Source organism: Petromyzon marinus, unplaced genomic scaffold (genome assembly GCF_048934315.1).
Source record: "Petromyzon marinus isolate PM22_M1 ecotype Great Lakes invasive population unplaced genomic scaffold, UKy_Petmar_22M1.pri1.0 PM_G_Scaffold_60, whole genome shotgun sequence".
Lineage (NCBI taxonomy): Eukaryota > Metazoa > Chordata > Hyperoartia > Petromyzontiformes > Petromyzontidae > Petromyzon > Petromyzon marinus.
In genome coordinates, this window is record NW_027423014.1 from 341,927 (window position 1) to 486,105 (window position 144,179).

At 37.5% G+C, this 144,179-nt stretch overlaps 3 protein-coding genes across 3 annotated transcripts; 2 read left to right on the forward strand and 1 right to left on the reverse strand.

Moving 5' to 3' along the window:
- Positions 1-5,706: 5,706 nt before the first annotated feature.
- LOC142919516 (uncharacterized) lies at positions 5,707-18,781 on the forward strand. Its single transcript, XM_076062457.1, has 2 exons — positions 5,707-5,798; positions 16,740-18,781. The coding sequence occupies exon 2, from the start codon at positions 17,225-17,227 to the stop codon at positions 17,930-17,932; it is 708 nt and encodes a 235-aa protein (XP_075918572.1). The 5' UTR covers positions 5,707-5,798; positions 16,740-17,224; the 3' UTR covers positions 17,933-18,781.
- A 23,187-nt stretch (positions 18,782-41,968) lies between these two features.
- LOC142919517 (uncharacterized) lies at positions 41,969-50,307 on the forward strand. Its single transcript, XM_076062458.1, has 2 exons — positions 41,969-43,334; positions 49,156-50,307. The coding sequence occupies exon 1, from the start codon at positions 42,279-42,281 to the stop codon at positions 42,906-42,908; it is 630 nt and encodes a 209-aa protein (XP_075918573.1). The 5' UTR covers positions 41,969-42,278; the 3' UTR covers positions 42,909-43,334; positions 49,156-50,307.
- Positions 50,308-61,328: 11,021 nt separating this feature from the next.
- LOC116937632 (baculoviral IAP repeat-containing protein 7-B-like) lies at positions 61,329-69,081 on the reverse strand. The gene is made up of 3 exons (XM_076062471.1): positions 68,755-69,081; positions 67,137-67,290; positions 61,329-61,525 (listed from the first exon to the last, which is right to left on the reverse strand). The coding sequence occupies exons 1-3, from the start codon at positions 69,079-69,081 to the stop codon at positions 61,329-61,331; spliced, it is 678 nt and encodes a 225-aa protein (XP_075918586.1).
- Between the last annotated feature and the right edge of the window lie 75,098 nt (positions 69,082-144,179).

Consider the following 144,179-nt stretch of genomic DNA (forward strand, 5'->3'; position numbering starts at 1 on the left):
GGCTCGCAACGGCGGCGACCGCCGACGGCGGCGGCCATGTGACGTCCGAGGCGACCGAACGCAAAGAGGCGGAAACCTCCTCAGGGTTCCACGCGGAGACCTGGGGACACTTGGAGGCATTCAATCAAGATTCTAGGTTTTCGTGACTGCAGGGGAGCCACACCCTTTGGTTCTTTCGGTAAAAGTCATCACGTAGGTATAAAGTCAGGTAGGTATAAAATAAAGTAAATTAAATCACGTGACGTTTCGGGTGCAACACGACAAGCGTCCGTCATCAGGTGGGACAACCACAGCAAGAGACAGTTGCTGAAGTGGGCAAAAGGGTTGCCGTGACAAGAGGCTACGTAGGTAAGAGAGGGAGGAGGAGCCAGGGAGGAGAGATAGAGAGGGGGGTGTGGGGGGTAGGGGAGTGGAGTGCTGCTAGAGGGATTAGGAAACTAGCAAGGAAATGCCGGGGGGGGGGGGTGGGGGGGAGTGAGCGGGTCAGGGAGTGGGAGGCTGAAGAAACTGGAGATGCGGATATGAAGGCAACACCATAAAGCAGTTAAGGTTTTACCTGGTTAATAACATCCTTCCAATGATTGCTCAATTTGTATCCATCTTCTCAGTTGAAGTTATGTCTATGTTTAGATATCTGGATGGCTTCATGAACAAACCTTTGATAGTGGTTTGCAGAGTACCTTGGTCTTGGAAAAAAACTAAATCATGAGAGCCCACAGCGTTATAGCAATGGTCAGCCACGGCGGAGGTATTGGTTCTGCCGTCTTTCAGATCTGACTTGTGCTCGCGAACACGGTCCGAGATATGTCGTTTCGTTTCCCCAATGTAACAGCCACCACAGGTGCAACTTAGTTTGAAGACTCGAGGATATTGCATGTCAGGAATGACATCCTTCACCGATGGGATTAGATCACGGATTTTGTGTACTGTACTGAATCGGACCTGGATCTTGTGTTTAAGATTTTGGAAATATTTTTGGTAACGCCTGCTATGTATGGTAACGTCATGGTGTTGATCGGCGTCTCAGGGGGTTGTTTCTCCATGGTTGGAGAAACAGCTTTGCGAATAATACGGTCCGAGTACCCATTCCCTCATCAAAACACTACACCATAGGGCCCACTGTATTTCTGACCAACACCACCTAGCCAGTGAACTGGAACACGTACACCAGGCCCTCAAGATGAATGGGTACTCGCAAAGCTGTTTCTCCAACCGTGTTTCTCCAATCATGTTTCTCCAACCATGGAGCAACAACCCCCTGAGACGCCGATCAAAACCATCACGTTATCATACATAGCAGGCGTTACCAAAAAGTTTTCCAAAATCTTAAACAAACACAAGATCCAGGTCCAATTCAGTACAGCACACAAAATCCGTGATCTAATCCCATCGGTAAAGGATGTCATTCCTGACATGCAATATCCTGGAGTCTACAAACGAAGTTGCACCTGTGGTGGCTGTTATATTGGGGAAACGAAACGACATATCTCGGACCGTGTTCGCGAGCACAAGTCAGATCTGAAACACGGCCGTGGCTGACCATTGCTATAACGCTGTGGGCTCTCATGATTTCGTTTTTTCCGAGACCACGGTACTCTGCAAACCTTCAGGCTACTATCAAAGGTTTGTTCATGAAGCCGTCCAGATATATAAACTTAGACGTAACTTCAACCGAGAAGATGGATACAAATTGAGCAATCATTGGAAGGATGTTGCCTTCATATCCGCATCTCCAGTTTCTTCAGCCTCCCACTCCCAGCCCCGCCCACTCCCCCCCCCCCCCCCGGCATTTCATTGCTAGTTTCTTAATCCCTCTAGCAGCACTCCACTCCCCCTACCCCATGCCCCCCTCTCTCTATCTCTCCTCCCTGGCTCCTCCCCCCCTCTCTTACCTACATAGCCTCTTGTCACGGCAACCCTTTTGCCCACTTCAGCAATTGTCTCTTGCTATGGTTGTCCCACCTGATGACGGACGCTTGTTGTGTTGCGCCCAAAACGTCACGTGATTTAATTTATTTTATTTTATACCTACCTACGTGATGACTTTACCGAAAGAACTTGGAGACATCACGACACCAAACAGCACGGTGCGAAGCCGAGACGCTTGGAGCGAGCCGCACACCTACACCCCCTCCCTCCCCCCCATGGTGAACTGGCCTCACCCATGTCAGAGTGAACCCCCTCCCTCCCCCCCATGGTGAACTGGCCTCTCCCATGTCAGAGGGAACCCCCACCCTTACCCAGTGCCCGCCCCTCCTGACCCCCCCCTCCCGGAATGACGATTCCATCTCGGCGTCACGACCTGTCTCAGTCGGTCCATCCACTCACCCACCCTCCCACCCCTCTCCCTGCCCCCTCCTCCCTCGGCTCTCCCTCCTCCCCCCGCTCCACCCCCCGCCTCCCTCCCCGATCTTCTCTGCGCCTCCCCCCTCGCCCGTTCCCCCACCCCTCCCTCCGCTCCCCCCGCCCCTCCTCTCGCCGCCTCCTCTCTCACCCCCCCTCCCCCCGCTCTGCTCCTCCCCCCCCCTCTCCCCCCCCGCCCCGCCATGCCCCCCCCGGCGGCCGTCCACGCCTCCTCCGCTGGATTGAAGTAAACGTTGACCCCCCGGCTCACGAGCTCCCGTCGCCTCTCGGCGAACCTCTGGTTCATCGCATGCTGCTCCCTCAGGAAGGCGTCGTGCTCCCTCGCCTCCCTCGCCCGCTCCGCCGCGTCCCTCTGCCTCGCTCGTTCGCTCCTCTCCCGCCTCGATTCCCCGCGGCCCGTGGCTCCGCCGGCGCCCTCCGGGTGCCGGCCCTCCCTGGCCAGTGGCCGCCCCCTGTCGGGGACAATCAGCTGCCTCAGCCTGGCCGAGATGTCGGTGATCCTTCTCGGGTCTCCTCCTCCTCCGCCTCCTCCGCCTCCTCCGCCTCCTCCGCCGCCGCCTCGGCCCCTGTCCATGGCCGGCGGTTGTCACCGCTCGGATTCTCGCTCGGCCCTCCTGTGTCACAAGCAGTGGGTCTCTGTGAGTGTGGGTCTCTGTGGGTCTCTGTGAGTGTGGGTCTCGGTGGGTCTCTGTGAGTATGGTTCTCTATGAGGGTTGGTCTCTGTGAGGGTGGGTCTCTGTGGGTCTCTGTGAGTATGGGTCTCTGTGGGTCTCTGTGAGTATGGGTCTCTGTGGGTCTCTGTGAGTGTGGGTCTCTGTGGGTCTCTGTGAGTGTGGGTCTCTGTGGGTCTCTGTGGGTATCTGTGAGTGTGGGTCTCTGTGGGTCTCTGTGAGTGTGGGTCTCTGTGGGTCTTTGTGCGTGTGGGTCTCTGTGGGTCTCTGTGGGTCTCTGTGAGTGTGGGTCTCTGTGGGTCTCTGTGGGTCTCTGTGAATGTGGGTCTCTGTGAGTCTCTGTGAGTAGGGGTCTTTGTGAGTGTGGTTCTCTGTGAGTATGGGTCTCTGTGGGTCTCTGTGAGTGTGGGTCTCTGTGGGTCTCTGTGAGTATGGGTCTCTGTGCGTGTGGGTCTCTGTGGGTCTCTGTGAGTATGGGTCTCTGTGAGTGTGGGTCTCTGTGAGTATGGGTCTCTGTGGGTCTCTGTGAGTGTGGGTCTCTGTGAGTATGGGTCTCTGTGAGTATGGGTCTCTGTGAGTATGGGTCTCTGTGGGTCTCTATGAGTATGGGTCTCTGTGAGTATGGGTCTCTGTGAGTGTGGTTCTCTGTGAGTATGGGTCTCTGTGGGTCTCTATGAGTATGGGTCTCTATGAGTGTGGTTCTCTGTGAGTATGGGTCTCTGTGAGTATGGGTCTCTATGAGTATGGGTCTCTGTGAGTATGGGTCTCTATGAGTATGGGTCTCTATAAGTGTGGGTCTCTGTGAGTATGGGTCTCTGTGAGTGTGGGTCTCTGTGGGTCTCTGTGAGTGTGGGTCTCGGTGGGTCTCTGTGAGTATGGTTCTCTATGAGGGTTGGTCTCTGTGAGGGTGGGTCTCTGTGGGTCTCTGTGAGTATGGGTCTCTGTGGGTCTCTGTGAGTATGGGTCTCTGTGGGTCTCTGTGAGTGTGGGTCTCTGTGGGTCTCTGTGAGTGTGGGTCTCTGTGGGTCTCTGTGGGTATCTGTGAGTGTGGGTCTCTGTGGGTCTCTGTGAGTGTGGGTCTCTGTGGGTCTTTGTGCGTGTGGGTCTCTGTGGGTCTCTGTGAGTGTGGGTCTCTGTGGGTCTCTGTGAATGTGGGTCTCTGTGAGTCTCTGTGAGTAGGGGTCTTTGTGAGTGTGGTTCTCTGTGAGTATGGGTCTCTGTGGGTCTCTGTGAGTGTGGGTCTCTGTGGGTCTCTGTGAGTATGGGTCTCTGTGCGTGTGGGTCTCTGTGGGTCTCTGTGAGTATGGGTCTCTGTGAGTGTGGGTCTCTGTGAGTATGGGTCTCTGTGGGTCTCTGTGAGTGTGGGTCTCTGTGAGTATGGGTCTCTGTGAGTATGGGTCTCTGTGAGTATGGGTCTCTGTGGGTCTCTATGAGTATGGGTCTCTGTGAGTATGGGTCTCTGTGAGTGTGGTTCTCTGTGAGTATGGGTCTCTGTGGGTCTCTATGAGTATGGGTCTCTATGAGTGTGGTTCTCTGTGAGTATGGGTCTCTGTGAGTATGGGTCTCTATGAGTATGGGTCTCTGTGAGTATGGGTCTCTATGAGTATGGGTCTCTATAAGTGTGGGTCTCTGTGAGTATGGGTCTCTGTGAGTGTGGTTTTCTCTGAGTCTCTATGAGCATGGGTCTCTATGAGTATGGGTCTCTGTGAGTATGGGTCTCTGTGAGTATGGGTCTCTGTGGGTCTCTATGAGTATGAGTCTCTGTGAGTATGGGTCTCTGTGAGTATGGGTCTCTGTGGGTCTCTGTGAGTATGGGTCTCTGTGGGTGTGGTTCTCTGTGAGTATGGGTCTCTGTGAGTATGGGTCTCTGTGGGTCTCTATGAGTATGAGTCTCTGTGAGTATAGGTCTCTGTGGGTCTCTATGAGTATGGGTCTCTGTGAGTATGGGTCTCTGTGAGTGTGGTTCTCTGTGAGTATGGGTCTCTGTGGGTCTCTATGAGTATGGGTCTCTATGAGTGTGGTTCTCTGTGAGTAGGGGTCTCTGTGAGAATGGGTCTCTATGAGTATGGGTCTCTATAAGTGTGGGTCTCTGTGAGTATGGGTCTCTGTGAGTGTGGTTCTCTGTGAGTCTCTATGAGTATGGGTCTCTATGAGTATGGGTCTCTGTGAGTATGGGTCTCTGTGAGTATGGGTCTCTGTGGGTCTCTATGAGTATGGGTCTCTGTGAGTGTGGTTCTCTGTGAGTATGGGTCTCTGTGAGTGTGGTTCTCAGTGAGTCTCTATGAGTATGGGTCTCTATGAGTATGGGTCTCTGTGAGTATGGGTCCCTGTGAGTATGGGTCTCTGTGGATATCTATGAGTATGGGTCTCTGTGAGTGTGGTTCTCTGTGAGTATGGGTCTCTGTGAGTATGGGTCTCTGTGAGTATGGGTCTCTGTGGGTCTCTGTGAGTATGGGTCTCTGTGGGTGTGGTTCTCTGTGAGTATGGGTCTCTATGGGTCTCACTCAGTGTGGGACCTTACCTGGTCAAATTCAAATGCTTGTGATGTGATGTGTGATGATGATGGTTGGCTTGGATCACACGGCCTACGCGGAGGGTGGGGGGATGCGTGACGTCATCAGGTGACATCACATATGTGACGTCACCACTCACTTGCCGTGACTAATATTAATATATACAAAAGTCTATTTTTATACTTGTTGCATTGTGTACAGTCTGGAAGCTACCCAGGTGCCAAATTTCAAGTTTGTTGCATGTTGGAAAGTAAGCTAAACATTTCGAACAGACACACATTCACAAATTTCCCTTTTATACATCATAAACTGTATATTATGTGTGTATATATAAACTGTACATTACGTGTGTATAAACTGTGTATTATGTGTGTGTATATAAACTGTATATTATGTGTATAAACTGTATATTATGTGTATGTATAAACTGTATATAAAGTGTGTATATAAACTGTATATTAAGTGTAAATAAACTGTATATTATGTGTTGTATATAAACTGTATATTATGTGTGTGTATAACCTGTATATTAAGTGTATATAAACTGTATATTATGTGTGTATATAAACTGTATATTATGTGTATATAAACTTTATATTACGTGTGTATATAAACTGTATATTACGTGTGTATATAAACTGTATATTATGTGCGTATATAAACTGTATATTATGTGTATGTATAAACTGTATATTATGTGTATATATAAACTGTATATTATGTGTGTATATAAACTGTATATTATGTGTGTGTATGAACTCTATATTATGTGTATATGAACTGTATATTACGTGTGTATATAAACTGTATATTATGTGTATATATAAACGGTATATTATGTGTATGTATAAACTGTATATTATGTGTATATATGAACTGTATATTATGTGTATATAAACTGTATATTATGTGTATATAAACTGTATATTATGTGTATATAAACTGTATATTATGTGTATGTATAAACTGTATGTTATGTGTATATATAAACTATATATTATGTGTGTATATAAACTGTATATTACGTGTGTATAAACTGTATATTATGTGTATATATAAACTGTATATTACGTGTGTATATAAACTGTATATTACGTGTGTATATAAACTGTATATTATGTGTATGTATAAACTGTATATTATGTGTATATAAACTGTATATTATGTGTGTATATAAACTTATTATTACGTGTGTATATAAACTGTATATTATGTGTGTATATAAACTGTATATTATGTGTATATAAACTGTATATTATGTGTGTATATAAACTGTATATTATGTGTGTATATAAACTGTATATTACGTGTGTATATAAACTGTATATTATGTGTGTATATAAACTGTATATTATGTGTATGTATAAACTGTATATTATGTGTATATATAAACTGTATATTATGTGTGTATATAAACTGTATATTACGTGTATATATAAACTGTATATTATGTGTATATATAAACTATATTATGTGTGTATATAAACTGTATATTATGTGTGTATATAAACTGTATATTATGTGTGTATATAAACTGTATATTACGTGTGTATATAAACTGTATATTATGTGTATATATAAACTGTATATTATGTGTGTATATAAACTGTATATTATGTGTGTATATAAACTGTATATTACGTGTGTATATAAACTGTATATTATGTGTGTATATAAACTGTATATTATGTGTGTATATAAACTGTATATTACGTGTGTATATAAACTGTATATTATGTGTATATATAAACTGTATATTATGTGTGTATATAAACTGTATATTATGTGTGTATATAAACTGTATATTACGTGTGTATATAAACTGTATATTATGTGTGTATATAAACTGTATATTAGGTGTGTGTATATAAACTGTATATTATGTGTATGTATAAACTGTATATTATGTGTATATAAACTGTATATTACGTGTGTATATAAACTGTATATTACGTGTGTATATAAACTGTATATTATGTGTATATATAAACTGTATATAAACTGTATATTACGTGTGTATATAAACTGTATATTATGTTTGTATATAAACTGTATATTACGTGTGTATATAAACTGTATATTATGTGTATATATAAACTGTATATTATGTGTGTATATAAACTGTATATTATGTGTGTATATAAACTGTATATTACGTGTGTATATAAACTGTATATTATGTGTATATAAACTGTATATTATGTGTGTTTATATAAACTGTATATTATGTGTATGTATAAACTGTATATTATGTGTATATAAACTGTATATTACGTGTGTATATAAACTGTATATTACGTGTGTATAAACTGTATATTATGTGTATATATAAACTGTATATAAACTGTATATTACGTGTGTATATAAACTGTATATTATGTTTGTATATAAACTGTATATTACGTGTGTATATAAACTGTATATTATGTGTATATATAAACTGTATATTACGTGTTATATAAACTGTATATTACGTGTGTATATAAACTGTATATTACGTGTGTATATAATCTGTATATTATGTGTATATAAACTGTATATTATGTGTGTATATAAACTGTATATTACGTGTGTATATAAACTGTATATTATGTGTGTATATAAACTGTATATTATGTGTGTATATAAACTGTATATTATGTGTGTATATAAACTGCATATTACGTGTATATAAACTCTATATTATGTGTATGTATAAACTGTATATTATGTGTATATATAAACTGTATATTATGTGTGTATATAAACTGCATATTACGTGTGTATATAAACTGTATATTATGTGTATATATAAACTGTATATTATGTGTGTATATAAACTGTATATTATGTGTGTATATAAACTGTATATTATGTGTATATATAAACTGTATATTACGTGTGTATATAAACTGTATATTATGTGTGTATATAAACTGTATATTACGTGTATATAAACTGTATATTATGTGTATATATAAACTGTATATTATGTGTATATATAAACTGTATATTATGTGTGTATATAAACTGTATATTATGTGTATATATAAACTGTATATTATGTGTGTATATAAACTGTATATTATGTGTGTGTATGAACTGTATATTATGTGTGTATATAAACTGTATTTCACGTGTGTATATAAACTGTATATTGACGATGACGATGATGACGATGCCACGTGTCTATTGATGACGATGACGACGATGCCACGTGTCTACTGATGACGATGACGATGATGACGATGCCACGTGTCTACTGGTGACGACGATGATGACGATGCCACGTGTCTACTGATAATGACGATGCCACGTGTCTACTGATGACGACAATGATGACGATGATGACGATGCCACGTGTCTACTGATGACGACGATGCCACGTGTCTACTGATGACGACGATGATGACGATGCCACGTGTCTACTGATGATGACGATGACGACGATGCCACGTGTCTACTGATGACGACGATGATGACGATGCCACGTGTCTACTGATGATGACGATGCCACGTGTCTACTGACGATGATGATGACGATGCCACGTGTCTACTGATGATGATGATGACGATGCCACGTGTCTACTGATGACGACGATGATGACGATGCCACGTGTCTACTGATGACGACGATGATGACGATGCCACGTGTCTACTGATGATGACGACGATGCCACGTGTCTACTGATGACGATGATGACGATGCCACGTGTCTACTGATGATGACGATGATGACGATGCCATGTGTCAACTGATGACGATGATGACAATGCCACGTGTCTACTGACGATGACGATGATGACGATGCCACGTGTCTACTGATGACGATGATGACGATGCCACGTGTCTACTGATGATGACGATGATGACGATGCCATGTGTCAACTGATGACGATGATGACAATGCCACGTGTCTACTGACGATGACGATGATGACGATGCCATGTGTCAACTGATGACGATGATGACGATGCCACATGTCTACTGATGACGACGATGACGACGATGCCACGTGTCTACTGATGACGACGATGACGATGCCACGTGTCTACCTGATGACGACGATGAGGACGATGCCACGTGTCTACTGATGACGACGATGATGACGAACGCCGACGAACGGCGGCAGTCGCCCGACTCGGCACAGGGACTCACCAAACGTGGCGGCAGTCTTAGCGACGCTTTGCACGCGGCAACTTCTTCACGCAAACAGCCACCCCGTCTACAACACGCGGCAGGGGCAACGATCAAGCGGGCAGCAGCAGTCAGTCAGTCTCTCTCTGTGTGTGTGTCTCTCTCTGTCTATCCCTGTGTGTCTCTCTCTGTCTATCCCTCTCTCTGTCTCTGTTTCTATCCCTGTCTCTTTCTCTGTCTATCCCCGTCTCTCTCTCTGTGTGTGTCTCTCTCTCTGTCTATCCCTGTGTGTCTCTCTGTGTGTCTCTCTCTGTCTATCCCTCTCTCTGTCTGTGTCTCTCTCTGTGTCTATCCCTGTCTCTCTCTCTCTGTCTATCCCCGTCTCTCTCTCTCTGTTTCTCTCTCTGTCTATCCCTGTGTGTCTCTCTGTGTCTCTCTCTCTCTGTCTATCCCTCTCTCTGTGTCTCTCTCTGTCTCTGTGTCTATCCCTGTCTGTCTGTCTCTCTGTCTATCCCTGTGTGCCTCGGTGTCTCTGTCTCTCTCTCTGTGTCTCTGTCTGTGTCTTTTGTGTTTTTCTCTGTGTCTCTCTCTCTGTGTCTCTCTCTCTGTCTATCTCTCTCTCCGTCTCTGTCTCTCTCTCTGTCTCTCTGTGTGTCTCTCTGTCTATCTCTGTGTTTCTCTCTCTGTCTGTCTCCCTGTGTCTCTGTCTCTCTCTGTTTCTCTCTATCTGTATCTCTGTGTCTCTCTATCTATCTCTGTCTCTGTCTCTCGCTGTTTCTCTGTCTCTCTCTTTGTGTCTATCTCTGTGTCTCTGTCTCTCTGTGTCTCTCTCTCTGTGTCTCTCTCTGTCTCTTTCTGTGTGTCTCTCTCTGTGTCTGTGTGTCTCTGTCTCTCTCTCTGTGTGTCTCTCTGTGTGTCTCTCTCTGTGTCTCTCTCTGTGTCTCTCTCTGTCTCTCTGTGTCTCTCTCTCTCTGTGTCTCTCTCTCTGTGTGTCTCTCTCTGTGTCTCTCTGTGTGTCTCTGTGTCTCTCTCTCCGTGTGTCTCTCTCTGTGTGTCTCTCTGTGTGTGTCTCTCTGTGTCTCTCTTTGTGTCTCTCTCTGTGTGTCTCTCTCTGTGTGTCTCTGTCTCTCTCTGTGTGTCTCTCTCTGTGTCTCTCTGTGTCTGTCTGTGTGTCTCTCTGTGTCTCTCTGTGTCTCTCTGTCTCTCTCTGTGTCTCTCTCTGTGTTGAACTTCGCACTCAGATCGTCAGCGAGGCGACTGCGACCCGAGCGGTTAGCTCGGGTCGCATTGGGGCGGGGGGAGGGGCCAACCAGCGAGGCAACGCCGCGATTGGACAGAGGGAGGAGGAGGGGGAGGGGCCTCTATCACTTCCCCAACGAGGCAAAGATTGTGAATATTAATTCACGTTTTGGGGAAATGGCAATTCTTCGTACAGCAGAGAGATCTCTCCGGAATTATTTAAGACAATATTTGGGCATTGAGGCTTTATTCATGGCAGAGAGCAATATCCCTTCTTTATTAGAGATGTATTTGCGGTTAAAGTAAACAATTAAACGAAACTATATATACTTTTTTATTTTACCAGGAAAAGCTGTAGTAGTGTACAGGCCCTTTTCACAAGCGACCTGGCCAGAAATGATAGCTCAGCTAAATGTCTTCTTACGCGGAAATTGACAGAAGCCGAATATCTTCTTTGGTTCTTTCGGTAAAGTCACCACGTAGAATGAGAATAAAATTATAAATTGATAAAATAAAATAACACAATACAATTCTCACGACGTTTCGGCCACAACACAAGCGGCCTTCAGGTGAAGGGACGAGACTGTCTGGCCGAAACGTTGTGATAATTTTATTGCGTTATTTTATTTGATCAATTTATTATTTTATTCTCATTCTACGTGGTGACTTTACCGAAAGAACCAAAGAAGATGAATCCTTGCATTCACGAAAGCTTTAAATCGACAATTTAACCTTAAAAAACCTTCGGTGCAAGCCCTTGAAACTTACCTACAAGCAAGGGGTCCACTGAGCTGTTAGCTTCTCTTCTTTTAGGAGTGACCTGTCCACAAATGATCGCCCCTCCAAGCAAGCGGCGTGTTGTCGCGTGGACAACGTCGGCAGCCGTGAATGCGCCGTGGTGATGTTGACTTTAAATGTGGGGCGAAAAAACCGGAGGGCCCGGAGAGAAATCCACGCGACCATGGGGAGAGACGCAAATTCTAAATATACAGCAGCAGCAGCAGGCGTCAGGGTCGGGATCGAACCCACTACCTCCTGTAGACCAGGCGACATAGTTAACATCTCGTGTGTGACACGTGTCTCAACACACACGCGAGTGAGGACACACACACGGAATACACACACACACACACACTGGGGAACAAACACACACACATAAAACACACACACACGGAACACACACACGGGACACACACGGAACACACACACGGAACACACACACGGGACACACACACGGGACACACACGTAACACACACACACGGAACACACACACGGAACACACACACGGAACACACACACGACACACACACACAGAACACACACACGGAACACACACACGGGACACACACGTAACACACACACACGGAACACACACACGGAACACACACACGGAACACACACACGGAACACACACACCGAACACACACACACGTAACACACACACGGAACACACACACGGAACACACACAGGGGACACACACACGTAACACACACACACCGAACACACACGTAACACACACACACGGAACACACACACCGAACACACACACGTAACACACACACGGAACACACACACGGAACACACACACACACGGAACACACACACACGGAACACACACACGGAACACACACACGGAACACACACACACGGAACACACACACACGTAACACACACACACGGAACACACACACGGAACACACACACACGTAACACACACACACGGAACACACACACTGAACACACACACACGGAACACACACACGGAACACACACACCGAACACACACACACATAACACACACACACGGAACACACACACACGTAACACACACACACGGAACACACACACGGAACACACACACGGAACACACACACACACGGAACACACACACGGAACACACACACGGAACACGACTGGGTGAGTGGGTGAGTGTGTGGGTGAGTGTGTAGGTGAGTATGTGAGCGACTGGGCGAGTGATTGGGTGAGTGAGTGTATGAGTGGTTGGGTGAGTGGGTGAGTGTGTTTCTGGGTGAGTGTGTGGGTGGGTGAGTGGGTGGGTGAGCATGTGAGTGAGTGAGCGACTGGGTGAGTGGGTAGTGAGTGTGTGGGTGAGTGTGTGAGCAACTGGGTGAGTATGTGGGCGACTGGGTGAGTGAGTGTGTGTGTGAGTGAGCTACTGGGTGAGTGGGTGGATGTGTGAGTGTGTGAGGTGAGTGTGTGAGCGACTGGGTGAGTGTGTGAGTGAGTGAGCGACTGGGTGAGTATATGGGTGGGTGAGTGTGTGGGTGGGTGAGTGTGTAGGTGAGTATGTGAGAGACTGGGCGAGGGATTGGGTGAGTGAGTGTATGAGTGGTTGGGTGAGTGGGTGGGTGGGTTAGTGTGTGAGTTTCTGGGTGAGTGTGTGGGTGGGTGAGTGGCTGAGTGAGTGGGCGAGTAAGTGAGCGAGTGGGTGGGTGAGTGGGTGAGAGTGTGGGTGGGTGAGTGTGTGAGCAACTGGGTAAGTGAATGTGTGTGTGTGAGTGGGTGGGTGAGCGTGTGAGTGAGTGAGCGACTGGGTGAGTGGGTAGTGAGTGTGTGGGTGAGTGTGTGAGCGAGTGTGTGAGCAACTGGGTGAGTATGTGAGCGATTGGGTGAGTGAGTGTGTGTGAGTGAGCGACTGGGTGAGTGGGTGGGTGTGTGAGTAAGTGTGTGAGGTGAGTGTGTGAGCGACTGGGTAAGTGAGTGTGTGTCTGTGAGTGGGTAGGTGAGCGTGTGAGTGAGTGAGCGACTGGGTGAGTGGGTAGTGAGTGTGAGTGCCGGACGGGTAACTCTGTCGTGGACAGTGCTGTGGGGGGAGGTCCAATTTCGATTGGCTCCTCCCCTCATGGCATCTGTGTCCACCACAGGGGCTAAACGGGGGCTCTGGACGGGTGCGAGGGGCTGGTAACCCCTCCACCTTCAATTAATTACCACTAAACCACGAGTTAAACTGAAATATGTAACTAATAAGCTTGTGCTGGAGGCCCCGGGGGCCAGGCGTCTATGACGTCTCCTGGCCAAACCCCAATTGGCGGAGCCAGGAGATTGAATATCTACCCTCGGGGCTCCTCCATAAACAACGAAAAACCACTACGGGTGGCCACGTGGAATGTTCGAACGCTCACTGCGGAGGAGAGGCTGCCACTCCTCTGTCGGGAGCTGGACCGGTACCGCCTGGATCTATGTGACATTCAGGAGGTCCGGTGGACCGGTTCTGGCTCCTGCCACCATGAGGGGTGGACAGTCCTCTACTCGGGGCAGCAGACTGCCAAACAACAGGGTGTGGCTCTTTTGAACAAAAGAATGAAGGGGGCGTGGGAGCATGGCGTTGAGGTGTGGGAAGCTGTAAGCCCCAGGCTACTTTGGGCTCGCCTTCCCATCAACCGGAGGCGAGGAATGGTGGTCGTGGTTACTTATGCCCCCACCGAAGATGAACATCCGTGGAGGGATGCAGGCAAAGCCGATGAGTCAGATGCCTTCTATGACCTCCTGTCACAGGTGCTGGCTAAAGTGGCCCCTCGGGATAGAGTCATCATGTTGGGTGACTTCAATGCCCGAGTTGGTCATGATGCTGGCACCTGGTCTGGAGTGATTGGAGGGCATGGACCAGATCAGCTCAATAACAACGGTAGGAGGCTGCTAGATTTTTGTGCAGCCCATGGGCTTGTAATTACCAACACGCTGTTCCGGCATCGGCGCATTCACACAACATCATGGATGCATGCCGGGTCCAAGCAAGAACATCTGCTGGACTACATAGTGACGGACCAGCGGATGCGAGCCCATGTCCTTGACACCAGGACCTACCGTGGAGCTGATCTGCCCTCTGACCATCGACTAGTCATCTGTAAGATGCGCCTGCCATTCTTCTACTCTGGTGGTGGGTGTACACCCAGGACCCCATTCCAACCTAAAGTGGCCTGATCTCAGTTATCTGATGAAAGTTGCAAGCGAGAATTTAATCATTGCTTGTGGCTGGGATTGGCATCGTCCCCGACTCCTCCTGATGTCGAGGGTAAATGGGCGAGGTTTAGGACTGTGACTCATGCAGCTGCAATGGCTGCTTTGGGCACGCGGTCCAGACCTCCCCAGAGACCCTGGCTGACAGAGGAGGTGTTCAGGATGGTTGAGAAAAAGCGACAGGCCCACTGTCATCGGCTACAGAATCCCACGTCAGAGAATGAGGAGGCTTACCGCAGCCTTCGCTCGGAGGTTCGGAGAGCCGTGAGGCGCTGCAAGGATGGGTAGTGGTCGCGGGTTGCTGAGGAGATGGAGTCTGCCTCAGTGGCCCGTGATCACAAATTTCTATTTAACTCCATCAAAAAAGTAACCTGCAGCACCACACCTATTACCATCAGGAGAAAAAACGGTGATCCAATCTCCGACCCCCATGAACAGGTTTGCAGATTTGCTGAGCATTTCTGTGAGGTCCTGGGGGAGGGAAAATCCCTCAGCCAGGAAAACATCGTGGCACAAAGTGAGGATGACCCTGCTGAGGCTGCGGTGCCTCAAATATTGGAAGAAGTCACCCCCTGTGAGTGGCTGGCTGAGGTGTCATCTGTTGAGGAAGTACTGAGGGCGATCCGGAGTCTGAGACCAGGAAAGGCAGCGGGCAGAGATGATCTCCAAAGCGAAATGCTGAGGGAGGGTGGCGTTTGTGCACTGACTGCCCTATATGACATCATAACAACAGTCTGGACCACTGGACGGGTTCCGCAGGATTGGAAGGATGCCCTGGTGGTCCCCCTTTTTAAGAAGGGGGACCACCGGCGGGCAAGGCTGCAATGGCTGGGTCATGTAGCCCGCATGCCCAGCCACTGCATGCCGAAACAGCTTTTGTTCGGCCGGATCGAGGGGGCTAAACGGGCGCGGCCCGGGCTAGAGAAGAGATGGAGTGATGTGGTACGGGAGGACGTGGAGCTGATTGGACTTGCCGATGACTGGTACCAGCGGTGTCAAGATCGGCCTCTGTGGAGGAGGCTCGTGAAGGACGCTAGTGGGCAGTTGGAGGTAGTCGCCCTCCAACAACAACGGAGGGTGGAGGAATGACGCTCACCACAACGAGCGGAGCGCCGGGTGGCTAAAGCACAGCAGGTTGGCACAGTAGGGGGCACAGGTGGTGCATCAGCCAGTCATCTCAGTCAGTCGACCCATGGCACCTGGGTCTGCCCCGTGACCTGTCAGCGGGCGTTCGACACTTCACGTGGCCTCAGGGTGCACATAGCCTGGCACAAGCGTCGTGGTGACGTCACCGCCACTTAGTGGTGAATGGCGGTTGTTGTTGTTGAGGTGAGTGTGTGAGCGACTGGGTGAGTGTGTAAGTGAGTGAGCGACTGGGTGAGTGTGTGGGTGGGTGAGTGTGTGGGTGAGTGGTTGGGTGAGTGGGTGGGTGAGTGTGTGAGTTTCTGGGTGAGTGTGTGGGTGGGTGAGTGTGTGAGCGACTGGGTGAGTGATTGGGTGAGTGAGTGGGTGGGTGAGAGAGAGTGAGTGGCTGAGTGAGTGGGCATGTGGGTGAGTGAATGGGTGAGTGGGTAAGTGAGTGGGTGGGTGAGTGTGTGAGCGACTCGGTGAGTGAGTGCGTGGGTGGATCAGTGAGTGGATGAGTGAGGAGGGGCACTGCGGGGTGGGGGAGTGTACAGAGGGTGAGGGGTAATGATTATTATACAGGGCGGTACTAAAGTCAGGACACAGTTTCTTGGGTTTATCTTTAAGTTTATTGTGATTTTGCGAGTTTATATAGGTAGCTCTGCTTAAACGTGTCTCTCTCTCCATCCGTCTCCACTCTCTCTCTTCCTCTCTTCACTGCTGGCCTGTAGGTTTGGGCCGAGCGAGTTCCTGCCGGGGTTTTGGCTCTTCAGGAGTTGATTCCCCCCGTGGCTTTGTCGGCACGAGGCGACCGCGCGGAGTGTCAAGGGCTCCACCGGGCCCCAAGCCGCTGCCCCAGCACCACCGTAGCAGCCAAACCACCGGTGCTCGGCATGGCCTCTATGAAGGTCTTGCTGGACCTCATGTTGAGCACGGGGTACAACATTGTCCAGGAGAACGGACAGAGGAAGTTCGGACCGCCACCCGACTGGCAGGGGCCCCCTCCCGCCCGTGGCTGCGAGGTGTTTCTGGTGAGGATCCCGCGCGACCTCTACGAGGATGAGCTGGTGCCCGTGCTGGAGACGGTGGGGAAGCTCTACCAGCTCCGCCTCATGATGGAGCATAGCGGAGAGACCCGCGGCTATGCGTTCGCTACCTACGCGACGCTCGCCCAAGCCACGGATGCCGTCAAGAAACTCGACAAATTCGAGATCCGATGATGGCGATGAGCGGTGCCACAGAGGGCGTGGCGGATGTCAAGATGAGCGTCTGTCGCTGGGACAAAACCCTCAACCGAGGCTATGCGTTCATCGAGTACGGGAGCCATCGCGCGGCCGCCATGGCCAGGAAGAAGCTCCTTCGAATCAACTTCCGGCCATGGGGCCGGACCATCAAGGTGGACTGGGCCATCCCGGAGTGGGAAACGGTGGCTGCGGCCGCGGCAACGGAAGACGCGGAGGAGGAGGCGGCGGTGCCAGACCTGCCGGAGCCGGAGTGCACGGCCACCGGCAAAGCCGCACACAGCCTGTTTGAGGGCTGGGGGGCACGTACGTGGCTGTGGTGGGTACCTCTCCACCTGCGGCCTATGCCCATTGCTCTCGAGGCGCTGCCGGAGGCGGCCAGGCTGTCGTGGGAGGTGCGGCTGTGGATGCTGTGCCGGACCGCCGGCGTCAGCTACCCAATCTTCGAGCTGCACGCTCACTCGGAGCCCGGGATACCCGTGGGCCTCCTCTATAAGGTGTCGATTCCCGGGATGGGAAAAGGCACCGGCATCTTCCCCGCATTTCTGAGCTCCAGCGAGGAGGGAGCACGGGAGGTGGCGTGTCAGCACGCCTACAACATCCTCACCAAGGCGAATCCTCTGAGAATGTGCCCAGCCCCTGCCGCGACACCGCCTCCCAGCCGCCTCTTCCAGGATCCTTGAAGAAAAAACTAATTCATGCGTTTGACATGTCAACGCCATTTAGTTTTGAAAATGTAGCGGAGAAAAATATATTTTGTTCACATCGCATTCTGTTTTGTCAATAATCTCTGTAACGTGCGCCTGCTCTGCAAGGCATGCATTAACCCCTTTCTGTCTCAATTTCATTCCCAGCATGCAATTCTCCAAGCCTCAGATTTTATAACATATTTCGCACAACTTTAATCCTGGTAAATATATTATTTTCTTTAAAAACACGAGCATTATATTTAGTCTATTGCATGGCTAAAGTATTCTAAGTAAAAATATAAATTGTATTAACCAATATTTGATCATCGCTATGATAAATATATTTCTACCCTACAATATACAAATCTACATTGTGCTAATGTTTCAATTTTACTTTTATTAACTGACAAATATAGTGTCTAGGACACATTTTCAAAGAAATATTTTCATGTACCCAGACAATATTTGCAAGTGCCCACATAAAAAAAAACTTGCAGACTGCATACGTAGCTACGACAACAGAATCCTTGAAGAAAAAACGAATTCAGGTGTTTGACATTTCGTTTTATACAGGAGAAAAATATATATATATATTGTGCACATCGCATTCTGATGTCAAAACATTTGATTCTTTATAAAATTGAAAAACCCTTGAACAACTTTGCTGCACACGGAGATGTCCGTGCACCGCCTCGTTTCCACAGCTTCTATCCCAGTGCCATTTGTATTTCATGCACATACCGCTGTTAAGAGTTTGATGTTTTATTGATTTTCAATTTAGGTGTTTTTTTCCTGTAATGTTTTTTTGTTATTTTTTTAGTGGAAATAAAGTCCTGAAAAGTCTCTTCCTCTCTCTCTCTCCACTCTCTCGGCCGAGTCTCTGCCACTTCTGGTTCTGAGTGTCGCATGCTTGGGATCCTTCTTTCCCTCCTCTGTGGATTTAATTTGATATGCTGATTTACACGCCAACATATTTCAGACTTCCCTGTTTTGTTAGGGTATTATCCTGATCATTACCAACGTTCCCACGGCCAGGCACTTTCGAGTAACTTATTACCTTTTACCACAGCATCATAATATCATTTTCCTGGATCATCGCCTTCATAGCTTTGATCAATCACCAATGGTTTACTGGTTCGTTTTTGTATTTACTTATGCCACCCTAAACTTGGTTCGAAGCTTTCGTGACTGCAGGAATTAATCTTTGTTTTTTAGGTAAAGTCACGTATAAATAAGAAATAACAAAACAACATAATTATGTTTTGTTATTTCTTATTTATATGTGACTTTATCGAAAAAACCAAAGATTAATTTATGTCACCCTCTTTCCCCGTGGGACCATGTGGCGTGAAGTTGTGTCGCACATAAAGAGAATCTGTTCACATCACGATTTTCCGTATTCGACTGTCAGTTGCCATCCCAGGGGGCAATATGCACATTTGTCGACTCGGCGAATCGACATGATTTCGGGCTCCGTTGGGTCGCCCCTTTTGTGCTTTTGCGCGAGCCGGATTTCAACGCAATTCCCGATCCGTTGTGGTGCCACGGTCTCGGAGCAACTCTGCCGGCGCCTCGACTCCCCCGTGGCCCCCCACACCGAGCACGCACCTGCAGCGCCCGCACATAGCGTCCTGGCGGGGGATTGCCCGTCACGACGGGTTTTCATCTGAAGGGTCTCTGGGATGAAAGTCCCGCGGTTTCCCGGTGCCAGGAGAATGGCCGACCCTCGCAGAGCGAGTCACATTGCGGCGCCTCTGAGTTGGCTTCAAATTGTTTGGGCGCGCGAAGGTTTGCCGGGTCGGCAGCGACGAGTCGCGCGCGACGCTCCCCGCCTTCTCGAGCCGCTCGCGGCATCTGTGTGACGCCGGCGAGCGCCGCTACGAGGCGGCGATAGGCAAAGTTCCCTTTCGTCTTCGTCCCTCCGACTCTCACGGCGTCCGCGCGACGCCGTGAGCACGGCCGCGAGGTACGTGATGGGGCCTGCGAGCATTTGCGGACTTGGGTAGCGGTAGGCCTAGGGTCGGCTCGTAGAATATTCCCTCCGGGCGGTGCGGGGTTTGCGCCACGAATAAAAGTCAGCAGAGAGCATCGGTGTGGTGCGCGTGTGATTCCCGCGCGGAGCGGCTCCGTGGGCGGATGCGCGGCGAGAGCGAGGGCGGAGCCGCAGCCGGAGCTCGCGCGTTGAGATCATCGCCCGCAGGTGCGAGACCGTTCGGGCCCCGTGTTAACGACGGCTGCGGTGCGCGTGGATGCTCGTGGAGGTAATCGCTCCCCGGTGTAGGCGCTAGCATGTCGCTGTCCGCTGCATTAGCGATAGCCGCGGTGCGCGCGGGGGTGCGTGGGTTTACTCCGTGCGGCCGTGAGCCAGCAGCACGAGTCTGTCCCTCGGAGAGGGCGCTAGCGCGGGGGGCCCGATCGCTCGGTCGGCGGGGGCCCGGCGGGAGCCGACCGACGCGGTGGAGGAGGCGGCGGAAGGGGCGGACGTCGCGCCCCACCTGCCTAGCGAGGGCGGTGGGGTGGACGTCGGCCCCCACACCGCCATGGCCCTGTACACGTTAAAGTATTGAGCACAAACTCAAGGAGCAGGGAAAATGGTAATGTTGCTTGGATTTAATTTTAATATCATTGCAACTGTATAGTTTTGATATGTTTTATTGAAAAAACATTCACGTGCATTGGCATGTCCCTCTGTCTCAAACATTAATAATGTATCATCTGCAAATGTCCTTTAGCAATGTAAATGTTTGTTCAACATTGGTATGCAGCTTGAAGAATGACGTAGTCTTATAACTGAAGACACTTCGGATTTTCAATCAAAATTTACAAATAATCCACTCTACCATAAACATGCTACATTCCAGCTAAAGTATAGTAGTACATTACTGTAAAGTAGTATGGTGTATAGCACAGATATTTTGAACAAACCCAGTGAGATGGGAGTGCTGCTTTGATGCATTACGCTTGGATCCGATCTCATGGGTTCAATTCAGGCTAACCCCTAAGGGTACAATTTTATTTTTACAGTTTCAATCGGACCAAGTACCTGGGGAAGTTAATTCCAAGTCAACATGGCTTAAAATCTGCCATGCTGAAATAAAATATCTGGACGTTATTGCTTCTGACGTGAGTGCAGGACTCGCTATCCATGCCAAGGTGCGGAGGCTCATTTGGGCGACCAAAGGAATTCCGAATGCATGTTACAATAACGTTAATTTCAGATGACTGGATTCATTGGTAGAGTGCTCCAACTTGGGCAGAGATATCTGGCTGGAAAGTGATGTGGTTAAAATGTTTGTCTCGCAGTTTTAAAGGTTGCAATTTCAAAATACAGTTTGGGCATCAGAGCTCAATAAATTGAGTACTACTCTGTGTGAGGTTAACAGGAGTCATCCAATGGAGAGACTGGGCTAGGCCATATAAATGTGGAATTTATATCAGTTGACAGGTCAAACGTACTCTTTGTCCTTTTTGGTCACTTTATTATTATAGGCTAGTGGTGTTTGTGTGTTTTAATCACAGAGATGGGGGGGGGGGGGGCATTGCACCTCGCTACACCCATCCACTGCTGACGGTAGAGGTTGTGTCTGTGTGTGTACACACACAGACACAACTGTGTCTGTGTGTGTACACACACACAGACACAGTGTAAACACACACAGTGTACACACACACACATTGTACACACACAGTGTAAACACACACAGATTGTACACACACAGAGTGTACACACACAGTGTACACACATACACACAGTGTACACACACACACAGTGTACACACACACACATAGTGTACACACACACAGTGTAAACACACACAGTGTACACAGACACAGTGTACACACACAGTGTACACACACACAGTGTACACACACACATTGTGTACACACACAATGTACACACACACAGTGTACACACTGTGCACACACAGTGTATACACACAGTGTACACACACACAGAGTATACACACACAGTGTACACACACACACAGTGTACACACACACAGACACAGTGTACACACACACAGTGTACACACACAGTGTACATACACACAGTGTACACACAGTGTACACACACATACAGTGTACACACAGTGTACACACAGTGTACACACACATACAGTGTACACACAGTGTACACACACACAGTGTACACACACACACAGTGTACACACACTGTGTACACACACACACACAGTGTACACACACACACAGTGTACACACACATACAGTGTACACACAGTGTACACACACACTGTACACACAATAATGTCCACGTTGTTGTTGTAGCTGAGCCCACGCACCCAAGGGAGGGAGCAATGAAAATGAATCTAAATAAACTTACACTCCAATCCCGCTCTGTGACGTCACCACTCAGCATTACTTCATCGGTGTGAAACGCCAGGGGGAGGTGTACTTCGCTAGTGACGTCATGTCACCAAGGTATTACACCGCGTTCTTGAGCGTGACGTCCCTCCGCTTGTGTCACTGCCGATTGCGTTCCAGTGCCAATCCTTATTTGGGCAAAGCTACGCCCGGTGACGGCGACTCATTAACATAATCTATTCGTCAAAGCCGACGAGTTCATTGCCCACGACACATGGGACGAGTGACATTAACATTATTTATTCTCTATTTAGTTACGGAGCCGCTCATTGTGGGAGGAGCGTGCATCGTTCCACGGATGTGACGTCATGTCACCTGCTGCCTCGTGACGTCACGAGGAAACACTGCACTGAAATCCGAGGTGAGAACTTCTCATTGCGATTGTGGTTGTTGTGGTGGTTGTTGTTGTTTACCAAGGTAGAGCCTCGCTCTCTCTCGTAGGGATGTCAGTTGAGTAGCAGCGAGCATGGGAATCGATGTCCAGGTTGGAACTTTACAACGCGGGGCCTAGCCACGCGGGGCCTTGCCTCCTGCCCTCGCCTGATTGCATTCACTTTAATTATCTCGCTTAAGTTTAATTTGTCTTCACCCGGCTCGCCACTTTGTAACTTTGTTTTATTGTAAATATTCACGCAGTTTTTATTTTTTTGTTACCAGGCCAAGCCCGCTTGAGCTGCTATACCGCTCTTGTTATCAGAAGCGACCTGCCCACAACAACACAAGGTGAGGCTTTGTCAACGTGTGTGAATGTTTTGACTTAAAACTTTGGTGACTGCAGGAATTAATATTCTTGGTTCTTTCGGTAAAGTCACGTAGATAGAAAATAAAATAAAAATAACATAACAAACGTAAAAAATAGTAAATAAAGCAAAAAAACCCCACGTTTTGATCGCAACACAAGTGGTCTTTATTTAATGTAATTGTATTATCTGTTATTGTTATTTTCTATCTACGTAACTTTACCGAAAGAAACAACAATACGTGTATCAATGTCTATCGGTCAAAGACGCTAAACGGAGTGACGCGCAAACTCCAAATATACAGCAGGCGTCAGGGTCGGGATCAAACCCACGACTTCCTGTACACCAGGTGAGGTAGTTAACATCTCACCACGGAGAGAGACACGCAAACTCCAGTTAGCCTCGGCTGTGTTCGTTGATCCTCAATGAATTACTTGGTGGAGTGAGGAAGCATTCATGCCAAGCAGATGAAAGGTGGCCAGGCATGATTCTAGACACGCCACCGCCTGTTTACCCAGTGGCAGTGTACAGTTTGTGTTTGCAGTAACGTCTATTAACTCTGTTGAACACGGACGTCATAGCACAACAATAGTTTACTTTTGTTTTCCTCTGGAACTCTTTATAAGAATGGAAACTGGAGGTGAACACAGCACACACATTCAGCTGAAGTCGGAACTGTTCATCCCAGCATTTAAGGACATCTGAGCCTGGATTCACACCTCTAAGTTGCGATTGAACATTAATTTATGCATAACACAAATGGTATTGTTTTCAACACCCTTTGCTATGTCAGCTGAATTTAGCTCCCATAAATATTCCTTTTGTAGCCAGACAGCCGAAATTGTGTGCTCGGAGTTTTGGGTGAACATTAATTTTGAAGATACGAGGGCTTCCAGTCACGTTTATGACCATTTGCCCTCTCATTGTGTGCCATAACAGCCCTGTGATGAATTTGGGAAACTTTTTCACTGCATCATGAATATATGAATAAGTATAGACGTGTAAGTCACATGTGACTATATATGCATTCATCTGTGCCTCGATACTGACGTGTAGATGGTGTGGATATTATTTTTTTCTGTCTGCAGCTGACGCTTCCTCTGACGCTTCCTCCGCAGAATTGGTCTGATGGAGCAAATGCACTCAGCGCAGCTCGGTATGACAAGTCAACAATGCGACCAGCGTGCATACAGCACGGATCGGACTGTAAATTTGACACGGCACCAGAGAACTCGCACAGGAGAGAAACCCTTCAAGTGCACTGTGTGTGGGAAGGCGTTTTCACAGTCATCTGTTGTTAAAAAACACCAGAGAACACACACGGGAGAGAAACCGTTCAGGTGCACTCTGTGCGGGATGGCGTTTGCACAGTCTCCACATCTTCAAGTACACCAGAGAACACACACGGGAGAGAAACCCTTCAAGTGCACTGTGTGTGGGAAGGCATTTGCAAGTTCATCTAATCTTGTAATACACCAGAGAACACACACAGGAGAGAAACCCTTCAAGTGCACTCTGTGCAGGAAGGCGTTTGCACATTCATCAAATCTTCAAGTACACAAGAGAACACACACGCATCAGAAGATCCACAAGGAGTGCAGTCTGATATCGGCTTGTGAAAGTCAAAGTGGCACCATGAGCCCATCCCTCATGAAACACGAACCGGAAAAAAATCCCAGCTTGGACACTTTTAAAGTTATTGAGGTGAAATATGAAGAGGTGATGGTGAAATGTGAAGAAGTGATGGTGAAGAGTGAAGAAGTGATGGTGAAGAGGGAAGAAGTGAAGGTGAAATGTGAAGATGAAGATTCAACTCCAAAATGGGACCTTCACATCGATGGAGGCAACGTGAAGCAGGAGGAGAATTCTGACTGTGAGGCAGAGCGAGGCAACTCCCAGCAATTCGTGGAAGTGGAGGTGTGGCTGGACTTGCTCCTAGACAATACAAAGTCAAGTGGAGACCCGGTAGATGTGTAAGCCAGAGACGATGTCGCTACAATAGATGCACCTTTGTCACAGGCCTTTAATGAAAAGAACGCGAAGTTGAACACTCAGTTCTTAGGTTCAACCTGCAGAGTAAGAGCGGCCAGTCTTTGTGGACCTGTGGGTTGGGTTAATCTCTAACCAGGAGCGAGAGCCAATAAGCTCCCAAGCATTCACTATTTTATCAATTGCATTTATATGGTGCTTGCTTAATCGCCTCTACGTGGCTTTACCGAAAGAACCAAGGAGAATGGATCCCTGCAGTCACAAACTTCAAATCAAGATTGCCTCAGCAACTCAGAGTTTTGTATCTCGTTTCAGACACTCGAAGAGCATCCCCAAGTAGCAGCTGCCCCTGTGTGGCACAAGGTGGTGGCCCTGCACCGGCCTGCATGTGGACAAGAGCCTGTCAGTAGGGGCGTTGGTTGATGTGGCGTCTTAGTTGTGGAGTTTGTTTGTAATGTTTCGATTTAAAGCTTTCGTGACTGCAGGGATTCATCTTCTTGGTTCTTTCGGTAAAGTCACGTAGAAGGGAAACGATAAGATAATAAAAATGAAACAATAAAATAAAATTCTCACGACGTTTCGGCTGCTTGCGATCGTCGTGAGAATTTTATTTGATTATTTTATTTTTATTATCTTATTATTTCCCTTCTACGTGAATTTGTAGGTAATGTTTAGAATGTTATCAAGTTTTGACCGAGATGCCAGCATGCAAATGCAATAGTACGTTGTACATACACTGTAAAGCAGATGGTGCATATTTTTTTAAAAACAGCTTCTTGTTAATACGATGTAACCTGATGCAGTCTATTTCACTGCAGTAATTCAATTTTGTTAAAATGCCTGTCAATAATTTAGAATGAATACTTGTGTGATTGTGCGTGTGCATGTAACATTTTGTCTGAGGGTCAAACATTGAATAAGTGATGTTAGGACAAAGTGTGTGTGTTTGGAAGTAACCTGTACAGAGAACTCAGGTGAGACACGTTGTTCTTGTGATACAGGTCAAAGGGTACTTTTGTGTTTCATGAAGCGTCGGCCTCTGAAGCAACTCATTGTCTTTGAAATAGGGAGCACGCTCGGATCATTCATCAGTTACAAGGCATACCACTTAAAAGTTACACGTATAGGAGGAGGTACATTCTCTACAACACGAATTGTCTTACATGTTGACGTAGATTTTGTCTAACTGGGACTAGAAATGCTCCTTGCTGATTGACGTCTGGATGTTCGTACCTATCGGTTGAATCAAACCCCACTGCTGTTGTTGAGACGCTGTGCACCAATAAGGGTCCAAGCATTTTAGGGCCTTCGGCCAGGAAAGTCACAACGTTTACGGCACACGAAGGACGCATTCACGCAAGTACCCCATGCTCCGTTTTGAAGTTTTAAAATGAAACATCTTTGAATCGTGTTGTGTTTTGAATTAGATTATTGTTATTTCTTCATTAAAAGTTTATTTCATTTTACATCCGGAAGGCTTCATTGAGAAGGACATTTCGAGTGAATGTTCTCTCGTCGTTAAGTAGACGGCCTTGCCGGGGGTTCGGTTCGATGCGGACTTTCACCTGGTTGGGATTGCGGGATCGAGATAAAGCGACACGGAGCTGCTGGCCGTCTGCATTTTCGATTCCAACGTAATCGAACGTCTGTCCCTGCGCCTCCATCGTTGGTACAGGGGGTGCTGGATAATGTTTGGAATTACCCCAATTTTGACCGTGACACCAACATGCGTTGTGAATGACGCAACGTTATGTTTTACATCTGCCGTTTAGCAGACTGCGCATATTGTGGTGAATGTTACTGGGGTAGCCAGGTGTGCCTGTCTGTCGTTCGCATGCAGGGGGCGCGTGTAGGTTTACAGCGCCCCCTGCGTGAAAACGACAAAGTGCAGCGTTCCGTCACGGATAAAGTTGTGCGCTTATATTTAAAATGTTATTCTTTTATAAGGTGATGTTGATATCGAAAACTGACACATAGCTGGCATGCCATGAATAGGAAATTAACTCTGCTTATTCGAATCAATGTATTCATATATGTTGATAAACTGTTTTCAAGCAGATTGTCTCTAACGGCGACTACAGGGACCACATGATTGTTTAAAAATGTATTTGATTGTAACTATAATTGCCTACAATTCGTCATGTCTAGCTTATTTAGCCTATAATTTATTCACTACCCAAAATGTATTTACTTGAAAACATAGAGCTGATATTTATTCTTGGTTCTTTCGGTAAAGTCACGTAGAAGGGAAACAAAATAACAAAAATATAAAACAATTCTTACGACGTTTCGACTGCAACACAAGCAATCATCATCAGGTGTCACACACAGGCACACACACAGAGACACAGGCACACACAGATACAGGCACACACAGTGTGTACACACTGTGTATACACAGTGTACACACACAGTGTATACACACTGTGTGTATACACACAGTGTGTATACACACAGTGTACACACAGAAATAGTGTGTACATACAGAAAAAGTGTGTACACACAGAAACAGTGTGTACACACAGTAATGTCCACGTTGTAGTTGCTGAGCTCACGCACGCAAGGGGTCTCTGTTCAAGAGATGGAGCAATGGAAAATGAATCTAAACTTAAACTCCATCCCCGCTCTGTGACGTCACCACTCAGCATGACCTCATCGGTGTGAAACGCCAGGGGGAGGTGTGCCTCGCTAGTGACGTCATGTCACCAAGGTTTCACCCCACCCCCGTCCACCGCACCCTTGCGCGTGACGTCACCTTTGCTTGGGTCACTGCCGATATCTGTTCCGGTACAATTCTTATTTGGGCAAAGCAACGCCCAGTGACTGGCGGGTCATTAACATGATGTGTTCGTGAAAGCCGTCGCGAGTTGATTGCGACGGGTTCAGCACCCACGCCCCCATCCCTCGACATATGGCTCGGACTCATTAACATAATTTATTCAGTTACAGAGCTGCTCGTGGGAGGGAAGTGTCTTGTACCCCGGAGGTGACGTCATGTCACCTTCTGCATGGCCATCAGTTTTTCAGAACCACCAGAGAACACACACGGGAGAGAAACCCATCAGGTGCACGATGTGCGGGATGGCGTTTACACAGTCATGTAATCTTGTAACACACCAGAGAACACACACGGGAGAGAAACCCTTCAAATGCAGTGTGTGTGACAAGGCATTTGCATGGCCATCAGTTCTTGAGACCCACCAGAGAACACACACAGGAGAGAAACCCTTCACGTGCACTGTGTGTGGGAAGGCATTTTCATGGTCATCTGTTCCTAAAAAACACCAGAGAACACACACGGGAGAGAAACCCTTCAAGTGTACTCTGTGCGGCAAGGCGTTTTCAGATTCATGGCATCTTGTAACACACCAGAGAACACACACGGGAGAGAAACCCTTCAAGTGCACTCTGTGCGGGAAGGCGTTTGCACAGTCACCACATCTTGAAGTACACCAGAGAACACACACGGGAGAGAAACCCTTCAAGTGCAGTGTGTGCGTGAAGGCATTTGCACAGTCATCTGCCCTTGTAAAACACCAGAGAACACACACGGGAGAGAAACCCTTCAAGTGCAGTGTGTGCGTGAAGGCATTTGCACAGTCATCTGATCTTGTAAAACACCAGAGAACACACGGGAGAGAAACCCTTCAGGTGCAGTGTGTGCGGGATGGCGTTTGCAGATTAATCAAATCTTCGAAGACACCAGAGAACACAAAAGCATCACAAGGAGCGGAGTCGGAGTCTGAAATCAGCTTGTGAAAGTCAAAGTGCCACAATGAGCCCATCCCTCATGAAACACGAATCGGAAGAAAATCCCAGCTTGGACACTTTTAAAGGTATTGAGGTGAAATATGAAGAGGTGATGGTGAAATGTGACGAAGTGATGAGCGAAGAAGTGAAGGTAAAATGTGCAGATGAAGATTCAACTCCAAAATGGGACCTTCACATCGTGAAGCAGGGGGAGAATTCTGACTGAGGCAGAGTGAGGCAACTCCCAGCAGTTTGTGGAAGTGGAGGTGTGGGTGGACTTGCTCCTAGACAATACAAAGTCAAGTGGAGACCCGGTAGATGTGTAAGCCAGAGACGATGTCGCTACAATAGATGCACCTTTGTCACAGGCCTTTAATGTCAAGAATGTGAAGTTGAACACTTTGTGGGCCTGTGGGTTGGGTAGATCTCTAACCAGGAGCAAGAGCCAATAAGCTCCCAAGCATTCACTGTTATAATAATTTATTTTACATCGTGCTTGCTTAATCGCCTCAGCAACTCGGAGTTTTGTGTCGTACCTCGTCTGAAACACTCGAAGAGCATCCCCAAGTAGCAGCTGCCCCTGTGTGGCACAAGGTGGTGGCCCTGCACCGGCCTGCATGTGGACAAGAGCCTGTCAGTGGGGGGCGATGATTGACGTGTCATCTCAGTTGTGTAGTTTGTAGGTAATGTTTAGAATTTGCTACATTTTCACTCAGACGCCAGCATGCAATGGCCTACTCGTTTTGAATGACACAATAGTATGTTTTACATACACTGTGAAGCAGACTGTGCAACTTTTTTGTAAAAGCTTCTTGTTAATACAATGTAACGTGATGCAGTATATTTCACTGCAGTAATCCAATTTTGTTAATATGCCTGTCAATAATTTAGAATGTATTCTTGTCTGGTTTTGTGCATACTTGTAACATTTGATCTGTAAGGGTCAAACATTGAATAAGTGATGTTAGGACAAAGTGTGTGTGTGTTTTGGAAGTAACCTGTACAGAGAACTCGGGTGAGACCCGTTGTTCTTGTGATACGGGTCAAAGTGTACTTTTGTGTTTCACGAAGCGTCGGCCTCTGAAGTAACTCATCGTCTTTGCAATAGGGAGCACGCTCGGATCATTCATCAGTTACAAGGCATACCACTTAAAAGTTACACGTATAGGAGGAGGTACATTCTCTACAACACGAATTGTAGTTTTGTTACGTGTTGACGTAGATTTTGTCTAACTAGGACTAGAAATGCCCTTTGCTGATTCACGTCTGGATGTTCGTACCTATCGGTTGAAGCAAGCCCCACTGCTGCTGCTGCTGAGACGCTGTGCACCAATGAGGGTCCAAGCATTTTAGGGCCTTCGGCCAGGAAAGTCACAACATTTACGGCACACGAAGGACGCATTCACGCAAGCGGCCCATGCTCCGTTTTGAAGTTTTAAAATGAAACATCTTTGAATCGTGTTGTGTTTTGAATTAGATGATTGTTATTTCTTCATTAAAAGCTTCTTTCAAGCATATTTCGTCTCTAACAGCGACTACAGGGACCACGTGATTGTTAAAAAAAATGTCTTTGATTATAACTATATTTGCCTACAATTCGTATTGTGTAGCTTATTCAGACTATAATTTATTCACTACCCAAACTGTATTGACTTGAAAATATAGGAGCTGATATTTGTAAGCAATGTCTTTGTTATTTATACGTTTGACAAAAAAATATTTGCACAAATTGAACTTGTTCAGATACAAGGTGAATTCACAAGGCTTTGTAAAAAATCCAATATTTCAGAATTTTGCCTTAACGGAGAATATTTTTTTAAAATGTTGGTAAAAATAAAGATTCAGAAATATATATTGTGCCGTGTCTACAATTTTATTGTAAAGTGGAATTGGTAAAAAAAATTGTATTTGTACACGTAGAGGCATTGTGGTCCATAAGTCTGGTGACACAGAAGTTTAATTTATTAGGTATAGCCCTGTGAGCCATGCGGCTCATAAGTCGGGTGCAACCGCAACAAACATAAGTCTGGTGACACAGAGACGTTGTGGTCCATAAGTCTGGTGACACAGAGACGTTGTGGTCCATAAGTCTGGTGACACATAGGCGTTGTGGTCCATAAGTCTGGTGACACAGAGGCGTTGTGGTCTATAAGTCTGGTGACAGAGGCGTTGTGGTCCATAAGTCTATGGGCTGTGTTGAGTCTATGGCAGTGTTGAGTCCATGGGTAGTGCTGAATCTATGGGCAGTGTTGAGTCTATGGGCAGTGTTGAGTCTATGGTAGTGTTGAGTCTATGGTAGTGTTGCGTCTGTGGGTGGTAGTGTTGAGTCTATGGGTGGTAGTGTTGAGTCTATGGGTGGTAGTATTGAGTCTATGGTAGTGTTGAGTCTATGGTAGTGTTGAGTCTATGGTAGTGTTGAGTCTATGGTAGTGTTGAGTCTATGGTAGTGTTGAGTCTATGGGTGGTAGTGTTGTGTCTATGGTAGTGTTGAGTCTACAGTGAGGGAAAAAAGTATTTGATCCCCTGCTGATTTTGTACGTTAGCCCCATGACAAAGAAATGATCAGTCTATAATTTTAATGGTAGGTTTATTTGAACAGTGAGAGACACAATAAAAACAACAAAATCCAGAAAAACGCTTCGCTACATGGCCACGAGTGACGGTGAAATATGAAGAAGGGGCGACCTTGAAGCGTGAAGGTCAGGAATCTTCTCCGGGTGCTCCTCCTCCCACGTTTGCAGGCGCCCATCAACGTCATCACAGCATCCCAATGGCAGTATTCTCGACACGAATATCTCGAGACTCAAGGAGGCTATTCTGGACAAAAATCATTCGCGTTATTCTTATGATTATTGTAATCCTCATGTGTGTATGTTGAACTTATTTCGCACAGTACGTAGCCAACCTTGCTATACTTCCTAAATAGAATAGGATAGTCATCCTATGCAGAGACCGGTGCCTGCCAATAAATGTGTAATTTTCCACCCTCGAGCTCAGATAAGAGCCGTCAAATGTATATTTGACAATGGTGACACTTTGATTTGTGTTTCTGGATAAGGTTAACATATAGGTTGCATTTTGCATTCAAACATGACTATACAGGAATACTGCTTCTGACCTTCAAGTGTGCATAACGTTCATTTTATTTAAGCCGAGATGCCATTCATTAATGTGAATGGAAATAAGCTTAAATAAATGTTTTATGTAAGTATACCACATTGATGAAATTTATGGTGTGCATTATTGAAGGTCTGTGAACTTTCTAACAGTCTTCCCAGGAAGTGAAGAAATTTGTCAAGAATTTATAAAACACTTTATATAAACAAGGTTAATGTTTTAATGGTATCTGTGAAAGCAGAGGATGGAGCTCTTTTTTTATCAGCGGAGTACGGTGCCCACACTCCTCTTACACAGCAACTCTTTGAGTTCATGGATCACGCAGAGATCGTAAAACTCTGCACGCCCGACTTGCAGGGCAGCACTGTGGTGTCTGTAAGAGCGTTCATTTTGATCTATGCACGTAGTCTTCAGTCTCGGTGGTGCTTTCCTGGGTAAATATTCTAATGAAATATGGATGATGAATGTTAGCAACTGCTATATCTGCTGTGTGTGTATATATTTACATTTCTGCTCTAATTTGATGCGTGAGAAGGGGAGATCCATTTTTCACTTAATGGGAACCAGTCTTCCCGAAAAAAGACTGCAGTATAGTGGCTGTACAAATATACTTACAGCTTTGTTGAACAGCACCACTCACCTTCATTACAGTGGAGATAACCCATGTATATCTGTTCACCAACATTGATCTGTTGTTCACACATTTCTAAGCTTGTGGTTATGGTGGTGGAGGCAGAAAAATAAATTCTCATCCCCACAGTCCACAATTGTAATGCGAGATTGTGATCTTTGCAGGTCTTTCTCCGGCTCAGACCACCTTGCCTTGCACATGAAGAGTGTTGTACGTGTAGAGGCGTTACGGGAGAGTGACACGCGGTTGTGTAACGGTGGCCACACAAACACGTGTAGAGGCGTTACGGGAGGGTGACACGCGGTTGTGTAACGGTGGCCACACAAACACGTGTAGAGGTGTTACGGGAGGGTGACACGCGGATGTGTAACGGTGGCCACAAACACGTGTAGAGGTGTTACGGGAGGGTGACACGCGGTTGTGTAACGGTGGCCACAAACACGTGTAGAGGCGTTACGGGAGGGTGACACGCGGTTGTGTAACGGTGGCCACAAACACGTCCGCTATGGCCACCAGCCTGGGGGACTGTGGGGGACGCTGTGATCACTCCCAGCCCCGCCCCTCAGTGAGGGACAGTATAAAAGGTGGGACCCGGGGAGCCGAGGTTTAGTTCGACTCAAGCAAGATGAAGAGCCAGTGAAGAACGAAGATCGACTAGCCAGACCCTGGAACTCCTTTGGCCCGCTGCCCTTCTGAGGGCCGGGCACAGCAAGCCAGGGTGTGACCCCAGAGCCACGAGGGCCGATGTCCTTCCGAGGGCCGGACTCGTGTGGCTGGTGATCGGGACCTGCGCCGAAGCTGGGCCAGGTCAGACAGCCTCCTGAGAGAGGACCAGGATAGAGGGAACCAGGGAGCTAGCGTGGGCTAAGGCTCGGGGAATGTTCCCTCTGTAGAGTACGGGCGAAGAGGCCGTTACCTCTTCAAGTATTAGATTAGCCACTGTAGAGTGAAGTGTCTGTAATAAATACGTGTTGCCTCCGAAGAATAAGTCTCCGTCGTCAATAAGGCCACTACACTTGCACAGCTGCTTCTGAAGTTGCTTGAAAGAGCCATTCTTACCCAATAGACAGTTCTTCACCATGACACAAGGGGTTATTTTGGGGGGTTATATATAAATGTTGTGTCGTTAAATCTGCCACCACCCGACGCAGCCAACTAGTAAGGTGTTTCACTTAAACAGAAGACGCCAATTCGTCACTAGTACAACTCACGCCGGTGTGTTGGGGAGCGAAGCCACAACATTAACAATCTGAGTACGACTTGGCATGTTCTGTTTGTGACGAACCTTACAAATTGGCTGTGTTGGATGGTGGCAGGTTTCATGACACAGTTACGTGTTCACGCAATCTAACCCAATAAAACCTACGAGGATGATATTTTGATTTAAAGCTTTCGTGACTGCAGGGATTCATATTCTTGGCTCTTTCGGTGAAGTCACCACCACGTAGAAGCGAAACAATAAAACCAAGAATAAGGATGATATTGGTCGCGAAAGCCGACGTGTTAAACAGTTCTTCACATTTCAATAATTCAGCAATGTATTTTGATCGCTCAAAGGTAAACTACCATATATGTAAATGCAGAAATAAATGTTTTACAAGACTGTTTGTTTGAGCTCTTGTTGGTGATTTGGCTAAGATCTTCAACTTGGCTACACTTGAGAATCTGGTTTAATTTTGCACGCTCGCCTGGGTTTGAATCCAGGATCGGCGGTGCTGGGCTCAGTCATTTGACGCAGCATTACACCTCCAAACCACCTGTCGACTTTCTCATTTATTTTTCTTTATTTTTCACCTACGTGACTTTACCGAACAAAACCAAAAAGTATGAATCCTTGCAGTCACGAAAGCTTAAAATCTAGAAGAAAAAAATGTCTATATTTGTGCCTTCAAGAATAATACTGGTTGGAGTGCCCTTTCAATGAGTAGCGTTGCATTTTGGGAGGAGCGTGTCTCGTACCCCGGATGTGACGTCACGTCACCTGCTGCCGCGTGACGTCACTAGGTAACAGGAAGCTATCGCTTCCTCCACTGAAATCCGAGGTGAGAAATTCTCATTGCGATTGTGGTTGTTGTGGTGGTGGTCGTTGTTGTGGTGGTGGTTGTGGTGGTTGTTGTTGTTGTTTACCAAGGTAGAGCCTCTCTCTCGTAGGGATGTCAGTTGAGTAGCAGCGAGCATGGGAATCGATGTCCAGGTTGGAACTTTACAACGCGGGGCCTAGCCACGCGGGGCCTTGCCTCCTGCCCTCGCCTGATTGCATTCACTTTAATTATCTCGCTTAAGTTTAATTTGTCTTCACCCGGCTCGCCACTTTGTAACTTTGTTTTATTGTCAATATTCACGCAGTTTTTATTTTCGTTCTTTTGTTAGCAGGCCAAGCCCGCTTGAGCTGCTATACCGCTCTTGTTATCAGAAGCGACCTGCCCACAACAACACAAGGTGAGGCTTTGTCAACGTGTGTGAATGTTTTGACTTAAAACTTTGGTGACTGCAGGAATTAATATTCTTGGTTCTTTCGGTAAAGTCACGTAGATAGAAAATTAAATGAAAATAACAATGCAAATAAATAATGATAAATTGTAAATAAAGCAAAAAAACTCACGTCGTTTTGATCGCAACACAAGTGGTCTTTATTTAATGTAATTCTATTATCAGTTAATGTTATTTTCTATCTACGTAACTTTACCGAAAGAAACAAGAATACGTGTGTCAATGTCTATCGGTCAAAGACGCTAAACGGAGTGACGCGCAAACTCCAAATATACAGCAGGCGTCAGGGTCGGGATCGAACCCACGACTTCCTGTACACCAGGTGAGGTAGTTAACATCTCACCACGGAGAGAGACACGCAAACTCCAGTTAGCCTCGGCTGTGTTCGCTGATCCTCAATTACTTACTTGGTGGAGTGAGGAAGCATTCATGCCAAGCAGATGAAGGTGGCCAGGCATGATTCTAGACACGCCACCGCCTGTTTACCCAGTGACAGTGTACAGTTTGTGTTTGCAGTAAAGTCTATTAACTCTGTTGAACACGGAGGTTATAGCGTAACAATAGTTTACTTTTGTTTTCCTCTGGAACTCTTTATAAGATTGGAAACAGGAAGTTTACACAGCACACACATGCAGCTGAAGTCGGAACTGTTCATCCCAGCATTCAAGGACATCTGAGCCTGGATTCACACCTCTAATTTGCGATTGAACGTTGATTTATGCATTTCTGCCTAACACAAATAGTATTGTTTTCAACACCCTTTGCTATGTCAGCTGAATTTAGCTCTCATAAATATTCCTTTTCTAGTCAGACAGCCGAAATTGTGTGCTTAGAGTTTTGGGTTAACATTCATCTTGAAGATATGAAGGCTTCCAGGCATATTAATGACATTTGCCCTCTCATTGTGTGCCATAGCAGCCCGTGGAGAGAAACCCTTCAGGTGCACTCTGTGCGGGAAGGCATTTGCACGTTCATCAAATCTGATGAATTTGGGAAACTTTTTCACTACATCATGAATATATTAATAAGTATAGACGTGTAAGTCACGTGTGCATTCCTCTGTGCCTGACGTGTAGATGGTGTGGATATTCTTTTTTTCTGTCTGCAGCTGACGCTTCCTCTGCAGAATTGGTCTGATGGAGCAAAGGCACTCAGCGCAGCTCGGAACGACAAGTCAACAATGCGACCAGCGTGCATACAGCACGGACCGGACTGGAAATTTGACACGGCACCAGAGAAGTCACACAGGAGAGAAACCCTTCAAATGTACTGTGTGTAACAAGGCATTTGCATGGCCATCAGTTTTTCAGAACCACCAGAGAACACACACGGGAGAGAAACCCTTCAAGTGCACTGTGTGTGGGAAGGCATTTTCAGATTTATCTACTCTTAAAAAACACCAGAGAACACACACAGGAGAGAAACCCTTCAAGTGCAGTGTGTGCGTGAAGGCGTTTACACAGTCATGTAATCTTGTAACACACCAGAGAACACATACGGGAGAGAAACCCTTCAAGTGCAGTGTGTGTGCGAAGACATTTTCACGGTCATCTGCTCTTAAAATACACCAGAGAACACACACGGGAGAGAAACCCTTCAAGTGCAATCTGTGCGGGATGGCGTTTGCACAGTCCCCACATCTTCAAGTACACCAGAGAACACACACTGGAGAGAAACCCTTCAAGTGCACTGTGTGTGGGAAGGCATTTGCATGGCCATCAGTTCTTCAGACCCACCAGAGAACACACACTGGAGAGAAACCCTTCAAGTGCACTGTGTGTGGGAAGGCATTTGCATGGCCATCAGTTCTTCAGACCCACCAGAGAACACACACGGGAGTGAAACCCTTCAGGTGCGCCTTGTGCGGGAAGGCGTTTGCACATTCATCAGTTGTTCAGACCCACCAGAGAACACACACAGGAGAGAAACCCTTCAAGTGCAGTGTGTGTGGGAAGGCATTTTCACAGTCATCTGGTCTTAAACAACACCAGAGAACACACACAGGAGAGAAACCCTTCAAGTGCACTGTGTGTGGGATGGCGTTTGCACAGTCACCACATCTTAAATTACACCAGAGAACACACACAGGAGAGAAACCGTTCAGGTGCATTCTGTGCAGGATGGCGTTTGTACATGTGTCACATCTTCAAAGACACGAGAGAACACACACGGGAGATAAACCCTTCAGGTGCACTCTGTGCGGGAAGCTGTTTGCAGATTCATCAAATTGTCAAAGACACCAGAGAACACACACGGGAGAGAAACCCTTCATGTGCAGTGTGTGCGGGAAGGCATTTGCACATTCATCAAATCTTCAAGTACACCAGAGAACACACACGGGAGAGAAACCCTTCAAGTGCAGTGTGTGCGGGAAGGCATTTGCACAGTCACCACATCTTCAAGTACACCAGAGAACACAGAAGCATCAGAAGATCCACAAGGAGTGGAGTCTGAAATTAGCTTGTGAAAGTCAAAGTGCCGCAATGAGCCCATCCCTCATGAAACAAGAACCGGAGGAAAATCCCAGCTTTGACACTTAAAGGTATCGAGGTAAAATATGAAGAGGTGATGGTGAAAAGGGAAGAAGTGATGGTGAAGAGCAAAGAAGTGAAGGTAAAATGTGAAGATGAAGATTCAACTCCAAAATGGGCAAACCTTCACATCGATGGAGGCAACGTGAATCAGGAGGAGAATTCTTACTGTGAGGCAGAGCGAGGCAACTCCCATTAGTTTGTGGAAGTGGAGGTGTAGGTGGACTTGCTCCTAGACAATACAAAGTCAAGTGGAGACCCAGTAGATGTGTAAGCTTGAGACAATGTCGCTACAATAGATGCACCTTTGTCACAGGCCTTTAATGACAAGAATGTGAAGTTGAACACTCAGTTCTTAGGTTCAACCTGCAGAGTAAGGGCGAGCGGCCAGTCTTTGTGGACCTGTGGGTTGGGGAGATCTCTAGCCAGGAGCGAGAGCCAAGAAGCCCCCAAGCATTCACTATGTTATCATAATAATTGCATTTACTTGGTGCTTGCTTAATCGCCTCGGCAACTCGGAGTTTTGTACCTCGTCTGAAACACTCGAAGAGCATCCCCAAGTAGCAGCTGCCCCTGTGTGGCACAGGGTGGTGGCCCTGCACCGGCCTGCATTTACTTTGTTTTTTTTCCGCCTGAGGACGACCGCTTGTGTTACGATCGAAACGTCGTGATCTATTATTATTTTTTCTACCTACTTGACTTTACTGAAAGAACCAAAGAGTATGTGAACAAGAGGCTGTCAGTAGGGGGCGATGATTGATGTTTCATCTCAGTTGTGTAATTTGTCGCTAATGGTTAGAATTCGCCAGCATGCAAGGGCCTACTCGTTTTGAATGACACAATAGTATGTTTTACATCCACTGTTAAGCAGATGGTGCATATTTTTTTTAAATAGCTTTTTAATCAGATGTTATCTGATGCAGTAGATTTCACAGCAGTAATTAAATTTTGTTAAAATTCCAGTCAATAATTTAGAATGAACATCTTCTTTGGTTCTTTCGGTAAAGTCACGTAGAATGAGAATAAAATAATAAAATAACACAATAAAATTCTCACGACGTTTCGGCCACAACACAAGTGGCCTTCAGGTGAAAGGAACAAACCTGTCGGGACGACAGAGCTTCAATGAACGTTAAGATTCGTAGCGTCTTTTAAGCTGGTTTAGAGAGGTGAGGCACCTTGACAAAGGGGTTTACATATAAAACAGGAGAATTTAGCATTGAAATAGCTCAGTGATTAGCTTGTGACTGATCATAGAAATAGACTGGTCATAGAAATTGCTTTATTGTGTTATTTTATTAATTTCTTATATTGTTCTCATTCTACGTGACTTAAGATGAATCCTTGCAGTCACGAAAGCTTTAAATCGAAATTTAGAATGAACACTTGTCTGATTTTGTGTGTACATGCATCACTTTATTTTTTATAAGGGTCAAACATTGAATAAGTGATGTTAGGACAAAGTGTGTGTGTTTTTGGAAGTAACCTGTACAGATAACTCAGGTGAGACCCGTTGTTCTTGTGATACAGGTCAAAGGGTACTTTTGTGTTTCAGGAAGCATCTGGAGCAACTCATTGTCTTTGACATAGGAAGCACACTCGGATCATTCATCAGTTACAAGGCATACCACCTTAAAGTTACACGTAGAGGAGATACATTCTCTACAACACGAATTCTAATTTTGTCTTACGTGTTGACGTAGATTTTGTCAAACTTGGACTATAAATGCCCCTTGCTGATTAACGTCTGAATGTTCACAACCATGGCTTGAAGCAAGCCCCACTGCTGTTGAGACATTGTCCACCAAAACTGGTCCACAGTTGGCTTGCACACACAGTGTACACACACACATAGTGTACACACACACAGTGTACACACACACAGTGTACACACACACAGTGTCCACCAAAACCGGTCCACAGTTGGCTTGCACTGAAGCAATGCTGCAGTAATTATGGACTCGCACGAAGGCCGTGGGATTTATATTTCGTGTTCAACATTCCTTTGTTTCGTGGAGAGACCGATTAAATTAAAGACGTCTTGTCTGCTGATCTTGTTCATATCTGTGTACATCGATATCCCACATTGCCTGCACGTACACACACGCAATTAAATCAATAAAAATAAGAATGACTTCCGGGCATTGCGAAGATCGAGGAATCTCAATGGAGCAAGTTCAGTGTGTTCGATTCAACATCTCTCTGTCTCTGTCCGTCTGTGTCATCTGTTTGTCTCTGTGTTTCTTTCTGCCTGTGTCTCTCTGTCGTCTCTGTGTTCCTCTTGTCTGTGTCTGTCCGCCTGTCTTGTCTGTGTGTGTGTCTCTCTATCAGCGTCTATCCAACCGTATTCAACGACTGTCAGTAGCAACACGCGCCCGGTCAACTTCCACGGCCCGCGACTCAAACTTGTTTATCTGTAACTTTCGCACCGTACGTAGCCAACCGTGTTAATCCATGGGTCTCTGTGTGTGTATATAACTTCTTTCGCACCATACCTAGCCAACCGTGATAATCTATGGGTCTCTGTGTGAGTCTCTGTGTGTATCTGGAACTTATTTTGCACCGTATGTAACCGAACCTGCCCAGGAGGAGCGGCTGGTATCTGTGGAGCTGTGGGCTGGGTAAATCTGTGAGCAGGAGAGAGAGACAAGCTCCCAAGCATTCACTACGTTATAAACAACATATTTGCACTCAAGTCGCTTGCCTAATTGCCTCAGCAACTCGGTGTTTCGTATCGAACCTCATCTCAAACAATGGAAGGGCGCCCCCTAGTGGCAGCTGCCCCTGTGTGGCACAAGGTGGCCCTGCACCGGCCTGCACGTGGACATGAGTCTGTCGGTAGGGGGCGATCATTGACGCTTCATCTCCCTTGTGGAGTTTCTGGATAGTGTTACTGGAATTGCCACAATTTTGACCGTGACACCAACATGCAATGTGCGTTGTGAGTGACACAGTGGCTTGTTTGACATCCGCTGTTAAGCAGACTGCACAGAGGATGTACTTTCTACGGCAGCTGAAGAAATTCAACCTGCCAAAGACAATGATGGTGTAATTCTATACAGCGATCATTGAATCCATCCTCACCTCCTCCATAACCGTCTGGTGCGCTGCTGCCACTGCCAAGGACAAGAGCAGACTGCAGCGTATCATCCACACTGCTGAGAAGGTAATTGCCTGCAATCTACCAACCCTCGAGGACCTGCACACGACAAGGTCCATGAGGCAAGCGAGGAAGATTATGGCCGATTTCTCCCACCCTGGACACTCTCTGTTTCAGCTACTCCCCTCCGGCAGAAGGCTTCGGTCCATCAGGACCAAAACCTCACGCCATAAAAACAGTTTCTTCCCATCTGCTGCAGGCCTGTTAAACAAGGCCAAGGGCTAACACTGATATTAACATTTTATCTACATAATGACACCTTGCCGATATTAACTATGTTAACCTATTTGTATTTTTTAAATTATATCTTAAAGCTATTTTATATTCGATATTTATTCAATTTTATATACTTGAGCCCCTTGGTGTTAGACTTTTAACCCTTATTATAGTAACACTTGTTTAAAACTTTTTGAAGATTTTAGATTCCTATATGTTGAATGTATGCACCATCCTGCCAAAGTAAATTCCGTGTCGGTGTGAACTTTCATGGCGAATAAAACCCTTTCTGATTCTGATTCTATCAGTAGTCTATGGGTCTCTATCAGTAGTCTATGGGTCTCTGTGTAGTGACTCTATGGGTCTCTACCAGTACTCTATGGGTCTCTATCAGTACTCTATGGGTCTCTATCAGTAGTCTATGGATCTCTATCTGTACTCTATGAGTTTCTATCAGTAGTCTATGGGTCTCTGTGCGGTGACTCTATGGGTCTCTATCAGTAGTCTATGGGTCTCTGTGCGGTGACTCTATGGGTCTCTATCAGTAGTCTATGGGTCTCTATCAGTAGTATATGGGTCTCTATGAGTAGTCTATGGGTCTCTATCAGTAGTCTATGGGTCTCTATGCAGTGACTCTATGGGTCTCTATCAGTAGTATATGGGTCTCCATCAGTAGTCTATGGGTCTCTGTGCAGTGACTCTATGGGTCTCTATGAGTAGTCTATGGGTCTCTATGAGTACTCTAAGGGTCTCTATGAGTAGTCTATGGGTCTCTATGAGTAGTCTATGGGTCTCTATGAGTAGTCTATGGGTCTCTATGAGTAGTCTATGGGTCTCTATGAGTAGTCTATGGATCTCTGTCTCAGAACTGATTTTGTACGTCGACCCACTTGGCCCCGCCCCCTCGCGTGCGGATCGTGAATCGAGGTCAAAATCGACCGACGGATTGCAATCGAAGTCGATTCGAACGTTATCGCGTGGAGGAATCGATTTCCCTCGATACCGAATAGATCCACGGATCGATCCTACGCCATCACCAAAAACCAAATGTGAATGGAGGGAGAAGACAAACAGCTCCCAGCGAGGCACGAAGTCGCCACCTCCTCTGCCTCCTCTACCTCCACCTCGTCCCCCTCCTCCACCTTCTCAGTTGCCTCGCGACATCAACGACCCCGCAGCAGCAGAATCAGCAACAACGACGTCAACGCCCGCCACTGAGGCCTACACCGCCATGCAGCCTGCGGCCTCTGCCCATGCCGCGTCGCATTCTGCAGGTGGGATTCAGGCGAGGGTCGGCGGCTGCGGCGGCGAGGAGGAGTAGGAGGATGAAGCGATGCAGCTGCTGACCGTCGTAACCTCCGATCTAATCTCCGGCTACGTGGCTCACCTGACAGAACAGGCGGAGCAGCGGCGGCAGCTCCACAAGCAGCAGCACCAGCAGCCCGTGCAGCAGGGACAGCAGCAGCACCAGCAGCAGGGACTGCAGCACCAGCAGCCTGTGCAGCAGGGACAGCACCAGCAGCACCAGCAGCCCATGCAGCAGGGACTGCAGCAGCACCAGCAGCCTGTGCAGCAGGGACTGCAGCAGCAGCCTGTGCAGCAGGGACTGCAGCAGCACCACCAGCAGCAGCTTCAGCAGTTGCAGGAGCAGCTCCCGAAGGTGCAGCGACAACTCCAGCTTGCGCAGCAGCAACAGCAGCAGTGGGCGGAGAATCTCCGGCAGCAGCAGCTCCAGCATGTGCAGGAGGTGCAGGAGCAGCTTGAGCAGGTGCAGCAGCAACAGCAGCTCGTGCGGCGGCTCCAGCAGGAGCGGCAGCAGCTCCAGGGGGTGCAGGAGCAGCAGCTCCAGGAGGTGCAGGAGCAGTATCGGCTCCAGGACTTACAGCTAATGCATCGGTTCAAGCAGCTGCAGCTGACGCAGCACGAGCAGTTTGAGCAGCTGCGGAAGTTCAAGAACTGGTAGGAACTGTGGTGGCAGGTGCAGCAACTGCGGCGGCAGGCGCAGGAGGTGCAGTCGGAGCTCCAGGCTTCCCAGCGGCTCGTCCGGCAGCGTGTGGGGCAGCTGCAGGAGGTGCTCGACACCCAAGGGGACATCTTGCTCGCTCAGCTTGAAGCCTCCATCCCGGACTTGGCGAGCCGCACGGAGGAGCTGGCGAGGGAGGCGGAGCCGCTCCGGCTGGTCGTGACCATGGCCTGGAAGGTTCTCGCCGGCGGGCCCATGAACTGGGAAGGCGTCCTGTCCATGGTGGTGTTTTGCGCGCTGCTCGTGAAGAGCTTGAGTGCCTCCGGTCGTCTGGGCGACTTGGAGAAGTCGTGGCCCTTGACGGACGCGGTGGCCGCTGTGCTGTTGATCACACGCAAGCCGTGGCTCATGGAGCAGGGAGGCTGGGTGAGGGGTTACACACCGCCAACACCAACACCACTACCGTCGCCACCACTAACACCGCCAACACCACTACCGTCGCCACCACCAATACCACTACCGTTGCCACCACTAACACCGCCAACACCACTACCGTCGCCACCACCAACACCACTACCGTCGCCACCAATAACACCACTACCGTCACCACCGCAAACACCACTACCGTCGCCACCACTAACACCACCAACACCACTACCGTCGCCACCACTAACACCACTACCGTCGCCACCACTAACACCACTAACACCACTACCATCGCCATCACTAACCACTAACACCACTACCGTCGCCACCGCCAACACCAACACCACTACCGTCGCCACCACCAACACCACTAACACCACTACCGTCACCACCGCCACCACCAACACCACTACCATCGCCACCACTAACACCACTACCGTCACCACCGCCAACACCACTACCGTCGCCATTGCCACCACCAACACCACTACCGTCGCCACCACTAACACCACCAACACCACTACCATCGCCACCGCCACCACCAACACCACTACCGTCGCCACCACTAACACCACTAACGTCGCCACCACCACCAACACCGCCAACACCACCACCGCCAACACCACCACCGCCAACACCACCACCAATAACATGTTTGAGAAATAGGGAGCCATCCCTTGACTGCACCCGGGCATCAATCAGCCTCCCATTGTATCTGTACCAGATGAAAAGGCTTCACAAACTACGTGGTCAAAATAGATGTTAAATAATGTGGGAGCCAGAGGACATTCCTGTCGCACCCCAAGGTGTACAGGGAATGGCTGCGACTCCCGGCCACGTAGTTTTACCCAGGCCTGCTCACCATCATGAAGGTCCTTCATGATCGTGAGCAGCAGGTCAGGGACTCCGAAAGCACGAAGAACAACCCAGAGCCCAGGCCTACTGATGGTATCATAGGCCTTGACCAGGTAAATAAAGCAGAGATGTGTAGGTCTTGTTGGAATTCCCTACACCTCTGCTGTAGCAGACGGACAGATCACATGGCATCTGTGCAGGACCGCTCTTTCCTGAAACCGCATTGGGGCTCCGCAAGCCTCTCCTCAGCATGCCTGGCAAGGCGATGTTAAATAATCCTTGCCAGGACCTTTACCAGCACACTAAGGAGTGAGATGCCCCTGTAGTTGTTACAGTCTGTGCGGTCCCCCTTTTTAAAGAGGGAGACCACCAGGGCATCCTTCCAATCCTGCGGAACCCGTCCAGTGGTCCAGACTGTTGTTATGATGTCATGTAGGGCAGTTTCAAGTTTTCAAGTTTCATTCATTAGGTGTAGCCCTGTGAGCCATGCGGCTCTTGAGTCGGGTGCAACCGCAACAAAGTATGAACAGAGAAACATCTTAAAGCGACGACGACGCACAACAGAAACATCCTGGATAAACCAGCAAATCTTACAGAAAAAACACCATATTACAACGCTGTGTGCAAAAATCCCAGTGTGATGCAAGACAAACAATAACAACCAGAAGACAAGTTAGATTCAAGTTATCAGGCCAACTCCGCACTTCCGCAAGAAACATGGCTTAACCATCTGTTTTAGAAATCACCAAAATAAAGCTATAAAATACATAGTGGTCAGCACACCATACGATTGAACCCGAGTTCAACTCCCAGCCACGGCTAACATCACAGTGAGGAGCTATATCTGAACTAGTCCCTGGCTTCCACCATATAAACTAAATTAAAAATATATATTTCACCAGGTAAGGCCCAGAGCTATATAGCTCTTTTTTATAAACGATCTGGCTATCACAAATGATAGCTCAACGAAGTGGCTCATCATGGGGAAATTTATAGCAGCCAAATACTCTATAAACGCACGTTGATACTAAATGTGGAGAGGGAAAAACCGGAGGCCCCGGAGAAAAATCCATGCGACCACGATGAGAGAGAAATTAAAACTCCAAATATACACGTGTAAGGGTCGGGATCTAACCCACGACCTCCTATATACCAGGCGAGGTAGTTAACATCTCGCCACCTCGAAGTATGGTCATACAACCATCGTGACCAACATGGCACAGACGCATCCATCTGTCTAGCAGTGGATTGACAAATGTCCACGATTTAATTATTTGAAAACTGCTGAACTGTACTGTCTGCTACAGATCACACAGCATTCAGTTGCCTTGGAGGTGGGTGGACGGCTGCACAGCATGGCATCTCAATGCCTGTGTTATCCACCAACTCTGCTTGCTTGTTAATGGATTATACATGCATCAGCGCCATTAAACGTCGTCAACAAAGGACAGCTGGGCAAAAAATTCAGTTAAAGATTTTTTTTTAATCAAGGTGTTTCTTTCTTCATATGCACTGCTTATCACGGTTGCTGATGCAGCATGCCAGTAAAGATTTATGCGGCACTTTGTCAATCCGCCGCTGGATGAAGGATTCCCCAACAGTATTGGTCATGGGAATTGTTGGACCATGCTTTCCCACCAGCCCTTTCGTGAAAATACTGCTGAATAATGGTCTGACTACACCATGTTGGGTCATTTAGGTTGTTTGACCATACTTCACCATGCTGATCAGTGTGGGTTGTGAAGTAGTGTGGACCTAGGACCGGTTCAGATATTATTCCCCGCTGAGAGTCATCCAAATTGCGTGTAATTCCAGGTGTTCGCTTGTTTATCAAGGACAACCTCAATGAGTATCATGACTCTTTCAGGAGGCCCCTGCCATACTTCAGCCATAGGGGTCTTCCACGAGTGCTGTCTATTACAATCTGCGGGTCATTTTTTTTTATTTGGCAAATCGGGACCGTGACAGCAGCACACAATGGCGTGATCTTGCGACAGACGTTGCGAGGTCTTTAACATCCGACTGTCAAGTGGAAGGCGCGTATGTTTACGGTTAATGCAACGGCAGCCGTGAGCAGGGTGAGTGCCGGATTTGAACGGTGAATTTCTGCAACAAGCGGCGAACGTGGTAAAGCTGGCATGCGCCACCAAAATGATTCAGCCGCGGGGATAAATGGCCACTGCTTTTGTTGATGGTTTGGGGGGGGGGGGGCTAGCTATCCCCGTTGAGAAACTGAATAAGTAAATAATTGTCCTCTGTCATTTGAGCTACCTCTGTCGTCTACTCCGTGTCCAATGCTAATAGGCGTCTCTCTCTCTCTTACTCCGGATCATCAAAGCAATGCTGCAGTTGCCACCTAGCGGTTGAATCCCCGTACTGCCATTTCTAATAACATGACGTAAACCAACTACGTAGATGCATAAATAAATAAATAATCCCCATTCAAATTTATAAAAGACAATAACCTATCACAGCAGCAACATGAGCGCGGGACGGGCAACGAACGGTTTCAGCAACGCCAAAAGACGTGTACTGTGTGGACAAAACTTTTCAACAAACGCCACCCTCGCTCAGCATTTCGCTTGGTAGATCATCTCTGCCCGCTGCCTTTCCTGGTCTTAGGCTCTGGATCGCCTTAAGTACTTCCTCAACAGATGGTACCTCAGCCAGCCACTCACAGGGGGTGACTTCTTCGACACCTTTGAGGCACCGCAGCCTCAGCAGGGTCATCCCCACTTTGTGCCACGATGTTTTCCAGGCTGAGGGATTTCCCCTCCTCCAGGACCTCACAGAAATGCTCAGCAAATCTGCAAACCCGTTCCTGGGGGTCGGAGATTGGATCACCGTTCTTTCCCCTAATCATAGTAATAAGTGTGGTGCTGCAGGTTACTTCTTTATGGAATTAAAGAGCGATTTGTGATCATGGGCCATTGAGGCAGACTCCATCTCCTTAGCAACCCGCGACAACCGACCGTCCTTACAGCGCCTCACGGCTCTCCGAACCTCCGAGCGAAGGCTGCGGTAAGCCTCATTCTCTGACGTGGGATGCTGCAGACGATGAGAGTCAGCCTGTCGCTTTTTTCTCAGCCAGCCTGAACACCTACTTTGTGAGCCAGGGTCTATGGGGATAGGTCTGGACCGCGTACCCAAAGCAGCCAATAGCAGCTGCATGAGCCACAGTCCTCGCCCATTTCCCCTCGACATCAGGAGGAGCGGGGGATGAACCAGCCCGAAGGTTCTGGAAAGGGGCGTGGCCAGTGGTGGAGCTTGGAAAGGGGCGTGGCCAGAGGTGGAGCTTGGCCACGCCCAGCATATATAAGGGAGACCGAAACCAGAGGTTCGGGGCTGTTAGCGGGTCTTGGGTCCTGGCTGCGTCTCTGCTCGTCGTGATCCCTTCGTCTCCGACCACGTGGCTGTTCTGCAACACCCTCTCCGTTGCCGCCGCCGCTACGCTAGTCGGACAGCTGGCGCAGCGTATGCCGGAGATGGGCTGTGTGTTAGGATCGTCTATGTGCAGCTGTGTTACGAAGTGTGTCGCCCCATGTGCTCTTAATAAATAAGAAGCCTTCTACTCGACGTGTCTCGGAAGTCGCTCAGTGCACACGCTTTGTCTTTGAGAACTGGTCGGCCTACACCAGATACAGCAGTAGAAGCAGTCTTCTCTATGGCCTAGACTCCTACCCAGTGTCTCACTCCCCAGTGTCTCACTACCCAGTGTCTCACTACCCAGTGTCTCACCACCCAGTGCCTCACTACCCAGTGTCTCACTACCCAGTGTCTCACTCCCCAGTGTCTCACCACCCAGTGTCTCACTAGCAGTGTCTCACTACCCAGTGTCTCACCACCCAGTGTCTCACTAGCAGTGTCTCACTCCCCAGTGTCTTACTACCCAGTGTCTCACTACCAGTGTCTCACTACCCAGTGTCCCACTAGCAGTGTCTCACTACCCAGTGTCTCACTACCCAGTGTCTCACTAGCAGTGTCTCACTACCCAGTGTCTCACTACCCAGTACCTCACTAGCCAGTGTCTCACTTCCCAGTGTCTCACTACCCAGTGTCTCACTACCCAGTGTCTCACTACCCAGTGTCTCACTACCCAGTGTCTCACTAGCAGTGTCTCACTATCAGTGTCTCACTACCCAGTGTCTCACTACCCAGTGTCTCACTACCCAGTGTCTCACTAGCAGTGTCTCACTACCCAGTGTCTCACTACCCAGTGTCTCACTAGCAGTGTCTCACTACCCAGTGTCTCACTACCCAGTGTCTCACTAGCCATTGTCTCACTACCCAGTGTCTCACTACCCAGTGTCTCTCTACCCAGTGTCTCACTAACCAGTGTCTCACTACCCAGTGTCTCACTGCCCAGTGTCTAATTAGCAGTGTCTCACTACCCAGTGTCTCACTACCCAGTGTCTCACTACCCAGTGTCTAATTAGCAGTGTCTCACTACCCAGTGTCTCACTAGCAGTGTCTCACTACCCAGTGTCTCACTACCCAGTGTCTCACTAGCAGCGTCTCACTACCCAGTGTTTCACTACCCAGTGTCTCACTACCCAGTGTCTCTGTACCAGTGACTCACTACCCAGTGTCTCACTAGCAGTGTCTCACTACCCAGTGTTTCACTACCCAGTGTCTCACTAACCAGTGTCTCTGTATCAGTGTCTCACTACCCAATGTTTCACTACCCAGTGTCTCACTACCCAGTGTCTCTGTATCAGTGTCTCACTACCCAGTGTCTCACTACCCAGTGTCTCACTACCCAGTGTCTCTCTACCAGTGACTCACCACCAAGTATCAGATCAGAGAACAACGCCAAAAGGTGACCAGCACAAGGACAATGCCATGCGTATCAGCAGAGCATTTACAGCTCGGGGCTGAGTAGCAGCAGCAGCAGCAGCAGCTGTGTGATGACGATGATGATGATGATGGGGCTCTCTTTTCGTTCTGTTTCTCTGCTGCCACACAGGAGGGCTTCCTGGAAGCGTTCGGGCCGGGGACGCCCACCTATGAGAGGAGCCGCAGACGCCGAGCTCCGACGGGCAGCGACAGTGGAGACGAGAAGAGAGAGACAGAGAGAGAGACAGAGGCTTTTGACTTTAAACAACTTTCATTGCCGCGTTAAAAACGTGCCAACTACAAACTTAAATGTTCATGTTTTAAAAAAGAAATTCCACAAAAACAATTGTCGTGCGATGCATTTTATTGAGTGCGTATACACATTTTGACTTTAAGTCTTGCCGCAGAAAACTGGTTACACACAAACAGAACGTACAGCCAAGAAATTGTGATGACGTGTTGTTTTAAATTGCCTGAATTTCTGTTAAAACACTTTTTTAAGTCACAACGTCAGACAGTTGTCTTTGATCGTTCACAATGAACGTTTGTGTGTTTAGCGTTACCGACGTAAAGTGCGTGCAAGTAAGTCGTGACTTTTAACCGTAATCTTAACTTCTAATGGAACATAAATCTGAGTAGTAGTATCATGGCACTGAGCTATGTGAAAATATAGCTGGGTACGCTCAGTCACATAAAAAAAAGTCATTTTCATGTTCCGTTGAAATACGTTCACTCAGTGTACTAAGCAACCAAAAACGACATCATAATGAACAGAGGATTAACCTTTAATTATGGAATGCACCGTCGGATCCTAAAGATTGTTGAACTATGAGACCACAACGACGCCTATCTTATAATCCTGTGGAGAGTATACAACATGCACACACACCAAAGTGGTCTGAGCATTCGTGGAAAATGTGCGGTACAACACATCGTTCAATTCCTGTCAAGCCTAACGCATTGCTTACGAGTATCCTATTAGAAGTGTAACAGTCGGCATTGGTCACAGGTTCATAATGTATATATGTATCGTGTACAAAATCCTCTTCGAAGACGTCTGGCCAACGTGAAAGAGTCAAAATTACCCCGCCTGCCTCAAAGGGGCTCTCCAGAGCCCCCTCTCGTGGAGCCCCATCTGTCAGCAGTGGCACAGGTAAGAATTGCAGGGCTACGCCTCTTACCTGTTACACAATGTCTGGCAATAGTGGCGGTGAGCATTGACCGAGATTGAGTGATTGATGTGAAACTATCTGCAGTAAATGATATGTTGCGTCTCTTAAAACGTTTGTGCTTTTTTTTTCTAGCTGCGCTCCGAGAACAATTTTCCCGGATGATTGTTGCGTTTGTTCAAATGCATGTTTTTTATCTTCATTAGACCTCCTTTGCCAGTACCAAAATGTAATAATAATAGTAGGGGTTTTTCCCCTTTTTTTGGCAACAAAACTGAAACCTTTTTACAAGGATTCATGTTACTGCATTAACCACAATACCTGCAGTCAAAATGCAAACAAAACACATACTATGATAATATATGATGCATTGTCCCTTAGAAAGAAAGCCGTCCCTTGGTGTGGACCAATCAGTTTCAAGGACAATGCCACAAATATTATCATAGTGTGTTTTTTGTTTGCAATTTGACTGCAGGTATTGTGGTTAATGCAGTAGCATGAATCCTTGTAAAAAGGTTTCAGTTTTGTTCCCCAAAAAAAGGGTAAAAGCCCTACTATTATTACATGTTTTATATACACATATGTAGCGACTCCAACTGAGTCGCAGACGTTGTCTCGGGAGCAACACCACATCACCGACTCAACATAACACAAGCCACGCTTGGGTGTTGAACGCCCATCTAGCTACGCTACGGCAGCACCGGACACGACTCGTTATCCCGGCCCGGACCCTGAGCTGGGTCCCAGACCGCGTGGCTAGAGGCTTCTCCCCCCGACGTGGATCTTCATCGCCGGCAACACGAAGAACCCCGGGGCCCTCGCGGGGCCCCCGTCACATCGGCCCGGGCCGGGGCTGGCTCCGCCCCTCACCCCGCCCACCTTCCGGATCTCTCCGCCTCTTTCCCGAAGGCTCCCCGAGAGCTCCTCTACGCCACGTGACCGCCCGGCAGCCCCCCTCCAACGTCGTCCGGCCGCGTGCCGGCGGGTCAACCGGCGTGTCGTGCCCCAACGCGAGCCCGGCTGGCCCGCGCCGCACGCCGCTCGCGGTGCCTCCGCGCCGACCAGCGCTCAGCCAGGCCCCCCGCTAGGCCCGGCGGCGCCACGCCCGGTGAGCGGGCCGCACGTGATGCCAACGCATCGTCCGCCGTGGCTTCGTAAGCCCGGCACCACGCGGTAACAGTCGCAGTCACTACACACGCGTTTTCATCTTCTTTGGTTCTTTCGGTAAAGTCACCACGTAGAATGAGAATAAAGTAATAAATTAATAAAATAAAATAACACGATAAAATTCTCACGACGTTTCAACACAAGTGGCCTGTCCTCGAGACAGTCTCGTCCCTTCACCTGATGAACACACACTACACCGATAACTCTTTAGAATTGCCGCTTGTTGTTGTCGTCGTCTTTCAGCACGGTTGGGCAACGTGCGGTGGTGGTGTGACAGAAAGAGTTCAACGTACACATACACACACACATACATACACACACACATACACACACATACACACATACACACACATATACATACATACACACACATACACACACATACAAAGACAAAGATCCCCCATATAGCCTGTACCAGACTGTAGGGGCAAGTGCTGTTAGCGAGCACCTATGAAGGCCGGAACGGTACACGAGGGGGTGGGTGGCCAGCACCACGCCCGACCGCCTTTGTCTCCCTAGTGGCGATGTTTACACACCGCACCAGGTACTCATTTGAGGCTGAGTCGACCTAGGGGAGGCCCGGGACCGGTTCAGATAATCGTCACTGGTGTTGGCCGTGAGCGGGTCGCCATGTTCATAGCGCAGCGCGCTAACTGCTACACTATCGCTCCCCACACACACACATACAAAGATCCCCCATATAGCCTTAACAGACTGTAGGGGCAAGTGCTGTTAGCGAGCACCTATGAAGGCCGGAACGGTACACGAGGGGGTGGGTGGCCAGCACCACGCCCGACCGCCTTTGTCTCCCTAGTGGCAATGTTTACACACCGCACCAGGTACTCATTTGAGGCTGAGTCGACCTAGGGGAGGCCTGGGACCGGTTCAGATAATCGTCACTGGTGTTGGCCGTGAGCGGGAATCGAACCCGGGTCGCCAGGTTCATAGCGCAGCGCGCTAACCGCTACACTACACTATCGCTCCCCACTACACACACACATACACACACATACACACACACATACACACACATACATACACACACATACATACACACATACATACACACATACACACAAACATACATACACACGTACATATACATACACACATACACATACATACACACATGCACACATACACACACACATACACACACATACACACATACACAAACATACACACATACACACACATACACACATACACACACATACATACACAACAACAACAACCGCCATTCGCCACTAAGTGGCGGTGACGTCACCACGACGCTTGTGCCAGGCTATGTGCACCCTGAGGCCACGTGAAGTGTCAAACGCCCGCTGGCAGGAGGTCACGGGGCAGACCCAGGTGCCACGGGTCGACTGACTGAGATGACTGGCTGATGCACCACCTGTGCCCCCTACTGTGCCAACCTGCTGTGCTTTAGCCACCCGGCGCTCCGCTCGTTGTTCTGAGCGTCGCTCCTCCGTCCTCCGTTGTTGTTGGAGGGCGACTGCCTCCAACTGCCCAGTAGCATCCTTCACGAGCCTCCTCCACAGAGGCCGATCTTGACACCGCTGGTACCAGTCATCGGCAAGTCCACTCAGCTCCACGTCCTCCTGTACCACATCACTCCATCTCTTCTCTAGCCCGTGCCGTGCCCGCTTAGCCCCCTCAATCCGGCCAAACAAAAGCTGTTTCGGCATGCGGTGGCTGGGCATGCGGGCTACATGACCCAGCCATCGCAGCCTTGCCTGCCGGAGGAGCTCACCGATGGGACCCTGCCCAGATCTTTCAAGGATTTGTGAGCTCCTCACACAATCCAGTCTGGTTAAACCCAGGATGGATCGTAGGCAGGCCAGCCTAAATGTTTCTAACCGGGGAAGATGTTCCATTAGGGGGGTCCACGTTTCGCAAGCGTAGAGAAGGGAGGGAATGACCGTGGCCGAGAAGACCTGAAGCTTAGTGCGGAGCGACAGACCAGGTAGCTTCCACACAGCGTTACGCAACCGATGAAAAGATATTGCCGCTCGACTGATTCGGAGTGAGACCTCTGCTGTTAAACTGGAGCCAGTCATAAGCACACTGCCCAGGTATGGGAAACTCTCCACTCTCTCCACAACTGCCCCATCACCGATTGGGAGTTGTGGGGGTGGAGTGTCCGATGGTACAAAATACCCAGGCAGGTGCTTAGTTTTGGTGGGGCTGATGGTAAGGCCCCACCTCTTAGTGGCACGTTCCAGTCTCAGCAGCAGCGTCTCCAACTCCTCCTCTGACTGAGCAGCTATTACCAAATAATCAGCATACATAACGTGGTTGAGCAATAGGGAGCCATCCCTTGACCGCACCCGGGCATCGATTAGCCTCCCATTATATCTGTACCATATGGAAATTCCCCCGGTACAGCTATTGAAGGCTTCACGAACTACGTGGTCAAAATAGATGTTAAATAATGTGGGAGCCAGAGGACATCCCTGTCGCACCCCAAGGTGTACAGGGAATGGCTCTGACTCCCGGCCACGTAGTTTTACCCGGGCCCGCTCACCATCATGAAGGTCCTTAATGATCGTGAGCAGAGGGTCAGGTACTCCAAAAGCACGAAGAACGACCCAGAGCCCAGGCCTACTGATGGTATCATAGGCCTTGACCAGGTCAATAAAGCAGAGATGTAGGTCTTGTTGGAATTCCCTACACCTCTGCTGTAGCAGATGGACAGAAAATATGGCATCTGTGCAGGACCGCCCTTTCCTGAAACCGCATTGGGGCTCCAAAAGCCTCTCCTCTGTGCGGTCCCCCTTCTTAAAAAGGGGGACCACCAGGGCATCCTTCCAATCCTGTGGAACCTGTCCAGTGGTCCAGACTGTTATTATGATGTCATATAGGGCAGTCTGTGCACAAACGCCACCCTCCCTCAGCATTTCGCTTGGGAGACCATCTCTGCCCGCTGCCTTTCCTGGTCTCAGACTCCGGATCGCCTTCAATACTTAATCAGCAGATGGCACCTCAGCCAGACACTCACAGGGGGTGACTTCTTCCAATACATACACACATACATACACACATACAAATACACACATACACACACATACACACATACACACACATACCAACATACACACATACCAACATACACACATACATACACACACATGCATACACACATACAAAGACAAAGATCCCCCATATAGCCTTAACAGACTGTAGGGGCAAGTGCTGTTAGCAAGCACCTATGAAGGCCGGAACGGTACACGAGGGGGTGGGTGGCCAGCACCATGCCCGACCGCCTTTGTCTCCCTAGTGGCAATGTTTACACACCGCACCAGGTACTCATTTAAGGCTGAGTCGACCTAGGGGAGGCCCAGGACCGGTTCAGATAATCGTCACTGGTGTTGGCCGTGAGCGGGAATCGAACCCGGGTCGCCAGGTTTATAGCGCAGCGCGCTAACCGCTACACTATCGCTCCCCACACACACACATACACACACATACACACACACACATACACACACACACATACACACACATACATACACACACACACTCACACACACATACACACACATATACGCACACACACACACATACACACACACATACACACACATACATACACACACATACACACACATACACACATACATACACACATACGTACACATACATACAAACACACACATACATACACACATGCACACATACACACACATACATACACACACATACACACACATACATACACATACACACACATACATCCTCATACACACACACATACACACATACACACACACATACACACACATACACACACACATACACACATACATACACACATACACACACACATACACACATACATACACACACACACAACAACAACCGCTATTCGCCACTAAGTGGCGGTGACGTCACCACGACGCTTGTGCCAGGCTATGTGCACCCTGAGGCCACGTGAAGTGTCGAACGCCCGCTGGCAGGAGGTCACGGGGCAGACCCAGGTGCCACGGGTCGACTGACTGAGATGACTGGCTGATGCACCACCTGTGCCCCCTACTGTGCCAACCTGCTGTGCTTTAGCCACCTGGCGCTCCGCTCATTGTTGTGAGCGTCGCTCCTCCGCCCTTCGTTGTTGTTGGAGGGCGACTACCTCCAACTGCCCAGTAGCATCCTTCACGAGCCTCCTCCACAGAGGTCGATCTTGACACCGCTGGTACCAGTCATCGGCAAGTCCACTCAGCTCCACGTCCTCCTGTACCACATCACTCCATCTCTTCTCTAGCCCGTGCCGCGCCCGCTTAGCCCCCTCAATCCGGCCGAACAAAAGCTGTTTCGGGATGCGTTGGCTGGGCATGCGGGCTACATGACCCAGCCATCGCAGCCTTGCCCACCGGAGGAGCTCACCGATGGGACCTTGCCCAGATCTTTCAAGGATTTGTGAGCTCCTCACACAATCCAGTCTGGTTAAACCCAGGATGGATCGTAGGCAGGCCAACCTAAATGTTTCTAACCGGCGAAGATGTTCCATTAGGGGGGTCCACGTTTCGCAAGCGTAGATAAGGGAGGGAATGACAGTGGCCGAGAAGACCTGAAGCTTAGTGCGGAGCGACAGACCAGGTAGCTTCCACACAGCGTTACGCAACCGATTAAAAGATATTGCCGCTCGACTGATTCGGAGTGAGACCTCTGCTGTTAAACTGGAGCCAGTCATAAGCACACTACCCAGGTATGGGAAACTCTCCACTCTCTCCACAACTGCCCCATCACCGATTGGGAGTTGTGGGGGTGGAGTGTCCGATGGTACAAAATACCCAGGCAGGTGCTTAGTTTTGGTGGGGCTGATGGTAAGGCCCCACCTCTTAGTGGCACGCTCCAGTCTCAGCAGCAGCGTCTCCAACTCCTCCTCTGACTGAGCAGCTATTACCAAATCATCAGCATACATAACGTGGTTGAGCAATAGGGAGCCATCCCTTGACCGCACCCGGTCATCGATTAGCCTCCCATTATATCTGTACCATATGGAGATTCCCCCGGTACAGCTATTGAAGGCTTCACAAACTACGTGGTCAAAAAAGATGTTAAATAATGTGGGAGCCAGAGGACATCCCTGTCGCACCCCAAGGTGTACAGGGAATGGCTCTGACTCCCGGCCACGTAGTTTTACCCGGGCCCGCTCACCATCATGAAGGTCCTTAATGATCGTGAGCAGAGGGTCAGGTACTCCAAAAGCACGAAGAACGACCCAGAGCCCAGGCCTACTGATGGTATCATAGGCCTTGACCAGGTCAATAAAGCAGAGATGTAGGTCTTGTTGGAATTCCCTACACCTCTGCTGTAGCAGACGGACAGAAAATATGGCATCTGTGCAGGACCGCCCTTTCCTGAAACCGCATTGGGGCTCCGCAAGCCTCTCCTCAGCGTGCCTGGCAAGGCGATGCTGAATAATCCTTGCCAGGACCTTTCCCGGCACACTGAGGAGTGAGATGCCCCTGTAGTTGTTACAGTCTATGCGGTCCCCCTTCTTAAAGAGGGGGACCACCAGGGCATCTTTCCAATCCTGCGGAACCCGTCCAGTGGTCCAGACTGTTGTTATGATGTCATATAGGGCAGTCTGTGCACAAACGCCACCCTCCCTCAGCATTTCGCTTGGGAGATCATCTCTGCCCGCTGCCTTTCCTGGTCTCAGACTCCGGATCGCCTTCAATACTTCCTCAGCAGATGGCACCTCAGCCAGCCACTCACAGGGGGTGACTTCATCCAATATTTGAGGCACCGCAGCCTCAGCAGGGTCATCCTCACTTTGTGCCACGATGTTTTCCTGGCTGAGGGATTTTCCCTCCCCCAGGACCTCACAGAAATGCTCAGCAAATCTGCGAACCTGTTCCTGTGGGTCGGAAATTGGATCACCGTTTTTTCCCCTAATGATGGTAATAGGTGTGGCGCTGCAGGTTACTTTTTGATCGAGTTAAATAGAGATTTGCGATCACGGGCCACTGAGGCAGACTCCATCTCCTCAGCAACCCGCGACCACCACCCATCCTTGCAGCGCCTCACGGCTCTCCGAACCTCCGAGCGAAGGCTGCGGTAAGCCTCCTCATTCTCTGACGTGGGATTCTGTAGCCGATGACAGTGGGCCTGTCGCTTTTTCTCAACCATCCTGAACAACTCCTCTGTCAGCCAGGGTGTCTGGGGAGGTCTGGACCGCGTACCCAAAGCAACCATTGCAGCTGCATGAGTCACAGTCCTAAACCTCGCCCATTTACCCTCGACATCAGGAGGAGTCGGGGACGATGCCAATCCCAGCCGCAAGCGATGATGAAATTCTCGCTTCCAACTTTCATCAGATAACTGAGACCAGGCCACTTTAGGTTGGAATGGGGTCCTGGGTGTACACCCACCACCGGAGTGGAAGAATGGCAGGCGCATCTTACAGATGACTAGTCGATGGTCAGAGGGCAAATCAGCTCCACGGTAGGTCCTGGTGTCAAGGACATGGGCTCGCATTCGCTGGTCCGTCACTATGTAGTCCAGCAGATGTTCTTGCTTGGACCCGGCATGCATCCATGATGTTGTGTGGATGCGCCGATGCCGGAACAGCGTGTTGGTAATTACAAGCCCATGGGCTGCACAAAAATCTAGCAGCCTCCTACCGTTGTTATTGAGCTGATCTGGCCCATGCCCTCCAATCACTCCAGACCAGGTGCCAGTATCATGACCAACTCGGGCATTGAAGTCACCCAACATGATGACTCTATCCCGAGGAGCCACTTTAGCCAGCACCTGTGACAGGAGGTCATAGAAGGCATCTGACTCATCGGCTTTGCCTGCATCCCTCCACGGATGTTCATCTTCGGTGGGGGCATAAGTAACCACGACCACCAGTCCTCGCCTCCGGTTGATGGGAAGGCGAGCCCAAAGTAGCCTGGGGCTTACAGCTTCCCACACCTCACCGCCACGCTCCCACGCCCCCTTCATTCTTTTGTTCAAAAGAAGACCCACACCCTGTTGTTTGGCAGTCTGCTGCCACACACACACATACCAACATACACACACATACACACACATACATACACACATACACACACACATACACACACACATACACACACATACACACACATACACACACACAGACACACACACACATACAACAACCGCCATTCGCCACTAAGTGGCGGTGACGTCACCACGACGCTTGTGCCAGGCTATGTGCACCCTGAGGCCACGTGAAGTGTCGAACGCCCGCTGGCAGGAGGTCACGGGGCAGACCCAGGTGCCACGGGTCGACTGACTGAGATGGCTGGCTGATGAGCGTGAAGTCGCGATTGAGTAATGGGGGCTAACGAATGAGTAATTAGTAATACACGTTGCTTTAAGAGATGGTTGAAGTTACAATGTTCTAATACGTGTTTAATGTAAATTACTTTTTGAATGTCATTTTGTTGTATTATTTAATGACTATTTAAAATAGTTCAGAGGTTACTTCATTTCCACTCGTCCTATCAATTCCCCCAGACCCGCTGCCCTTCTAAGGGCCGGGACCGAGCGGGCTAGTGGTGAGACCCTGGGAGCCCCCGGGTCCCGACGTCCTTGTAAGGGCCGGGACCGAGCGAGACAGTGGTCGAGACCCGTACCTTGGCTGGGTCGGGTTAGTGTAGCCTCCCCTAGGTCACGGTTAGCCGGAGGCGAGAGAGCCCGTGGTCCCAGTGATAGGCCACGCTTGTCCGGGGGCCGTACCACCCCCAGGTAGCGGGTTAAGGGGCCGTTACCCCTTTGTGTTAGGGACCGTTACTATTGCTGTTACCGTTGTCGTTAAATCAACGTGTTGCCTCTACACGCCGTCTCCAATCTCCCTGCACCCACTACACGCGCAGCGTTTGTTTCACGTCTCGTGCGGTCACTGTGGTAAGTAACTAGCTTGGCTTTGATTCCCAGACAATTCGTAATGGTAAAGAAATTTAATAATAATAGAATACGACGTTTCGATTGCAACACAAGCGACCATCATCAGGTACAAATGAATGAGAACAAACATAGTAAACTTGGAAATATAATGCAATATAACACAGAGTCGGCCAACAAAACAATCAACGACCCACCTGGTTGATTACGTTCTTCCAACGATTGATAAATTTGAGAGACAAAACATAGACACGGGGACACACAAGCAGAGAGAGAGAGAGAGACAACACAGAAACACAGAGAGAGAGATACACAACATAGACACACAGACAGACACACAAGCAGAGAGAGACAACACAGAAACACACAGATACACACAACATAGACACACAGACAGATACACAAGCAGAGAGAGAGACTCACACAGACACACAGAGAGAGACACACAACATAGACACACAGACAGACACACAAGCATAGAGAGACTCACACAGAGACAAACAGAGAGAGACACACAACATAGACACACAGACAGACACACAGAGAGACAACACAGAGACACACAGAGTAACACACAGCATAGACACACAGACACACAAGCAGAGAGACTCACACAGAGACAAACAGAGAGAGACACACACAACATAGACACACAGACAGACACACAAGCAGAGAGAGACTCACAAAGAGACACACAGGGAGTGACACAACATAGACAGACAGACACACAGAGAGAGACTCACACAGAGACAAACAGAGAGAGACACACAACATAGACACAGAGACAGACACACAAGCAGAGAGAGACTCACACAGAGACACACAACATAGACACACAGACAGACACACAGGCAGAGAGAGACAACACAGAGACAAACAGAGAGAGACACACAGAGACACACAGAGAGACACACACAACATAGACACACAGACACACAAGCAGAGAGAGACTCACACAGAGACACAGAGAGTGACACACAACATAGACACAGAGACAGACACACAAGCAGAGAGAGAGACTCACACAGAGACAAACAGAGAGTGACACACAACATAGACAGACAGACACACACAGAGAGAGACTCACACAGAGACAGACAATTTAATAGCTCTTAAAACCCCTCCCACCGCTCCTGCAGTCTAAACACAACAAGACTCCCAAGTCCTCTGGTGACATCAAAAATGATTTAATAACGAGACGATCAAACGAGCCACAGAGCGAAGCCTCGGCCCTACGCGTTGGGCCTTGCGTGGCCCATTAATGGGCACTCGACTCGAATGTGCGGACGTTTCATTGACTGAACGCAACATTGAAAGCAGCCTTGAGAATCTTCACTTGAAGCTTTCGTGGCAACTGCAGGGATCCACGCTCTCAAAGTCATCACGTGGTAGGTGTATAAAATACATCACCACGTTTCCATCGCGACACAAGCGACCGTCATCAGGCGGAACAGGTACAGTTCAACTGATGGGGGGGTCGCTTGTGTTGCGACAGAAACGTCGTGATTTATTTTATTTTGTCCCTACGTCACTTGACCGAAAGAACCTTGAAGAATGTTCTTGGTTCTTTCGGTAAAGTCACCACGTAGAAGGGAAACAATAAAATAATAAAATATAAAACAATAAAAATTCTCACGACGTTTCGACTGCAACACGAGCAATAATCATCGGGTGTGAAAACCACGGCAAGAAAATTTGAAAAAGGGGCGTTTTTTTAACGTTAGCACCACGGAAAGATTACAGAACAGTCTTAAAACTTCACTTCCTTCACTTTCCAAGTCTGACATCGTCCGCCTTCAAAACCACCACACTGATAATTATTAACGAACCCTTTCACATTCCGGAAACCCCCCCCAAAAAAGGCTGCTCTATGGGTGGAGGCCGGTGACCAAGTGAAATTGCCCTCCCCGTGCCTCCCTGCGCGAAAAAACGAACGCCGAACGCTCGCCAGCGACCGGCTTATGCCTCGGCACGGGAGAGGGGAGGGGTCAATCAACGAACTCGCCCCGACTTGTCGAAGCCACGGGCGGTCGGGATCCCCGGCGGTCGTTTCTCTCTCCTCCTCCTTCGCCCGGCCGTCCGCCTAAACCACGAAGGCCCGGAGCGACGTCTTCACGGCGACGCGGCACACGGGACACCGGCTCAGGGAGAGGGCGCAGTGGCCGCACGTGGCCACGTGTCCGCACGGCACGAACATCGTGGACACCTCGCGCTCCATGCACACCTTGCAGGACAGCCGCTCTTCCAGCTTGTCCAGAAGCTCCTCACTCGATGGCACTGCTGTGGACAAAAGCGCGCGCAGACGCACGCGGAGAAGCACGCGGAGACACACGTGGAGACACACAGAGACACACAGACACACGTGCAGACACACAGAGACACACAGAGACACACAGAGACACACAGACACACGTGCAGACACACAGAGACACACGGAGACACACAGAGACACACAGAGACACACGGAGACACACGCGCGCACGCACAGACGCAAGCGCACACACACACACACAGACGCACACACACGGGCACACCCCCACACACTTTCAGCGGTTTCAAAAAGTGATGGTCGATCATCACCAGACTGCTTACATATGGGGCGCAAAGTTGGCGAGATGTTGACCACCTCGTCTGATATACATGAGGTCGTGACTCTCACCTGTATCAGACTCTCACCTGTATCAGACTCTCACCTGTATCAGACCCTCACCTGTATCAGTCTCTCACCTGTATCAGACCCTCACCTGTATCAGACCCTCACCTGTATCAGACCCTCACCTGTATCAGGTGAGGGTCTGATACAGTGCGCAGGGATCCGTCGTCTTACCGTGCTCAATCTCCGCGGTTGTACTCTGCGGCGTCTGTCCCGGTAGCGGAGCCTTTAAACCGACAAATAAAGATGAACATCGTCGCGTGTAAGAATCATCGCCGGTGTCGCGCAGAAGAACCGACAAAATGGATAAGTTACGCAAGCGACGACCGCTCGCGTTAAAAACGATCGCGACTTTTTGCACCGTTACTCTGCGCTCGATTTGCAATCGGCGTGTCGGCAAACCAAACAGAACGACAAGAGCCGTCTCTCGATTGTCGCCGCTAACGATGGGGGGCAGGGCAGCTGCAGACGGCTCAAAATCGCGCAGTATCCAAAAAGATAAAATAAAAAAAATTTCCGTGGATCTCTACGCCAAAAACACCGATTATCCCCATAGTTATATATATAGTTATAGAGTACATTTAATCTGGCCGTCGCCTGATGAAGCTCGTTGTTGTAATTACTGGTGAAACGTCGTACTCAGATTCTAAATGTTGTGGCTTGGCTCTCCAACACACCGGTGTGAGCTGTACTAGTATTATACACTATACACTACTATACACTATTATACACTACTACACTACTATACACTAGTATACACTACTATACACTATTATACACTATACACTACTATACACTATACACTACTATACACCACTACACTACTACACACTACTATACACTATTATACACTACTATACACTACTATACTATACACTACTATACACTACTACACTACTATACACTACTATACACTACTACACTATACACTACTATACTATACACTACTATACACTACTACACTATACACTACTATACAATACTATACACTACACTACTATACACTATACACTACTACACTATTATACACTATACACTACTATACACTACTATACAAACACTACTATACACTACACTACTATACACTACACTATACACTACTATACTATACACTACTACACTATACACTATATACTACTATACTATACACTACACTACTATACACTACACTATACACTACTATACACTACTATACTATACACTACTATACTATACACTACACTACTATACACTACTACACTATACACTACTACACTATACACTACTATACTATACACTACTATACTATACACTACTATACACTACACTACTATACACTACTACACTATACACTACTACACTATACATTACTATACTATACACTACACTATACACTACACTACTATACACTACACTATACACTACTATACACTACACTATACACTACTATACACTACACTATACACTACACTACTATACACTACACTATACACTACACTACACTATACACTACACTATACACTACTATACTATACACACTACTATATTTACAATGAGCATATTGGTAATAAAACCACATTATTTTTGTATTTTTACCCCTGAATGATGAACAACATTTCAAGCTGCCTGCGAAGTTTAAGTTTGAGTCTATTTGTGTTCAAGACCGCTGATAAACTCCATCAAGATACGAGGCTGGTCTCGTCTGTTCAACGACCGGAGTTGACTAAGGTCAACGTTAAAAAACGAAACAAAAAATCGTACGTGCGGCGTGTTCACACGCCGGCGTTAAATTTGATTTTCCTGCGAAACCAAAAGTTGGCGAGAAAATGTTTTGTTACCGGCGGCCGCATCGACCCGCGGACGAAAGCTTCCCCCTTCTGTCGTCCGACAAACGCGCAGCTGTTCAGCAAACGACGCGGGAAGAGAGGGGGGGGGTCATTACGTTATGCCGGCTGGGTACAATGTGGTGGATGTATTGGGGAGCACGTCACCATTATTATTTATATTATGATCTTATAGTGAGATGGTTGTATTGGGGAACACATTATATTTATTATTTTATCGCGTTTATTATGATTTTGTTATTATCTTATAATGCGTTGGATGTATCGGGGAACACATCATTATTATATAATGCGATGGATGTGTTGGGGAACACATAATTATTTAATATTTACAGTGAGGGAAAAAAGTATTTGATCCCCTGCTGATTTTGTACGTTTACCCACTGACAAAGAAATGATCAGTCTATAATTTTAATGGTAGGTTTATTTGAACAGTGAGAGACAGAATAACAACAAAAAATCCAGGAAAACGCATGTCAAAAATGTTATGAATTGATTTGCATTTTAATGAGGGAAATAAGTATTTGACCCCTCTGCAAAACATGACTTAGTACTTGGTGGCAAAACCCTTGTTGGCAATCACAGAGGTCAGACGTTTCTTGTAGTTGGCCACCATGTTTGCACACATCTCAGGAGGGATTTTGTCCCACTCCTCTTTGCAGATCTTCTCCAAGTCATTAAGGTTTCGAGGATGACGTTTGGCAACTCGAACCTTCAGCTCCCTCCACAGATTTTCCATGGGATTAAGGTCTGGAGACTGGCTAGGCCGCTCCAGGTCCTTAATGTGCTTCTTCTTGAGCCACTCCTTTGTTGCCTTGACCGTGTGTTTTGGGTCATTGTCATGCTGGAATACCCATCCACGACCCATTTTCAATGCCCTGGCTGAGGGAAGGAGGTTCTCACCCAAGATTTGACGGTACATGGCCCTGTCCATCGTCCCTTTGATGCGGTGAAGTTGTCCTATCCCCTTAGCAGAAAAACACCCCCAAAGCATAATGTTTCCACCTCCATGTTTGACGGTGGGGATGGTGTTCTTGGGGTCATAGGCAGCATTCCTCCTCCTCCAAACACGGCGAGTTGAGTTGATGCCAAAGAGCTCCATTTTGGTCTCATCTGACCACAACACTTTCACCCAGTTGTCCTCTGAATCATTCAGATGTTCATTGGCAAACTTCAGACGGGCATGTATATGTGCTTTCTTGAGCAGGGGGACCTTGTGGGCACTGCAGGATTTCAGTCCTTCACGAGGTAGTGTGTTACCAATTGTTTTCTTGGTGACTATGGTCCCAGCTGCCTTGAGATCATTGACAAGATCCTCCCGTGTAGTTCTGGGCTGATTCCTCACCGTTCTCATGATCATTGCAACTCCACGAGGTGAGATCTTGCATGGAGCCCCATGCCGAGGGAGATTGACAGTTTTTTTGTGTTTCTTCCATTTGCGAATAATCGCACCAACTGTTGTCACCTTCTGACCAAGCTGCTTGGCAATGGTCTTGTAGCCATTACAGCCTTGTGTAGGTCTACAATCTTGTCCCTGACATCCTTGGAGAGCTCTCTGGTCTTGGCCATGGTGGAGAGTTTGGAATTTGATTGATTGCTTCTGTGCACAGGTGTCTTTTATAGGTAACAAGCTGAGATTAGGAGCACACTCTTAAAGAGTGTGCTCCTAATCTCAGCTCCTAATCTCAGCTTGTTACCTGTATAAAAGACACCTGGGAGCCAGAAATCTTTCTGATTGAGAGGGGGTCAAATACTTTTTTCCCTCATTAAAATGCAAATCAATTTATAACATTTTTGACATGCGTTTTTCTGGATTTTGTTGTTGTTATTCTGTTTCTCGCTGTTTCAATAAACCTACCATTAAAATTATAGACTGATAATTTCTTTGTCAGTGGGCAAACGTACAAAATCAGCAGGGGATCAAATACTTTTTTCCCTTACTGTATATATATAAATTTCACGGGCGCAGCAGGTGCCAAACGCCTCACCTGGGAAACCACTTTGCGTGCTCATGCCAAGCGCTGTCTCCCAGCGCCCACTCTTGTAGATGACCGTCGCAGCTGAAGCACTTCACAAGATCTCCGTGACCTACTCAAAATAGAAAACACGTTACAGGGACCTCTCCCCTACTTATCGACACTGTAGACTTTTCAGAGATAAACAAACCCATCCAGTTGCCCGTTCGGACCGAGAGTCCTAAGTTCAACCGCCTCACAATAGTTGGAGGTGGTGGCATCAACATCTGCAGAACGTGAAAAACCAGTGGCATTTACATCTACAGAACGTGAAGAACCAGTGGCATTTACAGCTACAGAACGTGAAGAACCCAGTGGCATCAACATCTGCAGAACGTGAAGAACCAGCGTCATCTACATCTACAGAACGTGAAGAACCAGTTGCATCTACACCTACAGAATACGAAAAACCAGTGGCATCTACATCTACAGAACGTGAAGAACCAGCGTCATCTACATCTACAGAACGTGACGAACCAGTGGCATCTAAATCTGCAGAACGTGACGAACCAGTGGCATCTACATCTACAGAACGTGACGAACCAGTGGCATCTACATCTACAGAACGTGAAGAACCAGTGGCATCTACATCTACAGAACGTGAAGAACCAGTGACATCTACATCTACAGAACGTGAAGAACCAGTGGCATCTACATCTACAGAACGTGAAGAACCAGTGGCATCTACATCTACAGAACGTGACGAACCAGTGGCATCTAAATCTGCAGGAGATTATACAACTTGTAAAGGCATTCCCCGTGTTTCGTGTACACACTCTACAACATGTTTGGAACCGACAGGACTTCGCACTCCTATCGTGTTTTTGTAAACCGTTCATTGCCGTGACGTTCTTACCCCCCGTGCCCCGACTGGACATCATGCGAAAAAGAGCTTCACAGCTCAATGGATTCCTCCAGTATAGCTAAATATTCTGATTCTGACCTCCCTCAGGTGTTTGACCAAAACTATTAACCAACATTAATACTATTTTATGATACCAGGTGTTAGGACCATTGAGTTGCTATTTAGCTCTTTTTCAGAGGTGACCACCTGGCTATCACAAACGATAGCTCAACGAAGTGGCTTATCGCGTGAGAATTTAAATGCAGCCAAATACTCTAAATGCGTGTTTCTAAATGTGCGAGGAAAAAACCGGAGGACCGGCAGAAAAAATCCACGCGACCACGGCGAGGGAAGCACGAAAATTCCAAATACACATCAGGCGTCAGGATGGAACCCACCACCTCCTGCCTTCCGGGCGAGGTAGTCAACATCTCCGAGCCACCGTGGCGCTTGCCCCCAAAGAGCCGCCCCTCCCCCCACAAAACGGGGACAACTACAGCGCCGGGGAAGGCCTCCACCCACTTCTACGCAGCGGCAGCAGCAGCACAAACCGTACCGGAATAGTAGAAGCCTGCGTAGGCCAGTTCAGGCGGGGACACATTGGCGGTGTACGGCCAGCTCGCGAAAGATCTGAGTCGCGCCCCAAACGAACGCATCTCTGGACTCAGTCCGGAGTCGGCGCCATCCTGAGTGGCCGGCGGCAACGGGGCCTGCGGGGAAAAGGCGCCACCCAGGGACAAACGCAACGACGACAACGGTGACGACGATGACGACTGCGACGGCAGCGTCGACGGCGACGACGGTGACGCAGTGAGCTCATTGAATTGTCCCCGCCCTTTGGAAAGGCTCCCCAGGAAGCCGTGAGGGCATTGGAATCGTTTTTTTTTAAACGACATCTTCGAAACAAAACCTTTTTAGACTGGCCTAAAAAGGTTAAGTCATTTACATGACTTAATACGATTACATCTCCATAACTAGCATAACTTATGCGCATAATTACATCAATTAACGTTATTTCGGATAATTACGCATTTTTCCAAATTTCATTTCATTTTTATAATTTTTATTAAAATTTTCAAGACCCGGCATATACAACAGGTGGGGGAATTTATAGAGAAGATAACATTACAGTAGAATCTTGATTTGAATTACAGTACACTCTGGATGATCCGCGCGCGGTTTGTTCGATTTGCAGATGAACCGCACACCTGAGATTTTGATGGCGATTAAGAACTCGTGGATATTCCCCTGAAGTCCAAATAATCTAAAAACAGTTTATACAACAATGGTTAATTCTTGGACATTTTTATTACAAGTCACGCGGTGCTTTAACCGAACAAATACGTTGCCCCGGTTAATCCGAAATCCACGTGACCGCCTCTACGGCACGGCAGCTGCAACGTCTTTACAACGGTGGGCAGAGTTTAATTGATTTTGTTGCCGTGGCTCTGCTGTCAAATGAGCGAGCCGACTCTTCAGCGCGGGGAGCGGGAAAGTCTCATCATTGAACATGGTTATAGGCAGAAAGCATTGAAGAACTGAGACTCATCTACAAGGGCGCAGTGGTAGCCAGGAGATGTGAACGACCTCGCCTGGTATGCAGGAGGTCATGGGCTCGAAACCCGACCCTGACACCTGCTTCTGCCTATTTGGAGTTTCCGTGTCTCTCTCTCTCTCTCTGTTCCCCCCGTGGTCACCACGTGCGAGGGTATTCGGCAAATATAAATGTCCACGCGACGATGCCGAGCCCGCTTCGCTGAGCAGCGTCGCTGCTTTGCGTGACGGAGAGGGTCGGCATCTGAAACAAATAGCTACGTCATCGCAGCGCTGAGTAGGGCCCTCGCCAGGTCAAGAATAACTGTGTTAGCACAGGGTGCTTACAAAGAAATGTTCACACTTATTTTTGGACTATCGTTTCTTAATATAACACGAATCTGACCGCGAATGCGCGTCAATGGATTCAACGAGCCAAAGGGTCTCCGCTCGTTCACCATCGTCGTCTAAACACGCCTAGAATTATCTCCAATCGGTACCCAGAGCCCCGAGGCACATCTCTTCGTGCCAATCGTTGCAAATTCTCAGCGGCACCCCGCACTAGTTTTAGGAAAGACCCGGCCTCGCCCCCCCAAAACAAGCGTCAGGACGTCACCGGCGCCGTCGCTGGCGCCACCCACCGCGCGAGCGCAGGCGGGGAAGTGCCTGGCATGCTCCCGAGCGGGGTCGTCCCCCTCCTCCCAGCGATGCATCGTCCCGCCGCAGCGGAAGCAGGCCACCAGGTCGCTGAAGCCCATGCGGTAGAGTCCGGCCCGCGCCAAGTCCGCGGGCCGCACGGGGGACGACCGGGGCCACCCCTTGGAGAACGACAGCAGCCTGGCCGATTCGCTCTGCATCTTCGAGGCCGACAGTAGCGGGATCCGGTCGAAGCGGGGCATCGGGGGGGCGGAGCGTCTCGCCGCCGCCGACGCCCTGCGGGAGGCCCGAAAGTCTACGACGTTCGGCATCGACCCGGCGGAAAAATACGGGGCGATTTGGGGTGAAAAGAATGCTTTTGCGAGGGACGAGTCCGCCCGGGGGTCTCTTGTTAAAGATCGCTCGAGAAACGTCGAGGCCTTCTCCTCCTTTCAAGGCGTCGAAGAGATCCCGGGGCTCGTAGCTCGTAGCTCGACGGGTAGTTTAAAAACCGGCGATGGGAAATGGCACGACCCCTGTTGTCACCCTCGACGGCTCCTGAATGCGGGAACAAAAATGTTGGGGCGGCAAGCGTCATTAAAAACGGACATCTTTTAGTGATATTCTTAGCTCTTTCAGTAAAGTCACGTTGAAGGCAAACAATAAAATAATAAAATACATATAAAACAATAAAAATTCTCACGACGTTTCGACCATAACACAAACGGTCGTTATGTTATGGTCGAAACGACTCAACACTACCCATTGACTCAAAACTACACCATAGACTCAGCACTGCACCATAGACTCAACACTCCACTATAGACTCAACACTGCACCATAGACTCAACACTACCCAAATACTCAACACTACACCATAGACTCAACAATTGTTATTGTTTTATATATATTTTATTATTTTATTGTTTCCCTTCAACGTGACTGCCGAAAGAGCTAAGAATATGAATTACTGCAGTCACGAAAGCTTTAAATCAAAATAAAACATTTAAGTGACTTGAAATGTTTGGTTTAAACAATTCATCCATACACAAAGGCTTTTTGTGGGTTAGATCGCGTAAATATATTAATGTTAAACCCGCCACCACCCGACACGGCCAACTGGTAAGGGTTGTCACGTAAACAGAACAATCTCTATTATGGATGATATTGGTCGCCAAAGCCTACGTGTTAAGAATTAAACAGTTCAGTCTGTCACTTCTGACAAACTCATGCACAGCAATAAAAGGGGGCACACACAGTCTGGATGGTCCTGTACCAAACGGAGTTTCGAGAGTTATCTGGTGTGAGAAAAACCAACACTACCCATAGACTCAGCACTGCACCATAGACTCAACACTACCCAAAGACTCAACACTAACCATAGACTCAACACTGCCCATAGACTCAACACTACCCATTGACTCAACACTACACCATAGACTCAGCACTGCACCATAGACTCAACACTCCACTATAGACTCAACACTGCACCATAGACTCAACACTACCCAAATACTCAACACTACACCATAGACTCAACACTACCCATAGACTCAACACTGTACCATGGACTCAGCACTGCACCATAGACTCAACACTGCCCGATAGACTCAACACTACCCAAAGACTCAACACTGCCCATAGACTCAACACTGCCCATAGACTCAACACTGCACCATAAACTCAACACTGCCCATAGACTCAGCACTGCACCATAGATTCAACACTGCATCATAGACTCAGCACTGTACCATAGACTCAACACTGCACCATAGACTCAACACTGCCCATAGACTCAACACTGCACCATAGACTCAACACTGCACCACAGACTCAACACTGCACCATAGACTCAACACTGCCCATAGACTCAACACTACACCATAGACTCAACACTGCACCATAGACTCAACACTACACCATAGACTCAACACTACACGATAGATTTCGATTTAAAGCTGTCGTGACTGCAGGGATTAATCTTCTTGGTTCTTTAGGTAAAGTCACGTCGGTTCTTAACTAATTGTATTTTTACGGTGACCTCAGACCGCAGCTCTTTCGCCGGCACCGCCTCTTAACACCTCTCACAGCACGGTTAACGTTGTGGTTTGTAACGTGGAGTATAACAGCGCCTCGTGGCTGTTTCTCTCCCCCCCCTCCTCCGTCCTGAGGAGCGTGGATGGACTCGTCCGTGTGAACGGGGCCCGTCGCTGTCCGTGGTGCTGGAGGTGAGGGGAAGGATCCCACACACTCTGTGGTTCTATTCGGTAAAGTCACCACGTAGGTTAATTAAAATATAAAATAACAAAAAATCACGACGTTTCGGCCACAGCACAGGCGGCCTTTCATCAGGTGAAGGGACCCTGCTGTCATGATGAAGGCCGCTTGCGTTGTGGCCGAAACGTCGTGAGATTTTTGTTATTTTATTTTTGTTACCTACGTGACTTTACCGAATAGAACCAAAGAGTGTGGATCCTTGCAGTCACGAAAGATTAAAATCTAGTAGAAGAATCCACCCATTGTTTCGCCATATGGTATTGTGATATATAACGACTTATTGTTGGTGGCTCAGCTGGTTGGAGAGTATATAGAGTTTATTGATAACATTGAGGTATAGTAATAGGTTTTACCCTTTTAACTGGCACAAAAACTGACACCTTTATTCAAGGCATCATATTCTTAGTTTTTTCGGTAAAGTCACGTTGAAGGGAAGCAACAAAATAATAAAATAATAAAAAATATATTTTATTATTTTGTTGTTTCCCTTCAACGTGACTTTACCGAAAAAACTAAGAATATGAATTACTGCAGTCACGAAAGCATTAAATCAAAATTCAAGGCATCATGTTTGTAATAACCACAACACATGATGCCTTGAATAAAGGTGTCAGTTTTTGTGCCAGTTAAAAGAGTAAAACCTATTACTATATCTTGTTACTGGTAAAGGAGGTCTCATAAAACATTGAGGTAGTTTATATTTTAGTTTTTTATTGGTTTACTATATGGCATTCATTATATAGCGTAGTGTATACCCAGTTGCTCTGTGTTAATAGCTCAGCTTATTGAAGAATATACTGAGTACATTCATTATATTGATGTAATTTATACTTCGATTTTATCACATCGGTTTACTGCACGATAGTTGGGTTAGTTGCAGCCCCTTTAGCGTCCACAGACTCAACAACTGCTGCACCTGCAAATCGTCTGCAAATTTACAGTTCATTTATTTGGTATAGCCCTGTGAGCCATTCGGCTCTTGAATCGGATGCAACTGCAACAAACAAAAAACATGAACAAGAAAACATCTTAAAGTGATTATGTGACTGTGCAAACAGAAAATACAGGAAAAAAATATCAAAATATTCCTGAAATAGCACCGTACACCAACGCTGCGTGCAAAAATCCCAGTGGGATGCAAGTCAAAATAACAACAACAACAACCACAAGACAACTAAGATTAAGACCATCAGTCAACTCCGTACTACAATAAACAAAAACATGGCCAAAACAAAAAAAACGTTTCGAAATCACCAAAACGAAAGCCATAAATCCAATGTAACAGTGATCATAGGGACTGTGACCGAATTTTTTACAATAAACTACATAAATGTATTATAACACCAAAATCTAGAGCCATATTTTAGGCCACTGAATAGCAGTGGCAGCTAGGGTTGTACAACTCCTCTAGAGCAGTTTTGAGTGAAGATCTCATAGGTAGTGATTCAAGTTGCAGTTTATTGGCAATAGCATTCCAGACCCTAGGGGCATCAATAGCAAAGGCCCTTCCTCCAGTTTTTGTACAGCAATAGGGAATGTGAAGCTGGTAAATGAGCGAAGACCTGAGGTCAAATTTGTTCTTTGAAACAGAGAGGAGATCCAGTAGGTAGTCTGCGGACTTTTTTGTAAGTACATCGTGAATAAATAAGATCTGGTGCACAAGCCGTCGAACATTAAGATATGTTAAGTTTGACCCAATGTAGAGATCACAGTGGTGAGTCCTATATGGGCAGTTCAATGCAAATCTTAAGGCCGAGTGATAGATGGAATCAAGCTTCTTCAGTACAGTACTTGGGGCTGATTTATACACGATGTCACAGTAGTCAAGTAGAGACAGTATGGTAGCTTTTATCAATTCCAAACGAAACATTGGGGGGAAGCAGTGCTTGTGTCGATACAGAAAACCAATTTTTATTTGTCTTTTTACCAATATAATCAATGTGATCTTCAAAACTAAGTTTTGAATCCAGGATGACCCCAAGATACTTATAGATCTTGACCTGCTCTATTTGATAATTATTCAAGGAATGTAATTGGGGAAAAATAACTTCCTGCTTTAGTCCCGGAGAGAAGCATAGCACCTTGGTTTTGGAGGTATTCAGGACTAGTTTAAGAGAAACTAGCTGATGTTGTAGTTTGTTGAAATCACCCTGGAGCTTAGCAATCACGTCATTCAGAGAGCGGCCAGCAGTAATCAGTATCGTGTCATCTGCAAAAAGATTTACCCTGGAATGATCCAGTTCAGTGCCCAAGTCATTGACATTAAGAGAGAACAAGAGGGGGCCGAGGATGGAACCCTGTGGAACCCCTTTTGTTATCTTAACACTGTTTGACCTCCAACCATCTGTGAATACAGTTTGGGTGCGAGAAAAGAGGTAATTTTTTAACCATTGTACTGTGTTCTCGGAAAAACCGAGGCAACTTAGTTTACTAAGCAGGGTGTTGTGGTCAACTGTATCAAAAGCTTTGGACAGGTCAAGAAAAAGACAGGTACAGTACTGCGTATTATCAAGGCTATTGTAAATTAGATTCAAAGAGTCTAATGCAGCAGATGTGGTGCTGTATTTTTTCCGGAACCCAGATTGTTTTAGATGTAGTAGATTGTTGGTGGACAGGAAACTGCTAATTTGGTAGTTCAATAATTTTTCAAAAATTTTCATCAATGGGGACAAAATTGAGATAGGTCGGTAGTTATTGGGATCATCTTTAGGGCCCCCTTTTTGAAGTGGACGGACATAGGAATGTTTCCATTCTAGAGGAACTGATGCTTCTTTGATGGACAGGTTGAAAATATGGGCTATAGGTTTGTATATTAGGTGACCAACAGTTAGTAGAGCAAAGACGGGAAAACTATCTGCTCCGGTAGAGGAGGACCCTTTGAGGTAGGACAGTTGTTTCAGAACATTACTTTCGTGGATTGGTTGGAAACTAAATTCGTTTAATGTTTGGACAGGGGTGTAGGAATTTGCAGGAGCAGGGGTGACTCCCAATACATTATCAAAAAGATTACCAGCTTCAGAAAAATGAAGGTTAAAATTGTCAACAATTTTTTTGGGATCTGAAAAATATTCCCCATTTCGGTGAAGCTCAACGGGCAGATTTTCTGTTTTGGATGCCTTTTCGATAGATTTGTTTTCCAAAAAATCCTGGTATTTCCATGTGATTCCAGGAGAGTGGAGAAAAAATAGGCATTTTTTGCATGCCGTATTTTTTTTACGCATCTATTCCTTAAAATCCTGTATTCTAGCCAGTCATTTACCAAATTACTTTTCTGAGCACATGCCCAAGCCTTGTCCCTAGTTTTCATGAGCTTTGTAATCAAAGGATCATACCATGGTGGGCGGTTGTCTTTAGTTAAATCTAACCAACGGAGCATGTTTGTCAAGAATTTGGAGAAACGTGTACCTGAAAGTCTCCCAAGCCGTAGTCAGGTTGGGGATATCACAGACCTTATCAATATCCGAGTGAAGCACATCATTTGTAAATGCCTGAGTGCTGAAGTGCCTCAAAGAGTGCTTCTCAACAATTTTAGGGGGGGCTTTGGGTCTGGCTGATGATCTCACACCAAAAATGAAGGAGTGATCACTAAGGTTATTACCCAGAACACCAGTCAGTGCGAAATTGTGAGGGGCATTTGTCAATAGGACGTCAAGTAGAGTTGACTGTCCCGGATTTTTTAGGTTGGGTCTTGTGGGGACATTTATTAATTGAAACAAGTTAAATTCATCTGTAAAATTTGTGGCCACGGCCGGCGGGTTTAGCCAATTCCAATTTAGATCACCCACTAAAATTATTTCACCTTTAGGGAGGCCCCCAAAAAGCTCTCTCAGTGCCGATGCAGCTTCAGCATCCTTCCCACAAGGCAGTCTATAGCAGCACACTACCAATATCTGTTGATTATTTGGGAGAGTTATTCTGGGAGCCAGACCTTCAAAGCAACATTTTTTAAACAAGGAGTGAGCTGGTGAACATGCAATAGTGTTACGAACATAGATGGCAATTCCACCTCCTTTAGATCCTCGGTCAAGCCGAAAAAGGTTGTAGTTTTCAATCGTAATCTGCAAGTCATTGACGGCAGGAGTGAGAAATGTTTCTGTTAGGCAAAAAAAGTCCGGGTCAAGATTTGCCACTTCTAGTTTTAGTTGACTTAATTTAATCACAAGCCCTCTGATGTTGACATGTAGAACACCAACACCTTTCCTGCCAGAAAAATCTACAGAATTATACGAGCTCTTTTCATTTGGGCCAGGATGAAGCTCAATACCACCCAGAAATAAGAAAAGTAGAATTAACAGTTTGCATAAGTATTTTCTGTGAAAGGATGAAGAGCGGCGAACCTTGGACGAATAGCAGCAGCTCACAGATGGTGTTATTTTTAAGAGCAGAATGAAGTTTGTAAGGAGTGCTGGTGAAGTAATAGGACAAAGATAGGGTTTAAAAGGATACAATGATGGAGTGTAGAAGTGTCTATGAGCTGTTTCATTTGCAGGTGTAGTGGCAAATCGAGCAACAAGTATTGACGCAAAATAACGAGGGTAGCCGTTTGTAGAGTTGAGTGTGGCACTAGATATGGCCGGGAGGGACAGCAGTAGGATACACAGCAGGAGAATTGCCATCTCTAAAATATCCGGGGTATACACAGATTTACACACAAGTGGAATAGAAAAATATCTATACTTGTAGGCCGAGCGTGAGAAAAACGTCTTGCCGCACTCGTCACACATGCACGGCTTCTCGCCCATGTGTTAGGGTTGAACAGCGCCCACCCCCCTCTCCCAGACAGCAGATTCTTGGCTGTTGTAGGCTCGGCTGAACCGCTTGCACCGCCTCCTTTCCCCGCCGCAGGATGGTGCTCAAAGTTAGCCCTCCTTGAGCTCAGCTCACGACTGGAATGTCGTTTCTTAGCCTCTCGTCTCTGCTGCCCGTCCAGACGGCCCCACTGAAGCCCACACAGGGGACTCTTCATTCACAACCCTTGGCCGTCTCGAATGATCTCCGTGAAGTTGTCCAGGATGGAGCGCACGTCGTCCTTGAGCCGACATAAATAGGCTTATTAAATAGGCTTATTAAATAGGCTTATTAAATAGGCTTATGAAATAGGCTTATTAAATAGGCTCAATAAATAGGCTTATTAAATAGGCTCAATAAATAGGCTTATTAAATAGGCTCAATAAATAGGCTTATTAAATAGGCTTATTAAATAGACTTATTAAATAGACTCATTAAATAGGCTTATTAAATAGGCTTATTAAATAGACTTATTAAATAGCCTCATTAAATAGGCTTATTTTAGCAACGTAGGCTTATTAAATAGGTTTATTTCAGCAACTTAGACTTATTAAAGAGCCTTATTAAATAGGCTTATTTCAGCAACTTAGGCTTATTAAATAAGCTTATTTCAGCAACTTATGCTTATTAAATAGCCTTATTAAACAGGTTAATTTCAGCAACTTAGGCTTATTAAATAGCATTTTAAATAGGTTTATTTCAGCAACTTAGACTTATTAAATATACCTTTTTAAATAGGCTTAGTTCAGAAACTTAGGCTTATTAAATAGTCTGATTTCAGCAACTTAGGCTCATTAAATAGCCTTATTAAATAGGCTTATTCAGCAACTTAGGCTTATTAAATAGCCTTATTAAATAGGCTTATTTCAGCAACTTAGACTTATTAGAGAGGTTTATTCAGCAACTTAGGCTTATTAAATAGGCTTATTCAGCAACTTAGGCTTATTAAATAGGCTTATTTCATCAACTTAGGCTTATTAAATAGGCTCATTCAGAAACTTATGCTTATTAAATAGGCTTATTTCAGCAACTTAGACTTATTAAATAGGCCTATTAAATAGGCTTATTAAATAGGCTTATTTCAGCAACTTAGACTTATTAAATAAGCCTATTAAATAGGCTTATTAAATAGACTTATTAAATAGGTTCATTAAATACGTCTTAAATAGGCTTATTAAATAGGCTTATTAAATAGACTTATTAAAAAGGCTCAATAAATAGACTTATTAAATTGGCTTATTAAATAGGCTCAATAAATAGGCTTATTAAATAGGCTTATTAAATAGGCTTATTAAATAGACTTATTAAATAGGCTTATTAAATAGGCTCAATAAATAGGCTTATTAATAGGCTCAATAAATAGGCTTATTAAATAGGCTCAATAAACAGGCTCATTAAATAGGCTCAATAAATAGGCTTATTAAATAGGCTCATTAAATACTTATTAAATAGGCTTATTAAATAGACTTCTTAAATAGACTTATTAAATAGGCTTATTAAATAGACTTATTAAATAGGCTTATTAAACAGGCTTATTAAATAGACTTATTAAATAGGCTCATTAAATACTTATTAAATATGTTTATTAAATAGGCATATTAAATAGGCTTATTAAATAGGCTTATTAAATAGGCTTATTAAATAGCCTCATTAAATACTTATTAAATAGGCTTATTAAATAGGCTTATTAAATAGGCTTATTTCAGCAACTTAGGCTTATTAAATAGCCTTATTAATAGGCTTATTTCAGCAACTTAGACTTATTAAATAGGTTTATTCAGCAACTTAGGCTTATTAAATAGGCTTATTCAGCAACTTAGGCTTATTAAATAGGCTTATTTCAGCAACTTAAGCTTATTAAATAGGATCATTCAGAAACTTAGGCGTATTAAATAGGCTTATTTCAGCAACTTAGACTTATTAAATAGGCCTATTAAATAGGCTTATTAAATAAGCTTATTTCAGCAACTTAGACTTTTTAAATAGGCCTATTAAATAGGCTTATTAAATAGACTTAATAAATAGGCTCATTAAATACTTATTAAATAGGCTTATTAAATAGGCTTATTAAATAGACTTATTAAATAGGCTCAATAAATAGGCTTATTAAATAGGCTTATTAAATAGGCTCAATAAATAGGCTTATTAAATAGGCTTATTAAATAGGCTTATTAAATAGGCTTATGAAATAGGCTTATTAAATAGGCTCAATAAATAGGCTTATTAAATAGGCTCAATAAATAGGCTTATTTAATAGGCTCAATAAATAGGCTTATTAAATAGGCTCAATAAATAGGCTTATTAAATAGGCTCATTAAATACTTATTAAATAGGCTTATTAAATAGACTTATTAAATAGACTTATTAAATAGGCTTATTAAATAGACTTATTAAATAGGCTTATTAAAAAGGCTTATTAAATAGACTTATTAAATAGGCTCATTAAATACTTATTAAATATGTTTATTAAATAGGCGTATTAAATAGGCTTATTAAATAGGCTTATTAAATAGGCTTATTAAATAGGCTTATTAAATAGACTTATTAAATAGCCTCATTAAATAGGCTTATTTTAGCAACTTAGGCTTATTAAATAGGTTTATTTCAGCAACTTAGGCTTATTAAATAGCCTTATTAAATAGGCTTATTTCAGCAACTTAGGCTTATTAAATAAGCTTATTTCAGCAACTTATGCTTATTAAATAGCCTTATTAAACAGGTTTATTTCAGCAAACTTAGGCTTATTAAATATCATTTTTAAATAGGTTTATTTCAGCAACTTAGACTTATTAAATATACCTTTTTAAATAGGCTTAGTTCAGAAACTTAGGCTTATTAAATAGGCTTATTTCAGCAACTTAGGCTCATTAAGTAGCCTTATTAAATAGGCTTATTTCAGCAACTTAAACTTATTAAATAGCCTTATTTCAGCAACTTAGACTTATTAAATAGGCTTAATCAGCAACTTAGGCTTATTAAATAGCCTTATTAAATAGTCTTATTTCAGAAACTTAGACTTATTAAATAGGTTTATTCAGCAACTTAGGCTTATTAAATAGGCTTATTCAGCAACTTAGGCTTATTAAATAGGCTCATTCAGAAACTTATGCTTATTAAATAGGCTTATTTCAGCAACTTAGACTTATTAAATAGGCCTATTAAATAGGCTTATTAAATAGGCTTATTTCAGCAACTTAGACTTATTAAATAGGCCTATTAAATAGGCTTATTAAATAGACTTATTAAATAGGTTCATTAAATACTTCTTAAATAGGCTTATTAAATAGGCTTATTAAATAGACTTATTAAAAAGGCTCAATAAATAGACTTATTAAATTGGCTTATTAAATAGGCTCAATAAATAGGCTTATTAAATAGGCTTATTAAATAGGCTTATTAAATAGACTTATTAAATAGGCTTATTAAATAGGCTCAATAAATAGGCTTATTAAATAGGCTCAATAAATAGGCTTATTAAATAGGCTCAATAAACAGGCTCATTAAATAGGCTCAATAAATAGGCTTATTAAATAGGCTCATTAAATACTTATTAAATAGGCTTATTAAATAGACTTCTTAAATAGACTTATTAAATAGGCTTATTAAATAGACTTATTAAATAGGCTTATTAAACAGGCTTATTAAATAGACTTATTAAATAGGCTCATTAAATACTTATTAAATATGTTTATTAAATAGGCGTATTAAATAGGCTTATTAAATAGGCTTATTAAATAGGCTTATTAAATAGGCTTATTAAATAGCCTCATTAAATACTTATTAAATAGGCTTATTAAATAGGCTTATTGAATAGGCTTATTTCAGCAACTTAGGCTTATTAAATAGCCTTATTAATAGGTTTATTCAGCAACTTAGGCTTATTAAATAGGCTTATTCAGCAACTTAGGCTTATTAAATAGGCTTATTTCAGCAACTTAAGCTTATTAAATAGGATCATTCAGAAACTTAGGCTTATTAAATAGGCTTATTTCAGCAACTTAGACTTATTAAATAGGCCCATTAAATAGGCTTATTAAATAGGCTTATTTCAGCAACTTAGACTTTTTAAATAGGCCTATTAAATAGGCTTATTAAATAGACTTATTAAATAGGCTCAATAAATAGGCTTATTAAATAGGCTTATTAAATAGGCTCAATAAATAGGCTTATTAAATAGGCTTATTAAATAGGCTTATTAAATAGGCTGATGAAATAGGCTTATTAAATAGGCTCAATAAATAGGCTTATTAAATAGGCTCAATAAATAGGCTTATTGAATGGGCTCAATAAATAGGCTTATTAAATAGGCTCAATAAATAGGCTTATTAAATAGGCTCATTAAATACTTATTAAATAGGCTTATTAAATAGACTTATTAAATAGACTTATTAAATAGGCTTATTAAATAGACTTATTAAATAGGCTTATTAAAAAGGCTTATTAAATAGACTTATTAAATAGGCTCATTAAATACTTATTAAATATGTTTATTAAATAGGCGTATTAAATAGGCTTATTAAATAGGCTTATTAAATAGGCTTATTAAATAGGCTTATTAAATAGACTTATTAAATAGCCTCATTAAATAGGCTTATTTTAGCAACTTAGGCTTATTAAATAGGTTTATTTCAGCAACTTAGGCTTATTAAATAGCCTTATTAAATAGGCTTATTTCAGCAACTTAGGCTTATTAAATAAGCTTATTTCAGCAACTTATGCTTATTAAATAGCCTTATTAAACAGGTTTATTTCAGCAACTTAGGCTTATTAAATATCATTTTTAAATAGGTTTATTTCAGCAACTTAGACTTATTAAATATACCTTTTTAAATAGGCTTAGTTCAGAAACTTAGGCGTATTGAATAGGCTTATTTCAGCAACTTAGGCTCATTAAATAGCCTTATTAAATAGGCTTATTTCAGCAACTTAAACTTATTAAATAGCCTTATTTCAGCAACTTAGACTTATTAAATAGGCTTAATCAGCAACTTAGGCTTATTAAATAGCCTTATTAAATAGTCTTATTTCAGAAACTTAGACTTATTAAATAGGTTTATTCAGTAACTTAGGCTTATTAAATAGGCTTATTCAGCAACTTAGGCTTATTAAATAGGCTTATTTCAGCAACTTAGGCTTATTAAATGGGCTCATTCAGCAACTTAGGCTTATTAAATAGGCTTATTTCAGCAACTTAGACTTATTAAATAGGCCTATTAAATATGCTTATTAAATAGGCTTATTTCAGCAACTTAGACTTATTAAATATGCCTATTAAATAGGCTTATTAAATAGGCTTACTTCAGCAACTTATGCTTATTAAATAGGCTTATTAAATAGGCTTATTTCAGCAACTTAGGCTTATTAAATAGGCTTATTTCAGCAACTTAGACTTATTAAATAGCCTTATTTCAGCAACTTACACTTATTAAATAGGCTTATTTCAGCAACTTAGGCTTATTAAATAGCCTAATTAAGTAGGCTTATTTCAGCAACTTGGGCTTATTAAATAGGCTTATTTCAGCAACTTACGCTGATTAAAAAGGCTTATTTCAGCAACTTAGACTTATTAAATAGCTTTATTTCAGCAACTTAGACTTATTAAATAGGCTTATTTCAGCAACTTATGCTTATTAAATATACTTATTTCCGCAACTTAGGCTTATTAAATCGGCTTATTTCAGCAACTTACGCTGATTTAAAAGGCTTATTTCAGCAACTTAGACTTATTAAATAGCCTTATTTCAGCAACTTAGACTTATTAAATAGGCTTATTTCAGCAACTTATGCTTATTAAATATACTTATTTCAGCAACTTAGGCTTATTAAATAGGCTTATTTCAGCAACTTAGACTTATTAAACAGCCTTACTTCAGCAACTTAGGCTTATTAAATAGGCTTATTTCAGCAACTTAGGCTTTTTAAATAGCCTTATTTCAGCAACTTAGACTTATTAAATAGGCTTATTTCAGCAACTTAGGCTTATTAAATAGGCCTATTAAATAGGCCTATTAAATAGGCTTATTTCAGCAACTTAGACTTATTAAAAAGGCCTATTAAATAGGCTCAATAAATAGACTTATTAAATAGGCTCATTAAATACTTATTAAATAGGCTTATTAAATAGACTTATTAAATAGACTTATTAAATAGGCTTATTAAATAGACTTATTAAATAGGCTTATTAAAAAGGTTTATTAAATAGGCTTATTTCAGCAACTTAGGCTTATTAAATATCCTTATTAAATAGGCTTATTTCAGCAACTTAGACTTATTAAATAGGTTTATTCAGCAACTTAGGCTTATTAAATAGGCTTATTCAGCAACTTAGGCTTATTAAATAGGCTTATTTCAGCAACTTATGCTCATTAAATAGGCTCATTCAGAAACTTAGGCTTATTAAATAGGCTTATTTCAGCAACTTAGACTTATTAAATAGGCCTATTAAATAGGCTTATTAAATAGGCTTATTTCAGCAACTTAGGCTCATTAAATAGCCTTATTAAACAGGCTTATTAAATAGACTTATTAAATAGGCTCATTAAACACTTATTAAATAGGCTTATTAAATAGGCTTATTAAATAGACTTATTAAATAGGCTCATTAAATAGGCTTATTAGATAGGCTCAATAAATAGGTTTTTATATAGGCTTATTAAATAGGCTTATTAAATAGACTTATTAAATAGGCTTATTAAATAGGCTCAATAAATAGGCGTATTAAATATGCTCAATAAATAGGCTTATTAAATAGGCTCAATAAATAGGCTTATTAAATAAGCTCAATAAATACTTATTAAATAGGCTTATTAAATAGACTTATTGAATAGACTTATTATATAGGCTTATTAAATAGACTTATTAAATAGGCTTATTAAAAGGCTTATTAAATAGACTTATTAAATAGGCTCATTAAATACTTATTAAATATGTTTATTAAATAGGCGTATTAAATAGGCTTATTAAATAGGCTCATTAAATACTTATTAAATATGTTTATTAAATAGGCGTATTAAATAGGCTTATTAAATAGGCTTATTAAATAGGCTTATTAAATAGGCTTATTAAATAGACTTATTAAATAGCCTCATTAAATAGGCTTTTTTCAGCAACTTAGGCTTATTAAATAGTCTTATTTCAGCAACTTAGGCTCATTAAATAGCCTTATTAAATAGGCTTATTCAGCAACTTAGGCTTATTAAATAGCCTTATTAAATAGGCTTATTTCAGCAACTTAGACTTATTAGATAGGTTTATTCAGCAACTTAGGCTTATTAAATAGGCTTATTCAGCAACTTAGGCTTATTAAATAGGCTTATTTCCTCAACTTAGGCTTATTAAATAGGCTCATTCAGAAACTTAGGCTTATTAAATAGGCTTATTTCAGCAACTTAGACTTATTAAATAGGCCTATTAAATAGGCTTATTAAATAGACTTATTAAATAGGCTTATTAAATAGGCTCAATAAATAGGCGTATTAAATAGGCTCAATAAATAGGCTTATTAAATAGGCTCAATAAATAGGCTTATTAAATAGGCTCAATAAATACTTATTAAATAGGCTTATTAAATAGACTTATTGAATAGACTTATTATATAGGCTTATTAAATAGACTTATTAAATAGGCTTATTAAAAGGCTTATTAAATAGACTTATTAAATAGGCTCATTAAATACTTATTAAATATGTTTATTAAATAGGCGTATTAAATAGGCTTATTAAATAGGCTCATTAAATACGTATTAAATATGTTTATTAAATAGGCGTATTAAATAGGCTAATTAAATAGGCTTATTAAATAGGCTTATTTCAGCAACTTAGACTTATTAAATATGCCTATTAAATAGGCTTATTAAATAGGCTTACTTCAGCAACTTATGCTTATTAAATAGGCTTATTAAATAGGCTTATTTCAGCAACTTAGGCTTATTAAATAGGCTTATTTCAGCAACTTAGACTTATTAAATAGCCTTATTTCAGCAACTTACACTTATTAAATAGGCTTATTTCAGCAACTTAGGCTTATTAAATAGCCTAATTAAGTAGGCTTATTTCAGCAACTTGGGCTTATTAAATAGGCTTATTTCAGCAACTTACGCTGATTAAAAAGGCTTATTTCAGCAACTTAGACTTATTAAATAGCTTTATTTCAGCAACTTAGACTTATTAAATAGGCTTATTTCAGCAACTTATGCTTATTAAATATACTTATTTCCGCAACTTAGGCTTATTAAATAGGCTTATTTCAGCAACTTACGCTGATTTAAAAGGCTTATTTCAGCAACTTAGACTTATTAAATAGCCTTATTTCAGCAACTTAGACTTATTAAATAGGCTTATTTCAGCAACTTATGCTTATTAAATATACTTATTTCAGCAACTTAGGCTTATTAAATAGGCTTATTTCAGCAACTTAGACTTATTAAACAGCCTTACTTCAGCAACTTAGGCTTATTAAATAGGCTTATTTCAGCAACTTAGGCTTTTTAAATAGCCTTATTTCAGCAACTTAGACTTATTAAATAGGCTTATTTCAGCAACTTAGGCTTATTAAATAGGCCTATTAAATAGGCCTATTAAATAGGCTTATTTCAGCAACTTAGACTTATTAAATAGGCCTATTAAATAGGCTCAATAAATAGACTTATTAAATAGGCTCATTAAATACTTATTAAATAGACTTATTAAATAGACTTATTAAATAGGCTTATTAAATAGACTTATTAAATAGGCTTATTAAAAAGGTTTATTAAATAGGCTTATTTCAGCAACTTAGGCTTATTAAATATCCTTATTAAATAGGCTTATTTCAGCAACTTAGACTTATTAAATAGGTTTATTCAGCAACTTAGGCTTATTAAATAGGCTTATTCAGCAACTTAGGCTTATTAAATAGGCTTATTTCAGCAACTTATGCTCATTAAATAGGCTCATTCAGAAACTTAGGCTTATTAAATAGGCTTATTTCAGCAACTTAGACTTATTAAATAGGCCTATTAAATAGGCTTATTAAATAGGCTTATTTCAGCAACTTAGGCTCATTAAATAGCCTTATTAAACAGGCTTATTAAATAGACTTATTAAATAGGCTCATTAAACACTTATTAAATAGGCTTATTAAATAGGCTTATTAAATAGACTTATTAAATAGGCTCATTAAATAGGCTTATTAAATAGGCTCAATAAATAGGTTTTTATATAGGCTTATTAAATAGGCTTATTAAATAGACTTATTAAATAGGCTTATTAAATAGGCTCAATAAATAGGCATATTAAATATGCTCAATAAATAGGCTTATTAAATAGGCTCAATAAATAGGCTTATTAAATAAGCTCAATAAATACTTATTAAATAGGCTTATTAAATAGACTTATTGAATAGACTTATTATATAGGCTTATTAAATAGACTTATTAAATAGGCTTATTAAAAGGCTTATTAAATAGACTTATTAAATAGGCTCATTAAATACTTATTAAATATGTTTATTAAATAGGCGTATTAAATAGGCTTATTAAATAGGCTCATTAAATACTTATTAAATATGTTTATTAAATAGGCGTAATAAATAGGCTTATTAAATAGGCTTATTAAATAGGCTTATTAAATAGGCTTATTAAATAGACTTATTAAATAGCCTCATTAAATAGGCTTTTTTCAGCAACTTAGGCTTATTAAATAGTCTTATTTCAGCAACTTAGGCTCATTAAATAGCCTTATTAAATAGGCTTATTCAGCAACTTAGGCTTATTAAATAGCCTTATTAAATAGGCTTATTTCAGCAACTTAGACTTATTAGATAGGTTTATTCAGCAACTTAGGCTTATTAAATAGGCTTATTCAGCAACTTAGGCTTATTAAATAGGCTTATTTCCTCAACTTAGGCTTATTAAATAGGCTCATTCAGAAACTTAGGCTTATTAAATAGGCTTATTTCAGCAACTTAGACTTATTAAATAGGCCTATTAAATAGGCTTATTAAATAGACTTATTAAATAGGCTTATTAAATAGGCTCAATAAATAGGCGTATTAAATAGGCTCAATAAATAGGCTTATTAAATAGGCTCAATAAATAGGCTTATTAAATAGGCTCAATAAATACTTATTAAATAGGCTTATTTAATAGACTTATTGAATAGACTTATTATATAGGCTTATTAAATAGACTTATTAAATAGGCTTATTAAAAGGCTTATTAAATAGACTTATTAAATAGGCTCATTAAATACTTATTAAATATGTTTATTAAATAGGCGTATTAAATAGGCTTATTAAATAGGCTCATTAAATACGTATTAAATATGTTTATTAAATAGGCGTATTAAATAGGCTAATTAAATAGGCTTATTAAATAGGCTTATTTCAGCAACTTAGACTTATTAAATATGCCTATTAAATAGGCTTATTAAATAGGCTTACTTCAGCAACTTATGCTTATTAAATAGGCTTATTAAATAGGTTTATTTCAGCAACTTAGGCTTATTAAATAGGCTTATTTCAGCAACTTAGACTTATTAAATAGCCTTATTTCAGCAACTTACACTTATTAAATAGGATTATTTCAGCAACTTAGGCTTATTAAAGAGCCTAATTAAGTAGGCTTATTTCAGCAACTTGGGCTTATTAAATAGGCTTATTTCAGCAACTTACGCTGATTAAAAAGGCTTATTTCAGCAACTTAGACTTATTAAATAGCTTTATTTCAGCAACTTAGACTTATTAAATAGGCTTATTTCAGCAACTTATGCTTATTAAATATACTTATTTCCGCAACTTAGGCTTATTAAATAGGCTTATTTCAGCAACTTACGCTGATTTAAAAGGCTTATTTCAGCAACTTAGACTTATTAAATAGCCTTATTTCAGCAACTTAGACTTATTAAATAGGCTTATTTCAGCAACTTATGCTTATTAAATATACTTATTTCAGCAACTTAGGCTTATTAAATAGGCTTATTTCAGCAACTTAGACTTATTAAACAGCCTTACTTCAGCAACTTAGGCTTATTAAATAGGCTTATTTCAGCAACTTAGGCTTTTTAAATAGCCTTATTTCAGCAACTTAGACTTATTAAATAGGCTTATTTCAGCAACTTAGGCTTATTAAATAGGCCTATTAAATAGGCCTATTAAATAGGCTTATTTCAGCAACTTAGACTTATTAAATAGGCCTATTAAATAGGCTCAATAAATAGACTTATTAAATAGGCTCATTAAATACTTATTAAATAGACTTATTAAATAGACTTATTAAATAGGCTTATTAAATAGACTTATTAAATAGGCTTATTAAAAAGGTTTATTAAATAGGCTTATTTCAGCAACTTAGGCTTATTAAATATCCTTATTAAATAGGCTTATTTCAGCAACTTAGACTTATTAAATAGGTTTATTCAGCAACTTAGGCTTATTAAATAGGCTTATTCAGCAACTTAGGCTTATTAAATAGGCTTATTTCAGCAACTTATGCTCATTAAATAGGCTCATTCAGAAACTTAGGCTTATTAAATAGGCTTATTTCAGCAACTTAGACTTATTAAATAGGCCTATTAAATAGGCTTATTAAATAGGCTTATTTCAGCAACTTAGGCTCATTAAATAGCCTTATTAAACAGGCTTATTAAATAGACTTATTAAATAGGCTCATTAAACACTTATTAAATAGGCTTATTAAATAGGCTTATTAAATAGACTTATTAAATAGGCTCATTAAATAGGCTTATTAAATAGGCTCAATAAATAGGTTTTTATATAGGCTTATTAAATAGGCTTATTAAATAGACTTATTAAATAGGCTTATTAAATAGGCTCAATAAATAGGCATATTAAATATGCTCAATAAATAGGCTTATTAAATAGGCTCAATAAATAGGCTTATTAAATAAGCTCAATAAATACTTATTAAATAGGCTTATTAAATAGACTTATTGAATAGACTTATTATATAGGCTTATTAAATAGACTTATTAAATAGGCTTATTAAAAGGCTTATTAAATAGACTTATTAAATAGGCTCATTAAATACTTATTAAATATGTTTATTAAATAGGCGTATTAAATAGGCTTATTAAATAGGCTCATTAAATACTTATTAAATATGTTTATTAAATAGGCGTAATAAATAGGCTTATTAAATAGGCTTATTAAATAGGCTTATTAAATAGGCTTATTAAATAGACTTATTAAATAGCCTCATTAAATAGGCTTTTTTCAGCAACTTAGGCTTATTAAATAGTCTTATTTCAGCAACTTAGGCTCATTAAATAGCCTTATTAAATAGGCTTATTCAGCAACTTAGGCTTATTAAATAGCCTTATTAAATAGGCTTATTTCAGCAACTTAGACTTATTAGATAGGTTTATTCAGCAACTTAGGCTTATTAAATAGGCTTATTCAGCAACTTAGGCTTATTAAATAGGCTTATTTCCTCAACTTAGGCTTATTAAATAGGCTCATTCAGAAACTTAGGCTTATTAAATAGGCTTATTTCAGCAACTTAGACTTATTAAATAGGCCTATTAAATAGGCTTATTAAATAGACTTATTAAATAGGCTTATTAAATAGGCTCAATAAATAGGCGTATTAAATAGGCTCAATAAATAGGCTTATTAAATAGGCTCAATAAATAGGCTTATTAAATAGGCTCAATAAATACTTATTAAATAGGCTTATTAAATAGACTTATTGAATAGACTTATTATATAGGCTTATTAAATAGAGTTATTAAATAGGCTTATTAAAAGGCTTATTAAATAGACTTATTAAATAGGCTCATTAAATACTTATTAAATATGTTTATTAAATAGGCGTATTAAATAGGCTTATTAAATAGGCTCATTAAATACTTATTAAATATGTTTATTAAATAGGCGTATTAAATAGGCTAATTAAATAGGCTTATTAAATAGGCTTTTTAAATAGGCTTATTAAATAGACTTATTAAATAGCCTCATTAAATAGGCTTATTTCAGCAACTTAGGCTTATTAAATAGTCTTATTTCAGCAACTTAGGCTCATTAAATAGCCTTATTAAATAGGCTTATTCAGCAACTTAGGCTTATTAAATAGCCTTATTAAATAGGCTTATTTCAGCAACTTAGACTTATTAGATAGGTTTATTCAGCAACTTAGGCTTATTAAATAGGCTTATTCAGCAACTTAGGCTTATTAAATAGGCTTATTTCCTCAACTTAGGCTTATTAAATAGGCTCATTCAGAAACTTAGGCTTATTAAATAGGCTTATTTCAGCAACTTAGACTTATTAAATAGGCCTATTAAATAGGCTTAATAAATAGGCTTATTTCAGCAACTTAGACTTATTAAATAGGCCTATTAAATAGGCTTATTAAATAGACTTATTAAATAGGCTCATTAAATACTTATTAAATAGGCTTATTAAATAGGCTTATTAATTAGACTTATTAAAAAGGCTCAATAAATAGACTTATTAAATTGGCTCAATAAATAGGCTTATTAAATAGGCTTATTAAATAGGCTTATTAATAGACTTATTAAATAGGCTTATTAAATAGGCTCAATAAATAGGCTTATTAAATAGGCTCAATAAATAAGCTTATTAAATAGGCTCAATAAATAGGCTCATTAAATAGGCTCAATAAATAGGCTTATTAAATAGGCTCATTAAATACTTATTAAATAGGCTTATTAAATAGACCTCTTAAATAGACTTATTAAATAGGCTTATTAAATAGACTTATTAAATAGGCTTATTAAACAGGCTTATTAAATAGACTTATTAAATAGGCTCATTAAATACTTATTAAATATGTTTATTAAATAGGCGTATTAAATAGGCTTTTTAAATAGGCTTATTAAATAGGCTTATTAAATAGGCTTATTAAATAGCCTCATTAAATACTTATTAAATAGGCTTATTAAATAGGCTTATTAAATAGGCTTATTTCAGCAACTTAGGCTTATTAAATAGCCTTATTAAATAGGCTTATTTCAGCAACTTAGGCTTATTAGATAGTCTTATTTCAGCAACTTAGGCTCATTAAATAGCCTTATTAAATAGGCTTATTTCAGCAACTTAGACTTATTAGATAGGTTTATTCAGCAACTTAGGCTTATTAAATAGGCTTATTCAGCAACTTAGGCTTATTAAATAGGCTTATTTCCTCAACTTAGGCTTATTAAATAGGCTCATTCAGAAACTTAGGCTTATTAAATAGGCTTATTTCAGCAACTTAGACTTATTAAATAGGCCTATTAAATATGCTTATTAAATAGGCTTATTTCAGCAACTTAGACTTATTAAATATGCCTATTAAATAGGCTTATTAAATAGGCTTACTTCAGCAACTTATGCTTATTAAATAGGCTTATTAAATAGGCTTATTTCAGCAACTTAGGCTTATTAAATAGGCTTATTTCAGCAACTTAGACTTATTAAATCGCCTTATTTCAGCAACTTAAACTTATTAAATAGGCTTATTTCAGCAACTTAGGCTTATTAAATAGCCTAATTAAGTAGGCTTATTTCAGCAACTTGGGCTTATTAAATAGGCTTATTTCAGCAACTTACGCTGATTAAAAAGGCTTATTTCAGCAACTTAGACTTATTAAATAGCTTTATTTCAGCAACTTAGACTTATTAAATAGGCTTATTTCAGCAACTTATGCTTATTAAATATACTTATTTCAGCAACTTAGGCTTATTAAATAGGCTTATTTCAGCAACTTACGCTGATTTAAAAGGCTTATTTCAGCAACTTAGACTTATTAAATAGCCTTATTTCAGCAACTTAGACTTATTAAATAGGTTTATTTCAGCAACTTATGCTTATTAAATATACTTATTTCAGCAACTTAGGCTTATTAAATAGGCTTATTTCAGCAACTTAGACTTATTAAACAGCCTTATTTCAGCAACTTAGGCTTATTAAATAGGCTTATTTCAGCAACTTAGGCTTTTTAAATAGCCTTATTTCAGCAACTTAGACTTATTAAATAGGCTTATTTCAGCAACTTAGGCTTATTAAATAGGCCTATTAAATAGGCCTATTAAATAGGCTTATTTCAGCAACTTAGACTTATTAAATAGGCCTATTAAATAGGCTCAATAAATAGACTTATTAAATAGGCTCATTAAATACTTATTAAATAGGCTTATTAAATTGACTTATTAAATAGACTTATTAAATAGGCTTATTAAATAGACTTATTAAATAGGCTTATTAAAAAGGTTTATTAAATAGGCTTATTTCAGCAACTTAGGCTTATTAAATAGCCTTATTAAATAGGCTTATTTCAGCAACTTAGACTTATTAAATAGGTTTATTCAGCAACTTAGGCTTATTAAATAGGCTTATTCAGCAACTTAGGCTTATTAAATAGGCTTATTTCAGCAACTTATGCTCATTAAATAGGCTCATTCAGAAACTTAGGCTTATTTCAGCAACTTAGACTTATTAAATAGGCCTATTAAATAGGCTTATTAAATAGGCTTATTTCAGCAACTTAGGCTCATTAAATAGCCTTATTAAACAGGCTTATTAAATAGACTTATTAAATAGGCTCATTAAACACTTATTAAATAGGCTTATTAAATAGGCTTATTAAATAGACTTATTAAATAGGCTCAATAAATAGGCTTATTAAATAGGCTTATTAAATAGGCTCAATAAATAGGTTTTTATATAGGCTTATTAAATAGGCTTATTAAATAGACTTATTAAATAGGCTTATTAAATAGGCTCAATAAATAGGCGCATTAAATAGGCTCAATAAATAGGCTTATTAAATAGGCTCAATAAATAGGCTTATTAAATAGGCTCAATAAATACTTATTAAATAGGCTTATTCAATAGACTTATTGAATAGACTTATTATATAGGCTTATTAAATAGACTTATTAAATAGGCTTATTAAAAGGCTTATTAAATAGACTTATTAAATAGGCTCATTAAATACTTATTAAATATGTTTATTAAATAGGCGTATTAAATAGGCTTATTAAATAGGCTTATTAAATAGGCTTATTAAATAGACTTATTAAATAGCCTCATTAAATAGGCTTATTTCAGCAACTTAGGCTTATTAAATAGTCTTATTTCAGCAACTTAGGCTCATTAAATAGCCTTATTAAATAGGCTTATTCAGCAACTTAGGCTTATTAAATAGCCTTATTAAATAGGCTTATTTCAGCAACTTAGACTTATTAGATAGGTTTATTCAGCAACTTAGGCTTATTAAATAGGCTTATTCAGCAACTTAGGCTTATTAAATAGGCTTATTTCCTCAACTTAGGCTTATTAAATAGGCTCATTCAGAAACTTAGGCTTATTAAATAGGCTTATTTCAGCAACTTAGACTTATTAAATAGGCCTATTAAATATGCTTATTAAATAGGCTTATTTCAGCAACTTAGGCTTATTAAATAGCCTTATTTCAGCAACTTAGACTTATTAAATCGCCTTATTTCAGCAACTTACACTTATTAAATAGGCTTATTTCAGCAACTTAGGCTTATTAAATAGCCTAATTAAGTAGGCTTATTTCAGCAACTTGGGCTTATTAAAAAGGCTTATTTCAGCAACTTACGCTGATTAAAAAGGCTTATTTCAGCAACTTAGACTTATTAAATAGCTTTATTTCAGCAACTTAGACTTATTAAATAGGCTTATTTCAGCAACTTATGCTTATTAAATATACTTATTTCAGCAACTTAGGCTTATTAAATAGGCTTATTTCAGCAACTTACGCTGATTTAAAAGGCTTATTTCAGCAACTTAGACTTATTAAATAGCCTTATTTCAGCAATTTAGACTTATTAAATAGGCTTATTTCAGCAACTTATGCTTATTAAATATACTTATTTCAGCAACTTAGGCTTATTAAATAGGCTTATTTCAGCAACTTAGACTTATTAAACAGCCTTATTTCAGCAACTTAGGCTTATTAAATAGGCTTATTTCAGCAACTTAGGCTTTTTAAATAGCCTTATTTCAGCAACTTAGACTTATTAAATAGGCTTATTTCAGCAACTTAGGCTTATTAAATAGGCCTATTAAATAGGCCTATTAAATAGGCTTATTTCAGCAACTTAGACTTATTAAATAGGCCTATTAAATAGGCTCAATAAATAGACTTATTAAATAGGCTCATTAAATACTTATTAAATAGGCTTATTAAATAGACTTATTAAATAGACTTATTAAATAGGCTTATTAAATAGACTTATTAAATAGGCTTATTAAAAAGGTTTATTAAATAGGCTTATTTCAGCAACTTAGGCTTATTAAATAGCCTTATTAAATAGGCTTATTTCAGCAACTTAGACTTATTAAATAGGTTTATTCAGCAACTTAGGCTTATTAAATAGGCTTATTCAGCAACTTAGGCTTATTAAATAGGCTTATTTCAGCAACTTATGCTCATTAAATAGGCTCATTCAGAAACTTAGGCTTATTAAATAGGCTTATTTCAGCAACTTAGACTTATTAAATAGGCCTATAAAATAGGCTTATTAAATAGGCTTATTTCAGCAACTTAGGCTCATTAAATAGCCTTATTAAACAGGCTTATTAAATAGACTTATTAAATAGGCTCATTAAACACTTATTAAATAGGCTTATTAAATAGGCTTATTAAATAGACTTATTAAATAGGCTCAATAAATAGGCTTATTAAATAGGCTCAATAAATAGGTTTTTATATAGGCTTATTAAATAGGCTTATTAAATAGACTTATTAAATAGGCTTATTAAATAGACTTATTGAATAGACTTATTATATAGGCTTATTAAATAGACTTATTAAATAGGCTTATTAAAAGGCTTATTAAATAGACTTATTAAATAGGCTCATTAAATACTTATTAAATATGTTTATTAAATAGGCGTATTAAATAGGCTTATTAAATAGGCTTATTAAATAGGCTTATTAAATAGGCTTATTAAATAGACTTATTAAATAGCCTCATTAAATAGGCTTATTTCAGCAACTTAGGCTTATTAAATAGTCTTATTTCAGCAACTTAGGCTCATTAAATAGCCTTATTAAATAGGCTTATTCAGCAACTTAGGCTTATTAAATAGCCTTATTAAATAGGCTTATTTCAGCAACTTAGACTTATTAGATAGGTTTATTCAGCAACTTAGGCTTATTAAATAGGCTTATTCAGCAACTTAGGCTTATTAAATAGGTCTTATTTCCTCAACTTAGGCTTATTAAATAGGCTCATTCAGAAACTTAGGCTTATTAAATAGGCTTATTTCAGCAACTTAGACTTATTAAATAGGCCTATTAAATATGCTTATTAAATAGGCTTATTTCAGCAACTTAGACTTATTAAATATGCCTATTAAATAGGCTTATTAAATAGGCTTGCTTCAGCAACTTATGCTTATTAAATAGGCTTATTAAATAGGCTTATTTCAGCAACTTAGGCTTATTAAATAGCCTTATTTCAGCAACTTAGACTTATTAAATCGCCTTATTTCAGCAACTTACACTTATTAAATAGGCTTATTTCAGCAACTTAGGCTTATTAAATAGCCTAATTAAGTAGGCTTATTTCAGCAATTTGGGCTTATTAAATAGGCTTATTTCAGCAACTTACGCTGATTAAAAAGGCTTATTTCAGCAACTTAGACTTATTAAATAGCTTTATTTCAGCAACTTAGACTTATTAAATAGGCTTATTTCAGCAACTTATGCTTATTAAATATACTTATTTCAGCAACTTAGGCTTATTAAATAGGCTTATTTCAGCAACTTACGCTGATTTAAAAGGCTTATTTCAGCAACTTAGACTTATTAAATAGCCTTATTTCAGCAACTTAGACTTATTAAATAGGCTTATTTCAGCAACTTATGCTTATTAAATATACTTATTTCAGCAACTTAGGCTTATTAAATAGGCTTATTTCAGCAACTTAGACTTATTAAACAGCCTTATTTCAGCAACTTAGGCTTATTAAATAGGCTTATTTAAGCAACTTAGGCTTTTTAAATAGCCTTATTTCAGCAACTTAGACTTATTAAATAGGCTTATTTCAGCAACTTAGGCTTATTAAATAGGCCTATTAAATAGGCCTATTAAATAGGCTTATTTCAGCAACTTAGACTTATTAAATAGGCCTATTAAATAGGCTCAATAAATAGACTTATTAAATAGGCTCATTAAATACTTATTAAATAGGCTTATTAAATAGACTTATTAAATAGACTTATTAAATAGGCTTATTAAATAGACTTATTAAATAGGCTTATTAAAAAGGTTTATTAAATAGGCTTATTTCAGCAACTTAGGCTTATTAAATAGCCTTATTAAATAGGCTTATTTCAGCAACTTAGACTTATTAAATAGGTTTATTCAGCAACTTAGGCTTATTAAATAGGCTTATTCAGCAACTTAGGCTTATTAAATAGGCTTATTTCAGCAACTTATGCTCATTAAATAGGCTCATTCAGAAACTTAGGCTTATTAAATAGGCTTATTTCAGCAACTTAGACTTATTAAATAGGCCTATTAAATAGGCTTATTAAATAGGCTTATTTCAGCAACTTAGGCTCATTAAATAGCCTTATTAAACAGGCTTATTAAATAGACTTATTAAATAGGCTCATTAAACACTTATTAAATAGGCTTATTAAATAGGCTTATTAAATAGACTTATTAAATAGGCTCAATAAATAGGCTTATTAAATAGGCTCAATAAATAGGTTTTTATATAGGCTTATTAAATAGGCTTATTAAATAGACTTATTAAATAGGCTTATTAAATAGGCTCAATAAATAGGCGTATTAAATAGGCTCAATAAATAGGCTTATTAAATAGGCTCAATAAATAGGCTTATTAAATAGGCTCAATAAATACTTATTAAATAGGCTTATTAAATAGACTTATTGAATAGACTTATTATATAGGCTTATTAAATAGACTTATTAAATAGGCTTATTAAAAGGCTTATTAAATAGACTTATTAAATAGGCTCATTAAATACTTATTAAATATGTTTATTAAATAGGCGTATTAAATAGGCTTATTAAATCGGCTCATTAAATACTTATTAAATATGTTTATTAAATAGGCGTATTAAATAGGCTTATTAAATAGGCTTATTAAATAGGCTTATTAAATAGGCTAATTAAATAGACTTATTAAATAGCCTCATTAAATAGGCTTATTTCAGCAACTTAGGCTTATTAAATAGTCTTATTTCAGCAACTTAGGCTCATTAAATAGCCTTATTAAATAGGCTTATTTCAACAACTTAGACTTATTAGATAGGTTTATTCAGCAACTTAGGCCTATTAAATAGGCTTATTCACCAACTTAGGCTTATTAAATAGGCTTATTTCCTCAACTTAGGCTTATTAAATAGGCTCATTCAGAAACTTAGGCTTATTAAATAGGCTTATTTCAGCAACTTAGACTTATTAAATAGGCCTATTAAATAGGCTTATTAAATAGACTTATTAAATAGGCTTATTAAATAGGCTCAATAAATAGGCGTATTAAATAGGCTCAATAAATAGGCTTATTAAATAGGCTCAATAAATAGGCTTATTAAATAGGCTCAATAAATACTTATTAAATAGGCTTATCAAATAGACTTATTGAATAGACTTATTATATAGGCTTATTAAATAGACTTATTAAATAGGCTTATTAAAAGGCTTATTAAATAGACTTATTAAATAGGCTCATTAAATACTTATTAAATATGTTTATTAAATAGGCGTATTAAATAGGCTTATTAAATAGGTTCATTAAATACTTATTAAATATGTTTATTAAATAGGCGTATTAAATAGGCTTATTAAATAGGCTTATTAAATAGGCTTATTAAATAGGCTTATTAAATAGACTTATTAAATAGCCTCATTAAATAGGCATATTTCAGCAACTTAGGCTTATTAAATAGACTTATTTCAGCAACTTAGGCTCATTAAATAGCCTTATTAAATAGGCTTATTCAGCAACTTAGGCTTATTAAATAGCCTTATTAAATAGGCTTATTTCAGCAACTTAGACTTATTAGATAGGTTTATTCAGCAACTTAGGCTTATTAAATAGGCTTATTCAGCAACTTAGGCTTATTAAATAGGCGTATTTCCTCAACTTAGGCTTATTAAATAGGCTCATTCAGAAACTTAGGCTTATTAAATAGGCTTATTTCAGCAACTTAGACTTATTAAATAGGCCTATTAAATAGGCTTATTAAATAGGCTTATTTCAGCAACTTAGACTTATTAAATAGGCCTATTAAATAGGCTTATTAAATAGACTTATTAAATAGGCTCATTAAATACTTATTAAATAGGCTTATTAAATAGGCTTATTAATTAGACTTATTAAAAAGGCTCAATAAATAGACTTATTAAATTGGCTCAATAAATAGGCTTATTAAATAGGCTTATTAAATAGGCTTATTAAATAGACTTATTAAATAGGCTTATTAAATAGGCTCAATAAATAGGCTTATTAAATAGGATCAATAAATAGGCTTATTAAATAGGCTCAATAAATAGGCTCATTAAATAGGCTCAATAAATAGGCTTATTAAATAGGCTCACTAAATACTTATTAAATAGGCTTATTAAATAGACCTCTTAAATAGACTTATTAAATAGGCTTATTAAATAGACTTATTAAATAGGCTTATTAAACAGGCTTATTAAATAGACTTATTAAATAGGCTCATTAAATACTTATTAAATATGTTTATTAAATAGGCGTATTAAATAGGCTTTTTAAATAGGCTTATTAAATAGGCTTATTAAATAGGCTTATTAAATAACCTCATTAAATACTTATTAAATAGGCTTACTAAATAGGCTTATTAAATAGGCTTATTTCAGCAACTTAGGCTTATTAAATAGCCTTATTAAATAGTCTTATTTCAGCAACTTAGACTTATTAAGTAGGTTTATTCAGCAACTTAGGCTTATTAAATAGGCTTATTCAGCAACTTAGGCTTATTAAATAGGCTTATTTAAGCAACTTAGGCTTATTAAATAGGATCATTCAGAAACTTAGGCTTATTAAATAGGCTTATTTCAGCAACTTAGACTTATTAAATATACTTATTTCAGCAACTTAGGCTTATTAAATAGGCTTATTTCAGCAACTTAGACTTATTAAACAGCCTTATTTCAGCAACTTAGGCTTATTAAATAGGCTTATTTCAGCAACTTAGGCTTTTTAAATAGCCTTATTTCAGCAACTTAGACTTATTAAATAGGCTTATTTCAGCAACTTAGGCTTATTAAATAGGCTTATTTAAGCAACTTAGGCTTATTAAATAGGATCATTCAGAAACTTAGACTTATTAAATAGGCTTATTTCAGCAACTTATGCTTATTAAATATACTTATTTCAGCAACTTAGGCTTATTAAATAGGCTTATTTCAGCAACTTAGACTTATTAAACAGCCTTATTTCAGCAACTTAGGCTTATTAAATAGGCTTATTTCAGCAACTTAGGCTTTTTAAATAGCCTTATTTCAGCAACTTAGACTTATTAAATAGGCTTATTTCAGCAACTTAGGCTTATTAAATAGGCCTATTAAATAGGCCTATTAAATAGGCTTATTTCAGCAACTTAGACTTATTAAATAGGCCTATTAAATAGGCTCAATAAATAGACTTATTAAATAGGCTCATTAAATACTTATTAAATAGGCTTATTAAATAGACTTATTAAATAGACTTATTAAATAGGCTTATTAAATAGACTTATTAAATAGGCTTATTAAAAAGGTTTATTAAATAGGCTTATTTCAGCAACTTAGGCTTATTAAATAGCCTTATTAAATAGGCTTATTTCAGCAACTTAGACTTATTAAATAGGTTTATTCAGCAACTTAGGCTTATTAAATAGGCTTATTCAGCAACTTAGGCTTATTAAATAGGCTTATTTCAGCAACTTATGCTCATTAAATAGGCTCATTCAGAAACTTAGGCTTATTAAATAGGCTTATTTCAGCAACTTAGACTTATTAAATAGGCCTATTAAATAGGCTTATTAAATAGGCTTATTTCAGCAACTTAGGCTCATTAAATAGCCTTATTAAACAGGCTTATTAAATAGACTTATTAAATAGGCTCATTAAACACTTATTAAATAGGCTTATTAAATAGGCTTATTAAATAGACTTATTAAATAGGCTCAATAAATAGGCTTATTAAATAGGCTTATTAAATAGGCTCAATAAATAGGTTTTTATATAGGCTTATTAAAAGGCTTATTAAATAGACTTATTAAATAGGCTTATTAAATAGGCTCAATAAATAGGCGTATTAAATAGGCTCAATAAATAGGCTTATTAAATAGGCTCAATAAATAGGCTTATTAAATAGGCTCAATAAATACTTATTAAATAGGCTTATTAAATAGGCTTATTGAATAGTCTTATTATATAGGCTTATTAAATAGACTTATTAAATAGGCTTATTAAAAGGCTTATTAAATAGACTTATTAAATAGGCTCATTAAATACTTATTAAATATGTTTATTAAATAGGCGTATTAAATAGGCTTATTAAATAGGATCAATAAATACGCTTATTAAATAGGCTCAATAAATAGGCTCATTAAATAGGCTTATTAAATAGACTTATTAAATAGGCTTATTAAAAAGGTTTATTAAATAGGCTTATTTCAGCAACTTAGGCTTATTAAATAGCCTTATTAAATAGGCTTATTTCAGCAACTTAGACTTATTAAATAGGTTTATTCAGCAACTTAGGCTTATTAAATAGGCTTATTCAGCAACTTAGGCTTATTAAATAGGCTTATTTCAGCAACTTATGCTCATTAAATAGGCTCATTCAGAAACTTAGGCTTATTAAATAGGCTTATTTCAGCAACTTAGACTTATTAAATAGGCCTATTAAATAGGCTTATTAAATAGGCTTATTTCAGCAACTTAGGCTCATTAAATAGCCTTATTAAACAGGCTTATTAAATAGACTTATTAAATAGGCTCATTAAACACTTATTAAATAGGCTTATTAAATAGGCTTATTAAATAGACTTATTAAATAGGCTCAATAAATAGGCTTATTAAATAGGCTCAATAAATAGGTTTTTATATAGGCTTATTAAATAGGCTTATTAAATAGACTTATTAAATAGGCTTATTAAATAGGCTCAATAAATAGGCGTATTAAATAGGCTCAATAAATAGGCTTATTAAATAGGCTCAATAAATAGGCTTATTAAATAGGCTCAATAAATACTTATTAAATAGGCTTATTAAATAGACTTATTGAATAGACTTATTATATAGGCTTATTAAATAGACTTATTAAATAGGCTTATTAAAAGGCTTATTAAATAGACTTATTAAATAGGCTCATTAAATACTTATTAAATATGTTTATTAAATAGGCGTATTAAATAGGCTTATTAAATAGGTTCATTAAATACTTATTAAATATGTTTATTAAATAGGCGTATTAAATAGGCTTATTAAATAGGCTTATTAAATAGGCTTATTAAATAGGCTTATTAAATAGACTTATTAAATAGCCTCATTAAATAGGCATATTTCAGCAACTTAGGCTTATTAAATAGACTTATTTCAGCAACTTAGGCTCATTAAATAGCCTTATTAAATAGGCTTATTCAGCAACTTAGGCTTATTAAATAGCCTTATTAAATAGGCTTATTTCAGCAACTTAGACTTATTAGATAGGTTTATTCAGCAACTTAGGCTTATTAAATAGGCTTATTCAGCAACTTAGGCTTATTAAATAGGCGTATTTCCTCAACTTAGGCTTATTAAATAGGCTCATTCAGAAACTTAGGCTTATTAAATAGGCTTATTTCAGCAACTTAGACTTATTAAATAGGCCTATTAAATAGGCTTATTAAATAGGCTTATTTCAGCAACTTAGACTTATTAAATAGGCCTATTAAATAGGCTTATTAAATAGACTTATTAAATAGGCTCATTAAATACTTATTAAATAGGCTTATTAAATAGGCTTATTAATTAGACTTATTAAAAAGGCTCAATAAATAGACTTATTAAATTGGCTCAATAAATAGGCTTATTAAATAGGCTTATTAAATAGGCTTATTAAATAGACTTATTAAATAGGCTTATTAAATAGGCTCAATAAATAGGCTTATTAAATAGGATCAATAAATAGGCTTATTAAATAGGCTCAATAAATAGGCTCATTAAATAGGCTCAATAAATAGGCTTATTAAATAGGCTCATTAAATACTTATTAAATAGGCTTATTAAATAGACCTCTTAAATAGACTTATTAAATAGGCTTATTAAATAGACTTATTAAATAGGCTTATTAAACAGGCTTATTAAATAGACTTATTAAATAGGCTCATTAAATACTTATTAAATATGTTTATTAAATAGGCGTATTAAATAGGCTTTTTAAATAGGCTTATTAAATAGGCTTATTAAATAGGCTTATTAAATAACCTCATTAAATACTTATTAAATAGGCTTATTAAATAGGCTTATTAAATAGGCTTATTTCAGCAACTTAGGCTTATTAAATAGCCTTATTAAATAGGCTTATTTCAGCAACTTAGACTTATTAAGTAGGTTTATTCAGCAACTTAGGCTTATTAAATAGGCTTATTCAGCAACTTAGGCTTATTAAATAGGCTTATTTAAGCAACTTAGGCTTATTAAATAGGATCATTCAGAAACTTAGGCTTATTAAATAGGCTTATTTCAGCAACTTAGACTTATTAAATATACTTATTTCAGCAACTTAGGCTTATTAAATAGGCTTATTTCAGCAACTTAGACTTATTAAACAGCCTTATTTCAGCAACTTAGGCTTATTAAATAGGCTTATTTCAGCAACTTAGGCTTTTTAAATAGCCTTATTTCAGCAACTTAGACTTATTAAATAGGCTTATTTCAGCAACTTATGCTTATTAAATATACTTATTTCAGCAACTTAGGCTTATTAAATAGGCTTATTTCAGCAACTTAGACTTATTAAACAGCCTTATTTCAGCAACTTAGGCTTATTAAATAGGCTTATTTCAGCAACTTAGGCTTTTTAAATAGCCTTATTTCAGCAACTTAGACTTATTAAATAGGCTTATTTCAGCAACTTAGGCTTATTAAATAGGCCTATTAAATAGGCCTATTAAATAGGCTTATTTCAGCAACTTAGACTTATTAAATAGGCCTATTAAATAGGCTCAATAAATAGACTTATTAAATAGGCTCATTAAATACTTATTAAATAGGCTTATTAAATAGACTTATTAAATAGACTTATTAAATAGGCTTATTAAATAGACTTATTAAATAGGCTTATTAAAAAGGTTTATTAAATAGGCTTATTTCAGCAACTTAGGCTTATTAAATAGCCTTATTAAATAGGCTTATTTCAGCAACTTAGACTTATTAAATAGGTTTATTCAGCAACTTAGGCTTATTAAATAGGCTTATTCAGCAACTTAGGCTTATTAAATAGGCTTATTTCAGCAACTTATGCTCATTAAATAGGCTCATTCAGAAACTTAGGCTTATTAAATAGGCTTATTTCAGCAACTTAGACTTATTAAATAGGCCTATTAAATAGGCTTATTAAATAGGCTTATTTCAGCAACTTAGGCTCATTAAATAGCCTTATTAAACAGGCTTATTAAATAGACTTATTAAATAGGCTCATTAAACACTTATTAAATAGGCTTATTAAATAGGCTTATTAAATAGACTTATTAAATAGGCTCAATAAATAGGCTTATTAAATAGGCTTATTAAATAGGCTCAATAAATAGGTTTTTATATAGGCTTATTAAAAGGCTTATTAAATAGACTTATTAAATAGGCTTATTAAATAGGCTCAATAAATAGGCGTATTAAATAGGCTCAATAAATAGGCTTATTAAATAGGCTCAATAAATAGGCTTATTAAATAGGCTCAATAAATACTTATTAAATAGGCTTATTAAATAGGCTTATTGAATAGTCTTATTATATAGGCTTATTAAATAGACTTATTAAATAGGCTTATTAAAAGGCTTATTAAATAGACTTATTAAATAGGCTCATTAAATACTTATTAAATATGTTTATTAAATAGGCGTATTAAATAGGCTTATTAAATAGGATCAATAAATAGGCTTATTAAATAGGCTCAATAAATAGGCTCATTAAATAGGCTTATTAAATAGACTTATTAAATAGGCTTATTAAAAAGGTTTATTAAATAGGCTTATTTCAGCAACTTAGGCTTATTAAATAGCCTTATTAAATAGGCTTATTTCAGCAACTTAGACTTATTAAATAGGTTTATTCAGCAACTTAGGCTTATTAAATAGGCTTATTCAGCAACTTAGGCTTATTAAATAGGCTTATTTCAGCAACTTATGCTCATTAAATAGGCTCATTCAGAAACTTAGGCTTATTAAATAGGCTTCTTTCAGCAACTTAGACTTATTAAATAGGCCTATTAAATAGGCTTATTAAATAGGCTTATTTCAGCAACTTAGGCTCATTAAATAGCCTTATTAAACAGGCTTATTAAATAGACTTATTAAATAGGCTCATTAAACACTTATTAAATAGGCTTATTAAATAGGCTTATTAAATAGACTTATTAAATAGGCTCAATAAATAGGCTTATTAAATAGGCTCAATAAATAGGTTTTTATATAGGCTTATTAAATAGGCTTATTAAATAGACTTATTAAATAGGCTTATTAAATAGGCTCAATAAATAGGCGTATTAAATAGGCTCAATAAATAGGCTTATTAAATAGGCTCAATAAATAGGCTTATTAAATAGGCTCAATAAATACTTATTAAATAGGCTTATTAAATAGACTTATTGAATAGACTTATTATATAGGCTTATTAAATAGACTTATTAAATAGGCTTATTAAAAGGCTTATTAAATAGACTTATTAAATAGGCTCATTAAATACTTATTAAATATGTTTATTAAATAGGCGTATTAAATAGGCTTATTAAATCGGCTCATTAAATACTTATTAAATATGTTTATTAAATAGGCGTATTAAATAGGCTTATTAAATAGGCTTATTAAATAGGCTTATTAAATAGGCTAATTAAATAGACTTATTAAATAGCCTCATTAAATAGGCTTATTTCAGCAACTTAGGCTTATTAAATAGTCTTATTTCAGCAACTTAGGCTCATTAAATAGCCTTATTAAATAGGCTTATTTCAACAACTTAGACTTATTAGATAGGTTTATTCAGCAACTTAGGCCTATTAAATAGGCTTATTCACCAACTTAGGCTTATTAAATAGGCTTATTTCCTCAACTTAGGCTTATTAAATAGGCTCATTCAGAAACTTAGGCTTATTAAATAGGCTTATTTCAGCAACTTAGACTTATTAAATAGGCCTATTAAATAGGCTTATTAAATAGACTTATTAAATAGGCTTATTAAATAGGCTCAATAAATAGGCGTATTAAATAGGCTCAATAAATAGGCTTATTAAATAGGCTCAATAAATAGGCTTATTAAATAGGCTCAATAAATACTTATTAAATAGGCTTATTAAATAGACTTATTGAATAGACTTATTATATAGGCTTATTAAATAGACTTATTAAATAGGCTTATTAAAAGGCTTATTAAATAGACTTATTAAATAGGCTCATTAAATACTTATTAAATATGTTTATTAAATAGGCGTATTAAATAGGCTTATTAAATAGGTTCATTAAATACTTATTAAATATGTTTATTAAATAGGTGTATTAAATAGGCTTATTAAATAGGCTTATTAAATAGGCTTATTAAATAGGCTTATTAAATAGACTTATTAAATAGCCTCATTAAATAGGCATATTTCAGCAACTTAGGCTAATTAAATAGACTTATTTCAGCAACTTAGGCTCATTAAATAGCCTTATTAAATAGGCTTATTCAGCAACTTAGGCTTATTAAATAGCCTTATTAAATAGGCTTATTTCAGCAACTTAGACTTATTAGATAGGTTTATTCAGCAACTTAGGCTTATTAAATAGGCTTATTCAGCAACTTAGGCTTATTAAATAGGCGTATTTCCTCAACTTAGGCTTATTAAATAGGCTCATTCAGAAACTTAGGCTTATTAAATAGGCTTATTTCAGCAACTTAGACTTATTAAATAGGCCTATTAAATAGGCTTATTAAATAGGCTTATTTCAGCAACTTAGACTTATTAAATAGGCCTATTAAATAGGCTTATTAAATAGACTTATTAAATAGGCTCATTAAATACTTATTAAATAGGCTTATTAAATAGGCTTATTAATTAGACTTATTAAAAAGGCTCAATAAATAGACTTATTAAATTGGCTCAATAAATAGGCTTATTAAATAGGCTTATTAAATAGGCTTATTAAATAGACTTATTAAATAGGCTTATTAAATAGGCTCAATAAATAGGCTTATTAAATAGGATCAATAAATAGGCTTATTAAATAGGCTCAATAAATAGGCTCATTAAATAGGCTCAATAAATAGGCTTATTAAATAGGCTCATTAAATACTTATTAAATAGGCTTATTAAATAGACCTCTTAAATAGACTTATTAAATAGGCTTATTAAATAGACTTATTAAATAGGCTTATTAAACAGGCTTATTAAATAGACTTATTAAATAGGCTCATTAAATACTTATTAAATATGTTTATTAAATAGGCGTATTAAATAGGCTTTTTAAATAGGCTTATTAAATAGGCTTATTAAATAGGCTTATTAAATAACCTCATTAAATACTTATTAAATAGGCTTATTAAATAGGCTTATTAAATAGGCTTATTTCAGCAACTTAGGCTTATTAAATAGCCTTATTAAATAGGCTTATTTCAGCAACTTAGACTTATTAAGTAGGTTTATTCAGCAACTTAGGCTTATTAATTAGGCTTATTCAGCAACTTAGGCTTATTAAATAGGCTTATTTAAGCAACTTAGGCTTATTAAATAGGATCATTCAGAAACTTAGGCTTATTAAATAGGCTTATTTCAGCAACTTAGACTTATTAAATATACTTATTTCAGCAACTTAGGCTTATTAAATAGGCTTATTTCAGCAACTTAGACTTATTAAACAGCCTTATTTCAGCAACTTAGGCTTATTAAATAGGCTTATTTCAGCAACTTAGGCTTATTAAATAGTCTTATTTCAGCAACTTAGGCTCATTAAATAGCCTTATTAAATAGGCTTATTCAGCAACTTAGGCTTATTAAATAGCCTTATTAAATAGGCTTATTTCAGCAACTTAGACTTATTAGATAGGTTTATTCAGCAACTTAGGCTTATTAAATAGGCTTATTCAGCAACTTAGGCTTATTAAATAGGTCTTATTTCCTCAACTTAGGCTTATTAAATAGGCTCATTCAGAAACTTAGGCTTATTAAATAGGCTTATTTCAGCAACTTAGACTTATTAAATAGGCCTATTAAATATGCTTATTAAATAGGCTTATTTCAGCAACTTAGACTTATTAAATATGCCTATTAAATAGGCTTATTAAATAGGCTTACTTCAGCAACTTATGCTTATTAAATAGGCTTATTAAATAGGCTTATTTCAGCAACTTAGGCTTATTAAATAGGCTTATTTCAGCAACTTAGACTTATTAAATCGCCTTATTTCAGCAACTTACACTTATTAAATAGGCTTATTTCAGCAACTTAGGCTTATTAAATAGCCTAATTAAGTAGGCTTATTTCAGCAATTTGGGCTTATTAAATAGGCTTATTTCAGCAACTTACGCAGATTAAAAAGGCTTATTTCAGCAACTTAGACTTATTAAATAGCTTTATTTCAGCAACTTAGACTTATTAAATAGGCTTATTTCAGCAACTTATGCTTATTAAATATACTTATTTCAGCAACTTAGGCTTATTAAATAGGCTTATTTCAGCAACTTACGCTGATTTAAAAGGCTTATTTCAGCAACTTAGACTTATTAAATAGCCTTATTTCAGCAACTTAGACTTATTAAATAGGCTTATTTCAGCAACTTATGTTTATTAAATATACTTATTTCAGCAACTTAGGCTTATTAAATAGGCTTATTTCAGCAACTTAGACTTATTAAACAGCCTTATTTCAGCAACTTAGGCTTATTAAATAGGCTTATTTAAGCAACTTAGGCTTTTTAAATAGCCTTATTTCAGCAACTTAGACTTATTAAATAGGCTTATTTCAGCAACTTAGGCTTATTAAATAGGCCTATTAAATAGGCCTATTAAATAGGCTTATTTCAGCAACTTAGACTTATTAAATAGGCCTATTAAATAGGCTCAATAAATAGACTTATTAAATAGGCTCATTAAATACTTATTAAATAGGCTTATTAAATAGACTTATTAAATAGACTTATTAAATAGGCTTATTAAATAGACTTATTAAATAGGCTTATTAAAAAGGTTTATTAAATAGGCTTATTTCAGCAACTTAGGCTTATTAAATAGCCTTATTAAATAGGCTTATTTCAGCAACTTAGACTTATTAAATAGGTTTATTCAGCAACTTAGGCTTATTAAATAGGCTTATTCAGCAACTTAGGCTTATTAAATAGGCTTATTTCAGCAACTTATGCTCATTAAATAGGCTCATTCAGAAACTTAGGCTTATTAAATAGGCTTATTTCAGCAACTTAGACTTATTAAATAGGCCTATTAAATAGGCTTATTAAATAGGCTTATTTCAGCAACTTAGGCTCATTAAATAGCCTTATTAAACAGGCTTATTAAATAGACTTATTAAATAGGCTCATTAAACACTTATTAAATAGGCTTATTAAATAGGCTTATTAAATAGACTTATTAAATAGGCTCAATAAATAGGCTTATTAAATAGGCTCAATAAATAGGTTTTTATATAGGCTTATTAAATAGGCTTATTAAATAGACTTATTAAATAGGCTTATTAAATAGACTTATTGAATAGACTTATTATATAGGCTTATTAAATAGACTTATTAAATAGGCTTATTAAAAGGCTTATTAAATAGACTTATTAAATAGGCTCATTAAATACTTATTAAATATGTTTATTAAATAGGCGTATTAAATAGGCTTATTAAATAGGCTTATTAAATAGGCTTATTAAATAGGCTTATTAAATAGACTTATTAAATAGCCTCATTAAATAGGCTTATTTCAGCAACTTAGGCTTATTAAATAGTCTTATTTCAGCAACTTAGGCTCATTAAATAGCCTTATTAAATAGGCTTATTCAGCAACTTAGGCTTATTAAATAGCCTTATTAAATAGGCTTATTTCAGCAACTTAGACTTATTAGATAGGTTTATTCAGCAACTTAGGCTTATTAAATAGGCTTATTCAGCAACTTAGGCTTATTAAATAGGTCTTATTTCCTCAACTTAGGCTTATTAAATAGACTCATTCAGAAACTTAGGCTTATTAAATAGGCTTATTTCAGCAACTTAGACTTATTAAATAGGCCTATTAAATATGCTTATTAAATAGGCTTATTTCAGCAACTTAGACTTATTAAATATGCCTATTAAATAGGCTTATTAAATAGGCTTACTTCAGCAACTTATGCTTATTAAATAGGCTTATTAAATAGGCTTATTTCAGCAACTTAGGCTTATTAAATAGGCTTATTTCAGCAACTTAGACTTATTAAATCGCCTTATTTCAGCAACTCACACTTATTAAATAGGCTTATTTCAGCAACTTAGGCTTATTAAATAGCCTAATTAAGTAGGCTTATTTCAGCAATTTGGGCTTATTAAATAGGCTTATTTCAGCAACTTACGCTGATTAAAAAGGCTTATTTCAGCAACTTAGACTTATTAAATAGCTTTATTTCAGCAACTTAGACTTATTAAATAGGCTTATTTCAGCAACTTATGCTTATTAAATATACTTATTTCAGCAACTTAGGCTTATTAAATAGGCTTATTTCAGCAACTTACGCTGATTTAAAAGGCTTATTTCAGCAACTTAGACTTATTAAATAGCCTTATTTCAGCAACTTAGACTTATTAAATAGGCTTATTTCAGCAACTTATGTTTATTAAATATACTTATTTCAGCAACTTAGGCTTATTAAATAGGCTTATTTCAGCAACTTAGACTTATTAAACAGCCTTATTTCAGCAACTTAGGCTTATTAAATAGGCTTATTTAAGCAACTTAGGCTTTTTAAATAGCCTTATTTCAGCAACTTAGACTTATTAAATAGGCTTATTTCAGCAACTTAGGCTTATTAAATAGGCCTATTAAATAGGCCTATTAAATAGGCTTATTTCAGCAACTTAGACTTATTAAATAGGCCTATTAAATAGGCTCAATAAATAGACTTATTAAATAGGCTCATTAAATACTTATTAAATAGGCTTATTAAATAGACTTATTAAATAGACTTATTAAATAGGCTTATTAAATAGACTTATTAAATAGGCTTATTAAAAAGGTTTATTAAATAGGCTTATTTCAGCAACTTAGGCTTATTAAATAGCCTTATTAAATAGGCTTATTTCAGCAACTTAGACTTATTAAATAGGTTTATTCAGCAACTTAGGCATATTAAATAGGCTTATTCAGCAACTTAGGCTTATTAAATAGGCTTATTTCAGCAACTTATGCTCATTAAATAGGCTCATTCAGAAACTTAGGCTTATTAAATAGGCTTATTTCAGCAACTTAGACTTATTAAATAGGCCTATTAAATAGGCTTATTAAATAGGCTTATTTCAGCAACTTAGGCTCATTAAATAGCCTTATTAAACAGGCTTATTAAATAGACTTATTAAATAGGCTCATTAAACACTTATTAAATAGGCTTATTAAATAGGCTTATTAAATAGACTTATTAAATAGGCTCAATAAATAGGCTTATTAAATAGGCTCAATAAATAGGTTTTTATATAGGCTTATTAAATAGGTTTATTAAATAGACTTATTAAATAGGCTTATTAAATAGGCTCAATAAATAGGCGTATTAAATAGGCTCAATAAATAGGCTTATTAAATAGGCTCAATAAATAGGCTTATTAAATAGGCTAAATAAATACTTATTAAATAGGCTTATTAAATAGACTTATTGAATAGACTTATTATATAGGCTTATTAAATAGACTTATTAAATAGGCTTATTAAAAGGCTTATTAAATAGACTTATTAAATAGGCTCATTAAATACTTATTAAATATGTTTATTAAATAGGCGTATTAAATAGGCTTATTAAATCGGCTCATTAAATACTTATTAAATATGTTTATTAAATAGGCGTATTAAATAGGCTTATTAAATAGGCTTATTAAATAGGCTAATTAAATAGACTTATTAAATAGCCTCATTAAATAGGCTTATTTCAGCAACTTAGGCTTATTAAATAGTCTTATTTCAGCAACTTAGGCTCATTAAATAGCCTTATTAAATAGGCTTATTTCAACAACTTAGACTTATTAGATAGGTTTATTCAGCAACTTAGGCCTATTAAATAGGCTTATTCACCAACTTAGGCTTATTAAATAGGCTTATTTCCTCAACTTAGGCTTATTAAATAGGCTCATTCAGAAACTTAGGCTTATTAAATAGGCTTATTTCAGCAACTTAGACTTATTAAATAGGCCTATTAAATAGGCTTATTAAATAGACTTATTAAATAGGCTTATTAAATAGGCTCAATAAATAGGCGTATTAAATAGGCTCAATAAATAGGCTTATTAAATAGGCTCAATAAATAGGCTTATTAAATAGGCTCAATAAATACTTATTAAATAGGCTTATCAAATAGACTTATTGAATAGACTTATTATATAGGCTTATTAAATAGACTTATTAAATAGGCTTATTAAAAGGCTTATTAAATAGACTTATTAAATAGGCTCATTAAATACTTATTAAATATGTTTATTAAATAGGCGTATTAAATAGGCTTATTAAATAGGTTCATTAAATACTTATTAAATATGTTTATTAAATAGGCGTATTAAATAGGCTTATTAAATAGGCTTATTAAATAGGCTTATTAAATAGGCTTATTAAATAGACTTATTAAATAGCCTCATTAAATAGGCTTATTTCAGCAACTTAGGCTCATTAAATAGCCTTATTAAACAGGCTTTTTAAATAGACTTATTAAATAGGCTCATTAAACACTTATTAAATAGGCTTATTAAATAGGCTTATTAAATAGACTTATTAAATAGGCTCAATAAATAGGCTTATTAAATAGGCTCAATAAATAGGTTTTTATATAGGCTTATTAAATAGGCTTATTAAATAGACTTATTAAATAGGCTTATTAAATAGGCTCAATAAATAGGCGTATTAAATAGGCTCAATAAATAGGCTTATTAAATAGGCTCAATAAATAGGCTTATTAAATAGGCTAAATAAATACTTATTAAATAGGCTTATTAAATAGACTTATTGAATAGACTTATTATATAGGCTTATTAAATAGACTTATTAAATAGGCTTATTAAAAGGCTTATTAAATAGACTTATTAAATAGGCTCATTAAATACTTATTAAATATGTTTATTAAATAGGCGTATTAAATAGGCTTATTAAATCGGCTCATTAAATACTTATTAAATATGTTTATTAAATAGGCGTATTAAATAGGCTTATTAAATAGGCTTATTAAATAGGCTTATTAAATAGGCTAATTAAATAGACTTATTAAATAGCCTCATTAAATAGGCTTATTTCAGCAACTTAGGCTTATTAAATAGTCTTATTTCAGCAACTTAGGCTCATTAAATAGCCTTATTAAATAGGCTTATTTCAACAACTTAGACTTATTAGATAGGTTTATTCAGCAACTTAGGCCTATTAAATAGGCTTATTCACCAACTTAGGCTTATTAAATAGGCTTATTTCCTCAACTTAGGCTTATTAAATAGGCTCATTCAGAAACTTAGGCTTATTAAATAGGCTTATTTCAGCAACTTAGACTTATTAAATAGGCCTATTAAATAGGCTTATTAAATAGACTTATTAAATAGGCTTATTAAATAGGCTCAATAAATAGGCGTATTAAATAGGCTCAATAAATAGGCTTATTAAATAGGCTCAATAAATAGGCTTATTAAATAGGCTCAATAAATACTTATTAAATAGGCTTATCAAATAGACTTATTGAATAGACTTATTATATAGGCTTATTAAATAGACTTATTAAATAGGCTTATTAAAAGGCTTATTAAATAGACTTATTAAATAGGCTCATTAAATACTTATTAAATATGTTTATTAAATAGGCGTATTAAATAGGCTTATTAAATAGGTTCATTAAATACTTATTAAATATGTTTATTAAATAGGCGTATTAAATAGGCTTATTAAATAGGCTTATTAAATAGGCTTATTAAATAGGCTTATTAAATAGACTTATTAAATAGCCTCATTAAATAGGCTTATTTCAGCAACTTAGGCTCATTAAATAGCCTTATTAAACAGGCTTATTAAATAGACTTATTAAATAGGCTCATTAAACACTTATTAAATAGGCTTATTAAATAGGCTTATTAAATAGACTTATTAAATAGGCTCAATAAATAGGCTTATTAAATAGGCTCAATAAATAGGTTTTTATATAGGCTTATTAAATAGGCTTATTAAATAGACTTATTAAATAGGCTTATTAAATAGGCTCAATAAATAGGCGTATTAAATAGGCTCAATAAATAGGCTTATTAAATAGGCTCAATAAATAGGCTTATTAAATAGGCTCAATAAATACTTATTAAATAGGCTTATTAAATAGACTTATTGAATAGACTTATTATATAGGCTTATTAAATAGACTTATTAAATAGGCTTATTAAAAGGCTTATTAAATAGACTTATTAAATAGGCTCATTAAATACTTATTAAATATGTTTATTAAATAGGCGTATTAAATAGGCTTATTAAATCGGCTCATTAAATACTTATTAAATATGTTTATTAAATAGGCGTATTAAATAGGCTTATTAAATAGGCTTATTAAATAGGCTTATTAAATAGGCTAATTAAATAGACTTATTAAATAGCCTCATTAAATAGGCTTATTTCAGCAACTTAGGCTTATTAAATAGTCTTATTTCAGCAACTTAGGCTCATTAAATAGCCTTATTAAATAGGCTTATTTCAACAACTTAGACTTATTAGATAGGTTTATTCAGCAACTTAGGCCTATTAAATAGGCTTATTCACCAACTTAGGCTTATTAAATAGGCTTATTTCCTCAACTTAGGCTTATTAAATAGGCTCATTCAGAAACTTAGGCTTATTAAATAGGCTTATTTCAGCAACTTAGACTTATTAAATAGGCCTATTAAATAGGCTTATTAAATAGACTTATTAAATAGGCTTATTAAATAGGCTCAATAAATAGGCGTATTAAATAGGCTCAATAAATACGCTTATTAAATAGGCTCAATAAATAGGCTTATTAAATAGGCTCAATAAATACTTATTAAATAGGCTTATCAAATAGACTTATTGAATAGACTTATTATATAGGCTTATTAAATAGACTTATTAAATAGGCTTATTAAAAGGCTTATTAAATAGACTTATTAAATAGGCTCATTAAATACTTATTAAATATGTTTATTAAATAGGCGTATTAAATAGGCTTATTAAATAGGTTCATTAAATACTTATTAAATATGTTTATTAAATAGGCGTATTAAATAGGCTTATTAAATAGGCTTATTAAATAGGCTTATTAAATAGGCTTATTAAATAGACTTATTAAATAGCCTCATTAAATAGGCTTATTTCAGCAACTTAGGCTTATTAAATAGTCTTATTTCAGCAACTTAGGCTCATTAAATAGCCTTATTAAATAGGCTTATTTCAACAACTTAGACTTATTAGATAGGTTTATTCAGCAACTTAGGCCTATTAAATAGGCTTATTCACCAACTTAGGCTTATTAAATAGGCTTATTTCCTCAACTTAGGCATATTAAATAGGCTCATTCAGAAACTTAGGCTTATTAAATAGGCTTATTTCAGCAACTTAGACTTATTAAATAGGCCTATTAAATAGGCTTATTAAATAGACTTATTAAATAGGCTTATTAAATAGGCTCAATAAATAGGCGTATTAAATAGGCTCAATAAATAGGCTTATTAAATAGGCTCAATAAATAGGCTTATTAAATAGGCTCAATAAATACTTATTAAATAGGCTTATCAAATAGACTTATTGAATAGACTTATTATATAGGCTTATTAAATAGACTTATTAAATAGGCTTATTAAAAGGCTTATTAAATAGACTTATTAAATAGGCTCATTAAATACTTATTAAATATGTTTATTAAATAGGCGTATTAAATAGGCTTATTAAATAGGCTTATTAAATAGGCTTATTAAATAGGCTTATTAAATAGACTTATTAAATAGCCTCATTAAATAGGCATATTTCAGCAACTTAGGCTTATTAAATAGACTTATTTCAGCAACTTAGGCTCATTAAATAGCCTTATTAAATAGGCTTATTCAGCAACTTAGGCTTATTAAATAGCCTTATTAAATAGGCGTATTTCAGCAACTTAGACTTATTAGATAGGTTTATTCAGCAACTTAGGCTTATTAAATAGGCTTATTCAGCAACTTAGGCTTATTAAATAGGCGTATTTCCTCAACTTAGGCTTATTAAATAGGCTCATTCAGAAACTTAGGCTTATTAAATAGGCTTATTTCAGCAACTTAGACTTATTAAATAGGCCTATTAAATAGGCTTATTAAATAGGCTTATTTCAGCAACTTAGACTTATTAAATAGGCCTATTAAATAGGCTTATTAAATAGACTTATTAAATAGGCTCATTAAATACTTATTAAATAGGCTTATTAAATAGGCTTATTAATTAGACTTATTAAAAAGGCTCAATAAATAGACTTATTAAATTGGCTCAATAAATAGGCTTATTAAATAGGCTTATTAAATAGGCTTATTAAATAGACTTATTAAATAGGCTTATTAAATAGGCTCAATAAATAGGCTTATTAAATAGGATCAATAAATAGGCTTATTAAATAGGCTCAATAAATAGGCTCATTAAATAGGCTTATTAAATAGACTTATTAAATAGGCTTATTAAAAAGGTTTATTAAATAGGCTTATTTCAGCAACTTAGGCTTATTAAATAGCCTTATTAAATAGGCTTATTTCAGCAACTTAGACTTATTAAATAGGTTTATTCAGCAACTTAGGCTTATTAAATAGGCTTATTCAGCAACTTAGGCTTATTAAATAGGCTTATTTCAGCAACTTATGCTCATTAAATAGGCTCATTCAGAAACTTAGGCTTATTAAATAGGCTTATTTCAGCAACTTAGACTTATTAAATAGGCCTATTAAATAGGCTTATTAAATAGGCTTATTTCAGCAACTTAGGCTCATTAAATAGCCTTATTAAACAGGCTTATTAAATAGACTTATTAAATAGGCTCATTAAACACTTATTAAATAGGCTTATTAAATAGGCTTATTAAATAGACTTATTAAATAGGCTCAATAAATAGGCTTATTAAATAGGCTCAATAAATAGGTTTTTATATAGGCTTATTAAATAGGCTTATTAAATAGACTTATTAAATAGGCTTATTAAATAGGCTCAATAAATAGGCGTATTAAATAGGCTCAATAAATAGGCTTATTAAATAGGCTCAATAAATAGGCTTATTAAATAGGCTCAATAAATACTTATTAAATAGGCTTATTAAATAGACTTATTGAATAGACTTATTATATAGGCTTATTAAATAGACTTATTAAATAGGCTTATTAAAAGGCTTATTAAATAGACTTATTAAATAGGCTCATTAAATACTTATTAAATATGTTTATTAAATAGGCGTATTAAATAGGCTTATTAAATCGGCTCATTAAATACTTATTAAATATGTTTATTAAATAGGCGTATTAAATAGGCTTATTAAATAGGCTTATTAAATAGGCTTATTAAATAGGCTAATTAAATAGACTTATTAAATAGCCTCATTAAATAGGCTTATTTCAGCAACTTAGGCTTATTAAATAGTCTTATTTCAGCAACTTAGGCTCATTAAATAGCCTTATTAAATAGGCTTATTTCAACAACTTAGACTTATTAGATAGGTTTATTCAGCAACTTAGGCCTATTAAATAGGCTTATTCACCAACTTAGGCTTATTAAATAGGCTTATTTCCTCAACTTAGGCTTATTAAATAGGCTCATTCAGAAACTTAGGCTTATTAAATAGGCTTATTTCAGCAACTTAGACTTATTAAATAGGCCTATTAAATAGGCTTATTAAATAGACTTATTAAATAGGCTTATTAAATAGGCTCAATAAATAGGCGTATTAAATAGGCTCAATAAATAGGCTTATTAAATAGGCTCAATAAATAGGCTTATTAAATAGGCTCAATAAATACTTATTAAATAGGCTTATCAAATAGACTTATTGAATAGACTTATTATATAGGCTTATTAAATAGACTTATTAAATAGGCTTATTAAAAGGCTTATTAAATAGACTTATTAAATAGGCTCATTAAATACTTATTAAATATGTTTATTAAATAGGCGTATTAAATAGGCTTATTAAATAGGTTCATTAAATACTTATTAAATATGTTTATTAAATAGGCGTATTAAATAGGCTTATTAAATAGGCTTATTAAATAGGCTTATTAAATAGGCTTATTAAATAGACTTATTAAATAGCCTCATTAAATAGGCATATTTCAGCAACTTAGGCTTATTAAATAGACTTATTTCAGCAACTTAGGCTCATTAAATAGCCTTATTAAATAGGCTTATTCAGCAACTTAGGCTTATTAAATAGCCTTATTAAATAGGCTTAGTTCAGCAACTTAGACTTATTAGATAGGTTTATTCAGCAACTTAGGCTTATTAAATAGGCTTATTCAGCAACTTAGGCTTATTAAATAGGCGTATTTCCTCAACTTAGGCTTATTAAATAGGCTCATTCAGAAACTTAGGCTTATTAAATAGGCTTATTTCAGCAACTTAGACTTATTAAATAGGCCTATTAAATAGGCTTATTAAATAGGCTTATTTCAGCAACTTAGACTTATTAAATAGGCCTATTAAATAGGCTTATTAAATAGACTTATTAAATAGGCTCATTAAATACTTATTAAATAGGCTTATTAAATAGGCTTATTAATTAGACTTATTAAAAAGGCTCAATAAATAGACTTATTAAATTGGCTCAATAAATAGGCTTATTAAATAGGCTTATTAAATAGGCTTATTAAATAGACTTATTAAATAGGCTTATTAAATAGGCTCAATAAATAGGCTTATTAAATAGGATCAATAAATAGGCTTATTAAATAGGCTCAATAAATAGGCTCATTAAATAGGCTCAATAAATAGGCTTATTAAATAGGCTCATTAAATACTTATTAAATAGGCTTATTAAATAGACCTCTTAAATAGACTTATTAAATAGGCTTATTAAATAGACTTATTAAATAGGCTTATTAAACAGGCTTATTAAATAGACTTATTAAATAGGCTCATTAAATACTTATTAAATATGTTTATTAAATAGGCGTATTAAATAGGCTTTTTAAATAGGCTTATTAAATAGGCTTATTAAATAGGCTTATTAAATAACCTCATTAAATACTTATTAAATAGGCTTATTAAATAGGCTTATTAAATAGGCTTATTTCAGCAACTTAGGCTTATTAAATAGCCTTATTAAATAGGCTTATTTCAGCAACTTAGACTTATTAAGTAGGTTTATTCAGCAACTTAGGCTTATTAAATAGGCTTATTCAGCAACTTAGGCTTATTAAATAGGCTTATTTAAGCAACTTAGGCTTATTAAATAGGATCATTCAGAAACTTAGGCTTATTAAATAGGCTTATTTCAGCAACTTAGACTTATTAAATATACTTATTTCAGCAACTTAGGCTTATTAAATAGGCTTATTTCAGCAACTTAGACTTATTAAACAGCCTTATTTCAGCAACTTAGGCTTATTAAATAGGCTTATTTCAGCAACTTAGGCTTTTTAAATAGCCTTATTTCAGCAACTTAGACTTATTAAATAGGCTTATTTCAGCAACTTAGGCTTATTAAATAGGCTTATTTAAGCAACTTAGGCTTATTAAATAGGATCATTCAGAAACTTAGACTTATTAAATAGGCTTATTTCAGCAACTTATGCTTATTAAATATACTTATTTCAGCAACTTAGGCTTATTAAATAGGCTTATTTCAGCAACTTAGACTTATTAAACAGCCTTATTTCAGCAACTTAGGCTTATTAAATAGGCTTATTTCAGCAACTTAGGCTTTTTAAATAGCCTTATTTCAGCAACTTAGACTTATTAAATAGGCTTATTTCAGCAACTTAGGCTTATTAAATAGGCCTATTAAATAGGCCTATTAAATAGGCTTATTTCAGCAACTTAGACTTATTAAATAGGCCTATTAAATAGGCTCAATAAATAGACTTATTAAATAGGCTCATTAAATACTTATTAAATAGGCTTATTAAATAGACTTATTAAATAGACTTATTAAATAGGCTTATTAAATAGACTTATTAAATAGGCTTATTAAAAAGGTTTATTAAATAGGCTTATTTCAGCAACTTAGGCTTATTAAATAGCCTTATTAAATAGGCTTATTTCAGCAACTTAGACTTATTAAATAGGTTTATTCAGCAACTTAGGCTTATTAAATAGGCTTATTCAGCAACTTAGGCTTATTAAATAGGCTTATTTCAGCAACTTATGCTCATTAAATAGGCTCATTCAGAAACTTAGGCTTATTAAATAGGCTTATTTCAGCAACTTAGACTTATTAAATAGGCCTATTAAATAGGCTTATTAAATAGGCTTATTTCAGCAACTTAGGCTCATTAAATAGCCTTATTAAACAGGCTTATTAAATAGACTTATTAAATAGGCTCATTAAACACTTATTAAATAGGCTTATTAAATAGGCTTATTAAATAGACTTATTAAATAGGCTCAATAAATAGGCTTATTAAATAGGCTTATTAAATAGGCTCAATAAATAGGTTTTTATATAGGCTTATTAAAAGGCTTATTAAATAGACTTATTAAATAGGCTTATTAAATAGGCTCAATAAATAGGCGTATTAAATAGGCTCAATAAATAGGCTTATTAAATAGGCTCAATAAATAGGCTTATTAAATAGGCTCAATAAATACTTATTAAATAGGCTTATTAAATAGGCTTATTGAATAGTCTTATTATATAGGCTTATTAAATAGACTTATTAAATAGGCTTATTAAAAGGCTTATTAAATAGACTTATTAAATAGGCTCATTAAATACTTATTAAATATGTTTATTAAATAGGCGTATTAAATAGGCTTATTAAATAGGCTTATTAAATAGGCTTATTAAATAGGCTTATTAAATAGACTTATTAAATAGCCTCATTAAATAGGCTTATTTCAGCAACTTAGGCTTATTAAATAGTCTTATTTCAGCAACTTAGGCTCATTAAATAGCCTTATTAAATAGGCTTATTCAGCAACTTAGGCTTATTAAATAGCCTTATTAAATAGGCTTATTTCAGCAACTTAGACTTATTAGATAGGTTTATTCAGCAACTTAGGCTTATTAAATAGGCTTATTCAGCAACTTAGGCTTATTAAATAGGCTTATTTCCTCAACTTAGGCTTATTAAATAGGCTCATTTAGAAACTTAGGCTTATTAAATAGGCTTATTTCAGCAACTTAGACTTATTAAATAGGCCTATTAAATAGGCTTATTAAATAGGCTTATTTCAGCAACTTAGACTTATTAAATAGGCCTATTAAATAGGCTTATTAAATAGACTTATTAAATAGGCTCATTAAATACTTATTAAATAGGCTTATTAAATAGGCTTATTAATTAGACTTATTAAAAAGGCTCAATAAATAGACTTATTAAATTGGCTTATTAAATAGGCTCAATAAATAGGCTTATTAAATAGGCTTATTAAATAGGCTTATTAAATAGACTTATTAAATAGGCTTATTAAATAGGCTCAATAAATAGGCTTATTAAATAGGCTCAATAAATAGGCTTATTAAATAGGCTCAATAAATAGGCTCATTAAATAGGCTCAATAAATAGGTTTATTAAATAGGCTCATTAAATACTTATTAAATAGGCTTATTAAATAGACCTCTTAAATAGACTTATTAAATAGGCTTATTAAATAGACTTATTAAATAGGCTTATTAAACAGGCTTATTAAATAGACTTATTAAATAGGCTCATTAAATACTTATTAAATATGTTTATTAAATAGGCTTATTAAATAGGCTTATTAAATAGGCTTATTAAATAGGCTTATTAAATAGCCTCATTAAATACTTATTAAATAGGCTTATTAAATAGGCTTATTTCAGCAACTTAGGCTCATTAAATTGCCTTATTAAACAGGCTTATTAAATAGACTTATTAAATAGGCTCATTAAACACTTATTAAATAGGCTTATTAAATAGGCTTATTAAATAGACTTATTAAATAGGCTCAATAAATAGGATTATTAAATAGGCTTATTAAATAGGCTCAATAAATAGGTTTTTATATAGGCTTATTAAATAGGCTTATTAAATAGACTTATTAAATAGGCTTATTAAATAGGCTCAATAAATAGGCGTATTAAATAGGCTCAATAAATAGGCTTATTAAATAGGCTCAATAAATAGGCTTATTAAATAGGCTCAATAAATACTTATTAAATAGGCTTATTAAATAGACTTATTGAATAGTCTTATTATATAGGCTTATTAAATAGACTTATTAAATAGGCTTATTAAAAGGCTTATTAAATAGACTTATTAAATAGGCTCATTAAATACTTATTAAATATGTTTATTAAATAGGCGTATTAAATAGGCTTATTAAATAGGCTTATTAAATAGGCTTATTAAATAGGCTTATTAAATAGGCTTATTATTAGGCTTATTAAATAGACTTATTAAATAGCCTCATTAAATAGGCTTATTTCAGCAACGTAGGCTTATTAAATAGTCTTATTTCAGCAACTTAGGCTCATTAAATAGCCTTATTAAATAGGCTTATTCAGCAACTTAGGCTTATTAAATAGCCTTATTAAATAGGCTTATTTCAGCAACTTAGACCTATTAGATAGGTTTATTCAGCAACTTAGGCTTATTAAATAGGCTTATTTCAGCAACTTAGGCTCATTAAATAGCCTTATTAAATAGGCTTATTCAGCAACTTAGGCTTATTAAATAGCCTTATTAAATAGGCTTATTTCAGCAACTTAGACTTATTAGATAGGTTTATTCAGCAACTTAGGCTTATTAAATAGGCTTATTCAGCAACTTAGGCTTATTAAATAGGCTTATTTCCTCAACTTAGGCTTATTAAATAGGCTCATTTAGAAACTTAGGCTTATTAAATAGGCTTATTTCAGCAACTTAGACTTATTAAATAGGCCTATTAAATAGGCTTATTAAATAGGCTTATTTCAGCAACTTAGACTTATTAAATAGGCCTATTAAACAGGCTTATTAAATAGACTTATTAAATAGGCTCATTAAATACTTATTAAATAGGCTTATTAAATAGGCTTATTAATTAGACTTATTAAATTGGCTTATTAAATAGGCTCAATAAATAGGCTTATTAAATAGGCTTATTAAATAGGCTTATTAAATAGACTTATTAAATAGGCTTATTAAATAGGCTCAATAAATAGGCTTATTAAATAGGCTCAATAAATAGGCTTATTAAATAGGCTCAATAAATAGGCTCATTAAATAGGCTCAATAAATAGGTTTATTAAATAGGCTCATTAAATACTTATTAAATAGGCTTATTAAATAGACCTCTTAAATAGACTTATTAAATAGGCTTATTAAATAGACTTATTAAATAGGCTTATTAAACAGGCTTATTAAATAGACTTATTAAATAGGCTCATTAAATACTTATTAAATATGTTTATTAAATAGGCTTATTAAATAGGCTTATTAAATAGGCTTATTAAATAGGCTTATTAAATAGCCTCATTAAATACTTATTAAATAGGCTTATTAAATAGGCTTATTAAATAGGCTTATTTCAGCAACTTAGGCTTATTAAATAGCCTTATTAAATAGGCTTATTTCAGCAACTTAGACTTATTAAGTAGGTTTATTCAGCAACTTAGGCTTAATAAATACGCTTATTCAGCAACTTAGGCTTATTAAATAGGCTTATTTAAGCAACTTAGGCTTATTAAATAGGATCATTCAGAAACTTAGACTTATTAAATAGGCTTATTTCAGCAACTTATGCTTATTAAATATACTTATTTCAGCAACTTAGGCTTATTAAATAGGCTTATTTCAGCAACTTAGACTTATTAAACAGCCTTATTTCAGCAACTTAGGCTTATTAAATAGGCTTATTTCAGCAACTTAGGCTTTTTAAATAGCCTTATTTCAGCAACTTAGACTTATTAAATAGGCTTATTTCAGCAACTTAGGCTTATTAAATAGGCCTATTAAATAGGCCTATTAAATAGGCTTATTTCAGCAACTTAGACTTATTAAATAGGCCTATTAAATAGGCTCAATAAATAGACTTATTAAATAGGCTCATTAAATACTTATTAAATAGGCTTATTAAATAGACTTATTAAATAGACTTATTAAATAGGCTTATTAAATAGACTTATTAAATAGGCTTATTAAAAAGGTTTATTAAATAGGCTTATTTCAGCAACTTAGGCTTATTAAATAGCCTTATTAAATAGGCTTATTTCAGCAACTTAGACTTATTAAATAGGTTTATTCAGCAACTTAGGCTTATTAAATAGGCTTATTCAGCAACTTAGGCTTATTAAATAGGCTTATTTCAGCAACTTATGCTCATTAAATAGGCTCTTTCAGAAACTTAGGCTTATTAAATAGGCTTATTTCAGCAACTTAGACTTATTAAATAGGCCTATTAAATAGGCTTATTAAATAGGCTTATTTCAGCAACTTAGGCTCATTAAATTGCCTTATTAAACAGGCTTATTAAATAGACTTATTAAATAGGCTCATTAAACACTTATTAAATAGGCTTATTAAATAGGCTTATTAAATAGACTTATTAAATAGGCTCAATAAATAGGCTTATTAAATAGGCTTATTAAATAGGCTCAATAAATAGGTTTTTATATAGGCTTATTAAATAGGCTTATTAAATAGACTTATTAAATAGGCTTATTAAATAGGCTCAATAAATAGGCGTATTAAATAGGCTCAATAAATAGGCTTATTAAATAGGCTCAATAAATAGGCTTATTAAATAGGCTCAATAAATACTTATTAAATAGGCTTATTAAATAGACTTATTGAATAGTCTTATTATATAGGCTTATTAAATAGACTTATTAAATAGGCTTATTAAAAGGCTTATTAAATAGACTTATTAAATAGGCTCATTAAATACTTATTAAATATGTTTATTAAATAGGCGTATTAAATAGGCTTATTAAATAGGCTTATTAAATAGGCTTATTAAATAGGCTTATTAAATAGACTTATTAAATAGCCTCATTAAATAGGCTTATTTCAGCAACTTAGGCTAATTAAATAGTCTTATTTCAGCAACTTAGGCTCATTAAATAGCCTTATTAAATAGGCTTATTCAGCAACTTAGGCTTATTAAATAGCCTTATTAAATAGGCTTATTTCAGCAACTTAGACTTATTAGATAGGTTTATTCAGCAACTTAGGCTTATTAAATAGGCTTATTCAGCAACTTAGGCTTATTAAATAGGCTTATTTCCTCAACTTAGGCTTATTAAATAGGCTCATTTAGAAACTTAGGCTTATTAAATAGGCTTATTTCAGGAACTTAGACTTATTAAATAGGCCTATTAAATAGGCTTATTAAATAGGCTTATTTCAGCAACTTAGACTTATTAAATAGGCCTATTAAATAGGCTTATTAAATAGACTTATTAAATAGGCTCATTAAATACTTATTAAATAGGCTTATTAAATAGGCTTATTAATTAGACTTATTAAAAAGGCTCAATAAATAGACTTATTAAATTGGCTTATTAAATAGGCTCAATAAATAGGCTTATTAAATAGGCTTATTAAATAGGCTTATTAAATAGACTTATTAAATAGGCTTATTAAATAGGCTCAATAAATAGGCTTATTAAATAGGCTCAATAAATAGGCTTATTAAATAGGCTCAATAAATAGGCTCATTAAATAGGCTCAATAAATAGGTTTATTAAATAGGCTCATTAAATACTTATTAAATAGGCTTATTAAATAGACCTCTTAAATAGACTTATTAAATAGGCTTATTAAATAGACTTATTAAATAGGCTTATTAAACAGGCTTATTAAATAGACTTATTAAATAGGCTCATTAAATCCTTATTAAATATGTTTATTAAATAGGCTTATTAAATAGGCTTATTAAATAGGCTTATTAAATAGGCTTATTAAATAGCCACATTAAATACTTATTAAATAGGCTTATTAAATAGGCTTATTTCAGCAACTTAGGCTCATTAAATAGCCTTATTAAACAGGCTTATTAAATAGACTTATTAAATAGGCTCATTAAACACTTATTAAATAGGCTTATTAAATAGGCTTATTAAATAGACTTATTAAATAGGCTCAATAAATAGGCTTATTAAATAGGCTTATTAAATAGGCTCAATAAATAGGTTTTTATATAGGCTTATTAAATAGGCTTATTAAATAGACTTATTAAATAGGCTTATTAAATAGGCTCAATAAATAGGCGTATTAAATAGGCTCAATAAATAGGCTTATTAAATAGGCTCAATAAATAGGCTTATTAAATAGGCTCAATAAATACTTATTAAATAGGCTCATTAAATAGACTTATTGAATAGTCTTATTATATAGGCTTATTAAATAGACTTATTAAATAGGCTTATTAAAAGGCTTATTAAATAGACTTATAAAATAGGCTCATTAAATACTTATTAAATATGTTTATTAAATAGGCGTATTAAATAGGCTTATTAAATAGGCTTATTAAATAGGCATATTAAATAGGCTTATTAAATAGGCTTATTAAATAGGCTTATTAAATAGACTTATTAAATAGCCTCATTAAATAGGCTTATTTCAGCAACTTAGGCTTATTAAATAGTCTTATTTCAGCAACTTAGGCTCATTAAATAGCCTTATTAAATAGGCTTATTCAGCAACTTAGGCTTATTAAATAGCCTTATTAAATAGGCTTATTTCAGCAACTTAGACTTATTAGATAGGTTTATTCAGCAACTTAGGCTTATTAAATAGGCTTATTCAGCAACTTAGGCTTATTAAATAGGCTTATATCCTCAACTTAGGCTTATTAAATAGGCTCATTTAGAAACTTAGGCTTATTAAATAGGCTTATTTCAGCAACTTAGACTTATTAAATAGGCCTATTAAATAGGCTTATTAAATAGGCTTATTTCAGCAACTTAGACTTATTAAATAGGCCTATTAAACAGGCTTATTAAATAGACTTATTAAATAGGCTCATTAAATACTTATTAAATAGGCTTATTAAATAGGCTTATTAATTAGACTTATTAAAAAGGCTCAATAAATAGACTTATTAAATTGGCTTATTAAATAGGCTCAATAAATAGGCTTATTAAATAGGCTTATTAAATAGGCTTATTAAATAGACTTATTAAATAGGCTTATTAAATAGGCTCAATAAATAGGCTTATTAAATAGGCTCAATAAATAGGCTTATTAAATAGGCTCAATAAATAGGCTCATTAAATAGGCTCATTAAATAGGCTCAATAAATAGGTTTATTAAATAGGCTCATTAAATACTTATTAAATAGGCTTATTAAATAGACCTCTTAAATAGACTTATTAAATAGGCTTATTAAATAGACTTATTAAATAGGCTTATTAAACAGGCTTATTAAATAGACTTATTAAATAGGCTCATTAAATACTTATTAAATATGTTTATTAAATAGGCTTATTAAATCGGCTTATTAAATAGGCTTATTAAATAGGCTTATTAAATAGCCTCATTAAATACTTATTAAATAGGCTTATTAAATAGGCTTATTTCAGCAACTTAGGCTCATTAAATAGCCTTATTAAACAGGCTTATTAAATAGACTTATTAAATAGGCTCATTAAACACTTATTAAATAGGCTTATTAAATAGGCTTATTAAATAGACTTATTAAATAGGCTCAATAAATAGGCTTATTAAATAGGCTTATTAAATAGGATCAATAAATAGGTTTTTATATAGGCTTATTAAATAGGCTTATTAAATAGACTTATTAAATAGGCTTATTAAATAGGCTCAATAAATAGGCGTATTAAATAGGCTCAATAAATAGGCTTATTAAATAGGCTCAATAAATAGGCTTATTAAATAGGCTCAATAAATACTTATTAAATAGGCTTATTAAATAGACTTATTGAATAGTCTTATTATATAGGCTTATTAAATAGACTTATTAAATAGGCTTATTAAAAGGCTTATTAAATAGACTTATTAAATAGGCTCATTAAATACTTATTAAATATGTTTATTAAATAGGCGTATTAAATAGGCTTATTAAATAGGCTTATTAAATAGGCTTATTAAATAGGCTTATTAAATAGGCTTATTAAATAGGCTTATTAAATAGACTTATTAAATAGCCTCATTAAATAGGCTTATTTCAGCAACTTAGGCTTATTAAATAGTCTTATTTCAGCAACTTAGGCTCATTAAATAGCCTTATTAAATAGGCTTATTCAGCAACTTAGGCTTATTAAATAGCCTTATTAAATAGGCTTATTTCAGCAACTTAGACTTATTAGATAGGTTTATTCAGCAACTTAGGCTTATTAAATAGGCTTATTCAGCAACTTAGGCTTATTAAATAGGCTTATTTCCTCAACTTAGGCTTATTAAATAGGCTCATTTAGAAACTTAGGCTTATTAAATAGGCTTATTTCAGCAACTTAGACTTATTAAATAGGCCTATTAAATAGGCTTATTAAATAGGCTTATTTCAGCAACTTAGACTTATTAAATAGGCCTATTAAACAGGCTTATTAAATAGACTTATTAAATAGGCTCATTAAATACTTATTAAATAGGCTTATTAAATAGGCTTATTAATTAGACTTATTAAAAAGGCTCAATAAATAGACTTATTAAATTGGCTTATTAAATAGGCTCAATAAATAGGCTTATTAAATAGGCTTATTAAATAGGCTTATTAAATAGACTTATTAAATAGGCTTATTAAATAGGCTCAATAAATAGGCTTATTAAATAGGCTCAATAAATAGGCTTATTAAATAGGCTCAATAAATAGGCTCATTAAATAGGCTCAATAAATAGGTTTATTAAATAGGCTCATTAAATACTTATTAAATAGGCTTATTAAATAGACCTCTTAAATAGACTTATTAAATAGGCTTATTAAATAGACTTATTAAATAGGCTTATTAAACAGGCTTATTAAATAGACTTATTAAATAGGCTCATTAAATACTTATTAAATATGTTTATTAAATAGGCTTATTAAATAGGCTTATTAAATAGGCTTATTAAATAGGCTTATTAAATAGCCTCATTAAATACTTATTAAATAGGCTTATTAAATAGGCTTATTTCAGCAACTTAGGCTCATTAAATAGCCTTATTAAACAGGCTTATTAAATAGACTTATTAAATAGGCTCATTAAACACTTATTAAATAGGCTTATTAAATAGGCTTATTAAATAGACTTATTAAATAGGCTCAATAAATAGGCTTATTAAATAGGCTTATTAAATAGGCTCAATAAATAGGTTTTTATATAGGCTTATTAAATAGGCTTATTAAATAGACTTATTAAATAGGCTTATTAAATAGGCTCAATAAATAGGCGTATTAAATAGGCTCAATAAATAGGCTTATTAAATAGGCTCAATAAATAGGCTTATTAAATAGGCTCAATAAATACTTATTAAATAGGCTTATTAAATAGACTTATTGAATAGTCTTATTATATAGGCTTATTAAATAGACTTATTAAATAGGCTTATTAAAAGGCTTATTAAATAGACTTATTAAATAGGCTCATTAAATACTTATTAAATATGTTTATTAAATAGGCGTATTAAATAGGCTTATTAAATAGGCTTATTAAATAGGCTTATTAAATAGGCTTATTAAATAGGCTTATTAAATAGGCTTATTAAATAGACTGATTAAATAGCCTCATTAAATAGGCTTATTTCAGCAACTTAGGCTTATTAAATAGTCTTATTTCAGCAACTTAGGCTCATTAAATAGCCTTATTAAATAGGCTTATTCAGCAACTTAGGCTTATTAAATAGCCTTATTAAATAGGCTTATTTCAGCAACTTAGGCTTATTAAATAGGCTCATTTAGAAACTTAGGCTTATTAAATAGGCTTATTCAGCAACTTAGGCTTATTAAATAGGCTTATTTCCTCAACTTAGGCTTATTAAATAGGCTCATTTAGAAACTTAGGCTTATTAAATAGGCTTATTTCAGCAACTTAGACTTATTAAATAGGCCTATTAAATAGGCTTATTAAATAGGCTTATTTCAGCAACTTAGACTTATTAAATAGGCCTATTAAACAGGCTTATTAAATAGACTTATTAAATAGGCTCATTAAATACTTATTAAATAGGCTTATTAAATAGGCTTATTAATTAGACTTATTAAAAAGGCTCAATAAATAGACTTATTAAATTGGCTTATTAAATAGGCTCAATAAATAGGCTTATTAAATAGGCTTATTAAATAGGCTTATTAAATAGACTTATTAAATAGGCTTATTAAATAGGCTCAATAAATAGGCTTATTAAATAGGCTCAATAAATAGGCTTATTAAATAGGCTCAATAAATAGGCTCATTAAATAGGCTCAATAAATAGGTTTATTAAATAGGCTCATTAAATACTTATTAAATAGGCTTATTAAATAGACCTCTTAAATAGACTTATTAAATAGGCTTATTAAATAGACTTATTAAATAGGATTATTAAACAGGCTTATTAAATAGACTTATTAAATAGGCTCAATAAATAGGCGTATTAAATAGGCTTATTAAATAGGCTCAATAAATAGGTTTTTATATAGGCTTATTAAATAGGCTTATTAAATAGACTTATTAAATAGGCTTATTAAATAGGCTCAATAAATAGGCGTATTAAATAGGCTCAATAAATAGGCTTATTAAATAGGCTCAATAAATAGGCTTATTAAATAGGCTCAATAAATACTTATTAAATAGGCTTATTAAATAGACTTATTGAATAGTCTTATTATATAGGCTTATTAAATAGACTTATTAAATAGGCTTATTAAATAGGCTCATTAAATACTTATTAAATATGTTTATTAAATAGGCTTATTAAATAGGCTTATTAAATAGGCTTATTAAATAGCCTCATTAAATACTTATTAAATAGGCTTATTAAATAGGCTTATTAAAGAGGCTTATTTCAGCAACTTAGGCTTATTAAATAGCCTTATTAAATAGGCTTATTTCAGCAACTTAGACTTATTAAGTAGGTTTATTCAGCAACTTAGGCTTAATAAATAGGCTTATTCAGCAACTTAGGCTTATTAAATAGGCTTATTTAAGCAACTTAGGCTTATTAAATAGGATCATTCAGAAACTTAGGCTTATTAAATAGGCTTATTTCAGCAACTTAGACTTATTAAATAGGCCTATTAAATAGGCGTATTAAATAGGCTTATTTCAGCAACTTAGACTTTTTAAATAGGCCTATTAAATAGGCATATTAAATAGACTTATTAAATAGGCTCATTAAATACTTATTAAATAGGCTTATTAAATAGGCTTATTAAATAGACTTATTAAATAGGCTCAATAAATAGGCTTATTAAATAGGCTCAATAAATAGGCTTATTAAATAGGCTTATTAAATAGGCTTATTAAATAGGCTTATGAAATAGGCTTATTAAATAGGCTCAATAAATAGGCTTATTAAATAGGCTCAATAAATAGGCTTATTGAATAGGCTCAATAAATAGGCTTATTAAATAGGCTCAATAAATAGGCTTATTAAATAGGCTCATTAAATACTTATTAAATAGGCTTATTAAATAGACTTATTAAATAGACTTATTAAATAGGCTTATTAAATAGACTTATTAAATAGGCTTATTAAAAAGGCTTATTAAATAGACTTATTAAATAGGCGCATTAAATACTTATTAAATATTTTTATTAAATAGGCGTATTAAATAGGCTTATTAAATAGGCTTATTAAATAGGCTTATTAAATAGGCTTAGTAAATAGACTTATTAAATAGCCTCATTAAATAGGCTTATTTTAGCAACTTAGGCTTATTAAATAGGTTTATTTCAGCAACTTAGGCTTATTAAATAGCCTTATTAAATAGGCTTATTTCAGCAACTTAGGCTTATTAAATAAGCTTATTTCAGCAACTTATGCTTATTAAATAGCCTTATTAAACAGGTTTATTTCAGCAACTTAGGCTTATTAAATATCATTTTTAAATAGGTTTATTTCAGCAACTTAGACTTATTAAATATACCTTTTTAAATAGGCTTAGTTCAGAAACTTAGGCTTATTAAATAGGCTTATTTCAGCAACTTAGGCTCATTAAATAGCCTTATTAAATAGGCTTATTTCAGCAACTTAAACTTATTAAATAGCCTTATTTCAGCAACTTAGACTTATTAAATAGGCTTATTAAGTAACTTAGGCTTATTAAATAGCCTTATTAAATAGGCTTATTTCAGAAACTTAGACTTATTAAATAGGTTTATTCAGCAACTTAGGCTTATTAAATGGGCTCATTCAGCAACTTAGGCTTATTAAATAGGCATATTTCAGCAACTTAGACTTATTAAATAGGCCTATTAAATATGCTTTTTAAATAGGCTTATTTCAGCAACTTAGACTTATTAAATATGCCTATTAAATAGGCTTATTAAATAGGCTTACTTCAGCAACTTAGGCTTATTAAATAGGCTTATTGAATAGGCTTATTTCAGCAACTTAGGCTTATTAAATAGGCTTATTTCAGCAACTTAGACTTATTAAATAGCCTTATTTCAGCAACTTACGCTTATTAAATAGGCTTATTTCAGCAACTTAGGCTTATTAAATAGCCTAATTAAGTAGGCTTATTTCAGCAACTTATGCTTATTAAATATACTTATTTCAGCAACTTAGGCTCATTAAATAGGCTTATTTCAGCAACTTACGCTGATTTAAAAGGCTTATTTCAGCAACTTAGACTTATTAAATAGCCTTATTTCAGCAACTTAGACTTATTAAATAGGCTTATTTCAGCAACTTATGCTTATTAAATATACTTATTTCAGCAACTTAGGCTTATTAAATAGGCTTATTTCAGCAACTTAGACTTATTAAACAGCCTTATTTCAGCAACTTAGGCTTATTAAATAGGCTTATTTCAGCAACTTAGGCTTTTTAAATAGCCTTATTTCAGCAACTTAGACTTATTAAATAGGCTTATTTCAGCAACTTAGGCTTATTAAATATGCGTATTAAATAGGCCTATTAAATAGGCTTATTTCAGCAACTTAGACTTATTAAATAGGCCTATTAAATAGGCTCAATAAATAGACTTATTAAATAGGCTCAATAAATACTTATTAAATAGGCTCAATAAATACTTATTAAATAGGCTTATTAAATAGACTTATTAAATAGACTCATTAAATAGGCTTATTAAATAGACTTATTAAATAGGCTTATTAAAAAGGCTTATTAAATAGGCTTATTTCAGCAACTTAGGCTTATTAAATAGGCTTATTCAGCAACTTAGGCTTATTAAATAGGCTTATTTCAGCAACTTATGCTTATTAAATATCCTCATTCAGAAACTTAGGCTTATTAAATAGGCTTATTTCAGCAACTTAGACTTATTAAATAGGCCTATTAAATAGGCTTATTAAATAGGCTTATTTCAGCAACTTAGGGTCATTAAATAGCCTTATTAAACAGGCTTATTAAATAGACTTATTAAATAGGCTCATTAAACACTTATTAAATAGGCTTATTAAATAGGCTTATTAAATAGACTAATTAAATAGGCTCAATAAATAGGCTTATTAAATAGGCTTATTAAATAGGCTCAATAAATAGGTTTTTATATAGGCTTATTAAATAGGCTTATTAAATAGACTTATTAAATAGGCTTATTAAATAGGCTCAATAAATAGGCTTATTAAATAGGCTCAATAAATAGGCTTATTAAATAGGCTCAATAAATACTTATTAAATAGGCTTATTAAATAGACTTATTGAATAGACTTATTAAATAGGCTTATTAAATAGACTTATTAAATAGGCTTATTAAAAGGCTTATTAAATAGACTTATTAAATAGGCTCATTAAATACTTATTAAATATGTTTATTAAATAGGCGTATTAAATAGGCTTATTAAATAGGCTTATTAAATAGGCTTATTAAATAGACTTATTAAATAGCCTCATTAAATAGGCTTATTTCAGCAACTTAGGCTTATTAAATAAGCTTATTTCAGCAACTTATGCTTATTAAATAGCCTTATTAAACAGGTTTATTTCAGCAACTTAGGCTTATTAAATAGCATTTTTAAATAGGTTTATTTCAGCAACTTAGACTTATTAAATATACCTTTTTAAATAGGCTTAGTTCAGAAACTTAGGCTTATTAAATAGGCTTATTTCAGCAACTTAGGCTCATTAAATAGCCTTATTAAATAGGCTTATTTCAGCAACTTAGGCTTATTAAATAGGCTTATTTCAGCAACTTAAACTTATTAAATAGCCTTATTTCAGCAACTTAGGCTTATTAAATAGCCTTATTTCAGAAACTTAGACTTATTAAATAGGCTTATTTCAGCAACTTAGGCTTATTAAATAGGATCATTCAGAAACTTAGGCTTATTAAATAGGCTTATTTCAGCAACTTAGACTTATTAAATAGGCCTATTAAATAGGCTTATTAAATAGGCTTATTTCAGCAACTTAGACTTTTTAAATAGGCCTATTAAATAGGCTTATTAAATAGACTTATTAAATAGGCTCATTAAATACTTATTAAATCGGCTTATTAAATAGGCTTATTAAATAGACTTATTAAATAGGCTCAATAAATAGGCTTATGAAATAGGCTTATTAAATAGGCTCAATAAATAGGCTTATTAAATAGGCTCAATAAATAGGCTTATTGAATAGGCTCAATAAATAGGCTTATTAAATAGGTGCAATAAATAGGCTTATTAAATAGGCTCATTAAATACTTATTAAATAGGCTTATTAAATAGACTTATTAAATAGACTTATTAAATAGGCTTATTAAATAGACTTATTAAATAGGCTTATTAAAAAGGCTTATTAAATAGACTTATTAAATAGGCTCATTAAATACTTATTAAATATGTTTATTAAATAGGCGTATTAAATAGGCTTATTAAATAGGCTTATTAAATAGGCTTATTAAATAGACTTATTAAATAGCCTCATTAAATAGGCTTATTTTAGCAACTTAGGCTTATTAAATAGGTTTATTTCAGCAACTTAGGCTTATTAAATAGCCTTATTAAATAGGCTTATTTCAGCAACTTAGGCTTATTAAATAAGCTTATTTCAGCAACTTATGCTTATTAAATAGCCTTATTAAACAGGTTTATTTCAGCAACTTAGGCTTATTAAATATCATTTTTAAATAGGTTTATTTCAGCAACTTAGACTTATTAAATATACCTTTTTAAATAGGCTTAGTTCAGAAACTTAGGCTTATTAAATAGGCTTATTTCAGCAACTTAGGCTCATTAAATAGCCTTATTAAATAGGCTTATTTCAGCAACTTAAACTTATTAAATAGCCTTATTTCAGCAACTTAGACTTATTAAATAGGCTTATTCAGCAACTTAGGCTTATTAAATAGCCTTATTAAATAGGCTTATTTCAGAAACTTAGACTTATTAAATAGGTTTATTCAGCAACTTAGGCTTATTAAATAGGCTTATTCAGCAACTTAGGCTTATTAAATAGGCTTATTTCAGCAACTTAGGCTTATTAAATGGGCTCATTCAGCAACTTAGGCTTATTAAATAGGCTTATTTCAGCAACTTAGACTTATTAAATAGGCCTATTAAATATGCTTATTAAATAGGCTTATTTCAGCAACTTAGACTTATTAAATATGCCTATTAAATAGGCTTATTAAATAGGCTTACTTCAGCAACTTAGGCTTATTAAATAGGCTTATTAAATAGGCTTATTTCAGCAACTTAGGCTTATTAAATAGGCTTATTTCAGCAACTTAGACTTATTAAATAGCCTTATTTCAGCAACTTACGCTTATTAAATAGGCTTATTTCAGCAACTTAGGCTTATTAAATAGCCTAATTAAGTAGGCTTATTTCAGCAACTTGGGCTTATTAAATAGGCTTATTTCAGCAACTTACGCTGATTAAAAAGGCTTATTTCAGCAACTTAGGCTTATTAAATAGGCTTATTTCAGCAACTTAAACTTATTAAATTGCCTTATTTCAGCAACTTAGGCTTATTAAATAGCCTTATTTCAGAAACTTAGACTTATTAAATAGGCTTATTTCAGCAACTTAGGCTTATTAAATAGGATCATTCAGAAACTTAGGCTTATTAAATAGGCTTATTTCAGCAACTTAGACTTATTAAATAGGCCTATTAAATAGGCTTATTAAATAGGCTTATTTCAGCAACTTAGACTTTTTAAATAGGCCTATTAAATAGGCTTATTAAATAGACTTATTAAATAGGCTCATTAAATACTTATTAAATAGGCTTATTAAATAGGCTTATTAAATAGAATTATTAAATAGGCTCAATAAATAGGCTTATGAAATAGGCTTATTAAATAGGCTCAATAAATAGGCTTATTAAATAGGCTCAATAAATAGGCTTATTAAATAGGCTCAATAAATAGGCTTATTAAATAGGCTTATTTCAGCAACTTATGCTTATTAAATATCCTCATTCAGAAACTTAGGCTTATTAAATAGGCTTATTTCAGCAACTTAGACTTATTAAATAGGCCTATTAAATAGGCTTATTAAATAGGCTTATTTCAGCAACTTAGGGTCATTAAATAGCCTTATTAAACAGGCTTATTAAATAGACTTATTAAATAGGCTCATTAAACACTTATTAAATAGGCTTATTAAATAGGCTTATTAAATAGACTAATTAAATAGGCTCAATAAATAGGCTTATTAAATAGGCTTATTAAATAGGCTCAATAAATAGGTTTTTATATAGGCTTATTAAATAGGCTTATTAAATAGACTTATTAAATAGGCTTATTAAATAGGCTCAATAAATAGGCTTATTAAATAGGCTCAATAAATAGGCTTATTAAATAGGCTCAATAAATACTTATTAAATAGGCTTATTAAATAGACTTATTGAATAGACTTATTAAATAGGCTTATTAAATAGACTTATTAAATAGGCTTATTAAAAGGCTTATTAAATAGACTTATTAAATAGGCTCATTAAATACTTATTAAATATGTTTATTAAATAGGCGTATTAAATAGGCTTATTAAATAGGCTTATTAAATAGGCTTATTAAATAGACTTATTAAATAGCCTCATTAAATAGGCTTATTTCAGCAACTTAGGCTTATTAAATAAGCTTATTTCAGCAACTTATGCTTATTAAATAGCCTTATTAAACAGGTTTATTTCAGCAACTTAGGCTTATTAAATAGCATTTTTAAATAGGTTTATTTCAGCAACTTAGACTTATTAAATATACCTTTTTAAATAGGCTTAGTTCAGAAACTTAGGCTTATTAAATAGGCTTATTTCAGCAACTTAGGCTCATTAAATAGTCTTATTAAATAGGCTTATTTCAGCAACTTAGGCTTATTAAATAGGCTTATTTCAGCAACTTAAACTTATTAAATAGCCTTATTTCAGCAACTTAGGCTTATTAAATAGCCTTATTTCAGAAACTTAGACTTATTAAATAGGCTTATTTCAGCAACTTAGGCTTATTAAATAGGATCATTCAGAAACTTAGGCTTATTAAATAGGCTTATTTCAGCAACTTAGACTTATTAAATAGGCCTATTAAATAGGCTTATTAAATAGGCTTATTTCAGCAACTTAGACTTTTTAAATAGGCCTATTAAATAGGCTTATTAAATAGACTTATTAAATAGGCTCATTAAATACTTATTAAATCGGCTTATTAAATAGGCTTATTAAATAGACTTATTAAATAGGCTCAATAAATAGGCTTATGAAATAGGCTTATTAAATAGGCTCAATAAATAGGCTTATTAAATAGGCTCAATAAATAGGCTGATTGAATAGGCTCAATAAATAGGCTTATTAAATAGGTGCAATAAATAGGCTTATTAAATAGGCTCATTAAATACTTATTAAATAGGCTTATTAAATAGACTTATTAAATAGACTTATTAAATAGGCTTATTAAATAGACTTATTAAATAGGCTTATTAAAAAGGCTTATTAAATAGACTTATTAAATAGGCTCATTAAATACTTATTAAATATGTTTATTAAATAGGCGTATTAAATAGGCTTATTAAATAGGCTTATTAAATAGGCTTATTAAATAGACTTATTAAATAGCCTCATTAAATAGGCTTATTTTAGCAACTTAGGCTTATTAAATAGGTTTATTTCAGCAACTTAGGCTTATTAAATAGCCTTATTAAATAGGCTTATTTCAGCAACTTAGGCTTATTAAATAAGCTTATTTCAGCAACTTATGCTTATTAAATAGCCTTATTAAACAGGTTTATTTCAGCAACTTAGGCTTATTAAATATCATTTTTAAATAGGTTTATTTCAGCAACTTAGACTTATTAAATATACCTTTTTAAATAGGCTTAGTTCAGAAACTTAGGCTTATTAAATAGGCTTATTTCAGCAACTTAGGCTCATTAAATAGCCTTATTAAATAGGCTTATTTCAGCAACTTAAACTTATTAAATAGGCCTATTAAATAGGCTTATTAAATAGGCTTATTTCAGCAACTTAGACTTTTTAAATAGGCCTATTAAATAGGCTTATTAAATAGACTTATTAAATAGGCTCATTAAATACTTATTAAATCGGCTTATTAAATAGGCTTATTAAATAGACTTATTAAATAGGCTCAATAAATAGGCTTATGAAATAGGCTTATTAAATAGGCTCAATAAATAGGCTTATTAAATAGGCTCAATAAATAGGCTGATTGAATAGGCTCAATAAATAGGCTTATTAAATAGGTGCAATAAATAGGCTTATTAAATAGGCTCATTAAATACTTATTAAATAGGCTTATTAAATAGACTTATTAAATAGACTTATTAAATAGGCTTATTAAATAGACTTATTAAATAGGCTTATTAAAAAGGCTTATTAAATAGACTTATTAAATAGGCTCATTAAATACTTATTAAATATGTTTATTAAATAGGCGTATTAAATAGGCTTATTAAATAGGCTTATTAAATAGGCTTATTAAATAGACTTATTAAATAGCCTCATTAAATAGGCTTATTTTAGCAACTTAGGCTTATTAAATAGGTTTATTTCAGCAACTTAGGCTTATTAAATAGCCTTATTAAATAGGCTTATTTCAGCAACTTAGGCTTATTAAATAAGCTTATTTCAGCAACTTATGCTTATTAAATAGCCTTATTAAACAGGTTTATTTCAGCAACTTAGGCTTATTAAATATCATTTTTAAATAGGTTTATTTCAGCAACTTAGACTTATTAAATATACCTTTTTAAATAGGCTTAGTTCAGAAACTTAGGCTTATTAAATAGGCTTATTTCAGCAACTTAGGCTCATTAAATAGCCTTATTAAATAGGCTTATTTCAGCAACTTAAACTTATTAAATAGCCTTATTTCAGCAACTTAGGCTTATTAAATAGGCTTATTCAGCAACTTAGGCTTATTAAATAGGCTTATTTCAGCAACTTAGGCTTATTAAATGGGCTCATTCAGCAACTTAGGCTTATTAAATAGGCTTATTTCAGCAACTTAGACATATTAAATAGGCCTATTAAATATGCTTATTAAATAGGCTTATTTCAGCAACTTAGACTTATTAAATATGCCTATTAAATAGGCTTATTAAATAGGCTTACTTCAGCAACTTAGGCTTATTAAATAGGCTTATTAAATAGGCTTATTTCAGCAACTTAGGCTTATTAAATAGGCTTATTTCAGCAACTTAGACTTATTAAATAGCCTTATTTCAGCAACTTACGCTTATTAAATAGGCTTATTTCAGCAACTTAGGCTTATTAAATAGCCTAATTAAGTAGGCTTATTTCAGCAACTTGGGCTTATTAAATAGGCTTATTTCAGCAACTTACGCTGATTAAAAAGGCTTATTTCAGCAACTTAGGCTTATTAAATAGGCTTATTTCAGCAACTTAAACTTATTAAATTGCCTTATTTCAGCAACTTAGGCTTATTAAATAGCCTTATTTCAGAAACTTAGACTTATTAAATAGGCTTATTTCAGCAACTTAGGCTTATTAAATAGGATCATTCAGAAACTTAGGCTTATTAAATAGGCTTATTTCAGCAACTTAGACTTATTAAATAGGCCTATTAAATAGGCTTATTAAATAGGCTTATTTCAGCAACTTAGACTTTTTAAATAGGCCTATTAAATAGGCTTATTAAATAGACTTATTAAATAGGCTCATTAAATACTTATTAAATAGGCTTATTAAATAGGCTTATTAAATAGAATTATTAAATAGGCTCAATAAATAGGCTTATGAAATAGGCTTATTAAATAGGCTCAATAAATAGGCTTATTAAATAGGCTCAATAAATAGGCTTATTGAATAGGCTCAATAAATAGGCTTATTAAATAGGCGCAATAAATAGGCTTATTAAATAGGCTCATTAAATACTTATTAAATAGGCTTATTAAATAGACTTATTAAATAGACTTATTAAATAGGCTTATTAAATAGGCTTATTAAAAAGGCTTATTAAATAGACTTATTAAATAGGCTCATTAAATACTTATTAAATATGTTTATTAAATAGGCGTATTAAATAGGCTTATTAAATAGGCTTATTAAATAGGCTTATTAAATAGACTTATTAAATAGCCTCATTAAATAGTCTTATTTTAGCAACTTAGGCTTATTAAATAGGTTTATTTCAGCAACTTAGGCTTATTAAATAGCCTTATTAAATAGGCTTATTTCAGCAACTTAGGCTTATTAAATCAGCTTATTTCAGCAACTTATGCTTATTAAATAGCCTTATTAAACAGGTTTATTTCAGCAACTTAGGCTTATTAAATATCATTTTTAAATAGGTTTATTTCAGCAACTTAGACTTATTAAATATACCTTTTTAAATAGGCTTAGTTCAGAAACTTAGGCTTATTAAATAGGCTTATTTCAGCAACTTAGGCTCATTAAATATCCTTATTAAATAGGCTTATTTCAGCAACTTAAACTTATTAAATAGCCTTATTTCAGCAACTTAGACTTATTAAATAGGCTTATTCAGCAACTTAGGCTTATTAAATAGCCTTATTAAATAGGCTTATTTCAGAAACTTAGACTTATTAAATAGGTTTATTCAGCAACTTAGGCTTATTAAATAGGCTTATTCAGCAACTTAGGCTTATTAAATAGGCGTATTTCAGCAACTTAGGCTTATTAAATGGGCTCATTCAGCAACTTAGGCTTATTAAATAGGCTTATTTCAGCAACTTAGACTTATTAAATAGGCCTATTAAATATGCTTATTAAATAGGCTTATTTCAGCAACTTAGACTTATTAAATATGCCTATTAAATAGGCTTATTAAATAGGCTTACTTCAGCAACTTAGGCTTATTAAATAGGCTTATTAAATAGGCTTATTTCAGCAACTTAGGCTTATTAAATAGGCTTATTTCAGCAACTTAGACTTATTAAATAGCCTTATTTCAGCAACTTACGCTTATTAAATAGGCTTATTTCAGCAACTTAGGCTTATTAAATAGCCTAATTAAGTAGGCTTATTTCAGCAACTTGGGCTTATTAAATAGGCTTATTTCAGCAACTTACGCTGATTAAAAAGGCTTATTTCAGCAACTTAGGCTTATTAAATAGGCTTATTTCAGCAACTTAAACTTATTAAATTGCCTTATTTCAGCAACTTAGGCTTATTAAATAGCCTTATTTCAGAAACTTAGACTTATTAAATAGGCTTATTTCAGCAACTTAGGCTTATTAAATAGGATCATTCAGAAACTTAGGCTTATTAAATAGGCTTATTTCAGCAACTTAGACTTATTAAATAGGCCTATTAAATAGGCTTATTAAATAGGCTTATTTCAGCAACTTAGACTTTTTAAATAGGCCTATTAAATAGGCTTATTAAATAGACTTATTAAATAGGCTCATTAAATACTTATTAAATAGGCTTATTAAATAGGCTTATTAAATAAATTATTAAATAGGCTCAATAAATAGGCTTATGAAATAGGCTTATTAAATAGGCTCAATAAATAGGCTTATTAAATAGGCTCAATAAATAGGCTTATTGAATAGGCTCAATAAATAGGCTTATTAAATAGGCGCAATAAATAGGCTTATTAAATAGGCTCATTAAATACTTATTAAATAGGCTTATTAAATAGACTTATTAAATAGACTTATTAAATAGGCTTATTAAATAGACTTATTAAATAGGCTTATTAAAAAGGCTTATTAAATAGAATTATTAAATAGGCTCATTAAATACTTATTAAATATGTTTATTAAATAGGCGTATTAAATAGGCTTATTAAATAGGCTTATTAAATAGGCTTATTAAATAGGCTTATTAAATAGACTTATTAAATATCCTGATTAAATAGGCTTATTTTAGCAACTTAGGCTTATTAAATAGGTTTATTTCAGCAACTTAGGCTTATTAAATAGCCTTATTAAATAGGCTTATTTCAGCAACTTAGGCTTATTAAATAAGCTTATTTCAGCAACTTATGCTTATTAAATAGCCTTATTAAACAGGTTTATTTCAGCAACTTAGGCTTATTAAATATACCTTTTTAAATAGGATTAGTTCAGAAACTTAGGCTTATTAAATAGGCTTATTTCAGCAACTTAGGCTCATTAAATAGCCTTATTAAATAGGCTTATTTCAGCAACTTAAACTTATTAAATAGCCTTATTTCAGCAACTTAGACTTATTAAATAGGCTTATTCAGCAACTTAGGCTTATTAAATAGCCTTATTAAATAGGCTTATTTCAGAAACTTAGACTTATTAAATAGGTTTATTCAGCAACTTAGGCTTATTAAATAGGCTTATTCAGCAACTTAGGCTTATTAAATAGGCTTATTTCAGCAACTTAGGCTTATTAAATGGGCTCATTCAGCAACTTAGGCTTATTAAATAGGCTTATTTCAGCAACTTAGACTTATTAAATAGGCTTATTCAGCAACTTAGGCTTATTAAATAGCCTTATTAAATAGGCTTATTTCAGAAACTTAGACTTATTAAATAGGTTTATTCAGCAACTTAGGCTTATTAAATAGGCTTATTCAGCAACTTAGGCTTATTAAATAGGCTTATTTCAGCAACTTAGGCTTATTAAATGGGCTCATTCAGCAACTTAAACTTATTAAATAGCCTTATTTCAGCAACTTAGACTTATTAAATAGGCTTATTCAGCAACTTAGGCTTATTAAATAGCCTAATTAAGTAGGCTTATTTCAGCAACTTGGGCTTATTAAATAGGCTTATTTCAGCAACTTACGCTGATTAAAAAGGCTTATTTCAGCAACTTAGGCTTATTAAATAGGCTTATTTCAGCAACTTAAACTTATTAAATTGCCTTATTTCAGCAACTTAGGCTTATTAAATAGCCTTATTTCAGAAACTTAGACTTATTAAATAGGCTTATTTCAGCAACTTAGGCTTATTAAATAGGATCATTCAGAAACTTAGGCTTATTAAATAGGCTTATTTCAGCAACTTAGACTTATTAAATAGGCCTATTAAATAGGCTTATTAAATAGGCTTATTTCAGCAACTTAGACTTTTTAAATAGGCCTATTAAATAGGCTTATTAAATAGACTTATTAAATAGGCTCATTAAATACTTATTAAATAGGCTTATTAAATAGGCTTATTAAATAAATTATTAAATAGGCTCAATAAATAGGCTTATGAAATAGGCTTATTAAATAGGCTCAATAAATAGGCTTATTAAATAGGCTCAATAAATAGGCTTATTGAATAGGCTCAATAAATAGGCTTATTAAATAGGCGCAATAAATAGGCTTATTAAATAGGCTCATTAAATACTTATTAAATAGGCTTATTAAATAGACTTATTAAATAGACTTATTAAATAGGCTTATTAAATAGACTTATTAAATAGGCTTATTAAAAAGGCTTATTAAATAGAATTATTAAATAGGCTCATTAAATACTTATTAAATATGTTTATTAAATAGGCGTATTAAATAGGCTTATTAAATAGGCTTATTAAATAGGCTTATTAAATAGGCTTATTAAATAGACTTATTAAATATCCTGATTAAATAGGCTTATTTTAGCAACTTAGGCTTATTAAATAGGTTTATTTCAGCAACTTAGGCTTATTAAATAGCCTTATTAAATAGGCTTATTTCAGCAACTTAGGCTTATTAAATAAGCTTATTTCAGCAACTTATGCTTATTAAATAGCCTTATTAAACAGGTTTATTTCAGCAACTTAGGCTTATTAAATATACCTTTTTAAATAGGATTAGTTCAGAAACTTAGGCTTATTAAATAGGCTTATTTCAGCAACTTAGGCTCATTAAATAGCCTTATTAAATAGGCTTATTTCAGCAACTTAAACTTATTAAATAGCCTTATTTCAGCAACTTAGACTTATTAAATAGGCTTATTCAGCAACTTAGGCTTATTAAATAGCCTTATTAAATAGGCTTATTTCAGAAACTTAGACTTATTAAATAGGTTTATTCAGCAACTTAGGCTTATTAAATAGGCTTATTCAGCAACTTAGGCTTATTAAATAGGCTTATTTCAGCAACTTAGGCTTATTAAATGGGCTCATTCAGCAACTTAGGCTTATTAAATAGGCTTATTTCAGCAACTTAGACTTATTAAATAGGCCTATTAAATATGCTTATTAAATAGGCTTATTTCAGCAACTTAGACTTATTAAATATGCCTATTAAATAGGCTTATTAAATAGGCTTACTTCAGCAACTTAGGCTTATTAAATAGGCTTATTAAATAGGCTTATTTCAGCAACTTAGGCTTATTAAATAGGCTTATTTCAGCAACTTAGACTTATTAAATAGCCTTATTTCAGCAACTTACGCTTATTAAATAGGCTTATTTCAGCAACTTAGGCTTATTAAATAGCCTAATTAAGTAGGCTTATTTCAGCAACTTGGGCTTATTAAATAGGCTTATTTCAGCAACTTACGCTGATTAAAAAGGCTTATTTCAGCAACTTAGACTTATTAAATAGCTTTATTTCAGCAACTTAGACTTATTAAATAGGCTTATTTCAGCATCTTATGCTTATTAAATATACTTATTTCAGCAACTTAGGCTTATTAAATAGGCTTATTTCAGCAACTTACGCTGATTTAAAAGGCTTATTTCAGCAACTTAGACTTATTAAATAGCCTTATTTCAGCAACTTAGACTTATTAAATAGGCTTATTTCAGCAACTTATGCTTATTAAATATACTTATTTCAGCAACTTAGGCTTATTAAATAGGCTTATTTCAGCAACTTAGACTTATTAAACAGCCTTATTTCAGCAACTTAGGATTATTAAATAGGCTTATTTCAGCAACTTAGGCTTTTTAAAGAGCCTTATTTCAGCAACTTAGACTTATTAAATAGGCTTATTTCAGCAACTTAGGCTTATTAAATAGGCCTATTAAATAGGCCTATTAAATAGGCTTATTTCAGCAACTTAGACTTATTAAATAGGCCTATTAAATAGGCTTATTAAATAGACTTATTAAATAGGCTCATTAAATACTTATTAAATAGGCTTATTAAATAGACTTATTAAATAGACTTATTAAATAGGCTTATTAAATAGACTTATTAAATAGGCTTATTAAAAAGGCTTATTAAATAGGCTTATTTCAGCAACTTAGGCTTATTAAATAGCCTTATTAAATAGGCTTATTTCAGCAACTTAGACTTATTAAATAGGTTTATTCAGCAACTTAGGCTTATTAAATAGGCTTATTCAGCAACTTAGGCTTATTAAATAGGCTTATTTCAGCAACTTATGCTTATTAAATAGGCTCATTCAGAAACTTAGGCTTATTAAATTGGCTTATTTCAGCAACTTAGACTTATTAAATAGGCCTATTAAATAGGCTTAATAAATAGGCTT

Coding starts and splice junctions, on each gene's coding strand:
- LOC142919516 (XM_076062457.1), top strand. CDS start 17,225: ATGATGGCGATGAGCGGTGCCACAGAGGGCGTGGCGGATGTCAAGATG.
- LOC142919517 (XM_076062458.1), top strand. CDS start 42,279: ATGCAGCTGCTGACCGTCGTAACCTCCGATCTAATCTCCGGCTACGTG.
- LOC116937632 (XM_076062471.1), bottom strand. CDS start 69,081: ATGCCGAACGTCGTAGACTTTCGGGCCTCCCGCAGGGCGTCGGCGGCG. Junction 67,291..68,754: donor TCCCCGCCTGCGCTCGCGCG/GTGGGTGGCGCC, acceptor TTTTCCCCGCAG/GCCCCGTTGCCGCCGGCCAC. Junction 61,526..67,136: donor CGCAGGCTTCTACTATTCCG/GTACGGTTTGTG, acceptor TTTTGTCCACAG/CAGTGCCATCGAGTGAGGAG.